This window comes from Quercus robur, chromosome 6 (genome assembly GCF_932294415.1).
Source record: "Quercus robur chromosome 6, dhQueRobu3.1, whole genome shotgun sequence".
Lineage (NCBI taxonomy): Eukaryota > Viridiplantae > Streptophyta > Magnoliopsida > Fagales > Fagaceae > Quercus > Quercus robur.
Genome location: NC_065539.1, coordinates 51,134,928 through 51,276,057, shown reverse-complemented (window position 1 = coordinate 51,276,057; position 141,130 = coordinate 51,134,928). Strand labels below are relative to the sequence as shown.

Genomic DNA, 141,130 nt, shown 5'->3' with positions numbered 1-141,130 from the left:
CCTCCTACTCCTCCGTCTTCACCGCCGCTGCCGCCAGCTGTTCGGAACACCAAGGACTGGCGAACCGATCCCAAAATGCCCTGCATCTGTGGCAAACCGTTTCGGTTCGACGAGGATCACTGAGACTACGCGGAGTTCTTGCTGTTGTTGCTCGAAGAGCGAGAGAGAGAGAGAGGAAGAGAGAGAAAGCTAGGGTTCAGTGAAGTTCATTTGGTTCTCTCTGTGTCACTGTGAGAGATTTAGAGAGAGAAAGTTAGAGAGAGAGAGAGAGTTTGAAGGAGGGAAAGAGAGAGAGAGGGATGTGAATTCAAAAAATAAATAAATAGAGAAAAATGATGGGTGTGTTTGTTCTGGGATGGAAACGACACCGTTTTCAATGAATTTTTAAATTAAAATAACGCCGTTTTTTGTTCTGTCAATGGTTTTAGGGACCGTTGCTGAAGGGTTGAATTGAAATCGTTTTGAAAAGTATGAGGTTAATTTGGAAACATTCACTTGTTATGGGGTTAAAATGTAATTTAGCTAATTATTAAATAAATAAATGATGATGATGATGATGATTATGATGATGATGTTTGTGTTTCTTTCCTATAGACTATTAGTTTTTGTTTCTTTTATATTTTTCAAATGACGATGATGCTGTGTTTTTAGAATCACTACAATAATGAAGTGTTTTTGTTTGTTTGTTTTTGTTATACATGACTTCATTTTTTTTTTCTTGAAATATGAAGATTCAGCAAACCATTAGATAGAATGGATTTTTGTTGTAGTGTTTATCCAAATATGCATCACACTATAACTTGGGCAACTTGTTCTTTTCTTTTTCCCCAGGCCGTTTGGGACGTATGTTTAAACAATAATTTTTAGTTTTTTGAAAATACGTGTGGGTAAAAAAATGTGTAGAAATATATGTAATGTTATTTAAAAGTCTTATTCCTATCAGGGAGGTAGCTAAGAAATTTTGCCCGAAAGGGGATAAGTTATTATATAAAAACAACAGTCAAGACCTATATGTACGCGCATGAGTGCACGCACACACATGTATATATAAATATTTGCTTAATATTTAGAATTGATTTAAAAAAAATTAATGAATATACAAAAATTGCATACCATATATTTACTATATATATATATATATAATAAAATAAAATAAAACTTCTTATCCATCCAAAAAAAAAAAAAAACTTCTTATCTTTTATCAAAGTTATTATAATATTAAAGTACAATATATAATTCTTTGTACAAATACAATCATAACAAATGTATAATGTTTGAATATATAGTTTCACATAAACACAATTATAATAAATCTTTATTAATAATAATCATAATTATTAAATTTTATATTAAAAAAATATAAAAATTTGATATTGTAATAGAATGAAAAAAAATGGTAATTACAGTTTATTCTCTTAAGATTAAGCAAATGACATTCCACCCCAAACTTGGGGGAACACTTTCTCCTATTAACAACCAAACTTTGTTAAATTGATAATAAAAATATTGTGCTTTTTGCTTAACAAGTCTTCAAAGTTATTCTTTCTCAAAAAAAAAAGTCTTCAAAGTTATTCTCCATTTCATAATTAAAATTCATTGTTTTGAATTTTCAATTAAAGTGTCTTTTTAAAACATTCAAAATGATTTTCATTTTTCATTTTTCATTTTCTTTTTTCAACCGGGTGAGGAAAGATTTATCATAAACTTTGCATTTTAATTATGAATTTATGAGTTATGTTTTTATTGATCAAGATTAAACTTTGTTAAATAAAATATTATAAAAATTTATAATATTCTATTATTAATATAAGCAGAAGCATTTTTTTTTTCAAAACTCAAAAAAAAAATATATATATATAATTTTTATTTTCTATTTAAATTTGGAGTGAAGGGTCGAGATTCAAGTTTGTAAGAAGGAAGAAAGAGTTTCACATATATACACTTAGATTAGATTAGAATAAAAATTTTATCTTATATAAAAAAAATAAAATAATAAAAAAAAGTTTTTTAAAATGGTTTCGGCACATTAGTAAAACCTTTAAAAATAGTACTACAGACAATGTCAGTAAGTCAAGTGAGGTGAGGGAGCCACCGAGAGGAGGCCCATACGTTAAAGTTTCCGAATCCCAATAACACACCCAACTGTATGAAAGTGAAACAAACCTGTTCCGTATGCCACCGTATCACTTTGTTCACTACCTTCTCTCTCTAGACCATAATTACTGTTCTTCTTCTCAAGTCTTAACAACCATACTGAATTAAGCAATACCCATTTCCAAAATCCATGGATGCTTCAGCAGCATCCTCAATCTCCTAGCCTTTCCTTTTCATCTGTCTGACACCCAATTCGTTTTTCTTTGAATAAAGTCTTTAAAAATGGGCATTGACCTCGAATCTTTGTCAGAGGCCACTTCAGGGGCCATTGGAGCTCTTGTTAGCACCACCATCTTGTACCCTCTTGATACCTGTAAGACCAAATATCAAGCTGAAGTTCGAACTCAACATCAGCAAAAGTACAGGTTAAACTTTTTCCCTTCTTGTTAACCTCTGGGCCCCACATATATATCTTTGTCAAAGTTTAGATTTTTTTTACTTAATGAGTTGGATTTGAAACTGGGTTTTCGGATGAAACGTCAGGAGGGGTGTTGAGTTTCAAAATTCTTAGCTGTCAAAGTTTAGAACTTTGTTCATTAATATCTGTTTATATTCATAAGATGGGATACTGCAAGCACGGTTTGATTGCTAATTTCTCAAGAGGGGTTTAAAAGTTAAAACTTTGTATTCATAAGATATGATGTTGTAAGACTATGGTTAAAACATTTATAGGACATGGTGATTATGTTGACTAAATCTAGATAAGATTCGAATTGGGAGAGCACAGATGTTATTGCACTGCAGTGATCACCATGAGTTATTGTTGAGAAATCGAAGAGAACTAATCTAATTTGGATTGATGATGCTTTGAAAAGTAATGAATTTTTTTTTTTTTTTTAATTTATCAAAAAAATTTTAGTGTTACCCTGATCAATATGCTTCCTACTATCAATGTTGTTGTAGTTTTTGGAGTGGGATTATCTTGGGTTTAGAGAATAGTATGTTGTAACTTCAGAGTTATTGATACATTTTAATGAGAAGGACTGAGGATTTCGTTTGTTTCTTATCGTCAGAACTGTAATTATAATCTCTCTTTAATTAATTAAGTATATATTTATGGGAGGGTTAAGGAGAGAGGGTGGGAGGGGTTTGGTGGGTTGAAGAAGTCCACGGCATTGCATACTTCTGTATTAAGTTGCAGTAGATAGGAGAAAATTAAATTTGGAATCTTTAATCAATTTCAAATTAGATTGATTTATTGGAAGATTTCTGTAATCCACTAATTTCCTCTCTTAACAATCTAATAGAACCTTATTGTATCCAGTAAACGAAAGGGTTGTTATTGTATGAAACAATAAGTAATGAGTAGGGTGTTTGCTTATTAGTCCCTAAGCTAGGTTAAAGTACTCCTTTTGTGGAGGGTTGGGACTAAAAACTATAATCCCTATCCATTCATCTCCTCCTTTGCTTAGCAAAAGCTAATCTAAGTATATTTAGAATGAAATATATGATGCTTTGAGTTCTTTTACATGATTATTCGGCAATATTTGATGTTTTCCTTTTCAGTCCTTTTTTTAGTGCTGATTATCTCCCACAATTTTATATTGGGATAAACATATTCGATATCAATCATGGACAATTGCATTAATAGAATCGATTGCACTCATCATCTAAAGTAGCTTCAGTTTTTAATCAATAGAAAAGAAGGATAGCTGACTCTGCGTAGTTGTTTTTACAATGAATTCTTCATGCAATGCTTCATATATGAATTACCGCCTTCTCAATTTGATTTTTTCAACAGTGTAATCAGTGACCCTTGTTCTATGGCTAATCGGTTATGACTAAAAAAAAAAAAATACTGCCTTATGTGATGCAGATTTTAAGTGCTCTGGCTTGTGCAGGAATATTTCTGATGTTTTATGGGAAGCAATTTCTACCCGTCAGGTGCTCTCATTGTACCAGGGCCTTGGGACAAAGAACCTTCAGTCCTTTATTTCACAGTTTGTCTACTTCTATGGATACAGCTTCTCCAAAAGGCTGTACTTGGAGAAAAGTGGAAACAAAACCATAGGAACAAGAGCAAACTTGATTGTTGCTGCTGCCGCCGGGGCTTGTACAGTCATAGTCACACAGGTGAGTTATACATTGACAAGTTTTTCTTGTTAAGGGAACATTTTTTTTGTTCTGTTTTCTTGATGTTGTCTGTCTTGGGTTCTTACAAATTACATGGTGCTTGAGCTGTCAAAAGGGGTTAGATTAATGCCCTTGTAGATAAATGATGATGTGCATGTTGGGGCTCTATTCTATTGCATGACATATATGCCACGAAGATTAATTGTGGGGAGGTGGATCAAATGGAATGGATCCCTTTGACATCCTGGCGCTTTCAAGTGAAGAGCTATTATTACATGGTGTTGAGAAGAGGGAATTCTTTCCCGTGGTAGAGTTGGAAAGTTTGCGTACTGCTTAGTGTGGCATTTTTCTTGTGGTGTGTGATGTTGGATAAGATATTGCTAAGGAAGCGAGTTGTGATTATTATGGATTGATATTTTGTGTAAGAGCCATAGATAGAGTGTGTCTCACCTTTTCCTATGTTGTTGTGCAGTGTCTTGGGAGTTATAGGCATTGGTTTTCTGTCTATTTGGTGTTTATTGGGTAATGCTTATTCTATGTTGGATTTGTTGTATAGTTGGAAAGGTCGCTTTGGCAAGAGAGACAAAAGCTAGATTTTGAAACCTGTTCTTTTGTGCTTGATGTGTTGCTTGTGAAGACAAAGAAATGTCTGTTGCTTTGAGGGGAAAGAGTTACACACGCTAAAGTTGAAGTTTTTATTTTGGAGGACTCTATACATCTGGACTTCTACTTCTCACACTTTCTCTGCCATGGATTTCCTAGAGTTCATGGATTCTTTGAGCTTCTGTTAATATTTGTTTAGTTCTTGTTTTGGGCTTCTCCTTTTGTATGCATCCTATGTTCTAGGGTTACGCACCTTTGCGCTTTTCTTCTAATGAATGTTTTTTAGTTAATAAAAAAAAATGTCGGTGCTCTATTCATGCGGTGCCATTTAAACATTATTAAAATATATATTTTTTATTTTCTTTAATATTCAGTGGTTGAATGTACTGTCTAGGGGAGTATCAAGAAAAGGACTTGCAGAAAAAGTCACTATAAGAAAGAGGCATGACAATATTGATAGTAAGAATTTGAAAGTATGCCATACCCTGAAATCCTAAAGGTGATTTTACATATTCAATTACAATGACCACTTTCATATGCTGTTAATAAGAAAATAGTCCAATTTGTGATCGCTTAACCAAATTTAAGAAAAAGAAAATGCTGTTAATGACAAAATAGACCACTTTGTAGTTTCAATCCTCAATGTTTAGATGTTCTAATCTCTGATTTCACCTTACAGCCCTTGGATACAGCATCCTCAAGGATGCAGACAAGTGAGTTTGGGAAATCAAAAGGACTTTGGAAGAGCCTCTCAGAAGGTACTTGGAATGAGGCATTTGATGGTCTAGGCATATCTCTTCTTTTGACAGCAAACCCATCTATCCAGGTACACGAGTTTGCAGTTCAGTACACAGGTTGTATGTATGTCTCACATATAGAGTAGGTTTGATTCCCTTTTTTTTTTTTTGGGTAGAAAGTAGGTTTGATTTCACTAGTTCCATTTCAGCTTCTTGAGGTTACGTTTAGACAAATATGAATTTTATTATTATTATTATTTTTTTCTGAAAATTTGGAGTGGACAATGACACCTCATTGTAGCCATAGCCACATGTTCAATTGAAGATGGTGACTCCTATTTATGGTCTTTTTACAACATGGAATTTTCACTTTCCCTTTCTGTGTGATTGCTTAAAATAGTAGATTCAAGCTGCAAGAAAAGACAAATTCAGCTACTTTTTAGAATTGAAAAAAAAAATTGTGAAGACAAATAAAGCTAAAACTAGAACATGTTTTGTACAGTACACCGTTTTTGATCAGCTAAAAGAGAGGCTATTGAAGGGGAAGCTGAGCAAAAAAGCACCTACAGAGTTATCCCCAAAAGCTCTTTCTGCTTTTAATGCTTTCGTGTTGGGTGCAGTTTCGAAGTGTGTTGCTACCTGCTTGACTTACCCAGCTATCAGGTGGGTGGTCAATTCAATCATTCCTCCTTGTGCATCACCTGGTTTAATTCACAAACTCATCTTTTCTGCAAGTTTTCCATCAAAACATGCAGATATCTGAAAAAAGTTGCATTGCCCTTATTCATAGGCCTCTTCACAACTTCATTAAAAGATTTTAGTTCATTGTCAACAGGTGTAAAGTCATGATTCAGGCTGCGGAGTCAGATGAAGATGGGAACCAAGAAGCCGGACAAAAAGCACAGAAGACAGTTTCAGGTGCAGTCTACGCCATTTGGAAAAGAGAGGGCCTACTGGGTTTCTTCAAAGGATTACAGGCCCAAATACTGAAGACTGTGATAAGCTCAGCATTGCATTTGATGATAAAGGAGAAGATTACAAAGACAACATGGGTCCTAATGCTTGCGCTGAGAAAGTATCTGTTTGTCACCCGCCCCAAACTAAAAGGCACATGAATTAGTGATGAGAGTGAGAGTGAGAGCTATAAGCTTGGAAACCTCATTAATGAAGAGGCTCCATAGGATTTGTCCACCGTGGAGGAGAAATTATGCAGCAGCATCCAATAAACATTTGTGTACGGGAGGGACCAGGTTGTGTATCTCAAAAGAAGAATACAAATTTGCAGAACAAGGGAATCTTCTTTTCCTCGTCTAATAATTATTCAATAAATATTATCACGTTTGATGTCTGTCTTAATCGAAATAAAATATTCATACAATTTCCTTAGCTATCACATATGATTATGATTATATGGGGATATTTCTCAACTTGATATAAGGTTTTTTATTCTTTATTTTTGGCATTTTCTTGGGAGTTAAACTGCTTTTGTGAAATGTGTGTATATGGTTGGGATGAGAGGAATAGAAATTCAGGATGATTAACTTTTGCATTTTCAATGGATTGTTCAGAAGGAAGCACAGAAATCTCTAAAGCTTGGGGCATTGATGGGAGAATATTAGCAGGGTTTGCATAATGTGGAATCATAGCCAATGCTTACCAATATTCTTACTGTGTTTCAGTTTCTAGTTTAGGGTGGAAAGCTTTTCTTAGCAACGCATGTAGGATATTGTTCAGTTTTGATTGCTTAGAAAGAAAAATAAGTTAATGATTCACTTTGAGTACAATTTACAAAATAAAGCATTCACTTTGATTATAATATACTGTTATACAATGCACAAGAATGATTCAAGTATTTCACATATTAACCTCACTAAGATAGCTACTCTTGGATACACACTTTCTTTACATACACATTACACATACATTTCACAGGGAGGCTGCACACATACACAGACAACTTAGGCTTGTTTGACTCATATTTATATACCCAAACTAACAAATCAAAACAGTTTTAACTTTTAAGATATTTTTCACAAATATAAATTACTAGTCTAAGACATGATCAATCCTATTCAATCTCAAAAATTTTTGGGACTAAGGCTTGATTGTTTGACGCAAAATGGAAACGCAATAGACTAGATATCAAGATATTGAAAAGCTCTTATATCAATTGAGAGCAAAACAGAAATGTGAGTGAGGCTAGATCTTGTTCTAGCTTAACGAAACCCTTAAGTTCGTGAGGGGTTCTTTGAAACCACAAGGAGAACATTGAAATTCACCATAAATAATAAAGCCTCAAATTTATTGAATATAAATTGTTAAATTCGTAATAAATCTTGTAGGAAAACTTATTTTGCAAGTCAAAACTAAACGAATCTTAATTGATGTCCTACTATAATATTAACAGGACTCTAATTTGATTATGAAAGCCTTAAAAACACCTAAAATTAAGGAAACAAAACCCTAAAAGTTGAAATAACAAAAATTACATAAAAATACAAAATTCATAAACAATAAAACTTAAACCCCATATTTTGTCCTACATTGTTATTGTTGTATGCATTACGAGGCTCATAACATCCTCCCTCAAGCTGCAGGGGTAGTGCTGCTCTCAGAAAGGAAGGAAAGTGACACCATCCATATAGGGTAGTAAAGCTTCTGGGATCTCAACACCATCTTCCTTCTGGTAATTTTCAAGGATGCAACAAATGGTCCTCTCGGTTGCTACGAGGGTAGAGTTCAACATGTGAACATATTGCTTTGCCTGTTCATCATTCTGTGACCAAAATTCGATTGACACAATAAGCTAAAAAATACTATACAACAGTAGAACATTCATTCAAAGCACAAATTATTAATAAAAACAAGCAGCAAGTTGATCTAAAATTTATATTTAATGAGAATAAAACAGTGTTAAGTAATCAGGACCTACCTTGTTCAACCCATAACGAATTTCTAGTCTCCTGGACTGGTAGTCAGTGCAGTTCGAACAGGACACAAGTTCTCTATATCTTTTGGATGCAGGAAACCACCCTTCTAAATCATACTTCTTTGCGGCTGCATTATTTAATGCACCGGAAACCACTGCAACAGTTTGATAGGGGATCTTTAGCTGCAAACAAAGAGTATGTAAATTATTTTTCTTTCTTCTTTCTGGAAAGGAATGTTGCTTCATTCACTAGAAGAATAAATGAACAATAACAGATTAAGAGAATGCTATTCTTCACAACTGTAATATTCTAGCTGCCCGTTGCAACAACTGATGAGGCACAAACACTTTTTGAATTAGAGGCATCATGATGGTGATTATGTTTCCAAAAGAGCATTTCATGTCAGTTACAATGAGGAGTTGAGCTATGTATTGCAGTAACTATAAAAAGCAAGCAAACAAGATAAATGCACTTTTTTTGCAAGTTTTTGACATACCTCCTGGTAGAAATCCTCAGAATTTGTGATCATTTCCTCATGCATTTTCCAAGACTCATTACCATTTGGGCTGGTAATGCAAAACTGCTCCACCTTCTCAAATTGATGAACTCGGAAAATACCTAGAGTATCCTTACCATGTGAACCAGCTTCTTTTCGGAAACAAGATGAATATCCTGCATATCTGTGAATCCACATTGTGTATCAAGAAGTAGCAATAACTAAAAATATTGGGCGAAACATGACAGCAGTGATATATTCTTCTATAAAAAAAAAAAAAAGATACATTCTTCTTACCTTAAGGGTAATTGCTTGGGATTAATCCATTCACCTTGGTGATAAGAACACAATGGTTGCTCAGATGTTGCAATCAGATACTTTTCATCTCCCTCACCAGTGACCTGTGAAAAATTAATTTGTCCCAAAGGAAACAAAATATTGAGTAGGAAGAATGGTTGAAAACATAGAAATTGATATAATGGGCTTTAACATAGTTAGGGTATGATTTATTTAGACAACAAATGAACCGAGTGCCGGCTCAACAATTTTGGGGGCCTTAGACAAAAATTTTAAGTGAGTGTTTTTTTAAACTTTGAAGTCTAAACTTGCACAAATAAAAATTAATTTATTATATGTTTCAATAAATTAGTATCACTATAATACAAATGAGTTGATATAATATACATCAAATTATTAATTGGTGTGATAATTTATAGTAATTAATAAAGTAAGAGTTTGCAATTTTTTTTTTTAAATGTGATCACTTATTAATTAGTATGTGGCCTTGTGGGGCCAGCTATGAAGTTAGAAGTGTGAACTATGGACTTAGCTTATGGCCTTGTGATATGCTGTGGCCGATGGACAAGATTGTGCAGTGCTGTGTATTGTGTAGTCTTATCCTGTTAAGCTATGTGCATTGTCATTGTGCAGTATTCGGCATTTTAGGATACAATGTGACTTTTTTAATGCATTTTATTGACCAATAAAAGTACTTAAATTTTTTTTTTTGTAATTAAAATATATAGATAAATATTATATATATATATATATATTTTTTTTTTATAAGTGGGGGCCTTCTTTTATTTGGAGATTTTAGGCGATTACATTAATTGCATCTATGGTTCAGCCATCCCTGAATGAACCAATATGAGTAACAGTTTGTGTCATCCTAGTCAGGTTGGTAGAACCATAGGAGTAATTGAACATTTTATGTTTATATGCCAAAGCACTACCGATCCATGCAGTAGGGCGCTTAGGCAAGTTGCAGTTAATCAAGTAATTTGTTAAACCAATTTTTAAATAATATTTCAACATCCAACATGCCTTGAGCATGAAGTATACTAGGACCCTTTTTTTTTTTTTTCTAAATTAAAAAGGGGTAGGGGCCACCAGTATTTGGAAGACCCTGACTGGGTGTAACCACAGCAGTACCTCCCTGCTGAGGAACAAATGATTGAGAAGCCTAGACGGGGGAGGGTTATCATAGGTTCTCCCTCAGGTGGGTTCAACCATAGCTTAACCTCAGCCCCACCAGGTTCCAGTAGTATTAGGGGCCTTTGTTAACATGAAGCACTTGTATTTCTTAATCAAAATAACATTAGCCTCAACAGGATCTACAGAATGTTGCAATTAGTACCTTGTAAAGCTCTTCATCAAATTGAGATAGTTGAGCGCACTTAATCATAACATCTTTTCTCATTAAGGAAGGAGTCTGCATTAATGTATAACCTCTTCTTCTTAGCAATGACAAACCAAAGTTTATTAAAGCCTGATTTAGAAGTACTCCCATTCCTTTCAAGAAGTAACCTCTGCCTCCAGCTACATTACCACCTACACAAAGTGCATGTGAATCAATAGATATTAAATGAAGCATATAATACCCATAAAATGCATCACTGAACTTGATAAAGTATCTATATTGTAGAACCACTTATACAACAGGATATGATGATTACTATGGATGGTGACATGAGACCTAACATTTTGCTAACCGTTATACTTAGCCAAAACCTTCCAATTCACTAGACAAAAGCTAAAGGTGATAAAAAATGAAAATTAAATGATGTTTAATTTAATTGGATAATGATATGTACTGAAACTGAAAGGAACTTTGTCTTTAAAGATATTTATACTAGTCTCCATCTTTCCCAAGTCTAAAACAGATAAAACTGAAAATGAAGCCATTAGTGAAATGTAGTACTGCATCCTAAATCAAAAAGGCAAAACGAATCTGTGGTAGAAGTCATGATGCTTTGTGGGGAAAGAGCAACGGCGAAAATAAACACCAGTATCCAACATCATCAATTATATTCAATAGGATTGAGCTAATTATATTTGATATCACCTTGGTGCAAGAAATCTTGACTGTATTAGACAAAATCCTTTATTTATAAAGAGAGCAAGATAAATCATAATTCAACAATAATAAGCTTCTAAAAAAAAGAAGAAAAAAAAGAGTCATAGACTTCAAGTTCATATCATGTACCTTTTCTAGTATCTGCAATTCCAGTCAACTCCATAAGCTCAACATGGTTCCTTAGATTTGGTTCCATTCGCTTCTCCCCCCAACACCGAATTACAGCATTATTTGCCTGCAACAAGAACAAAATTCTAAGAAAAATAATATATGTATTATTTGTATGGTAAAGAAGCAAACTGTAACTAGTCATATACCTCATCATTGGAGATTGGAACCGAGGCATGGACAAGGTTTCCAACTGTCCCCAATTTTCTGTACAATTCATCTTTAATTTCCTGAAATTGAGCTTCTTTCTTTGCTGTCAATTTCTTGTTCTCTTTCGTATTCTTTATCGTTTCAGTTGCATCTTCTCCTGCCTTTTGAATTAGATAAGATACTCAGTTTCACAACAGAAAACTAGATATAATGGGAATTGGTTATGGACATATATGTGTAGAAACATAACAAACACAAGGCAGGATAAAAAGTACTAACCAAAGACTTTGAAAGGGCATAAATTTTCAATTAGCTACAATAACAATCGAGCCTTAGTTCTAAAATTTTGATATCAATTATAGTCTTATAGATTTTCAATAGACTAGTTGGCTGAGATAATATTATTATGGTTATTGTGTATTGGCCCAAGAGGTCTAATTTAGCGTAAAGCCCATCTAGGGCTAACCCTAGATTTTTAGGTCTATATAAACTACATCATATAATAACAATGTAGCCGCTAAGATTTACACCATGGACATAGGCTGAATACATAACTTTCGTGTTCATCTTCTCTCTCATTGCTTCCGCTCTTATCTTTACAATTTACTTTTCACACTTTAATTTCAACAAGACTAATTAGAGTTGGTATAAATTTTCAATCAGCTATATAACAAAAATTCTATTCAATTGAAAAATAACAGTCCTAGACAGCCATTAACAACAAAAGAAAAAGCTTGAAAATCCAAATAGAACTACAAAAAACGAATCCAAAAATAAAACTCAGAAAATAATCTGTGCTTACTATTTTAAGGCGGGCAATTTCCCTGTTAATCTTATTGAACTCTTGGCGCAGATTATCAAGCTCATATTGACCTGATCACAAAAGCACAAAACTCAAAACACTACTCTAGCATGTGCATGCATCAGTTAAAACTCAAAACTATATATTTTTTTGTCCAAAAAATAAATAAAACATGTAGAACAAAAAGTGAGACAAAGAAACAAATACATTGTCTTCGTTGTTTATCAAGGTGAATGATTTGATCAACGACATCAACATCAGCATATCGAAGGCGCTGAGATTCACGTACAAGATTAGGGTTGTTGATGTCGTCCCTGTCTTCCCTGAAGAGGTTGTGGTCCAACATGTTTACTATGTTACGTACTGAGACACACAGACAGACAGACAAATTAAGGAACTGCCCAGATGAAAACGAACGATGAAAAGAGATTGATGGTTTGAAAGTAAGGACATGTTTGGTACATGTGTTTATATATATGTTTTTAGTTTTTAAACTACATTGCATGTATTTCCACACACTTTTTCACCCACACGTATTTAAAAAAAACTAAAAACTGTTGTTTAAATACACGTACCAAACGAATCCTAATAATCCAGAAAGAAGAGATTGTTGAGACAATTCAATATAAGAGTGCGTCTGTATAAGCTACGAGGAGTACCCTATGTTTGCTTGCAATGCAAGACAATACGAGTGGGCCCTTAACAAAATATTTATCACATGTGCGTGCACGACAATATTTATCACTCTCCACTCTAATTTTTCTTCAACCTGGCGGCAGCTTTCCTTGCCCTTAGGCTGTCTTTCTCTCTATCTATTTCACATACATAGTTCAGCTTTTATAAATAAACTAGTCTCTAATCCGTGCGATGCATTTACATATATGATTAGAAAATGAATAAAGAAAAAACAGAAAAATGCCTAATATATTTAAATTCAATTGCATATTAAAATGATATTATTCTCAATAATACCATGCTTTACAAATTTATCAACAAAATTCACAAAATATATTATATACATTTATGCAATTAAATTTATAAAATCAATGAGGCTAAGTTAAAACTTCAAATGGTCAAGATGACTACTATACCAACATATACTATTCTGAAAAGAACTTACTTGTTCCTAATGAAAAGAATGATACAACTATAAATATGAACAAAAAGAGGTGTAGGCCATAAGAATAATAGTAGCATATTAGATTTTCAATTTTCCTTTCTTTCTATATGTCTTTAGTACCAACCTGCATCAGTATGTAGCTTTTCAATTTTCTTTTGTTTCAATGTCTTTAGTACCAACCTTCATGACTCTTTCACAATTTTTTTTAGATATTGTTTTTCAGTTCCTCTTGATTTTAAAGACACAACTATTGGATCTCAACAACATACCAATGCAAATATTAATTACTTAAAATTCAAAATAAATTATTTAAACATGACAAGTTACAATTCAAATTGAGTCTCATGAGTTTTTTAAATGTAAAGAGAACACTACAATATTTAGAAATTAGATGTATATAGACAAATAGTTAACGCTATACTAAAAAAAAAAAAAAATCAGAAATTTATTTCAGGGGCAAAAAAAATATATATATATCTAACAAAAAAATTTGCCCAGCAGGAAAAAAATTCTAACCAGAAAAAAAGATTGACAAACCAAATCCAAGAAATTGGAAAATTTTAATTGTAATTTAGCATACCTTTAATTATTTCTTCAAACGTATTTATAATTTAAAATTGTAAAAGGGTCTAAGAAAAAAAAGGGTCTTTAGCGTCAAAGGTATTTCTTCTTCTAGCATCAAGGTTAAAGGGTCTAAGAAATACCTTATTAATACGTTCAATGCTAATTTACAATTTAAAATTAGAAGAAATAATGATAGAAGAAGAAACATCTTTGCCGTTGAAGAACCTTTTTTTCTTTATCGTCAATATAACGATAAGAGTACGACCATCAATTCCACTGTGATCAAGTAAACAATATAGTAGAAATAACCAAATCTCACTACGTTGCCAAACCATCTATATATTACTTCAAGATTCATATAACAATATAATAATATTGATCAACCTGAAGATGGGGTTCTCACCTCGATTTTGCGGCAAGCAAAACCTTATGCCCTTAAACAAATTATGTTTTAGGGTTTTAAGAAGACCCAAGTTTTTTGTTTAAAATAAAACACAAATTTTCTTTCACTTTAGAGAAGCTACTAATAACAGATACTACGTACATTGACAAATAGAAGCCATAAATAAAACCATAAATGATAACAAAAATATTTTCATAATTCGACGTATCAAATAAAACTATCATAAATATTCGTAAAGCATCAAATAAATTAAATGCCTACAATGGAGTCTATAAAAACATCCGGTTGTTGAAAGATTCCAACTTTCTACAAAGTAAGCCTCAGATACAAAACAACTACACAGGATTCAGGATTCGGGGATTAATTAGAACGTGTATGAGAGAGTGAGAGAGAGAAGGTAGAAGATAGAAGAGAGATTTTTGTTTGTAGATACCTGGTTTGGTGTGCTGACTTGGGACTCTTGCAAACTTTGCAGCAGCCTTAACCTTAAATCCTAAGAAGAAGAAGAAAGACAAAACAGAAAACACTCTTCAGAAAGCTCCAAACAATGGGCGGGAGCTCCAGAAAACATTCGGTTGTTAAATTATATATATATATATATATATATAAATAAGACTTTGGAATGGGCTTGTAGTGTAGTCTCAATAAAAGAAAAAAAGTGGAATCAAAGCTTTCGGTTATAATAATAATAATAATAATAATAATCTAATACAAGAAGACATGCAATTTGTACGATGAATAAAACAGTTAACGTTGATAAATGATCCAAAGTGAAAAATAAAAAGACACAGAAAAAGTACCCACAAACCAAAATCAACAAAGAGAAACAGAAAAAGTAGTTTGCTGATAAGAAAAAACAGAAAACTTACCAAGAACTTTGTTTGGTGGTCTGGAGGCAGAGAGAGAGAGAGGCGCTTCTATCTTCTGTCTTTGTTAGGAAACACTATTGACTCAGTCTGGACTCTGTCTCTGGATCTCTCAAACAAAAACAGAGTCTATAACCCATATTATATACTGCCATTATTATATATCGTGTACTGTTCGGAGAAGGATTCCTGTTTGTGTTAGAATTAACTTAAATTTGTTTTTTTATTTTATTATCTATACTATTATTTAAGGAGATTTTCTATTGTTTTGATTCTTCATTTTTTAATTAAAAAATATCTCTAAACTGTTATGTTTAAGTAGAGATAAAATTAAAGGATAATTCCATAAAAATGTAATTCTAACTCTCACTAAAATATTACATAAAAAATAGGTTAAATGAAGAATTTAATTTCAAACAAGAAAAGTCCCTTAAATAATAATAAAAAAAAGGCGAAAATACTATTTTGGTCCATATATTTTAGTGTTACAATCAATTTAGTCCCTACATTTTAGTAGCAGTCAATTTAGTCCCTACTATTTTCAATTTGCAGTTAATTTAGTCCTTACCGTTAGCTTATTAACAGAAAATATCTACGTGGCAAACTGTTTGTACTGTTGGCGTTACTAAATTAAAAAATTAAATGAGATGTTGATATGTCTAAATTTTATTGGCTATATCAGTGCTTAGTTGGAAAAAAAACCACATCAACCTTTACAAATATATTTCTTTTATTTTCCAATTTTTTTCCTCTATTTTTTCTTTCAATTTTCCTACGATTTCTTTAAAAATTAATTTTATTTTCCCACATTCTTCATTGTTCTTCTTCCCAAACCCAGAACATTCTTCATTGTTCTTTCCCCAAACCCAGGACAACCCTCTGTCTCTCCCAATCTCCTACTCCTCACTTAACCACTGGTGCTTGTGCCACCTCTCTTTCTCCCAATCTCCAAATCCAGATCTCATGCCTTAGAAACTAACCTTCTTGGGATTTCTCCTCCTCATCCTCCTCTCCTATGTGGATCCAAATCCCAGTTGCTCCAAATCCAGCCCCTTAGTGGACCTTCGATTCTAATTCAAAATGGTCTAGAACGATTGCTCTATTCAAGTTTGCCAATTTGACATGCAACTCGGATCAGATCCATGTCCTCTTCGTTTGGTTAACAACTGCATATGAAAGTTTTTCTCCTCTGTATGGGTTTCTAGTGGCCTTGGCTGCTATACATTCACTTGCTATACAATACAACACAACACAATAACCCACAATTATTGAGAGAGAGAGGGGTTTCCAAATCATGGTCTCCACCAGATGAGATAGCTATGCACATTCAATGGTTGTTTGTCGAAACAATGAAGAAAATTGTTATTGAAAATAAAATGAAAATTATGTTTGATTAAAGAAAGTTTTTTTTTTTTTTTTTTGGGTAGAATAAAGAGAGAAAAAAAAAAAGAAAAGAAGAGAAATATATTTATAAAAGCTGATGTGGCATTTTTTGCCAACTAATCATTGACATGGCCAATAAAATTTAGACACGTCATCATCTTATTTAATTTTTTAATATTAGACATGTCAACCTTACAAACCGTTTGCCACGTATGCATTTTCCGTTAATAAGTTAACAGTAGGGACCAAATTAACTGTATATTGAAAATAATAGGGACCAAATTGACTGTTGTCAAAATGTAGGGACCAAATTGACCATGACACCAAAATGTAGGGACCAAATCAGTATTTTCGCCTAAAAAAAATTAAAAAAAAAAAAAAAAAAAAAAAAAAGCCGCCACACTCTCATAGAGAAACTTCTCATAATTCATTAGGATTTCCCATCTGGGTTTGGAATAGGAGTCTTCTTGGACTTCAAGAACATTAAATGGGCCACACACATACGTGGGCTGGACCCAAAAGTGTGGGTTTTGCCCAACCAATATAGGGAATTTAGGCATTAAAAAAAAAACTCACATATTTAAATGCATATTTAAACTCACATATTTAAACTCACATATTTAAAAAAAAAACTCACATATTTAAACTCACTGGTTTCTTCTTGGTTTTAGTAAGACTAGTAGCTGACCCGTGTATCGTACGTAGAATAGTCATATTTAAAATCATATATATTAAAAAAAAAAAAAAGGAATAGTTACATTTAAAATCACATATATTTAGAAAAACAAATAGAGAGTCCTGTATGAAAAAAACTATATATTAATTAAAAGTTAATAGAAAAATTAATTTATAATTTAAAATAATTTCTCATAGGTATTGTATAGGTATCGATCAAGTAGGATGCATATTTTAAATAAATAAAAAAGACAAAACTTTGTCTTCTAACTTTCACACGCACCAACGCTATACCATCACCATATGTATAGAGGTTATTATATGCCCTTGTTTAGTTTCTTATCAATGTGAATTTCTACTTTTAATATGAATAATGCACCTCCTCACTCCATATTATCACAACATTAATATAAAATTGATTATTGATGACAGGAAATTTGTGGTTTTGATGGTCAGGAAAAAGCTCTTCTTCTTGTTATTGGTGACAATTTTTTTTATAGAGTGGTTTTTCTAGGATCATATGAGGGTTTTATATATAAAATACATAGTAGTACAAATTACACCAAGTAGTGACAAGCACTAACTAAAACTACTCTTGCACTCAGCAAAAAAAAAAAAAAAAAAACCCACAAAACTACTCTAACAATTCCTTGCAAGAGTATTGTAATCACGTCAGTAAATTAATATCTATATGAGTTTTTAATCTGTGAACTTTTCTTTTCTTTTCTTTTTTTCCTTGAACGAAACCAAGTATTGAGCAATATACTATATCAATATGTCTATATCATTCACCAAAAAAATAAACCCAGAAAAGAAAATTATTCAAAAGTACTTTAAGCAAGAGAGAGATCATACCTATAATGAAGCAGCAAAGTGAACTGTTTTTCTTTGATACCAACTCTGTTTAACACACTTGACTATGTTGTAAAATAAAAGCTTTATATACGAAACAGAGTTATAGTTTTTTTTTTTTTTTTTTTTTTTTTTTTTTTTTTTTTTTGGAGAAGCTAAACAGAGTTATAGTTGAAGATGAAGAACGGAACCTTTATTTTAATATACATATTCAAATGGGCCAAGCTCAACACTATAAGGGCCCACCAGTCTGACTTTTTGCTTTTGCTTAAAAAAAAAGGGAGAAAAAGAAGAAGAATTTGATGGGATATGAACAAATAAATTGTAGTAGAATTTGGATTGTAATTAAATTAAAATTTTTATCAACTTAGAAATTATAGGAGAAGAAGATTGTGGGGCCCAAGAATTTGTGGTCCTGACCCATTTTTACATTGGGGCCCAAGGCCCGAGCCGAGGAGGGGTATAGCCGAGGACGTGTAATAAAAGTCCAAGTAGTCTTAAGACATAGTCGAGAATAATTCTGTCCTCGGCATATCCGAGGTCCCCCTAAAAGAAAGGGCAAGAACGGTATAGGAACAGTTTTGGAAATAATTTAAAATATCTATGTCAATAGAGAAGGGGACGCTGGATAGTATAACGACCAAGGACAAAGGAAAAGCTGCCATTACTGCCATTGAATACTCTGCACCTGACAGAGTCATGCTCTTCAGCTTTTACAACCATCCCCAACCACTTTGGATATGGGCTGATGGGACAAGTATCAGTCTTGCAAAGTCGATCTTACACGTGGACGTAGGATAAGGGATACAGGCTAATATAAAAGGAGAAGCAAGCAAACCGGAGAAAAGGGGCTGGGAAAAAAGGCCAAGAACCAGAGTCTCCCAGACCGTCTCAAGGAGAAAGACTCCTCGAGCGAACACGGTTTAATTCTGTATGAACACCACGACTAACCACCTTCCGGTGATCAAGGCCTAGCCTTTCAAACCCACGCTACAAATGATATTGTTTGGGCCTTTTTTACGTGCAAACCCAGTATCATTTTGGGTCGTTACAAATTGAGTCCTCACAAAGATAATTACACTTTGAAGAGAAATAATAAATATATAAGATATAAAACCTAAAAAAATAAAAAAATAAAAAAATAATGATGACGTGAAAAATTGTGGAAGTTTTAGAGGTTTTGAGAGAAATGCTACGTCTACAACATTTTTATAACAAATCACAAGTGGTTTAGTTGTTATTGGTTCAAATTTCAAACTAACGCTAAGATTACTTTTTTACCCTAATAATAACAACTAGTAACAACTTGCTATTTAGAATTTGTTGTAAAAATATATAGACATATCATTTCTCTTTGATTTTATATAGATTAAGGTTAACACAAAGTTAATACATATTACCATAACTTTTGCTTTTGACTATTCTAAATTAGCCTACATTAGAAACGTGGCTAACATTTAATATTGGTAACATATTAGTATTAAATATCCTAATTATTACCCATGATTCTTCCTATTACTATTATTATTGGCAAAACTACAATGTTGGTATTTGAAAATTACCTACTAAGCGTTTTTGGTCCCTCAAGTTTCAAATGAACTTTATTAGTCCCTAAAGTTTAAAAAATGAGCACTATTAGTCCATCTATTAACTTCTATTAACTTTATTGTTCATGCGTCTAATGGAACAATGATGTGGCATTTTTTTAATGACATGGCAAATACAATATTAGTTATCAAAAAACAAAATTGCCACATCATATTTATTTATATTAATTCATTTTTGTTTTGAAAACTAAAAATTAAATATAATTAAAAAGAAAAAGATTAAAACCTAAACAACCAATTCTCAAAAATCCCCATTCTCATCGTCCATTCCAAATTTCTTTCACACCGCCAACCATGGATGTTGCCCGAAAATTGATTTTGGTTCTAAGATCATGAATTACTATCGTTATAGTGACTATTATTCTTGACAATTGGGAAGTAGCTAAAGGAGATAACGATGCCCAATCCCTAATTTGGGTGTACTTCAAGATTGGTGCCGCAATGAGGAGGAAATCTAGAAATGAATGATGAGATTGGGAATTTTTGAAGATAATTATTTTATTTTATTTTAATTTTTTATCTTTTTTCTGTTTAGCTTTTAAACTAAGATGAATTAATATAAATAAATTTGATTTGGCAATTTAGTGTTTTAAAAACTGATGTGTCATCTCTAGTATTTGCCACCTCATTAATTCGCTAGACACATAAACAATGAAACTAACAAAAGTTAACAGATGGACCAATAGTGCTCATTTTTTAAACTTTAGGGAGCAGTAGAGCTCATTTGAAACCTAAAAGACCAAAAGCACCTAATAGGTAAACTTCAGGAACTAACAACGTAGTTTTGTCTTTATTATTTTATTATTTTTTTCACTGTTTCTCTGTCAGTTATTTCAAATACAACTTTGAATTTTTATTTTTGCATTAAAAAAAACAAAAACAAAAACAAAAACAAAACAAAACTTACAGATTTCCTTCTCAAAAAAAAAAAACTTACAGATTTGTTTTTTTTTTGGGAGAAACTTACAGATTAAATACAAATAACAAACACATAAAGACATTAACATAGAGATTGTAGGTTAGGATTTTAGGTACTCACTGAGAGAAAAAAAGAGTGATTTTGGAGCAAAATATGATCTTGTTGATTTTTTAGAAGTTATTTTTTCTAATTTATTTAATAAGCTATAGATTTCCATAAGTTCAAATATAAGGAATTACCAATTTTTGCTAATACAATTTCAATTTATCTTTTTGACATAATGACTGTATAGAAAATTATGCTCTCTTTCACTAATTTAATAAGCCTTTTTTCTCTGTTGTCAAAAGGACATTTTTGTACAACTTTAAAAAAAAAAAAAAAAAACCATGAGCTTTATCTGTAATACTTTCAAGAAAAGTCTCAATTTTAAATCTCGATACGAATATCACTAATTTAATGTTGATATCATTTACAAATTTATTCTTACAGAAAAGTTAAGTATCTAACACACGTATTCTAAAAGGGTACTGAACATTCCTCACTGAGAGCTAAGATTCAATCAAATGACACTTTAAGAAAGGAGAATACAAAACTTAGTTTGTGTATTAGATTGTGTATTACTGTGCATTGAGTAAAAGGAGAATACAAAACTTAGTTTAAGAAACAACAGACTTCAGCTTGAGGTTCAAGTGAATCGAAATGCACGTTTAGCAGAATCAAGTGTGTTAGAGAGGAGCATAGAGATTGTAACAGGTCCTACCCCTCCTGGCACAGGGGTAATGGCCGATACCACCTTGATTGCCTCTTCATAGCAAACATCTCCTGTGACACGAAATCCATGACGGCTACTTGTGTCCTGAAAATTATTATAACTGCATATGATTAATCAATGTCAAATAAGTAGCAACATGAGAAATGACTTACTGAAGTGGAACTAGTGAAGCAGTGAATGGAACCACAAGTACCAGTCATAAGGCAAGTTATTTCTCTCTCTAAGTCTTATGTCTCTCATTTGTGTTAACTTATAAAAGTACAAGAAGCAAAGAAAAAGTTTGTCTATCCACCTTTCTGGCTATTGCAGAACTGATTCAAGTAAAAATTTAAAGGTCTTTGGACAAGATAAGAAGGATCTTATATAACAAGGTTGAGAATCTAATGCTACAAATGTCATATCCTAGTAGAATATAGTGGCAACCATTTAAGTGCTCTTAGCGAGTTTCAGCATTGTTTTCAAGTTCAATTCAGTCATCCTCTCTTGGCTATAGTAAGTGACCAATCAATCAATGCATTCGGCCAACCATAAGCCTGAATAAGAGAGCATTAATATGCATTGCTATTCTAATGAGGATTGGGCTGAATGACGTCTAAATAAATGATCCAGCATAGTTAATAGGCTCTACTTCATTCATTTTCAGTTAGGTCACATAGACATAATATGGGGTCAGGTAGGTGCCTGAGTTGAGTACACAGCCAGAAAAAGATGCAGTTAAAGATACTTATACAAGAGACTACCAAGCCGTAGTCCCAAAAAAGAGGATCAATATTGATGTAGTTAGAAAATATGTTTATTTGTTTTCTGGCAAGTTTATACTTTAATTGTTATAACTGAAGATATATAGTTCTATCATAGGACAGGTTAAATTCTGGTGTTGAGTATAATGCCAAGGCTCCTTTGCAAATCAAAATATGCAGCTAAAGATACTTAGGAAAGAGCTTCATTTTCTAAAAAAGTAAACGAAATCATACAAGTAGTAGTCCTATGTTCCATGAATGGATAAATATACATTGAGATTTGTCAATCATTTGTTACATCTGAATATTTCTGATGGTCCAAGTGCTCCACGCTGTGGATAGATAAGTCCTGTGTGTGTGTGTGTGTCTTGGTTGGAGAAAATTGGGGGGGAGTGCAAAATCTCATCTATGCACTCTCAAATAAGTGCAAAAATCTACTATTCAAATTAAACTTTAACGTCTTTTTCCTACTTTCCTCTGTCTCACTTTCTTTTTCTTCCATAGCCTTTAATAACATTAATTAATACCTCATATTAGCAAATGATATAATCAATGTCATTTTTCACTTATCCAAAAGGGGGGGGGGGGGGGGGGGGCGGGGGTTTTGGAACCTTGTCAAAGTGAAAATAAGTTTTTCATCTGGCCAAATCAGCATTAGTTCATTCTTCATTTATTGCAAATATTTGACATTGAAACTGATAGATTTTCAACATTTCAAAACAATGGAAATGTAAGATTTTGACTGCTTACCTTAACTAGATTTGTTCCCATATCAATTACAACTGATCCCGGCTTTAGCCAATTGCCTTGGACTAGGTTTGGGATCCCAACATCTGAGACTACAATGTCAGCCTGAGAAGTTATCTGTTCCGGGTTTTTGGTGAATGAATGGACAGTGCTGACTGTTGCATGGTGCCTCTGTCCATCAACAATACATTACACCAATGACTATCAAACACTACAGTAGAAAAGCATATTTTTACCTGTAAGAGCAAAGCAGTAGGCAACCCAACAATCTTGCTTCTCCCGATTACCACCGACCTTTTTCCAGAAATTTGCACACCAAACCTAAGCAACAACTCAATGCAGCCTTTAGGCGCACAAGGGATGAAAAAGGGCTGCCTTCCTCTTAGGGCAAGATTCCCCATATTGAGGGGATGGAAGCCATCCACATCTTTTTCTGGACTCACAACAGTCATAATTTTTTCCTCATCCAGATGCTGTGTCAGGAATTTCAATTAGGATATGCAACCAATGAGAAAATTCCTTAAGCAAACCAAATTGTGCCAAATACGTGCATATCAGAGAACTTCATAAGGACCCATTGCCCAATAAGTGCTGTTACAATAATGGTTAAGTAATTAAATTCAGCATTTCCTACAAGGTTAAACTTATGGGAAAATTGATAATTTATCATGGTATTAGATTAGGTGGTCTTGAGTTCAAATCTTATGGAGAGTGTTAGAATAATGATTTAAGTGATTAGATTCACAATTTCCTAATAGTTTAAGCTTTTTGAGACATTAATACTTTATTAGGTGCAACAAAATGGATCCATGGGAATGAAGAAATATGCAAATATAACTAAACATATGGAATCTAGAAGGCATATCCACAGAATTTCTCAACAGTCACCAGCAGAATTGATAGGAAAATTAAAATGCAGGTCCTAGGCACCTATTTATCTACCATAGATAAGGTAATGTCATAGATTCTGAAGCCACCCATTGCATTTCACGAAAACCAAAGTTCCAAGAAACAAGCTTTCTTGAAGAAAATCAAAAACTAGTAAAGTCTGAAGGAGTAAAGTAGAAATTACTTGTGGCAAAGGAAGTTGCACAATAATACCATGTACAGATGGGTCCTCATTAAACCTTGAAACAACATCAAGAAGTTCACTTTCTGTACAACTTTCAGGCAGTTCCTCAACCATAGTTGCAATTCCAACTTCATCACAAGCTCTTAACTTGATATTGATATAAGTCTTTGAGTCCCTCCTTTGACCCACCAAAACCACAGCCAGCCCAGGAGATTTTCCAATGGCAGCCTTCATTCTTTGTATCTCACCAGCTATTCTGAACTTGATGTCTTTTGCAATTGGTTTCCCATCAATAATTCTAGCACTATTCCCATTTGCTGCTTTGCATGACATTATCAAAACATGTCAGTGTATGGTTACTCAATCATGAATCATGCATGATAACATAGAATATGGTGTGTGAAAAATGATTGAAAGTAATGCAAATCAAAAGGGTCTGTTTTTTACTTAACAGAAAATTGCAGAGGATTGAGGACGGTGGGATTGGTTAGTTGGAGTCCAAACATCAGGGAGGTTGGGGCCGAGGATGTTGGGATACTCAGTAGGGGTTGAAGAAGTTGAATGTACTGAAGAATACGAGGTTTTTTTTCTCAATCTGCGGCCAACCACACCCACCCAGTTACCACCTCGCATGTTTTTTTTTTTGGTTTTGTTTTTGTGTTAGACTCCTGGTCCTAAGCTTACCAGCCAATCAGGGCCTTATATGGCTTTATCAAATTATCAATCTATTTATCTCTTAAAATAATTTGAATTTTGAGATCTATCATACCTTTCATGATGATTAGGTTTTTTTTTTTTTTTTTTTGGTGGTAATAAGAGGAGTTATATTAAAAGTTAACAACAAAACAATTTATTACAAAATAGTTCGGCTTCATCAAAAGTCAGTAAGGAAACTATCACAGGCGGTGGGTTGTCAAATATTACAAAATGCAAAGTTAGATGAAATTCAATTTTAAGTTCTTTATCTACCAAAATATAAATGTAATTAAAATGTAGATAATTGATAGACCCATGTAATTTGTGAGCAATGACTTTGAAGGTTACTTAAGAAAGTGATAGAATTTTTCAAAGCTATGGAGGTGTCAGCAAGTTGTGCTTTTATGCATTAAGAAGCACATGTTTGTGACGTGACCAGTGAACCATTGATTTTGATTTTTTGATAGTAGCACCGGAGAAGGAAAGAGAGTAAAAATAAAAGAATTATGCTAGGTACATAACTTTTGGGATAATTTTGTGCCACAACTTGCCACATGACGAGTTATGACGTAAAATTGTGACAAAAGTTATGTCCCTAACATAATTATAGAAAAAAGGCTGTTGCCTATTGGTGTAGAACTCAAGTAAAAGGGTGCTTTCTGTGTTAAAATCACATGTTTGTCACATGATAGTGTAGCATCAGAGACTAATCTAAAGGTGAGATGAACAAGAAAATAATTCACAATAATAGATTGGTTTGCCATTATCGGTCCCATTTGTCCACTTCGTTTACACACCTCCATTTAACCCAATCTTCAGTGAAATCAGTGAAGTAGAGATAAATAATGAACAATTTACAGATTCATCAATCTAGAGGGATTAAAAATGAAGTGAGAGAGAACAAAAACTGGGAGTTCGATGATCTTAGTCCCACAATGCAGCTAATTTGGAATGAGTGATGTGGCCAGGGACAAATTTTTTCACATGGTTTTTCACAACTTGTCAAGGTCACAAAATATGATTGGAGCAATATCAATTTCACATGAACCTACTACTGATACCACTTTTATTATGCACGTATCACAACAAGCTACGTCACCAGTTGTGAATTTTTTTTCCTAGACTTATTGTACAAGTATAGGAAATACATCTCTTGAACCTAAGCAAAACATGTGATCTGTTGAAAATGCAATGAATAGAACAGTTCCAGATTCTTGTTTATCCAATTCTCATCTCACAAATCTCAGAAGTTCAAATTTCAATGACAATAACAACAATAATGATAACAAGAAATACTTCTACATAATTTGTTACCCTCACATAGGCCTGTCCAACATTCTACCATCAAGGGCAGATCAAGGCATGCAGGATGGACTCATATTTACTCCTAGAAAGCAGCTGTATTCCGTAAATGTGTTTTTATTTTTCTCTGTTGGAGAAGTGGAAAAACTCCTGTATCCTAACATGGCAATTCGACTAGTAAACCTCCATTACTACAGCACGGTATGACCATCCTCTTTTACAACAGGAAAACATAACCCATCAGCAAAAACATCAAGTGATAGATAAAACCAATCCTAGAAACCAAACTGGCTGCATTGGAAGAAGAGGAGGAAGAGGGTGCAAAGTTTCCTGTGGATGTGTCTGTGGTCAGAATAACAACAATCCAGTTATTTTTAGAACCAATGCCAGCTCCTGTATACGTGGTGTCATTGAGAGACTCTGAATACTGAGACTTTGTGTAGTTGGAGAGGACAAGACTAGGATCCAAATTGGGAACACAAGCGGGCATTGGGATCCCATCCCTTGTGACAGTGGCATTCAAATGGCATTTAGTTAAAAGGTTTGGGTAGTTGGAAAATTGAGGTTCAGTGCCAGGTACTGTATTGGAGCCTGTGGTGTTTGTACAGGGTTGATCCTTGAATTGGTCAGCTAATTCACCGGCAAGGCACTCTGCATTATCATTCTTTTTTAGAGCTGTCAAGTTCAAGTTTACTCGATATGTGTTGATGCCTTGAAGAAGATTATCATTCTCATCTGCAGGAACATGGCAGAATAGGAAGTTCAGTGCCCACACACAGAGAGATTCAAAGTCATGATTCTACATGGAATAGATCAGTCACACAAAAGTTCTGTTATATTTTTTTCCATCATTATATCTACTCCCAGTATGCCTACATTGCAAGAATATTAAAGTTAACGATTCCATGAAAAGCATTAAGGGCACTGAAATTTTTACACTGACTGCTGTTATGTTCTTAACATTAATTCTTCCAGATTTACTTCATTTTCCATAAATGTTTCATTGAGGAATCAATTATAATTGTTATGGCATAAAAACAAAGCAAGTGAAACTTAGAAGCCCTGAATGGATTGGATTGTTTCTGCCAACAAAATGTAATCTCATTTGTTCCTAGAGTACCTCATTTATAATTCATATTAATGATATCAAGAAACGGTTGAAATGCAAATGCAAAAGTATGTACGACAGTGACAGTATAAGACATGGAAAATATTTCTTAAATTTCTTCCTTCATAAACTAAACTCTCATGTTTGACAGCTTAATATTTTGAAATACGAATGTTAGGGAAAGAAATGCCTTCAAATCCTGTGCTAAGTCATGAATATTTCCCACTTTTATCATTCCATTTGTAATGTATATCTGATAGATAGACATGGAAAAGGGGGGAAAAATTAAGTTGCATCTTGAGCAAACTAGAGTCATGAATCCTAACATCATGCCACAATGGATGGCATATATACCTACAGAGAAGCAATACCACAAGAATCATCATTGTGTCTTGAGCAAACTAGCAATAAAACTAACAAGTTTAAGTAAGCTCAGCTAAAAATCAATCAAACTCAAATCATTTCTTTTCATATAAAGCTATACTTCCAAGGATAGGAATCCTCACTACTCAATCAAGCAACAATTTATCTAAATTAGGTTTGGTTAGTGTTTCAGGTCTCCAACCTGGCCTATTTGCACCTAAACCAATTATATTCCTGGGTTGGGTGAGCCAAGTTCTACTGATCTGTTCCATTTTGTCCTTTACAGAAGCAGTTTTAGATTAAACTAGCCTGCAAACTTGTTTTCAGTGAACAAGGAAGCACCATTATATTAAAACAGAGTATTTAAAATATGAGTTTATATGCCCCACCAACTCAACCTGCAAAGATTAAAAATTGCAACAATTTCAATCTAGGATGCATCTCCCCCTGTAAACTTGACAAGCCAAACTTTTACACAAAACTAGGGACCAAGCATGTTTTACATCTAATACAACAACAAGCCTTAATCCCAAATTTTTGGGGTCGGCTAAGGATCCTCAACAAATTACTTAGGGTTGGCCACATGTATTCTTTTTCTCCATTTTATTCCATTTGAAGTTATATTCTCTATTTCCTCCTTAATTGATAAGTCCTTTTCTACTACTTCTAGGTTTTACGTTCTAATAAATTTATTTATTTTGGGGGGAAAAAAGTTTTAATAAATTTAAGATCCTTTTTAGGCAAAAGAGCAATAATAGATTCTAATACAGGATAGATAAACACAGAAATGCTGCCCCATTTCTTCACCTTTTTAAGAGGATATTAATAGAAGGGTGCTAGAAGAAAATCATAGCCATCCCTGGCCTACCCTCCAGCAGCTATACTTTTTCGCTAATGGCTTAAGCAAAATTGAATTAATTAACAAGTTACAACCATTATTGTCACATCTGAGAGTAATGTGTTTGATTTCACTTAATGACAAAGAATATTTGTGCTATTACAAGGATAAATTTGATGGTGGGGCCAAATGATTGCCATCACAAGCAATGATTATATCCTGAATAGGAAAATTTTGATCTCAATATCCCACAACAGTTTTTTTTTTTTTTTTTTTTAATGAAACAATATCTCACAATACTGAAAAGGGCCATGGTGTAACTAGATCACAGAGAAGATTCATTGGCCTCAAACAGGCCCCATTGTCGCTTATGTTCTCTACTTATACCTTTATTAGAAATTAGACTTGAATTCCAGTTTTAAGATTTTTAGGATCCAATTCCAAGTTTCCATAGTGTGTGTGTCTATATATATATATATATAAGCACATACACCACTAGCAATATTTTAACTCTGCAAAGTGCAGCCTAAGAGGGAAAAAAAAAGGAAATAGGAAAGAAATGTGCAAACAACAAAAAATAATACCAAGTATTTTGTGGATATAATCAAGTAATGGTAACAAAATTATCCTGAGACAACTACAGTGTGCTTTTGCCCTTGGTTTTAACTAGAACAAAAATGTAAATAAATGCATCTCTAACACAACTGAAACAACATAGAAACCAAATCTCCAAAGATCTTTAGGCTTTAGCACAAGTAAGCATAAATCTATATTAAGCATGTTCAAGTATTGCAAAAAATTTGCACAGATTTGGTCAGGCATGTAAGTCAAAGCCTTCACAAAAACATCAAGCAAAGGCACAGACTTTACAAAACACCCATTTGCAAAACACAGAAAAATAATATAAGATCAGCAGCTAAAACCAGATCAAACACTCAAATCAGATCTCTTCTGAACTGGGTTCTCAATATAACATATAAAAAAAACCCATTAAAGATCCTAGCAGATTTTCAACTTGAGGGGCACATAGTGTTACACTCAAAAGCATCAAAATGTGATTTTTACATAATAAAATGCATGGTAGAATGAGACCCAGATAAGGAAATTTAATAAAGAACACAAAAAAAAAAAAAAAAAAAAAAAAAAACATGAAAGAAGTGCTTACTAGCACAGTTGACTGGGTGAGTCAGCAAGAGAATGGAGCAAAGAAGCAGTGGGAGAAGGAGGCAAAGATGTGAGGATGCCATTGTTGTTGTTGTTGTAGCAGAAAAGAGAGAGAGAGAGAGAGTGCAAGCAAAATGCAATGAAAGAAGTAGAAGAAAAGTGCTTTTTACTACTTATTTTATGTGACATTTTTTTAATTCTGTTTTCTGTTACTTTAAGCAGAAGCCAAACGAGGAAACTCTTTGACGAAGACAAGTTAACTGAAGGAGACGACGACGTCTTACTTAACTGTACTTTTTAAAGGGTGGATTTGTAGACACAAATCAACAGAAATAACCAAGAATCCCAATGTCCCATCATTGACAGATAATAATCAACCAACTAATCGGTGGGTTTCTTTTGGTAAAGCTTTGAAATTTATGTTTCTTTTGGTCATGTGTATTTGTATTTGTATTTGTAATGCAAATAATGAGATTACTAATAATAATTATTATTATCATACTTTACTTGTTTAACACTTCAACCTTTAACCTACGTTCTAGGGTATTAGATAGTGTAAGCTATAAGGACAAGTTTGGGTCTAATGTTTTAATACAGTTAATCGGATATGTTTCATAATCTTGATCGGTCCAATGCATCCAAGCAAAGTCCTCTACGAGATATATATATATATATATATATATAGGACAAGAATTTACCATTTTTGGCTTAAATTTTTTTTTTAGGGATTAAACTTATATGATTTTTCTTATAAGTGAATATTGCTTAACTAAAACTAAATTATCCAAAAATTTGGCGCGAAATTGATACCAAAAAAAAAAAATTTTGCGTTAAACAGTCAGCACCAGTGTTCCATATAAGTTCACAATGCCTAAACTACTCTCTAATAAGTTTTTGCTTTACTAAATTACTAGCCTTTGAGCACGCACTTATGCGCATACTCAGAGGCTCTTCTATTTTTTTGATAAAGGTTAATAATTTGAATCTACTATAATTTGAGATTACTACATTTTTCAATCACAAAATATCTAGGGGTATGATGAGTGTTATGCATTTGTGGATGAAATATTTTTATCATCACACCCCTAGGTATTTTGTGATTGAAAAATATAGTAATCTCAAATTATAATGGATTCAAATTATTAACCTTTACCAAAAAAAATAAAAGACACATATGCTCAAAGTCAAAGGCTAGTATTTTTTATTATTAAAATTTCAGAGCAAAATACGGTGCTTGAGTTTTGTTGCGGTTAGTAACCACTGTTACTGGGCTGTTAGTTATATTTAGTAGGAAGTTATTGCAATTGATTGTGTAAGTAGGGAGGATGGTTTTGGTTTTGCACAAGGAGTGAGAGTTTTCCTTAGAGCATTAGTATTGGAGAATGCTAATGCTACTCTATTTTATCATTCTAAAACACCACTTTATCATTATACCATACCATTTTACCATTTCTCCTACATCCCAAAACTCTATTTTTATTAAAATATTATTTTTTTAATCATTCTTTATTATTTATTTCCAACCGCTACATTTTTTCAGACTTGCTGAAATTTCATCATTTTTTTCATCCTTTTTTTTTTCACTTTCTCTCCCATGTTCTCTGTCACTTTCTCTCTGCCCCTCCATTTCCCTTTATCTATGCCTGACTGCCTCTCGAGTTTATGGGTCTCTCTGGTGCTGGGTGTGGCTGGGCGGTGGATCGTGGGTCTCTGAGGTGGATCGTGGATCATTTTTCGGTGAGTTTTAATTTTGTTGGGTTTTGATTGATTTTGGTGGGATTTGATTTTTGTGGTTGGGTTTGTGGGTTGATCAGAGTGGCTTTGGGTGCTGGTTGTGGATGGGTATGGGTTATGGTGTTTGTGGCGGATTGATTTTGGGTTGGGGTTTGATTTTTGTGGTTGGGTTCGTGGGTTGATCGGAGTAGCTTTGGGTGCTAGTTGTGGATGGGTATGGGTTACGGTGTTTGTGGCGGATTGATTTTGGGTTGGGGTTCACGGTGATGGAAGGTAGGTGGGTTTTGGTTGATGGTGGGTATGGTTTGTGATGGTGGTGGCTAGTGGTGGGTTGATTTTGGGTTGGGGTTTACGGTGGTGGCAAGTGGGTGGGTGAGTGGTGTAAAAATGTGCTCCCCCCTAGATCGAGGGTTTTACATGGAGTCGCCACTTATTTAATTTAAAAGGAAAAACAAGAAAACCTTTAATGAAAAATACTTCTGTTGTATTAATGTATATGACAATTTACATCGAATTTTGTAACAAAAATTTACAATGCTTTTTGTCCTAGGTACAATATAAGAAAAGTAAATTACATTACTTTATTTCCTAGTTACATTCTAAAAAGGTAAAATTGTATATACAAGAGCATTGTCTAGAACCCTTGATCTTGGTTCGGAGGCTAATTTACGAGATGGGAAGGGATTAAGCACCCATCTCGCCCGGTAAAACGGGTCTCCTAGGTTAAGGTGGCCAATGTCATGTCATGTCAAACAAATACAAAGAATTTGTCATATAAACATGTAATCTGCAGGAATTGTAAATAAATATGTGTTAGGGGAATTTGACATAAAGAGAAACAAAAAAAAAAAAAAAAAAAAAAAAAAAAAAACTTGTTAGATAACAATTTTAATGTAAAAAAAAATGAAGGTAATGGCATGTTCATCCAAGAGATCAATATAAATAAAGAATTCCAAGCCTAGACATGTTCATCTAAGCATGTGAAGGAAAAACAAAATTGTCATGTTATTTGTCATCAACATAATTGCAAAGAGAAACAAATAAAAATAAAACCTTTAAGCATATTTGATCATCCAAGCAATTATGAAGAGATGTAAAGGAAAAACCCTAGACATGTTTATCTAGACAAAATCAAAATACTTTGACATGTTTGTTCAAGCATTTTAAAAAAGTAAAACAACTACCTAGATATGTTCATCTAAGTATTAAAGAGAAAGTTGTGTTTTAGCCTAGAAGTGCTCATCTAAGCATTCAAAAGAAAATTGTGTATTAGCCTAGAAGTGTTCATCTAAGCATTCAAGAGAAAATCAATAAGACATATAGGCATGTTCATCCAAGCATAGCATAAAAGAAGTGAATAATGATTTGTAAGCATTTATTCTAGCATGTACAAAAAATTAAAGAACACAATTAACTACTTACTAGCATAAATTAAAAAAGGGGAAGTGATCACTTAAAGGGCTAGGGAGAAAGTAAGGAAGTACTAAACTACAACCAAAGTAAGAACAATGTTTGTTCAATAGCTTTTCTTTTCTGCTTTCTCACTAGCTCTCTAGAGGAAATTCGGGGGTCCAGAAAATGGAAGAGGTCTTCTCTATTTATAGGTGAAGGGATGGCTTAGCTTTAAAGCTAAGTTATTAGCTTTCTTCTGAAGCTAAGGGAGGAGATAACCTGTTTAAATGAGCTGGGGACGGATTTGGTGTTGATCCCCATTCAAATTTTGAAATGATGCTGCACCTGCTTCGTATTTTGGCTCTAATTTTCCACTCAAAATTCCAATTGATTCAAGATGGGTGTGTTTTGAAAGGAAATTCAATTATCTACAACTTTTTTTAGAAATAGAGAAAACCAAATTTCAATGTTATCCATGCCAAAAATGTGTTTCAAATTGCTGCTGAAAATAGTAACGTCTTTTGAGCATTTTTGAATTTTTTCATAGGCTGAATCAAAATACAGCAACCAACTCTCATCTTCTTCATCTTCTTCTTGATGCTCTAACGATCATAATGGTATGTCACGGGTTTTGATCGGGCCACCTGATCAAAAGTTATCATACAAACAACTTTCAATGATCATGGCTCACTTGTACGATGGGCCTGATCACATCCTATTCTAAACACTTAATTTTGATTGGTTCTCACAAGGAATAAAATCACACTTAATTAATTTCAAATTAAGAAGAAGAAGATGAGAGTTGGTTGCTGTATTTTAATAGGAGTGATTGTAGAAAATTCGAATTAGTAGTGGTTTAGTGGATGTGAAGTTATTCTGTAGTGGGTTGTTTAAAAGTTAGAAGTATAATTTTACTTGATTGTCCTCCAATTTTGTTAAGGTGTAGGGGTATTTTGGAACCAAAAAAAAATCCAGTCCAAACACGGGAAACCCCTTAAATAGTAGTATAGATAAATTGTGACATAATTCATAGTAGTAAAAATATAGTCACTCAAGAGTTAGTTCTGCTTTGAGGTTTTTTTTTTTTTTTTTTTTTTTTTTTTGGTCTCTCTCATAACCCTAGCAACAATTTTGATAGCATAAAAAAGAAAATCATTTTATTTATATTTATTTATTACCAAAACACTACTCAAAGATGGTGGAGAAAAAAACATTAGGGCATGCATGACTATCTTTAGATAATGAGATATGAATTGGAGAATAAATGGATTAAAGATTGTTGTCTGGATAAAGTTAGTTTATCTTTATTCAATTTATTTTGTTTATTGTATAAAAGTACAGTTATAAAGGTGAAGTTTTATAAAGTTGTACACCTCATTTTAAAATGCAAAAAAAATTAAGCCTAATACAAATGAGATTGTTTAATAATGTGGTTACAACTCACACAGTCGCACTGCATATACAACTTGAGTGCCTAAGAAAATATCATGGACCCGGGACAGGAACCATTCTAGGACTTCCCCCGATATTTTAATTATTTTTAATAGTATAACGGGTTGAAAGTTTGGGTCCAAAAAATTTATACTTGCTCTCTCACCTCCTCCCTCTCCTCACCCAACAAATTGAAAACCAACCTTCCAAATTGAAAAATGGCATAAAGAACCCAAAAAAATAAAATGATCACCTAACTCATGTTTGTGTTTGAGACCCAAAGTAAATAAATAAGTAATAAAAAATGGTTCCTTAGAATTTAGGTATTGCTAGGGTTTTTGGCTCCACCAAAACGATAAATTGGCTATATATATAATTTGTGTGTTCAGAGTTTTTTTAATTATTGCCTTGGCAACACTAACAGATTTCTTTTCTTAGTTAGAAGAATATTAGACGCGTAATGAGATAATAAATATGACTTTCAACTTTTGTGTTTTACCTTATTTCCTTCTAAACCCTCAAGCTACATATGGATCTTTTTAGAATTGATGATATTTTTTTGTTGGTAAATAAATTTTATAATTTCAGATCATGAAAACTAATGTTTTATAACTTCAGATCATGGAAACTAATGTTGAAAATTAATGGTTCATAATGTAGTTTGACATTTGGGTTTTAAAATTTGTCAAATATATATGAATTTTCCTTCTAAACCCTCGAGCTACATATGAATCTTTTTAGAATTGATGATATTTTTTTGTTGGTAAATAAATTTTATAATTTCAAATCATGAAAACTAATGTTTTATAACTTCAGATCATGGAAACTAAAGTTGAAAATTAATGGTTCATAATGTAGTTTGACATTTGGGTTTTAAAAATTGTCAAATATATATGAATTGTTCTAATGGATGGAAATGGTTATATTGTTTCTCTCACATGTTAAATTTTGTGTCAATCAGATATTATTTATTATATGATCTGTAAACTTGTATTTTATGCATAATTTTAAACTACAAAAAATTGTAATTTAAACAAGTTATTGATGATATATCTATTGATCTTTAATTTTCTAGAAATTTTGCAAGTATGAAGAATATATGAAGAAGATGTCATTCAATGGTGGATTTATCAAAATTCACTTTCAATAAAAAGATATTGAGTAAGGTTGTAGCCCAAACTTACAACCAATTTTGTAACTAAATTTTGTTCTTATTTTGAAGTCATAATGAAAATTACTTTATGGTTGGCACTCAGAATTAAAGACAAAAAAAAAAAAAAAAAAAAAAAAAAAAAAAAAAACCCACAGTAAAAGCTATGGTAGCTAGTGCTTTCCCTCATGGTGAGCAAAAAACACATTTTAAAGAAAGAAAGAAATTGAGGTCTCTGCTTATATATATATATATATATATATATAAGCAGAGACCTCATGCAGGAGTGCATGAAATCCTACCAAGTAGCGCTCTAATTTTGCATTTAGCATTTTTTACCTCTTTCATTAAGTTTTGTTTACTATTACCCAAATATTTACATTAACTTATTTCACTGTTATCTCATTAATATCTCATTAATTGTCTAAGCTTACACCACACATTTCTCTATTCTTCATATCTTTTAGTATACCCACTGTTTTAGTATTTTAGATCTCGTGCGAGAGTGTATGAGGTCCTGTTAAGTGGCGCTCTAATTTTGCATTTAGCATTTTTTTACCTCTTTCATTAAGTTTTTTTTTTTTTTTTACTGTTGCCGAAAAGTTTTCGTTAACTTATTTTATTGTTATCTCATTAATATCTCATTAATTGCTTAAACTTACACCACACTTTTCTCTATTCTTCATGTTTTTTAGCATACCCACTGTTTTAGTATTTAAAAATAAATAAATAAAAAGTAAAGACTAATAGTAATAACTAATCACATAAATAAAAGACCTGAGACTAACAAAACATTTGAAAGAGAAAGAAAAAGGAATTTGAGGGGCCATTATCTTTGTTATACTAGCTGTGGGGCTAGTGAATTCGCGGCCCAATCCCACTCTACATGGGGACCCAGGGCCTAGGGCCCAAGCCGAGGAGAGCCGTTGCCGAGGACGACCTCCTGCTCGGCACCTCACGAAATGCCTGAAGAAAGGGGGAAACTGAGTTCAGGGGCAGGGTAAGGGAAAAAGCTGCCAACATCATAATACCAAGCCATGTATCTGACAAGTCCATAACTTAAACCATACCCTTTAACTTTCCCAACGACCCCAAACCATACTGGGTATGGGTCAACAGGACAGGTCTGCACCCCAGAAAAGTGAAACTTACACGTGGACTCTAAAGAGGAAAACAAACATGAGTATAAAAGGGGGGGAGACTACTACAACCCGAGGGGAGAGGGTCGAGCTAGTAAAGCCAGACCCGCCCGTACAAGAACTTCAATAAACGCCACGACCAAGCCGTCCACCTGTGCCCAAGGTCATGCCTTTCAAGCCCACTCTCTACAAATCATATTGTTGAGGCCCTTTGCATATGAGCCCAACGTCAATCTTGGGCCGTTAAGCAAATCGTGACCCTACAATTGGCGCCGTCTGTGGGAAGGCTTGCGCGTTGGCTCTGGCGGCGACGGAGTTCAGCTTTTGTCGAGCAAGGGTCTATGAGGATGCCTTCATTATCAGCGACAGGTTGTTGTTGTTCCAACATAAGTTCCCACTAGGAGCTATGCCTAGCAGTGCCAAGGGCACGGGCAATTTTAGGGGCTTCCAACATTAAGTTAACCCCTACCCACCTGGGTCAAAGGGCTAACCTTTGGAAATTAAATCAATAGATAAGTAAAAAAAAAAAAAAAAAACTACAAGTTTTGGACAGAACCAAGGCTTTGCATGGTCCTCGGACCCAAGCCTCTGGGGAAACCAACTACTTAAAGGAAAACTACAAGTTTTGGACAGAACCAAGGTCTTGCATGGTCCTCGGACCCAAGCCTCTGGAGAAACCAACTACTTAAAGGAAAACTACAAGTTTTGGACAGAACCAAGGCCTTGCATGGTCCTCGGACCCAAGCCTCTGGGGAAACCAACTACTTAAAGGAAAACTACAAGTTTTGGACAGAACCAAGACCTTGCATGGTCCTCGGACCCAAGCCTCTGGAGAAACCAACTACTTAAAGGAAAACTACAAGTTTTGGACAGAACCAAGGCCTTGCATGATCCTCGGACCCAAGCCTCTGGGGAAACCAACTACTTAAAGGAAAACTACAAGTTTTGGACAGAACCAAGGCCTTGCATGGTCTTCGGACCCAAGCCTCTGGGGAAACCAACTACTTAAAGGAAAACTACAAGTTTTGGACAGAACCAAGGCCTTGCATGGTCCTCGGACCCAAGCCTCTGGGGAAACCAACTACTTAAAGGAAAACTACAAGTTTTGGACAGAACCAAGGCCTTGCATGGTCCTCGGACCCAAGCCTCTGAGGAAACCAACTACTTAAAGGAAAACTACAAGTTTTGGACAGAACCAAGGCCTTGCATGGTCCTCGGACCCAAGCCTCTGGGGAAACCAACTACTTAAAGGAAAACTACAAGTTTTGGACAGAACTAAGGCCTTGCATGGTCCTCGGACCCAAGCCTCTGGGGAAACCAACTACTTAAAGGAAAACTACAAGTTTTGGACAGAACCAAGGCCTTGCATGGTCCTCAGACCCAAGCCTCTGAGGAAACCAACTACTTAAAGGAAAACTACAAGTTTTGGACAGAACCAAGGCCTTACATGGTCCTCGGACCCAAGCCTCTGGGGAAACCAACTACTTAAAGGAAAACTACAAGTTTTGGACAGAACCAAGGCCTTGCATGGTCCTGGGACCCAAGCCTCTGGGGAAACCAACTACTTAAAGGAAAACTACAAGTTTTGGACAGAACCAAGGCCTTGCATGGTCCTCGGACCCAAGCCTCTGGGGAAACCAACTACTTAAAGGAAAACTACAAGTTTTGGACAGAACCAAGGCCTTGCATGGTCTTCGGACCCAAGCCTCTGGGGAAACCAACTACTTAAAGGAAAACTACAAGTTTTGGACAGAACCAAGGCCTTGCATGGTCCTCGGACCCAAGCCTCTGGAGAAACCAACTACTTAAAGGAAAACTACAAGTTTTGGACAGAACCAAGGCCTTGCATGGTCCTCGGACCCAAGCCTCTGGGGAAACCAACTACTTAAAGGAAAACTACAAGTTTTGGACAGAACCAAGGCCTTGCATGGTCCTCGGACCCAAGCCTCTGGAGAAACCAACTACTTAAAGGAAAACTACAAGTTTTGGACAGAACCAAGGCCTTGCATGGTCCTCGGACCCAAGCCTCTGGGGAAACCAACTACTTAAAGGAAAACTACAAGTTTTGGACAGAATCAAGGCCTTGCATGGTCCTCGGACCCAAGCCTCTGGGGAAACCAACTACTTAAAGGAAAACTACAAGTTTTGGACAGAACCAAGGCCTTGCATGGTCCTCGGACCCAAGCCTCTGAGGAAACCAACTACTTAAAGGAAAACTACAAGTTTTGGACATAACCAAGGCCTTGCATGGTCCTCGGACCCAAGCCTCTGGAGAAACCAACTACTTAAAGGAAAACTACAAGTTTTGGACAGAACTAAGGCCTTGCATGGTCCTCGGACCCAAGCCTCTGGGGAAACCAACTACTTAAAGGAAAACTACAAGTTTTGGACAGAACCAAGGCCTTGCATGGTCCTCAGACCCAAGCCTCTGAGGAAACCAACTACTTAAAGGAAAACTACAAGTTTTGGACAGAACCAAGGCCTTACATGGTCCTCGGACCCAAGCTTCTGGGGAAACCAACTACTTAAAGGAAAACTACAAGTTTTGGACAGAACCAAGGCCTTGCATGGTCCTCGGACCCAAGCCTCTGGGGAAACCAACTACTTAAAGGAAAACTACAAGTTTTGGACAGAACCAAGGCCTTGCATGGTCCTCGGACCCAAGCCTCTGGGAAAACCAACTACTTAAAGGAAAACTACAAGTTTTGGACAGAACCAAGGCCTTGCATGGTCTTCGGACCCAAGCCTCTGGGGAAACCAACTACTTAAAGGAAAACTACAAGTTTTGGACAGAACCAAGGCCTTGCATGGTCCTCGGACCCAAGCCTCTGGAGAAACCAACTACTTAAAGGAAAACTACAAGTTTTGGACAGAACCAAGGCCTTGCATGGTCCTCGGACCCAAGCCTCTGGGGAAACCAACTACTTAAAGGAAAACTACAAGTTTTGGACAGAACCAGGGCCTTGCATGGTCCTCGGACTCAAGCCTTTGGGGAAACCAAGTACTCAAAAGAAAACTACGTTACATGGACCTTAAAATCTGTCCGAGGATGGCTCCCCATTAACAATTGGGTTAATCCCTAAACTGCATGGATTCCCAAGTCTGCTCTCGAGCCCTCAGTACCAAAGGGATTGATGCAATATAGATCAACATGTTGCCAAAACACAACCGAAGTCCCTCACTGCTCGCCCATCCTCTCGGATGAATTATTTAGAGTTTATCGTTCTCGGACGATCTCCTCGCGTGTATTACGGAATATTCGGCTGTTATCTTGGTTAGTTTCCTGAGTTTAATTTACTATGAATTATCGTTATTATGCCTGGTAATGTCGGTAAATTAGAATTAGTCGGATTATGTTTCAAGGTTTCCTACTCTAAATATCATTGAAGAAAAACACACCCAGAGCACACCCATTCATAAAGTAGTTGTTGCAAAAAAAAGAAAAGAAGGAAAGGAAAGAGAAAAATATCCAAAACAAGTAAATAAATTCCACTTTTATTAAGACAAAGAAATAGTACAGCGTACAATGAAAAGCTGAAATAAGCTTATATTGGAGCTAACTACATAAGCGAAAAGGAAAATACAAGAAAATAAAGAGAAAGCCGAGGAAGTAACACAGAGGAGAGGTTGGCTGCTGTTGTTCAAGGAATACCATTCCTCAACACTTTTACATGCCTATAACTCAGGCAGCCAAAGAACCCAACGTGGGGCCTGCACCGTTGAAGAAAAGGCGTAGAGAGCCTAACTTCGAGCTAGCGGAGCTGAAGAAAAGGTGCAAGGAACCCAACTTGAGGCCAGCACCGTTGAAGAAAAGGTGCAGAGAGCCGGAAGTTGATGGGCCTTCACGTAACCACGTCTGCGATAAAGCAGACGGCGCTGATGGCGGAAAACTCTACTTCTGATGCACCAAGAATCTGGTGTGACCAGTACCTGCTTCGGATTTTGACTAAAAGAAGGAGAAACACCATTTCCCCTTTGTCAAGACGGAATATTTTCTTGAATCTGTGCCTCCCTTGCCCAGACCATGCTACCTTGAGTCTCGGAAGGACCCGGTGCCTCTGTGGCGGATGGAGTTCCTTCACCCCAACCCGCGCCTCAAGCATATTACACTAAGGGAGGATAACACCGGATAAGGAGGCTGTGATTATGGCTGAAGGATTATGGTTTGGGAGGAAATTGAAGGATTTATGTGTAAGTAGAGCAACCTCTTATCCTATTTATTTAAAAGACCAGGAGGTGGCATTTAATTCACGCAGAGTTCCAAGGAACGCTACAGACAAAATGGTTTCGGTCCAATTTCCAATGCCACCTGCAACCATAAAGTTAAAAGATTCTCGTGAAGGCGCGTCTCGAACACTGGAACGTCAAAGGGCACCGCGTGACTAAAGACTAAAGGAATGCCTCTTAATCCAGTGCATCTCCTATGCAAATGAAAAAGCCCAAACATCAAAAAGTACATAATCTGAGTGAGTCGTGATGCGGGCCCAATATTATCAAAATCCTCATCCCCAACTAAAAGTCGGGCAGCAGGATTTTGAGGGGTTATTGTGGGGCTAGTGAATTCGCGGCCCAATCCCACTCTACATGGGGGCCCAGGGCCTAGGGCCCAAGCCGAGGAAAGCCGTTGCCGAGGACGACCTCCTGCTCGGCACCTCACGAAATGCCTGAAGAAAGGGGGAAACTGAGTTCAGGGGCAGGGTAAGGGAAAAAGCTGCCAACATCATAATACCAAGCCCTGTATCTGACAAGTCCATGCCTTAAACCATACCCTTTAACTTTCCCAACGACCCCAAACCATACTAGGTATGGGTCAACAAGACAGGTTTGCACCCTAGAAAAGTGAAACTTACACGTAGACTCTAAAGAGGAAAACAAACATGAGTATAAAAGGGGGGGAGACTACTACAACCCGGGGGGAGAGGGTCGAGCTAGTAAAGCCAGACCCGCCCGTACAAAAACTTCAATAAACGCCACGACCAAGCCGTCCACCTGTGCCCAAGGTCATACTTTTCAAGCCCACTCTCTACAAATCATATTGTTGGGGCCCTTTGCATATGAGCCCAACGTCAATCTTGGGCCGTTAAGCAAATCGTGACCCTACACTGGCCTTCCACCACCATCAAGACACTGAAACTCATATGGGTAATTTTTTTTTTCTTTTTAAATTAAGGGCTTAAATATGATTTAGTTTTAGGTAATTTGGTTAGATAGCTTTTGTTCAAGGTATATAAGTAGAGAGAATATTTCATTAATTGACTAAGCTTACACCACATATTTCTCTTCTATTCTTCATATCTTTTAGCATACCCACTGTTTTAGTATTAATAATAATAATAATAATAATTAAGGACTAATAGTAATAACTAACCAGATAAGGCACTGAAGAGAGATAGAGAGACACAAAAATATTGTGGATTGTTAAATAAAACACATTGTTTCACTATATATTATCAAAATAAAAGACCTGAGACTGATAAATCATTTGAAAGAGAGAGAAAAAGGAATCTAAGGGGTCACTACCTCTGTTATACAAGCCTCCCACTACTATTAAGACACCAAAACCCCTACGGGTAATTTTTTTTTAATAAAAAAATTAGGGTCTTAAATATGATTTAGGTTGGGATAATTTGGTTGGATAGTTTTTGTTTTGGGTATATAAGAGCATTCGCAGCCAGCCTTGTATATCCTATCTGTTGATATATTTTACCATCAAACCCTTAAAAAAGATGCTCCAGTCGGACTGCCAAATTGTGCCAATTGTAAAAAATTTTATAATGTTGCTACAGTACCATCCTAGATTATTATTTTATTATCTGATTGATTCTTCTCTCTCTTCGTTTCTCATTATTTCATTTCCCTCTCTTGTCGTCTTCTCTCTCGTTTGCTCTCTCCTTTTCAGACCCAAAACCATGGTGGACATGAATGCCATCACCAAGCCACCATGGCTAGACCCACTGTCATAGGGTCCACCACAAGCCACCGTCATAGGCCATCGCAAGCCACCTAACCAAACCTAGTTGTTCTTCTCATCTTCTTTGTGGATCATGGCTCCATCACGGTTCGTGGGTCATGGCTCTCTCAAGTCCGGTGTGGGTTGTGGGTTGTGGGTCTCTCAAGTTTAGGGTGGGTTGATGAGTTTGTGGGTCTCTCAAGTCCATCGTGGCTCTCTCAAGTCCCGTGGCGTTGGTTGGGTTTTGAATCTTGGGCCCCCACTTGAATCCGTCCCTGAATGCACGCATATCTTGAGACCATCCTAGAGTCATTATAAAATATTGGTTGGAATTCTCTATCAAAACCTTGAGTTTCTCCGTAAAAAAATAAAAAAAAAACCTTGATTTTCAATTGGAGAAAAGACCATCATACCTTCAAATTTCATGATGAACTATTATGTTATGAATTTTAGTCATATGTTAACTATGGAATTTTCCTACCTTCTTTAGTAATAATAATAAATAAATAATTAAAAAAAAACTTTGGAATTTTCTAAATATGTAAAATGACAATTTTGTTCATAAATGGGAAATTTCATGGTTGTGAAATGGAGTGTCTACAAGACTATAACACCTCAACTTGTATTAAAAAAAAGATTCATTTATAGTGAAGTGACTAGATTTATGTAAGCTATCAATAGGCTGTTGTAATTAACCTGTGAACTAACCTCTTTTGTGATTAAAAAATAAGTAAATAAATAAAAAAACCACAAACCAAGCCAAACCCACTTCCCCGAAAGAAATCATTCCTCAAGAAATGAGTTATCGCCTAACACACTTTTGAAGCACCTGAATTTGACTTCCACTAACCTCTTTTGTGATTAAAAAATAAGTAAATAAATAAAAAAACCACAAACCCAGCCAAACCCACTTCCCCGAAAGAAATCATTCCTCAAGAAATGAGTTATCGCCTAACACACTTTTGAAGCACCTGAATTTGACTTCCACTTTCTTTCTAAAAAATTAACAATTCTAATTTGATTTCGATTCCAATCCAACTTAGTTGGTGTACCGTGTACTTGGGTCTTGAAGTTATAGGAAATATCCCAGCTTTGATACCACACTTTTCTTTTCTCTAAATTGTAAATGTTCTCTTTTTTTTCTTTTTTTTCCCTCTCTCTCTCTCAAAATAAATAAATAAATAATGTTCTTAATTTAGCCCTCGGGTACAATTTTGTTCAAGAATGAGATTTTAATTTCATGGTCATGAAATCATAATTAAATGGAGTGTCTACATTGCCCCAACTTGTATTTCTAAATAATTCTTTTATAATAACGTGACTAAATTTTATGTCATCCATTAATTTATAGCATTCCTTCTTCTTCTTCTTTTTTTTTTTTTTTTGGACTTGAGACCAACAGTTTACGGATTGAAATCAAGTAGGTATTGCAGTTGATGCAATTACTATGGATGACTAAGATTTACAAATACAAAAAGTAACTTGAAATCTCAATCATTAAATTAAAAAAAAAAAAAAAAGTAAGAATAGTAAAAAAAACTGTTATGAGAGGTGGGGTTAATTGCACTAAATCTCAATCCAAAATATGCCAACCGTTGCCTTAATGCAATAGATCGCTAATTCGCTGTAAATAAATCTGTGAACTAATATCTTTTATAATTTTCAAAAATAAATAAATAAATAAATAAATTTCCTTATGAGAATTATTCCTCAAGAAATGGGTTGTCGCCTACTGCACTTACACAACTACAGCTTACCGCACATACAGCATCTAGAAATTTTACTTCAACTAATTACTTTCTATCAATTCTAATTTGACTTTAAATTCCGCATCAACTCAGTTGGTGGAGACAACCTTACGGGAACTATAGTGCTTTGATACTATCCTCTTTCTTCTTTATAAATTGTAAGGTTGTTTAGCTGATCTCCTCAACAATTCACAAGGAAGCTCTCCTAGTCATACTTAGTAAACATGGTCATCGTCACTGTTGGGACTTGTAACTTCTTCAACTAGTCTATGCCAGGACTGTCTATACGGTACGTATGATCCTCTCCTTTTGCTTTATAATATATATTTACTTGAAAATGTTTGTTGCCAGTATTAAAAAATTTCACCCTTAATAGAGCTACACTCTAATATATTACTGATCCATTTCATTTGATACTAGCTATCTTCCGATTTAATTGCTCAATGTTTCACAGCCTCTAGACTCCCCTAGAGTTACCAATCCTTTGGGTCTTTATTATCAAACTTTATTTTGGAGGATCCACTCTCACATAGTATTCGAACTTAAGGGTTCGAATATAGATACCCAGAGAGATATTGACCAACTTGCCAATTTATTTTATGTATTTATCAGCAATGATTTTCCCATTAATATAGCATAATATTCCTCACAAAACCCTAGAAATCCAAAACAAGATGTTTGAGCAGAAATCAATTTTATTAAGTTTGGCCTCTTTAAATGTTGAATGCAAGTAAATTGAAGTGATGACAAGAGATGAAATTAAAACCATGCTATTAACACAATAAGTCGATGGAATTAACATCTTTCTCTATGGAAGGAATTCCTCAAGAAATGGATATCTGCTGCAATATTAATTACAGCATCTAAATTTGATTTCTAATTCCTTTGAGGGCAACGTTCCAACAATCCTAATTTGACTTTCAATTCCATCCAACTCAGTTGGTGCACCTGAGTCTTGAACTAGTCAACCTTACAGAACTAGCTATCCCAGCTTTGGTACTATACTTTTTCCTCTTTATAAATCGTAACGTTCTTTAGCTTCTCCTAGAAAATTCACAAAGGAAGCTCTCCTAGTCCTAGTTAGCAAGCGTGGCCATCACCAATCTTGGGATTTCTAACTTCTTCAACTAGTCTATGGCAATATTGTCTGTCCGGTATGTATGATCCCTCCATTGATTTATGTTGGAGCATTTTAATATTATTTAATTAAATACGTTTGCACCAACAATTTTAATAAATCTTCCTTAAAAGTTTCAGAGGACCTGTCCCTCGACTGTTCTTCTCGATTTTCTTTCCTAACTTAATAGAGCTGATCTCTTAAATATTAATGTATTTCTAGAGCATTCAATAATATCTATCTTCCAATTTAAAAGGCCGTCTCTAAAATATAAACGCTATGATAGTTGGTTTTTATGGGAAATGCTATCGAGTGCTCTTAGGACATTGGTTAAAAATCTAGTAAAAAAAAGTTTTTATGGGAAAATGAAAAAAAATAATAATATTTTAACAGCTTTTTTCATTTCCCATAAAAATGATGTCAAAACTTTCCTAAAATGGATTCTTAACTAGTGCCCTAAAGGCACTCGTTAGCACTTCACAGTCTTTATATATTTATTTAAAGGAAATGCTAACGAATGTATAGTTAACAATTCATTTAAAGAAAGTTTTTATGGAAAGAAAAATAATGTTTTGATAGTTTTTTTCATTTTCCATAAAAGTTGTGTCAAAACTTTTTTAAAATGGATTATTAACTATTACTTTAAAAGCACTCGTTAGCATGACCCTTTAATTTTTTTCTATTCAAAGAAGGAGACGGTGAATTAAACCCGATTATTAATTGCTGGAGTCTAAGGGAAAAAAAAATTAGAAAATAACTTCTATGAGAGTCAAAAGTAGGACTGCGGCGTCTAAATTCTACTTTCATTTCCTTTTAACAGGAATTTTCCAACTTATCTAATAAGTCACAGTACTGGTTTTTTTCATTTTCAAAATGGTTTGTGAGCACTTACATCAATCTATATATATAATATAGTAGAAGGGGTAAATTTTGCATGTTCAACTTCAAAAATCACTCACATCAATCCATGTAAACTTGTATAAATTTGGATTGTTGAGAGAGAGAGATCATTTGAGAGAGTAATAAAAAATTGATAAAAAAAAATATTTTAATAAAATGTAGTGTAAAGTAAATAATCTAATATAGGTGTTTGTAGTGGTTATGTATAATAGAAAAAATAGATTTATATATTAAAATGGACAAAAATTGCTTTAATTTTTGTTTTTGTTTTTTTTTTTTTTTTTTTTTTTGTTTTTTTTAGAATGCAAATGAGACATTTTTTACACTGATGCCGTGTGATTATTTAAAGACATATATCAACTATATAAGAATATTTTTTTCAATTTAAGCCATACCTCACATGACAGCTGATAGTGGGCCCAATTGGGTTTGGGTAAAAATTACCTAGATTTAAATCATGTCTCTAATGTTTAAAAACAATGTACCGTACGATACTCAATATCCTCAATTCATACAAATGTACAATATACTGGCATGTAATTTTCTCTCTTCTCAACATTTCCTTCTCTCCTCTTCGCCAAATTAAGCTTCCCTTCATGTTTTTTTACTTACCCCCAAATATTCACTAACCGAGTTGTTACGCATAGAGAGTTTTCTGGCTACCATTAATAAATAAGTCTGGCGTTAAGTGTTCTTTTATTCTATCCATTGACCAATAAATATGTAACATCTCTTCCATTTTCTGCGTTGCCAGAGCTGAATGGGTTTGGCCATAAATTAGTGAAACTTACCATTGTAACATCCAATTGAACTAAACGAGTGCGGTTAAATCCAGATGAAATCTTAACAACAATTTGGCTATGACCATAATAGTGAATTTGTCCCCAGTAATAGCTTTCTTTTTTTAAATCAAAACTTTCATTCAATCATAGGAAAAACAGCAACAGTTAATACAAGCTCTACATTGGAAAATTATCTGATCCAAAATATTTGATTTGAAGACACAGTCATTTGCATGTGAGACTCCAGCATTTAGCGAGAAATCCTTAGATATTGTTGCCTATTTCTTGAACCCAAAGTCCTCACAATTCTTATTGAACTAGGACAGCATTTTGATCAATGACATGTTGATTTAGGAGTCTTTCTCAAGTTCACGTGGTTTACAAATACCACAACCTTCCAAACTTATCTATTGGTGCCAAGTTCTTGGATCATTTTCTTTCCATTGTCGTCTTTCTTGATTTGCTTTCCCACAGCTAATGTCTAAAATATTATTAAAATATTATTGTATACTAGTATTATTCTCGCTTAATGAAAAATTCGATGTGAATAAAAAATTATACTAATAATTAGCAAAAATATATTAATTAATGTTACAAACAAATACACAATCCAATGCACACTTTACATGAATAAGTAGAAATAAAACTGCTAATATTTAAAAATTAAAAATAAAACATTTTTAATTTTTTTAAAGGGAAAAAGGGAACAACATGAATAAATCCTACTAAAAATAAATTCATTTAGATGCATAATTTGTGTTGAAAAACGGTTTTTTATAAACTTATATAATATATAGTTTATTTGAGAAACAATAATTAGGCTTATAATTATTAAATCAACCAAGATTTAACTTGGTGTATTTAAATGATCCAAAAAAATAATAAAGCATATTAATTTGAGCCTAATCACATTTAGCAAAATAATAATAATAATAATTATTGGAGAGTGTCAAACACGGTGGAAAATTATCTGATCCAAAATATTTGATTTAAACCAATACTAGTTTTATACACGATGAATCAAACATAATTGTTAACTGCTTAAGTTAAAGGGAAAAAAAAAATTCTACTGTCAATTCGTTCCACAGAAATTTTCAATTGACTTATCAAAGTGACAAAGTCACAGTACAGGACTTGTTTTTGCAATTAGCAAAATTAATAGTCAGTTCATTGTGAAAATGGTCATTCTTATTTACGCTCATGTGATGTGATGTTCACTCTTGTTTTGCATTTCCACAAAAAGCTGTGTCCTACTAACATATATTTCTATTAACTCTAATTGAATTTTTTGTATTCCACAAAAAGCAAACTTTGGCATCAGATTTTATCCTTCCCTTCAAACTTGCTACTCCAACACAACAGAATGAGTTTCGAGTGGGACTTGTAACTTCTTCAACTTGTCTAAGCCAATATTGTCTGTCTGGTAAGTGTGATCCCTCCTTTTTCTTTATAATACATATCTACTTGAAAATGTTTGTTGGCAGTACTAAAAATTTCACACTTAATAGAGCTATACTCTAAAATATTACTGATCCATTTCATTCGATTTTCGATACTAGCTATCTTCCGATTTAATTTCTCGATGTTTCATGACCCCTAGACTCCCATAGAGTTACCAATCCTTTTGGTCTTGATTATCAAACTTGATTTTGGAGGATCGACACTATCTCATACTATTTGAACTTGATAGTTCGAATATAGATACCCATAGAGATATTTATAGATAACAATGAAAAACAAAAAATAAAAATAAAAATGACTCTATCTGCTAAGAAATTAAATGCAGAGTTCTGAATCTAAGTTATCTCCATTGTCAATGATTCTGAAATTTCAAAACATACTAATAGTGTACATGGGTATCGTGTGGCACATTGATTAGTTTTAAACTTTTAATCAAAAGCAATATCAAATTCAAATTCATAATTCATAATTCATAATTAAATCTCATTAAATTTTTAATGGAAATTCCTTTCTTTTCTTTTTTTAATAACTTAGCTGATACTTTATTTGAGTGGAAAACTTTGCAATTTCTATGGAAAAAGTAATCTTAATAGGTTATTAAAAGCAAGTTGTTTTCTTAATTGGTACAGTTATTCATTGTTGGGCAAAAATTCATGATATGATATTTTGTGTTTTGTTTGCAAAACATTTTTATATATCTATATTTTGATTTGGTAGATATTTACAAACTTGTCAAGATAAACAATTTATTCAGTAAGAAATGTCATTGTCATACTCATACTTTTGTATACTTCATAAGATATAGAATTATAATGTAGTAGTTTGGAATTAAAGATAACATTAAAATAGGAGTAAAGTTTGGATCCATTGTCCAGTTACACTGACCCACTGGGATGGTCTACTTTTGGTAACATTTCATCAACTCAACGGGTCTAGTGTATTGAATCCACTAGACCTAACACAAATCCTTAAAATAGAGGGTTACAAGTTGAAATTTTTCAATAGAAATTGAGATTTTTATTCAAAGAAGAGAAAGAATTAGGATAAAAACATCAAAGAGGTTCTATTGCTATATATATATATATACACAAAGAGAAATGTTGTGTCCACAACACTTTCACTAGAAATCATAAGTGTTAGGTTGTTATCGGTGGGGCAAAAAAGTAATTTTAGTAGATGGTTGAAATTAAAACCAATAACAAATAACCACTTATAATTTGTTGTGAAAGTATTGTGAAAATGTTAAGGACGTAACACTTCTTATATTCAAAATATAGCAAGTATAGAGAGGCAAAGAAACTATAACTAACAAACTAATGTCACTAATCTAACCATTGCACGGTAATAACAGAATTACAAGTTGGTTACAACTAACTTCAACTGGCACTAATCACTAATTAACTTGTTTTTTGAGCTTTAAAAAAAAAAACTAACCTAGTTGGCCGCTGGAACAGTGAGTCCGAATCTTTGATTAAAACTACTTCGTATTGATGTACATGTCTCTCGCGTGTTTTGCTTAATGACTCATAATTGAAATGACACCATTTCAAGCCTTCCTTCTCATTTGCTTGATTAAACGGCACCGTTGGAGGGTATTTACTTGTTTTTCTCTCTTAACAAGCTATACCTATGTCTCTTATCCCCCACCCAAAAAAAAAAAAAAAAAGTTATAGTTGTGTCCTACTAATATATATTTTTATTAACTTTAATTGAATTTTTTGTATTCCACAGAAAGCAAACGCTATTATCAGATAGACAAACTTGCAACCCCAACAGAATGATGCACTCTAGTCTGAGTTACGAGTGGGTTTTGTTAATATTCTTTCATGGGATTCTTCTAATGTGCATGAGCTCATGTTTGAAATCTGCAACAGTTCCAGCTATTGCAAATGAGACTGATCGCCTGGCATTACTTGACTTCAAGAATCGGATAACTCAAGACCCACTTCAGATCATGAGCTCATGGAATGACTCCATACATTTTTGCAACTGGTTAGGTGTTACATGTGGCCCCTCCAGTAAACGAGTCATGGTTTTGAATTTGACAACTAAGAAATTGTCTGGCTCCATACCACCCTCTATAGGAAATCTTACTTACCTCACAAGAATCGACCTACGAAACAATAGCTTCTACGGTGAAATTCCTCAAGAAGTGGGACGTCTACTACGCCTGCAGCGTCTCATTTTGTGGTCGAATTCCTTTGGTGGTAAAGTTCCAGCTAATCTAAGTTATTGTACACAACTTAGAGAGCTTGCTGTTACTTACAACAATCTTATTGGGAAAATTCCAGACCACCTTAGCTCATTGTCAAAGTTGGAGTTTCTAGGACTTGATGTGAACAACCTGATAGGACATATCCCAGCTTGGATTGGAAACTTTTCCTCTTTGTATGTTCTTAGTCTTTGCAGGAACAATTTTCAAGGAAGCATACCTAATGAACTTGGCCGTCTAACAGGCTTGGAATTTTTTCAGCTTTCTGTGAATTATCTGTCTGGTACCATCCCTCCTCCGATTTACAATATATCTTCCATATACTATTTCTCTGTTGCTCAAAACCGACTACATGGAAGCCTTCCACCAGATATTGGTCTTACTCTTCCTAACCTTCAAATATTTTACTGCGGTCTTAACAATTTCACGGGACCTATTCCTGCGTCATTGTCAAATGCTTCTCATCTTCAGGGTCTTTCCATTAGCGGAAATGGTCTAATTGGGACAATCCCTCATAATCTAGCAATATTGCAAGGCTTGGTTGCACTTGCTTTAGGTAGCAATAGACTTGGATATGGGAAAGATGGTGACCTGAATTTTCTCAGTTTCTTGGCTAATTGTACTAGTTTGAAGATCTTGGTTCTCAGTTATAATTATTTTGGAGGAGTTTTGCCCAACTCCATAGCCAACCTTTCCACCCAGCTACAATATCTTTATTTTGATGTGAATATGATCCGAGGTGACATTCCTATTGGAATCGGGAACCTTGTTAACTTAGAATCACTAGCACTAAGTGATAACTATTTGGGAGGTACTCTTCCTGATGTTCTTGGGAAGCTTCAAAAGCTAAAGGAATTATATTTGAATGATAATAAATTTTCTGGGCCAATCCCTTCCTCTTTTGGTAACTTTACTGCAATGATAATGCTCTCTATGGCGAAGAACAGATTTGAGGGAAATATACCCCTAAGCCTAGGAAACTGCCAAAATTTGCTTTACCTAAACATTTCTAGTAACAATTTCACTGGCACCATTCCAAAACAAGTTATTGATCTTTCGTCCCTTTCAATTTCTTTAGACATGTCTCACAATTTCTTGATAGGTGCACTGCCGTTTGAAGTAGGCAACTTAATACATCTTTCCTGGTTAGATCTCTCAAATAATAGATTATCAGGCGAAATTCCCACCACCCTTGAGACTTGTCTTAGTTTGGAACACTTGTATTTGGAGGGTAATTCATTTCAAGGTGCAATACCTCAATCTTTGAAGACGTTAAGAGGTTTAGAACAAATAGATCTTTCACAGAATAATTTCTCTGGGAATATTCCTAAATTTCTCGGTAAGCTTGTATCACTCAAGCATCTCAATATTTCATATAATGATTTGGAGGGCGAAGTGCCAAGTGAAGGGATTTTTGCAAATGCAAGCGAGATTTCAATCTTTGGAAATAATAAGCTTTGTGGTGGTGTCCAAGAATTACATTTACCTACATGCACCAGGAAAAATCATCATTCATCTAAGAAGCTTCTTGCACTCAAAATAGTAATTCCTATCACTAGCATGGTCATATTTGTACTTATTCTATTGTATTTTTTCCCTACATGTTTTACTATGAAAAAATCAAGAGAGAGAGCATTAACTACATCTTCCATTGAAGATAGGAAATTACTTGTCTCTTATGCAGAACTCCTAAAATCAACAAATGGGTTTTCTGAGAACCATTTGATTGGTTCGGGTAGCTTTGGCTCAGTATACAAAGGAGTTCTTTCCAAAAATGGAGCAATTGTTGCAGTTAAAGTATTAAACCTTCAACAGAAAGGAGCTTCTAAGAGTTTCATTAACGAATGCAATGCTTTGAGAAGTATACGTCATCGCAATCTCCTCAAGGTTATCTCTGCTTGCTCAAGCATTGATCATGAAGGAAATGACTTTAAAAGTCTTATTTTTGAGTTCATGTGCAATGGTAGTCTGGACCAATGGTTGCATCCTAAAAATGATGTGCAACATCAGAGCAAGAGATTGAGATTTATTCAGAGACTAAACATAGCTGTAGATGTTGCTTATGCATTAGAATATCTTCATCACCATTGCGAAACACCAATTGTTCATTGTGATCTAAAGCCAAGCAATATACTCCTTGATGAAGATATGGTAGCCCATGTTGGTGATTTTGGATTGGCAAATTTCCTCTTTGAAGCATCAAACAATCCCTCCAAATCTCAAACCTTGTCAGTTGGGCTTAAAGGTTCCATTGGATACATTCCTCCAGGTAATTTTTGACTAGATACAATCCATATCTAGTATAAGAATTTGCATTGATATTAAACTAAAGTTGGGATTCTTTCAAAAAGTAACTATATGCTTTTGTCACCACTTTTTAAGCGGGCAAAAATGCTTGACACCACTGGCCACTTGAAAAAAAGCAAAAAACTTTTTCTCTTTCCTAAAAAGCCACATATTCACAAAATTGTATGAAGGGCTATATGTGCTACGAATGCATAATACATTAGTGGTTAAATTTTAAGCTCGTAAGAGTACTATTTGTTACTGAATATGATTGATGAATTCTAGAGTACGGGATGGGTGGCCAAGTTTCAACATTAGGAGACATTTATAGCTATGGGATACTCTTGCTGGAAATGTTCATTGGAAAAAGACCAATTGATGAAATGTTCAAAGATGGTCTGAGCATTCACAAGTTCACTACAATGACTTTGCCAGAACATGTCATGAATATAGTTGACCCATCAATGTTCTTTGTGGAGGATGAAGAAGATATCTATGATGACATAGAAGAAATAACAATAATTGAAGAAGATCCCCGTGTCAATGTTAGTAGTAGAATAAAAGAATGCTTGATATCTGTATTCCAAATTGGATTGTCATGTTCTAAAGCATCACCAGACGAGCGGATGCCTACAAATGTTGTAGTCAATGAAATGAATGCAATTAGAGACACATTTCTTAAATCTAAGAAGAAAAATGAACCAGGTATGTTAGGTCATTTTATTTGATTCATATATTGCAATTGTTGTTTGTTCATGTTAGTCATACGCTTGTTGCGTTAATTAATTAATGTAATTGTCTGTTTTGTAGAATGACTGAATTGGATGGAAGTAATGAGTCAAATGGACCTTCTCTGTTGTTGTACTATTCCTGAGGCTATTGTTATTTGTCAATGACATTTTTCTTGAACCATGTTCCTATGTTCTTTTGATTATCGCATGTATGATCCCTCCTTTGATTTATAAAATAATATATATTCCATACACTATTCCTGTGCCATTTTCTTTTCTTGATTTGATTTTGTATTTAATGTAGCTAACCAATCACTAAAATATTACCATTTTAATAGAGGAATCCAATGGAGGTGTGCACAAAACAAAGAAACTGAAAAAACCAGCCGAAACTGGCCGAATTGTTGCCAACATTTTGATTCAGTTTTGGTGCTGTTCGATTTCAGTTTTCATTTCATAAAAACCAAAAATTTCGGTTTCGGTGGCAAGTTTGTATGCACCGAACTAGCCGAAACCAAACCGAATTATATTATAATATATTATATATTATATATATAATATAAAACACGTTGGGGCTTGCAAACATTGGGCCTCCAGCTTGTAAACATCTAGCCTTTTTTGTTTTTTTAAAACCCACACGTTTGAGCCTCTTGCTATTTAAAAGCCATTAACCCATTAGATTAAGTGATTAACTAACTAACTAATTAAGTATCTAATTAAACTTAAACTAATTAAGTATCTAATTAAACTTAAACTAATTAAGTTAAACTAATTAAACTAAAAAGTAAAAACAAAAGACAAATTCTAGAAACCTTACCCTACATACCCCCCGGCTCACACTTTTCACTCTCACTCTCACTCTTAGACAACCTCAACCTCCACACTCCACTCCACAACCCTCCATAGTCCGATTCTACCTCTGCCACTGGCTTCCACAAGCCAATTTCCCCCTTTTCTTTCACTCTCACTCTCTTTTGATCATTGGCTTGAGGCTTCTTTTGATCATCGATAAGATCTTCTTTCTTTCTTCCCTTTTCTTTCTTGATTTGCTTCATTCAACACTTCAATAGCTCTCTCTCTCTCTCTCTCTCTCTCTCTCTCTCTTGTTTTAAGTGATTAAAGTTAGGGTTTTGAAAATCTTGATAAACCTCTCTTTTTTTGTATTTTGGGTTTTGTTTAATACTGAATCAATGCTATTTTTATGAGATTAAAGCTAATAGCCTAGTAGTAACAACGTAAAGTTAGGGTTTTGTTTCTTTTTTCAATTGTTCAAAATAAAAATCGAAAACCGACCAAAATAAACCGAAACCGATTGATTTTCAATTATTTTAATCAGTTTCGGTGGAGAAATTTACAAACCGAAAATTTTGGCTAGGATGGCCAAACACTAAGAAAACTGGCCAAAGCTAACTGATTACACCCCTACAATCCAATAATAAATTGATTTTGTTCTGCTTTTATGGCGTTGATGCAATTTGGGTCGCTCAATTGCACTAGGCCGAAAACAACTCTTTTTTATTTTTATGTTATGAAACGGTTGGGCTATACTTGGGCTAGTTGGGTTCACTTACAAATGAATTCAATAATGAGATAAGTAATGAGCTCCTACATAATTATGTGATAAACATGTAAGGAGTAGACTCGTAAATAGTCCATTGTCTCTTCTTTCCACATTCCTTTTCTTCATTAAATACTTTAAATCCTTCCATTAGGAATTCTCAGAATCATAATGTACCAGTTTAAATGGGAAATAATTAGATCTCTCTCTCATTCGTTGGGACTAAAGTCAATAAAATTAGTAGTTAAGTGGCCTAATCAATAGAAGTATGTGTCAATAGTCAGACTAGTCCAAACAATGCCAAGAGTCTTGTAATTCAATTGGTTGACATCTCCTAGTGTTTCCAGCAAAGACATCCAAGGTTCAAATTCTCTCACCCCAAGCTATCAAATTATCACCAAAAAAAAAAAAACCTAGTCCAAACAAGTTGGAGTAATAAATTCTAGACTTACCAAAAGATAAGAGTAGTGAATTGTTTGAGATACTAGTTCACCAAGGAGAATTTTTATTGTGGATGTAAGTTCACCCACAAATATAATGGATGTAAGTTATGTATTTTATGAGTTCAATTGATAACAATTCTAAAAAAGTTTGAGTTTACACCATGAAGAAAGCTGAAGTGGAAAGCAAGTTTGGAAGATCATGCCTTAAATCTAAGAATGTCATTGAATTCAAGGATGGTGAGTTTTTGAAGTTTTATGAAAAGCATGGTACCAACTACCAAGAGGTACTTTACAGCATGAAGAACACCTCTATAGAGTAGGATGGATGAGAGAATTAATAGAACAATTAGTGAGATAGCTAAATGTATAAGACTAAATGTTGGGCTTTTTAAAGTCTTCTAGAGTAAAGCAATCTGTAATGCTTGTTACATTCTTAATTGATTGCCAAAAGCTGCACTTGACAGGAAAGTTGCCGAAAAAGTTCTTTTTTATTTTCTTTTAACTCTTTGACGAGGATATTCAGATACCTTGCTTATGTTCTGTAGATGGCCCATTTTACAACTTACATTTAACCAACATTCAAGCCAAAATAGTAATTTTGCACCAAGGGCATGATCGTAATTTCAACAGTTAGATCTTTAGATTTGTGATACGAAACAAATGTTGATGCTCTAACGGTTATAATGGTATGTCATGGGCCTTGATCGTACCACTTGATTAAAAGTTATCATACAAACAATCTTCAATGATCATGGCTCACCTACACAATGGGCCCGATCACGTCTTATTTTAGACACTTAATTTTGATTGGTTCCAACAAGAACTAATTTAAAATTAATTAAGTGTGAATTTTAATTGGATTTCATTTTATTTTATTTTATTATTTTTTAAGAAATAATAAAAAGGGTTTTCCTTTATGGCATCTTATCTGCAACTCAATAGTATTATTTTATTATTTATAGGCAACTCAATAGTATTTAATTTGAGAATTTTCTCTCAATATTTATTGAGAGTTAATTATTAATTTAATTTAATCCTTCATTTAATAAGAACTTTCCATATAGTCTTTTCTTTTGACGTTGCCATATGGCTTTCTTCATTAAATGTTGTCACATGGCTTGACTTCATTCGCTGATCGTCCACATCATTAATTAGAGATTAATTTGATCATAAATATTTTATCATGAACAATCACACGGTTGTGAATACATCATAAAATTTTGATGTCTAGAAATTTCCCCATTTCAATATTCGGCTTTGCGTCTTTCTAATGCAAGGAAGATGAGGCTTGAAGTGTTCTTTCATTTTTTTTTTTTTTTTTTTTTTAATCTTTAATAATGGACTTGGTCTTACGGGTACACAAGGCTTTCATCCAAGTGCAATTTGGGCTTCTTTCATCTCAATGCTATATATTATAGTTTTGCCATCCAAGATGTCTTTTCGTTGTTTTAACCACATGGAGCACGCACCCTTTTTTTTTTGTATTTTTTGAACATTGGCGTTTCACTTTCATGGGCCTAGTCACACACAAAAGACATCCCCTTTGGAGTGCAAGCCCACCTTAGTTTTGTTAGGCAAGTTAGTGCCACAATTGTCTTGCTTGGCAAGCATTTTTTCTTTAGCCGCACTCTTTCAAATCACTAGGGTTTCTTGTGAGTGCCACCTCTATAAAAGGACTTGATGTTTTTGGGTTAGAGCAAATTGAGCGCTGTTTTTTTTTTTTTTTTTTTTTCAGCCTTAGCAGGCATTCTCCCTCTTTTTCATTCTTTCTTGTGCTTGTCTTTGTATTTTCTTTATTATTATTTTTCTGTTGAACCACTTGATTTACTCTGTGCAAGTTATAGAAGTTGGCACTGCGTGAGCCAAGCATCAATTTCAAGCGAGTTGTAGCATCATGTCCTTATCTCAGCGTCCAACGGATTCGAGCAACAGCAGTCCTCATGGTTACAACCGCTACTAAAAATCAAGTTTTTTGTAGTGTTCACACTTTAAATAATACTTGTTATCTTAAATATTTATAATCCACTTAATAATATAAAATTTAAAAAAGAAAAAAAAGAGTGAAAAAAAAATTTATCCAGTACTTGATTTCTTGAAAATAAAGTATCATACAAAAAGAAAAACAGATAAAGATAAATCACACCAGAGTCCTCACTCTAAATACTACTTACTATCTTAAATATTTATAATCCACTTAATCATATAAAATTTACAAAAGAAAAAAAAAAATTACCTAGTACTTGATTTCTTGAAAGTAAAGTACCATACAAAAAGGAAAAGATAAATCACTCCATAGTCCAAATTCTAAATACTAATAGCTACCTTAAATATTTATTATCCACTTAATAATATAAAATTTACAAAAGAAAAAAAAAAGTGAAAAAAAAATACCAGTACTTGATTTTTTGAAAGTAAAGTACCATACAAAAAGGAAAAGATAAGAAAAAGATAAATCACTCCACAATTCACACTTTAAATACTAATTACTATCTTAAATATTTATAATCCACTTAATAATATAAAATTTTCAAAAGAACAAAAAAAGTGAAAAAAAGAAAATTTACCCAGTACTTGATTTTTTGAAAGTAAAGTACCATACAAAAAGGAAAAGATAAGAAAAAGATAAATCACTCCATAGTCTAAATTCTAAATACTAATAACTACCTTAAATATTTATTATCCACTTAATAATATAAAATTTACAAAAGAAAAAAAAAAGTGAAAAAAAAATACCAATACTTGATTTTTTGAAAGTAAAGTACGATTCAAAAAGAAAAAGAAAAGATAAAGATAAATCACTCCACAGTCCACACTCTAAATACTAATTACTATCTTAAATATTTATAATCCACTTAATAATATAAAATTTTCAAAAGAACAAAAAAAGTGAAAAAAAGAAAATTTACCCAGTACTTGATTTCTTGAAAGTAAAGTACCATACAAAAAGAAAAAGAAAAAAATAAAGATAAATCACTCCACAATCCAAACTCTAAATATTAATAACTATTTTAAATATTTATTATCCACTTAATAATATAAAATTTACAAAAGAAAAAAAAAGTGAAAAAAAAAAATTTACCTAGTACTTGATTTCTTGAAAATAAAGTACCATACAAAAAAAAAAAAAAGATAAAGATAAATCATTCCACAATCCATACTTTTTTTTTTTGAGAGATAATTACAATATGCTTCTATCTTAAATATTTATAATTCACTTAATAATATAAAATTTACAAAAGAAAAAAAAAAGTGAAAAAAAAAATTTACCTAGTACTTGATTTCTTGAAAGAAAAGCACCATACAAAAAGAAAAAAAAAGATAAAGATAAATCATTCCACAGTCCATACTCTAAGTACTAAAAACTATCTAAAATATTTATAATCCACTTAATAATATAAAATTTACAAAAAAAAAAAAAATTCCTAGTACTTTGTTTTTTGAAAGTAAAGTACCACACAAAAAGGAAAAAAAGAATAAAGAAATATCACTTCACAGTCCACATTCTAAATACTAATTACTATTTTAAATATTTATAATCCACTTAATAATATAAAATTTACAAAAAAAAAATTACCCAGTACTTGATTTCTTGAGAGTAAAGTACCATATAAAAAGAAAAGAAAAAAAAAAGATAAAGATAAATCACTCCACAGTCCACACTCTAAATACTAATTACTATCTTAAATATTTATAATTCACTTAATAATATAAAATTTACAAAAGAAAAAAAAAATTTACCCAGTACTTGATTTCTTAAGAGTAAAGTACCATATAAAAAGGAAAAAAAAAGATAAAGATAAATCACTCCACAGTGCACATTCTAATTCTAAATACTAATTACTATCTTAAATATTTTTAATCCACTTAATAATATAAAATTTACAAAAAAAAAATGGAAAAAAAATTTACCAAGTACTTGATTTCTTTAAAGTAAAGTACCATACAAAAAGAAAAAAAAAAGAAGATAAAGATAAATCACTTCATAGTCTTGAAAGTAAAGTACCATACAAAAAGAAAAAGAAAAAGAAAATAAAAATAAATCACAAAGGACCATACAAAAAGGAAAAAAATAAAAAGTGGAGATAAATCACTCCACAGTCTATTGAAAAGTTTATATTTCATCCCTAAATTATTGAAAATGTTTTATTTATGTTCTTAAATTTTAAAAGTTTGTTTTTCATCCCTAAACTATTGAAAAAGTTCTTTTTCATCATTATTTTTTTCTCTATACTATTTTAAAAACTCTTTACAAATTTTAGGGATAAAAAAGAACTTTTTAAAGTTTAGGGATGAAAACAAAATTTTTGTAAAGTTTAGGGACCAAAATAGTATTTTATCCTTTATTTTTTTTTTTTCAATTGAATAATTATAACGGATATGTGTGTGCAATTTATAATTGTTATTTTTTATGATAAACGTATTACTAATAAAGTTCTATAACAATTATGCTATAACGCATATATAAGATATAACATTCTCCAAAACTATCTTACATAAAATATTACAATATTATTCATGTATCGCTCGGGTAACTTACTAGTTGAGATAAATGTGACTGTGTTATTTAGTTCTGGAACACTCATAATTCAGAAAGTGCATGCCAAAATGGTAAAATCACAATAACCGCAATGCATTTTCTAAAAATAGTAACTGCAATGCATTGTCATTAAATCAATGGGGCATTTGTTACTTTATTATTTAAACCCCAAAAAAAAAGTCACTTTATTCGTACAGTGACTGATCCCAAAAAAAAAGTCACTTTATTCGTACAGTGACTGATGGGTCATGCAATGGACAAGATTCACAAGTTATGACTTCTATGTGAATGTTGTTTCATACAAAAATTTTATGATTCATCTACTTCTGTAGTTTTCATTCAAATATAAGCAATAGCTTTCTATATAAGTTGAGTAGCCAAAAAAATTTCTATATAGTAAGTGAATAGTATAGCTCTCAATGATGTGTTATGATCTTTCTAGTGATGACTCTGATTCTCAATATATATATATATATATATATTTGTATTTACAAATTATTTCCGTGTATTTATTATTTTATCGAGTTGTATTTGCATTTGAGATAATAGGTTCGGAAGGTGAAGTTGTAGCAGTAGTTTTCACAATTTTGCTCGAGGGAGTTGCCCTGTTAAACGAGTTTCTAGCGAAATTGACTTTTTTTTTTTTCTTTTTCCTAAAATCAGTTGGATAGAGAGTTTTGCCAGAAACTTGCCTAAATTTCATTTGAGTGAGTTTCAAAACTCGAGAGAATTCAGTTGCTTTTGTTATTTATTGTTTCTATGCAATTATCGCTCTTTCGTATCTCAAAAAACCCGCAATTTTACATCCAAATTCCAAAGAGAAGAGTGAGAGAGCTACCCAAGTGCAAACTCGCTCGATTGAAAGTCCAAGCGAGTTTCAAAAGAAACTTTCTACCATAATTGATTTTTACAAGTTGTCATTTCACTCAAAATCCGCAGGATACTTTTGCTCTAGCGAAATTCTAGCTTCTGCAGCCCCAACTCTAGCTTCTAAATTCTCTCTTCTCCAACACAAGGAAAAATTTGCAATTTAACCCAAAAAAAAAAAAAAAAAAATGACCCATAATAAGCCGACACTAGAAATCCTAGCACATACTATCACACTCAGGACCAAAAATCTGGAGGCAGCATGTATAGAATATTCCTTGATCCGTAATTTCACACTATGTGTGAGGACAAATATGTATCTACACAACTTGCTCTAAAGGGCCACAAGAACACAAACGAAAATTGGTGGATGTAGTTGATTTTGGATAGCGTGGCCCAATCCTCCAATAGCATGCATTCCATGTAAGCAAATCTAACTCCAACAGTAGCTTTGCCCCTCCCTTATAGCCCTTCACATGAGACCTCACCATTTAACAAAATTCCAATTCTCTCCTTGAGTCTTGGAGAAAAAATGGCAGTGGCTGCCGATGGCCGGATTTCCCTCTCAGTCGCCAGACAGTTACGTGGCGCGACAAGGCTGGCAGGGAGGAAGTGGGGGCTTGTGAAGTTTTGTGATGGAGAAATGATGGGGAAGAAGCTGAAGCTGACACAACAAGTTCAGCAAGAAAGTGGTGGCAATAAGAATGTTAGGAGACATGTTTCTATGTCTCTTACTGCTGATATAGTTGGGGAGTCCAAGGTGAGCAATCTGAATACTCACCAAAGTGTGTGCTTTAGCTCATGGTACATACAAAGTTACAAATATGCAAAGTATAACATTTCTGAGTAGCTAATTTGTTGCAATAGTAGAAATGGTATATCACACAACTTTGGTACATTTTTGTAAGTGTTGTACTTTAAATTCAACCATGTAATTACATTAACAATGGATGTTGTGGTTGAATTTATTTTTCATCGGAGAAGATACCAGTGTTTGTCCCATATTGATCAATACAATCATGTAATTGAATTGAATTGAGAAATCTAAGAAGTTTGTCAAATGTACATATATTTCCTTTTGTATTCAATAGAGCCTGTGTGGTCCTTTTCAAAAAAAAATAATAGAGCCTGTGTAGTTTTTCAAAATTTTGAACGTTTGCATTATCCATGAGTATATTCAACTAGTGGCTCTCAGAGTTTGAATTATGGGGGTGTTATGTGGTGATGCACCAGGCCAATGTTCATGACATATCAGCCCCATCTCTGTTCAGCTGCAGGCCTGCGCTGAAAAAGAGTTTGGGCTTGATATTTGCTTGAGTTTGACTAAACCCAAGCCCATGATCCACTATGATCCAGTTAGAATCCACAACCTGCGAACTGTTTATTTCTGAAGGAAAACAAAAAAAGAAAGAACTTTGGGCCCAGGATTGAATTTGTAATAAAAAATTGTAGTTCTTTGCTATCTATAAAATCATTTTTGGAATAGATTTTCTATATGATTGTATAGCTCAGCCCAGCATTGCTGTCCAGACATTTATTTAAGGCTATGGCCCAAGACACAGAAAATACTTTATTCCATAAATGGGCCATCTTAATATGTCCAACAATGTTGTTTGGTAAGCCTTGAAAGTGTTACTGTATACTAATAAACCCAAGAGATAAATCTACATTATTAATTAACTATTGGGTCACAGTGTCACATATGATATGGTCCACTATATGATCTAAAATAACAGTCGACAATGTGGGGTCCAATATTGCAGTTGAGGGACCTAGAGATGGAAAAGCGGGACCCACGGACGGTTGTGGCAATCATACTCGGTGGAGGTGCTGGTACTCGTCTTTTCCCACTCACTAAACGCCGTGCCAAACCTGCTGTAAGTCTTTATTTTTGCAAATTTTTCATGCATGTATTTCCCATCAAGGCCTTATTATTATGAAGCTACAGTAAGTGCTTGACTTGTGTTACAAGTCACTTTCATGTCAAGTCTAGTGCACTGAAATATTGTACGCAAGTGAATATATATTATACACACACTTGGTTTATGTTTCTTAAATTTCATAAGGCCTTTAAGTTCATACTTGTGGGGCACATTGGTTAGTCATTTAATTTGTTATATCCTATTGTAGGTTCCAATTGGAGGATCTTACAGGCTCATTGATGTGCCAATGAGCAACTGCATCAATAGTGGGATCAACAAAGTGTACATTCTCACTCAGTTCAACTCAGCATCACTTAACAGGCATCTTGCACGAGCTTACAACTTTGGCAGTGGAGTCACCTTTGGAGATGGCTATGTCGAGGTACATTTGAGACTAGATAATCATGCTTACCTCTACAAGTGCATACATAGTCTTAGAATAATGGTTAAATTAACAATTTCGTAACACTTCAAGCTTTTGGGATAAACAATAATTTATCATGGTATTAGAACAAATGGTGCTATGTTCGAACTCAATCTCAACTTTAGAATACTAGTTAAATGGTTTCTAAAGATGGTAAATGTAAGGACACACACTAGCTCGGTGGTGTTTAGAATGAACAAGGTTACATTTGAAAAGTACTATGGTATGGAAGAAAACTCTAATAGGTTGTTTTGTTCAATTGCAGGTTCTTGCCGCAACTCAAACTCCAGGAGAGTTAGGTAAAAAGTGGTTTCAGGGCACAGCAGATGCTGTACGACAGTTCCATTGGCTTTTTGAGGTAATTGATATTAACATTTAATTAGGATGACAAGATTTTTGAAATGCTCTTCCATGTAAGATATATATTTTAAGCTATTTGGACAACTTTACTATTGCAAATTTGCTATTGTATACTGGGTTGTCTATAGGGACGAATCAATTTTGAAGATAGACTCATTTGACATATGAGATAGTCCTCCTTATTTTGGTTCAATTTGCAGATTCAAGAAGCTCACTTCATAACTTTCTCTCTTAGCTAGAATCAATATTCGGTACATAAATATCCAACCCAGGGACTCACTGATAACCTCTCTTCATAATGGGCATTGTTAGTCTCAGCTTTCGATTAGTATTTGGAATATAGTAAATATAATTTCTTATTCATCAAAAAGAATGTTCTGATGTCAAAGGATACACTGAAACAATTGGAAGACAGATGAAAGCCAAAAACAAATTATGTAGAAGGTTTTAGTCATCTACAATTAAGCAGATGGACTTGTAGTTAAAAACTTAATCAGCATAGAATGCGAGTAAGGCTTTCCTTTCCTCACAATCTGTGAAGGGAAATTGGGGTGATTCACTGCATCAGGGAAACCTTGAGTCTCCAAACATAGTCCTGCATGGGGTTTATAGATGTATCCACCTTTTCCCTTAAAATCCTTATTCCAGTTGCTTGTGAAGAATTGCATGCCTGGAGCAGTTGTTGACAGCTCCAATACCCTTCCTGACTTCTTATGGTGCACCACTGCTGCGCACCTCAGTTTATTGCCCTTGCCACCATTAAGCACATAGTTAATATCATAACCATTAGACAGCTTCTTGATCCTGCTTCCAATGGTGTGGGGCTTGAGGAAATCATATGGTGTTCCAGTTACTGGCACAATTTTTCCAGTGGGAATAAGCTGGCGATCAACAGGCGTGATGTGAGAGCCAAATATCTGGATTTTATGAGACAGGATATTGCCGCTATTGTGGCCACCTAGGTTCCAGTAAGTTTGTTGTGCTAGATTCACTAGTGTAGGCTTGTTTAGAGCATTGGCTTTCAATGTTACTATCATTGTATCATGTCCAATGAGCATGTAGTTCACATCACATTGACAACGAGATCACCTGGAAATCCTTGCTCGCCATCAAAACTTCGATAGGAGAACTGAATGTAGGGATGACTTCCTTCTTTTTGATGCCTGACCACTCTCCAAACAACACGACTGAATCCTCTAGAGCTACCGTGAATTGTGTTGTGTCCTTCATTAGCAACTAGTTTATGCAAGTTCCCATTTAAAGTAAACTGAGCACCTTTGATTCTATTAGCAACCCGTCCAACAATTGCACCAAAAGGCGAGGAGCTATTGATGTATTCCTTAATTGAATCATATCCAAGAACAACATCAGCCATTTGTCCATTTTTGTCAGGAGCAATAAGGGAGACAAGGGATGCACCCCAATTAGTGAACTTTGCAGAGATATTTCCATTCTTGAGCTCATGTACCCCAATTTTTCCTGCGCTCTATGACAATCAACAAACCCTAAAGCAAATAGGATAATGAAACAAAATAGAACAGAGATCTTGGCCATCTTTTAATCAAGATAAGACCAAAGATATGTTCTTTTTTTCTTTTATTTTTTGTTATAAGAGACCAAAGATCTATTTTGATGAATGTCCAAGTGGAAAATGGTTCATATATAATAGTCCAGGAGATTAATAAGTGAAGATTGAAACTGACAATGAATTAAATAGGTTTTGGAGGTTATAAAAAGAGAGAGAGAGAGAAGCGTTTTGGTTAATTAAATAACTTTTGAGTTTCTTTACGTTTGTATTGTGATGGAAATTTATGTTGCATTAATACTTTTGCATTAATGCCTGGAGATTACCTTTTTTTTTTTAGAATGATGCCTGGAGATTACCTTGTGGTTGATATTGGTTGAAACCTTTAAGTCCCATTTTATATATATACACACACACACACACACATATATATATATATATAAACTAAATATAAGGCTGCATTTAAACGACCAATAGAAATTGGATGGAAACATTGGTGTCTACATTGCACTTTGAATTAAAAAATTCATTCCCCAACTTCACTGACCATACATGAAAAAAAAAAACATGGATGCTAGACCGTTAAAGGGTATGGAAATATTTAATATGGATTTTATGCAATAGGATGCAAGAAGTAAGGCGATTGAGGATGTGCTGATTCTCTCAGGGGATCACTTATATCGGATGGATTATATGGACTTCATTCAAGTAAGGCACTGAATGAAGTTCACTTGAAAAGTGTTTTTTTTTTATTTTTTTTTTTTCACTCTTTCAGTTGATATATTCTTATACATTATGAATTATCTCTTCATTTTCAGAATCATCGGCAGAGTGGTGCAGATATCACCATCTCTTCTATACCAATGGATGACAGGTATATTATTGTTTATCAAAGTTTCCCAAGTTGGGTGACTTAGACATGTATAGCTGACCACATAACCCCATAAAACTGGTTGGTCCTTTCTGATTAATGACACTCAGCTAGTATAGATGCATAGGCAGAGGTATTGAGCTATTTAGGTTTTGCATCTTTTCTCACATAAACTTTTATTGTTGCTGCCATTAATCCCAGAACTTGGCATTTTAATGTCTCTCCCAGTTCACAATAACTATGCCTTGCCTTTAATTATGATAATTTTTTCTGCTTTGTTGATAGTCGTGCCTCAGACTTTGGTCTAATGAAGATAGACAACAAAGGAAGAATCCTTTCATTCAGTGAAAAACCTAAGGGAGAGGATCTGAAGGCAATGGTAATCCCTCTTTCTGAATCATGGTAATAATTGAAATTATGATATCATGTCAACTTTAAATGGTATTAGGAACTTGAGTATTATGCTGACTCCATTATATGCTTCAGGCAGTAGATACAACAGTTTTGGGACTTTCGAAGGATGAGGCTCAAAAGAAACCATACATTGCTTCCATGGGAGTCTATGTCTTCAAGAAGGAGATTCTTCTGAATCTTTTGAGGTATTGAGCTCTATGGAATTATTAATTTATGAATTCTATATGATAGAAGTGACTCCTTAGGCTAGTTTCACCTCAATGTCCCCTCTCTCCCTCACATGCACAAAAGATTTCATGTCAAACACAAATTTAGGAACACTTATTGCCATATTATTCTGGAGTCAGGTGGAGATTTCCGACTGCAAATGACTTTGGTTCAGAGATAATTCCTGCCTCAGCCAGAGAATTCTTCATAAAGGTCTTTATATAATCTTTTTTTGAGTGCTCAAAAACTGTCTTTCCATGAACTAGCTGGCCCATGGAGTGTATCATACATACACACATACATGCAGAGAACAATTATTATCTACTAAATATTCTGAACCTCATGCAAAATGTCTACTCGATATTCCTTTTTATAATATTGAGCATTTTTTTTTCACAGGCTTATCTTTTCAATGATTATTGGGAAGACATAGGGACCATCAGATCCTTCTTTGAAGCAAACCTTGCCCTCACTCAGCACGTAAGTACTATATCTCACTCCTATCCTAGCCTTTTAGGGCTCATCATGTAGGATGCTTAAGAAATCAAAGAGACATGCAGTCTACATGAACAAAAGTCAAATTATTTCAAATTGCTACTTCAAGCTATAATAGATATTAATTGCTCAACTCAGTAAAATATGCAACAATAACCATGTTTAATTGGGGGGGGGGGGGGATTATGTAATTCTTGCTATGTCGCTCATTTCTTTCATATTGATTGTCAAATGAGGTAAAGAACTAGGGTAAAACTTAGATACAGTTCCTTAGATGTTCTACATTAGGTTCCCTAATTAGATTCAAACACAGTTGCATTGACTAAAAAAGTACATTCAATGCAGCTTTGCATTTGAATTTAATTGGGGAACCTTATATACTACACCTAAGGAATTCTACTAAGTTTTACCCAATGAAATATATTTGTCAAAGTATAATTCAACACTAATTTTCAAATTGGTTGTACTATCATGACCTTCCCTAACCTATAATGACTTATTCTCTAAGAGAACTACTCTTCTAATTGTTTTCATGTTAATTGCAATTAGCCATGATTGATGATCTCATATTTAAACAAAAATGCTTCAAGTGTCACATAGCATCTTTTTTTGTACTTTTCAGCCACCAAGGTTTAGTTTTTATGATGCAGCAAAGCCAATGTATACATCAAGAAGAAACTTACCACCAACAAAAATTGATAGTAGCAAGGTAAGTAAATTGCTGCCTTTAATTTGCTCTTAAAGCTTTCAAATTGAGAAAATTATAACTTTGAGCATTGCTCACAATGTTTTTGCTATTTTATGAGCTAAGTTTTTAAAGCTGCATTAAGACACAAATGACATTGGTAAAAAAACCAATATGTTCTTCGAAGTGAGGAATCTACAAATAATGGGCACTGTTTTGAGGCAGTCAAGCATATATAACTTTTTTCTTTCAGTTTCTGTTTCTAGCTTTATCTTTCACCTGCTTCTAGTTCTTGAAGTATAACACAACTGCTAATTCTTATTCAGATAGTTGACTCAATCATATCACATGGAAGTTTCTTAACTAATTGCTTCATAGAGCATAGCGTTGTTGGTATCAGATCCCGAATAAGATCTAATGTACACTTAAAGGTATGACAGTAGTTTCCATCATTACTTGATAGCATGTTATCAGAGAATTGTAGAATAGAATATTACACAACAAATTTCACAACTAGTGGGAAGCTATCTTTGAAATGTTCTAAAGCACTCTGAATTAATTTATTTATAAGAAGTTCTAGATTCTGTAAATTTAAAATGATTTACTGTAGCAAAAAGAATATCATTTCTATATTTTGGTAATCTCTGTCTCTGTTCCTTATGCTTCTGAGAGACATTTTTTACTATGGCCCAATGCATGCAGGATACAGTGATGCTTGGAGCTGACTTCTATGAAACTGATGCTGAAGCAGCATCACTTTTAGCTGAGGGAACTGTTCCAGTTGGAATAGGAGAAAATACAAAAATCAAGTATAAATAGCTTGAACCCCTTTACTCACACATGCACACGTGCGCACTCACTTATAGTCTAATTCTTTTTCCATTTCTCTTCTTTCTAATGTCTCTTCTTATAATTTGTGCAGAGAATGCATTATCGACAAAAATGCCAGAATTGGGAAGAATGTTGTGATTGCAAACTCGGAGGTAGGATTCTTCATACCTTTAGAATAGAGTATGATGACTTCACAATGCACTAAATCTTTGATAAACTTACCTAATTTGTAGTCACTATCCAAACTGATGAATAAGAAAATAAAAAGATGGCAATGATCATAATAGAAAATAAAGTAATTGAGAATCTACAATACTGTTTAATTGCTCAGAAGTTAAAAATAAGGCTAGAATTTACTTTGAAGTAAAGTTCCTCCAACTTAAAAGCCTGCATATGTGTACAATGTACTTTAAGTCACATGACATACTAAAAATCTATGTAACTTATTTAAATGATTTAATAATTTTGTGATTTAACATACATGGATAGTCTTCTGAACTGCCACGTATATGGTTGGAGATTCTTCCAACTTGGCGCTGAAGAAAACTTTGTCCGGTGAATAATAAGGATTTTCTATAAACTATGAAACAATCATTTCAATTTTTCATCCTCTTAGCCTCATTAATAAGCACATAGATATTTTCCAGTTAAGCCTTTTACCAATGATAACTAATTTGTAGTTGTCCAACCTGCACTTAGTTTACTTTTATGTGGAATTGCAGGGTGTACAAGAGGCTGATAGATCTTCTGAAGGGTTTTACATCCGCTCTGGTGTTACAGTAATATTAAAAAACACAGTAATCCAAGATGGTTCTGTGATATAATAAATAAGTCTATCGTCTAAGTCAATTTTGGATTGATCAGGATGGAAAACAAGAAAAAAAGAAAAAGGAAAATGAGACATTATGTTTACTACCATCAATGTAATGAAGGCGAATGAGATTAAAGCATGTTTATCATGTGAATGTGCTCAATCCTTAACTGTTTCAGGAGAGAGCAATTTTTATATCAATCAGAGTAAATTCTAATTTCTTGAATGTATGTTGAAGCTTAAATACTTTGAAGTTTTCTGAAACTGATGACTTGGAAATGAAACTTTTGCTAGTTAACTGGAAATTATTAAACAGAGATCTCGTGTAGGAGTGCATAAGGTCCTGCCACGTGAAGCTCTAATTTTGCATTTAGCCTTTTTTTTTTTACTTCTTTTCATTAAGTTTTTTTTTACTGTTACCCAAAAGTTTATATTAACTTATTTTTACTATTATCTCATTAATCTATCATTAATTGTCTAAGCTTTCACCACACATTTCTCTTTTCTTCGTGTCTTTTAACATACCCACAATTTTAGTATTAAAAAAAAAACAATATATATATATATATATATATTAAAGACTAATTGTAATAACTAATCAAATAAGGCCCAGGTGAGAAATAGAGAAACACAAAAATGTTGTGAATTGTTAAATGAAACACATTGTTTTACTATTATCAAAATAAAAGACCTGAGGTTGACAAAATGTTTATAAATTTGAGGGGTCGTCACCTCCTTTATATTGGTCTCCCACCACCATCAAACCACCGAAACCCCTACAAGTAATTTTTTTAAACTTTTCCTTTTTAAATTAGGGGCTTAAACATTGGTTGGATAATCATTATTTTGGGTATATAAATAGAGCGAATAATTAGTGCACAATGTAAAGTTATATTTTATCATGGTTTTAAATCATCTATAAGACACATGCATACATATTAATATTTGCCCACACCATGTCTTATTGTCACACTATCAATGAGTGGAAGACAATGAGAGAGTTGGGCACACTTTCATTTCATGGTATGTAATCTGCGAACATAACACAAATTAGTTGATTTTCATGGTTCTGTTACTCTTTTACATTTATTTTTGGTTTCATGACTTTTTTAAAAATAATCTTACCTTGAAAATGTTACAAATGTGCAATGAAGCTATTAAACTAATTTTTAATATCTCAAAATGTATATGTTTTTTTACTCTAATTTAGTTTATGTTTTCTTTATAATATATGTACAACATTCTCCAAAATTGTATCATATAAAATATCACAAAATTATTCGTGCATCGCATGGGCAACTTACTAATTACTAATAAAATAAGATCATCTGGGTTTCAGTTTTATATGGCATAGCATTGAGAATCAATTTATTTAAAGATCTCAACATTACTAACTTTAAGCCCACGCAAATGCATGGGAAGAATATTTTTAGAAGATTTCTTTTTGGTTATAAATTATGATTTATATATACTTGTGCGAAGAATACTGTAGGGTCACGTTTCGAGGGCCCAAGCCCAACAGGTATGGGGTTCTGACCCAAGGAGCCCTAGACAATGAATTTGTAAAGAGCGGGATACAGAACTAGGCCCTAACAGAGCGAGTGTTAGTTAACTTTGGGCCATACAACAATTGAACATAAGAAAATCTCATTCATGTCCACTAGATATTCGGTCCTAGGAGACGTATGGGGTGCACCTCTGTTCCTGATCAAAGGCTATGGTCTTTCTCTCCTTCTTCTGCTCTAAGTTCTTCTTTTTTCCAGTCCCCTACTTCATGGGGACTCCCTTCTCTTATATAGCCCCCTTGAAGTCATCAGATCCATACACCTGTTGATCATCTGGATCTCCACTTGAGTGTCTGTCCTATCGGACATCTCCCCTATCTTTCTGTGAGTTGTAGTAGCCAAGGTAACACTATTCTCCAGTCCTCTCCACATTAATGCGGCCAGAAAAGTAGCTGTCATGCATTTAATGTGGCAGCTGTGGTCTCTCCCTTGACACCCTATACTCTCTTCCCTCTCACAGGCTTGTGGGACTCATCCCTGCTACTAATACTCGTTGGAGTGATTCTTTATTGCCGGTAGGGTGCATGCTTGGGCCATACTTAGTACGTCCGAGGAGACATTTCTCCTCGGACCGCCTTTTAAACAAGTCTGGGCCCATAAGAACTAGGCCGGGAGCCCTTTTGGCGCCCACACCTTCTCCTCGGACGTAGTCGAATTTTATATGGGGCCCAAGGCCCATTATTTGATCTGGGGACTTTTCCCCTACAAATACTATAATAAATCCATTAAAAATGTTAGAGAAAATTTTATAATTTATTAAAGGATTCTTATTGTAAAAATATTTTTTGAAATGTACATATTTTCCCTTATTATGAATTCTAAATTATCCATACCATAAATTGAAAGAGAAAAAATTATGATTTTTAGGGTGAAATATTCATTATACAAACAGGATTAGCCAATTAGGTTCATTACTATTAGTACAAGAAGCACATGATTTACATAAAAACAGATAGCTAAAGGCAAGGACTAAAAACAAACAAAAGGATAGTCAGTGTTTCTTCCTAACCAAGTTAAGATCAGCACAAGCAGGAACAAAACAAGAAATTTTGCTTTGAGAGAACCAAAAAAAATACGGTTTAAACCGTTTTTTTTTTTTTTTTTAATGTAAGAATGAAAAAGTAAATTCAAGGCTAACTAGATGATGAAAAAGAAAATTAGTGTTCATTCCATATTAATGAAATATAAACAAAAGAAAAGATATAAAATAATTGTTTCACAATACAATTTAAATAAATCATTTATTAAAATGAATTCTATATCCTTTTAAACCTTGAAAATAGTTCATTGTTTTTATACTAATTTACAGTAATTTCCTTTTCAATGTGCAAAATTAGATAGTCCTTTAGAAAATTTTCTTCCTTTTGTTCAAAGCCTAGTTTTGAATAATATTCATGTTGTAGTTGTAGTAAAAACAAAAAGAGTTAGAACAAGTACAACCACTTTATAAACAAGTTGGTAGGTGCCTTATTGGTCTTATAATCCTTACCAACCATTTGACACAATTAAGAACGAAATGATGATGAATAATACCACCAAAAAAAAAAAAAAGTGTTCAAATCTACTACTGTCCCAACAAAATTTTGAGAAAAAAGAAGTAATATGAAATATTTTGATAAAAAAAAAATATGTGCACACATACACACACATAGGAGTAATAAATTATCTTAGAATAAAAATAAAATAGTGATGGGTCGTAGCCTCTTACATTTTGGTTTGCCTTTAATTTTCTAATGATTAAGAAAAACAGTTTTTTTTGGTTAAAGGATTTTAGCTTTACAAAATACCAAAAAATAATCCTTTTTTTTTAAATGTTATTTATTTATTTATTTATATTTTTAGAGAAGTGTCACAAGTTATAGGTTAGTTGATCATTTGAATTTTTTTGGATGTGTTAAATTTTAGGTAAACAAATCTTAAATATTTACTATAAAAATGAAATAAAGAAAACAATTTGGGGATAAAAGGGGGGAGGGGGGTTTCGTTGGTCCATCTTTGAGCACAAGCCTCTTTCCACTCAGAAGTTCACTCCTGAACTTACCATTCCTTTCCTTCCTAAATATAGTAGAGAACAGCAACCATCAGTACTAATCTACATACCAACTTAATTACAAAAGCTTTTCTACATATACTTCTCATTCATCCATTAGTGTGTTCACTAAGTTAGATTAATTATAAGCATAGATAATCTCTATAAACGGGTTTATTGGGTTTAATAACTCTCAACCAAATTTTAATAATTTGTAACTCTTAATCTTAAGGTTTTACAACAGAAATTTTTTCGTATAAATACATTTGTAACTTTCATAAGAGGCACTAATAACTTTAGGTTAAATGGGTTTAATAACTCTCAACCAAAGTTTAAAATTTTGTAGCTCTTAAGGTTTTACGACACAAAATATTTTGTATAAATACATTTATAACTTTTATAAGACGCATTTATAACTTTGGGTTAAATGGTTTCCATAACTCAATCAAAGTTTAAAAATTTGTACTAAAGATTTTACAACACAAAATATTTCGTAGAAATTAATTTGTAACTTTCATAAGAGGCATTAATAATTTTTTATCCAATGCTCATATTCAATAAATAAAAAATAAATTATAAGTCATGTTTATCATCTAAAACCCCAATATATAACACTCTCCATTGTTACCTCACCTAAACTATAACCTCCTCTTTCAAGTGTTTTGTCTTAAAAACTGTTAGAGATATATTAGCCCATTAGCATAGGCCCAAGCTTAATTCTACTTTGTGTGCAAGCCAAGTCTCCTACTTGTACTAGAAGTCTATTCGTCTAGGGTTTAGTCTACTATATATACACATGTTATGATTCATTGTAACACAGGATTTGTACTACACTCTAATATATTATTAATGTAGCCCTTTAGGGTTTCCTCCGTGGATGTAGGCCGTTAGACTGAACCACGTAACCCTCGTGTGTTATTGTGTTTTATATCTTATGCTTTCGCTTCCGCATCTATACTAGCATATTCAACATGGTGTATCAATGCTAATATTTAACATGGTATCAAAACCACCTTCTTGTGCCATGGTTTTCTGTCCTTACGGTATATTTAAGAGCAATCTTTGTCTTCCTCGGTGTTTTTTTTCGCTGCGTTCATCTTCTTTGGCTTCCTACTGCTGCCGTCAAAACTCTCCGGTACAGTCAAGCCACCATTAGAAGTCGCATCAACACTGCAAGACCATTGCCTTCCTCAAACTACCGTCACAGAGCCAAACTTCATTCAAGGGATCTTCTCAACCTTATTAAATCTCAAGATTTCATCAAACTTCCATCTTGAGTTTGAGAGGGGGTGTTAGAGATATATTAGCCCATTAGCATAGGCCCAAACCTAATTCTACTTTGTGTGCAAGCCAAGTCTCCTACTTGTACTAGAAGTCTATTAGTCTAGGGTTTAGTCTACTATATATACACATGTTATGATTCATTGTAACACAGGATTTGTACTACACTCTAATATATTATTAATGTAGCCCTTTAGGGTTTCCTCCGTGGATGTAGGCCGTTAGGCTGAACCACGTAACCCTCGTGTGTTATTGTGTTTTATATCTTATGCTTTCGCTTCCGCATCTATACTAGCATATTCAACATGGTGTATCAATGCTAATATTTAACAAAAACAAAGCTAATATAAAAGTCACGCCTCTTCTTGCTCATCCATGTTTGCCCCAAGAATTTTTTTTTATTACATTAATTTCCTCAAGAATTAAATTTAAGTGATGTGAAATTAAAGAAATTAGTCTGTGTTCTCATAAAATCGCTTCATGTTATGCTTAATGGTCCACCCAACTAATAAAAACTCATCATCTAATATTAATTTACATGTCAACATAATTTAAAGAAGAGTTTGTCTTCCCTCTAGTGGTTTTTGAGCACTAAAGGGACACGATATTGATACGCATATAAAATGAACACAACAATTTCATATCCCGTTCTATACTCCTATCCACAGGAGAAAGTCACAAAGAGAGTTTATTTACACTAAACATTGTTTAATGTTCCCATGGAAAAGTCTCAAGACACTTTTTGACTAAAAAGTTTATAAACATTCTCTCTCTCTCTCTCTTCTCTTCTTTTTTTTTCTTTTTTTTTTTTTTTCTTAATAAAAAAATTACTTTCCAAACATACTTAGACAAGTCATACATATGATATATTATTCTTTACCATCAAAAAATTCATATATATATATATGGTATTCACTTAAATGAAGATTATTCGTTTCCAAATTTAATCCTTTTTTTTAAGTGAAAAATTCAATTATAGTCTCTTATAGAAAATGATTCGGTTAACGACCGTCGAAGTACATTGCTTCTAGTCGAGTTTGTTATTGCAATCAATCAACTGTTTTTAGGGGAGTCAAGTAACTTTCAAGTTTCAATTAAAGAGGTACTTATGTGTGTGTGTGTGTCTATATATATATATATATATATATATTATGTAAAATAGTTTTTACTACTTCCCAATGTTGTGAAGCTCGCTTGATTCCTCTTGAACGAGTGCGAGCAATTCCTCGGCACACGTTTAACAAAAGCCTTAAAAGAAATACTTGTCATTTACAAACCTTCACATCTACTATAAGACGAGAGTCTATTAAGACTGACTGTTGGTGTACTGGACATTTGAAGTATCAGTTGGGGTTTCACTTGCTGATGATACCGTGTCTCATAAAATGGACTGGAACAACGTAAAAAAAAAAAAAAAAAAAAAAAGGATTTCTCTGGGGGTTGGTGGGTAGGGGATGCTCTATTTGTATAAACTGAAATAGACATCAACTCTATAGAATAAGTTCTTCACAGTTAAACAACAATTCATTTTCATATCTTTGCAAAACAAACCGTTCCTCAGACATTAAAATGTTGGTAACAGTACATTTGTTGTCTGAAAAAGGTTTTCTACCCGTTCTTCCTGCTCGATGAAGATAATCTACTGCAGTTCTTGGCAGATCAAAGTTGTATATATGAGTTGTTTCTGGCAGGTCGACCCCTCTAGCCGCTATATCTGTTGCTACGAGAAGATAGCTACCTCCTTGTCTCACTTCCTGTATTTAACCCAAAAAAAAAAATCTATCAGATCATTGATTTTGTGTCCTAATGGTTCTAAACAAAGTCAAAAGATAATTCAGATTCACAATAATAATAACGATGGTAATAACTTGTTTTCTCTCTTCATATAAAAGCAAGGGCCAATGGGCATGTAACCCAATGGCCCCTACCTTCTCTCCTGTCTCCTATGTTGTAAGTTTAGCCAAGCTCCCAACCATCCCCTCCCCAAGAATTCAAAAAAAATAATAATAATAATAAAAATAAAATAAAATAAAGCAACCAGGAATTAATGGGTATTATCCTCTTTATATTCCAAAATTGGAATGGCGGGAGATTGTAGAATCGGGTAAAAGACTGAGATTGAAGCCTAAAGTAGTTCTCTGCAAATTAGCTTTGAGGGCAACCATTTACCATATTTTGCTTCAGAGGAATGCAAGAATCTGTGGAGGTCACATCAAGCCAGATGAGAGCCTTGTACAAAATGTTAACACTATGTTTGAAAGTTTGGAGAGAGGGAAGAGGAGAGAGGAGAGGATAGCAGGGGCAGGAAGAGTAGTGGAGGGTGCAGTGAGAACCTGTACAAAAGAAAAGGACAAATATTCCTCTATTGAACTCTATATTTAAAAATTAAGGCAAAATAGAAAGTAAATAAAAAATCATTAAACTAGAAACCCTCCCCCCGAAATTCCTCCAATTTGGGGGAATTTAAATAACGGGTTTGGAGGGATAAGATACCCCTTCAAATCCCTTAAATTCTTTCCCCCTTCCTACAAAATAAATATCCAAACAAGGGGGAGTGGAAACCCGAACACCCTTTCACTCTCATCTCCCCACATCCAAACATTATGTTAATGACTTAATGGGATGTAAGGACTCAAGTGGAAGCAAGCAGAGAGTTCTGTAATTCTATTCTTAACAAAGTGTTGTGATGTAAATGGGGTATCCACTCTCTGTGTTAAGGACTGGCAAAAAGTCCTCTTCTAGTTTCAGTCTCGTGTGTCTGGTTTTGTTAGCTCAGGTGTTTGTGACCTGTGGGCTGTGACGTGAGTGAGAATCTGTAAGCAGACCTTGTGTTGGCAGCTTGTGAGTTCCATGCTTTGTTTTGCAAGTCTTTTTCTTCTCAAGTAACAGTATTAAATTATCCAAAAAAATATTAACTGATATTAACCATTATGCCCCTTGGCCCTTCCTGTTTGAAGTTTGCAGCATCTGACACTCAGTACCCATGTCAGTCATGCCACTTGTTCCCTTGGCATGCACTCAGAGATGGGTATTGCTTATCTGACAACCTAGATTAAATTGACCATTATTTCCATTGTCTTAAGACAAATAGACAATGTATCATCACATGACCATATTCCCAAAACATTACTCCAACTCATGCAACCTCCAAAATTAAACTTCTAATGTAAAATGAACCATCTCTCACATTTATCCACAGCGGAATGTATAACACTTACTGAGAGAGATGCTGCTCGTGAATTGAAATTCATGTCTTCTTCTAGAAGATGGATGTCCGAACAACCCACATATGAAGTCCTCAAGAAATCAACTAACGAAGTTGTTGGTGGAGCATTTCCAGCTTTCTTTGACTTCTCAGACTGCAGAAGCAGATAAGATATAGATATTAAATAACCAGAGAAACCCTCTCATTTATTTCAAAGAATAAAAGTACATATTGATTACATCCTATACATATTAACACAACCATGCCACAGATTCCTAGATTTAACAATCTGAACCGCACGTGATCTTTTTCACACTTAAAGCACACAGATTAAGTAAACCTGCTCTAGGGGAAAATGGCTAAAAAAGATTCACAGCCCAGTCAAGGGATACAAGGCTTTGTTGTGTTGAGATGAGATGGTTTAATCAATAAGATAATAGGATTTTTTTTGGGGGGCCGCGCCAGGGGGGGGGGGGGTGTGGTGTTGTTCAAAAAGTGATATTTATAGCCACAGCATATTAATTATTCATGCTACAATTGCGTTAATAACACATCCATGCCAGTATATTACTTCATGGTTGGGACATGGATCATTACCGGACTGAGGAAATGCCAAAAAAATACTATGAGATGGTCTCATTAAACGGCCAAAGAATAACCACACCAAGTACATATCCTTCATCAAATAATATTTTCAGCACAAGCATTGACAATGACATAATTACATAAAACACTTGGTTAAAAAAAATTCTAACCAAACTCCAAGGATAAAATTAATGATTTATATGAATTCCAAGAAATTTATACATAGAGAAGGATCTGTGATGCAGACCTGCTCACCAACAAATATAATGCCAGACTCTGGTGCATCAGACTGTAATAAGGATAGCAAGGTTTGATGCCTTTTGTTCTTGCCACATATCTGTTAGCAACACAGAATTAGCACATTTTAAATGAGAAGCACAACAGTATAAGTTCTATATTCTAAAGATTTCTTACCACAAATCTATGATGTAGGCATGATGGCATGGGTTGAATTGGATTGACATGGACATGAACCACGTCACTCTGTAATTGAAATGAAATCATAATGAAACACAGGAAACCAGTGACAGAATCATGTCAAATCCCAAAAGATAACATTGAAACAAGAATTATATCAGCAAACCTTGGTCCACTTTTGCTGTATACAGTCATGTACAAACCGATTGTGCTGGGGGATGGATGCACTGGCAAAAATGGTCTGACGGTTGTGGAGTGATGAATATGATGTCAAAAGTTTTCGAAGAGAACTGACTTCTTTTGAGGAATTGAACATGAAATCAACCTAATAAATAATGAACATAAAATGTCACTTTGTGTAAAAGAATATTACAGAAGGGCCCTTAAGAAATGACCAAATATAAGTGCAAATGAATACTGTACACACATACAATAGCCAAGTTTGTACTTTTATTACTCTACAAATACACCATTAATGTCGCATACATGCTAGGAAGACTCATCTGATGATTCGGAAGCATGATCAATTGTTTACAAATTTTTCAACTAACGAATTGCACATTCTTAATAGAGTAGACATGAAGTAAATAAATAAATGGTATTTAATTACCTCATCAATTATCAGCACTTTCATTGATTCAAGCTTTAAGATTTTCTTCTCAAGCATTTGGCACAAACTCTTTATTGTTGCCACCACGATTGTAGGGGGCTCTGCCTGAAAACTTATGTAATGAATATATCTCCACAAATATCCATAATCTTCTTTTGGATATACTGTACTATCAGTAACTGGTCAATAAGCATATAGAAAACTAAGAATGTCTATATTGATCAAAGCAATGCTATGAAAATTCAAAACAAACCAAAATGCAACTGGTTCAGGCTTAGAAGAAATACAAAGGAAGATGCTATGAGTGCAAAATAAACTCTACACAAAGGAGGAGAAGAGGAAAACTTTATAAATTCTATGTAATTTTTTCATATTTTCCCAAACCACAAGGATTAAAATGGCGTTAAATTTCCTTCAAAAGGTTCTACACAGAACACAAAATTTACAGAACTACCCATCAGCACCATTTCAATTGCTAGCCTCTATTTGGTTAACATTAAAGTGACGAAACCTGTAAAAAAAATAACAAGAACATGCAGCACCTTTAGCCAACTCTTGTGTCTTTTCAACATTCCTCCATCTAAAAGAGCCATGACAGTGCAAGATTTCTGCTCCAATTCAAGTTCCATAGGCCTTGCAGCCAACATCCGAGCAACTCTTGTAACCTAGTTCAAGAAGAAACTACAGTATTACCTTATATAAAAAAAAAATTATCAATAATAAATATACATATACTATTATAAGTATAGTATGCATAGAAAGTATAATACAAATTATCTTCTTTATTTTTCGTTCATGGAAAAATTCTAATGAACCAAACACCACCATTGGATCAGTTATAATTGAGGAAAAAAATTGCATTTTTTTTTTCAATATTAAAATAAATCTCCACAAAAGATTTAGTAATCAAAAAATCATCATTGACATTCTTACTTGCGTGCCTAGTTCCCGGGTGGGCACTACTATTACTGCTTGAACAGTAGATCTTTGAGTGTTTATGACAGAAAAGATCAAGAGCAGGTATGCCAGTGTCTTCCCAGAACCTGTCTAGAGGACCAAAACAAGGACAAACAGTGCATTAGCCTAGTCATTAAGATGGTCATTCATTCATTTGTTTAGACCCATTATATTGGGAAATCACATCTTAACCACCTATGATTTTAATCGAATGATAAACTATAGATGTATTCAATACCATTATGTGGTAACATTAGAAGAAATCAACAAAACTTCAAACTCTTTCATTCTATTCTGTTTTTTTTTCCCTTCGGCCACATGATGTATACACGAGATTATGTGAATTTTAATGATTCAAAACTCACCAAAAAAATTATTATAGTATGATCTAAAAAGAGTCAAAAGACTAAAATGTAGCTGTCTGTTTGGGGAGCAATGTCATGGACATTGGACACAACTTTTTAAAGGATTTTGCTAATGTGTGTCCTAAGGACATACAATAATTAACCATATTTGGAAAAAAATTTATCAGAAATTAAAAAAATATTAACAGTTTTTTCAATTTCCGAGAAAATATTTCCAAAAATAGATGACTTAATATGTGCCTAAGGACACACATTAACCGAACCCCTTTTTAAATAGCTTTTTTCACAACTTGTTAAGGTACTTGCAAGTTGTGATTGGCATAACTCACCACTGACTGACACGACTTTTACTTTGCACTAATTATTGTTACACACGCTGAGTTACACTCGGCACAATTTCAGGTATAAGTTTGAAGGGTCCAGTCAAATCCCTTTTTTAAAAAATTTTATCAAGAATTGAAAAAGCTGTCAAAAATAATATACTATTGTGTATACGATTGTAAAATCCAAGTTTGAAATGGTGAAATTGCGTTTTCCATTCACAATTATAACTGGCGCACACACTCCTGCTGCGTGTCCCGTAAACACATTTTGTAACTATCACCACTCTTTATTGTGAAATTTAATAATAAAAAAAATAAAAAATAAAAAAAGCATGAAAAGTTGTGTATCAAATGCAAAATGAGCTTAAGGATTGAGATTGAGATTGAGATTTGACCTGAGCATGAAGAATGCAATCTCGGCCCGAAAAGAGAAGAGGCAGTGCTTGCTTTTGTACATCAGTTGGTCTAACATATCCAACCTCCTCCACCCTGAAACAACAACAGTAGCAACAATAAGAAAAGCATTTCCAATATGTAATTGAATTGTACAGAGTTCATAGAAAGCATGGATTCATTGCCTGCGCAATACGTGTTCAGGAACGTGAGCTTGGCAGATTTCTCTGAGAGTGGAGGCGTTGAGTTCGATGGATACAGAAGAAGAAGAAGAAGCGTTGGGTTTGGAGTTTGTGAAGGTGACGGAGGTGGACAGGGTTTTGGGGTTTTGTGAACGAAAGAGAAAGCGAGAAGAAATGGGTTTTTTGGGGGTTGAGATTGGTGAAAGTGGGAGAATGTGTGTGTATGAAAGAGTCGCCATTGATGAGTTTTTCTTTACTGTTGTGTCTGTCTGTTTTTCCAGAGCAGTGAGAAAATTGAGATGGGTGATGATGAAAGGAGGATATTACTGTCTGTATGTGAGGCAGTATGATGGAAACGCAACAGTGAAAGGATCTCTACCGTTGAATCCTCCAATCATGTCAAATGTATGCTCTTCACATTTATTTGATTTTTAAATACCACTTTTCTTACGTTTAAGGCTTTGTTTGGTTCCCATCAAATATTTTCTGAAAAATAAATATTTTTCGGAAATGTTATTTTTCGGAAAGAAAAATATTTTCAAGTGTTTGGTTGCATTATGAAAATTGTTGTAGAAAATATTTTCATGTGTTTGGTTCTATTCTGAAAATGCTATTTTTCTACAAATTTTTCACATGGCAATTCAACCCACGGCAGCAAACTCCGGCAATCAAAAGCCACAACCACCAAAACACCACCACCACACCACCACAACAACAACAAAAATCAAAATCACACAGAGAGAGAGATCAGTGGGTCGAAGATCGGTGGGTTGAAGGCGAGATCGCGCGGAGGCGTGATCGAAGGCAAGATCGAGCGGCGAGACCGGTGCGATCAGCGCGGTGCTGCGATCGGCGAGACCAGTGCGATCTGGTGTGTGCGATTGTCGGACTGGAGCTCGCGAGATCGAGTGGCGCGGTGCTGCGATCGACGAGATCGATGTGACTGGTGTGTGCGATCGTCGGACTGGAGCTCGGGGTTCGCCGACGATCGCCGGACTAGACTGGAGCTTGAGGTTTGCCGACGATTGTCGGACTGGACTAGAGCTTGGGGTTTGCCCTGTTCTTCCTCTCACTCTCTCTCTCTCTCTCTCTCCGGAAACCATTTGAAGTGAAAATAGGAACGAAAATGAATTTCCGTGATCAAAGCGTATTTTTTTGGGTCAACTGAAATTGATTTCCGGAATATTCTATTTTCCGGACCAACCAAACACTCGCATTTACGGAAAAGCATTTCCGGAAGTGATTTTCACCCAAAACAAACACAACCTAAATAACTTGCTCATTTTCCTGTTAACTGAAATCTTGTTTTCAAAACATATGAAATCACAATTTTACAATTATAACTAATATACGAAAGTGTATAATAAATAATGTATAACAAGATTTAGCCTATATGTATAAATGTGATATAAAATCCTTGTTAATAATAGAGGAATTACGTTAGCTAGGAGAAAATTAATCTTATGAGATGATTTCATGAGAATCCTCTCTCACATATGTGGGTCCCACTAAAGAGTGTTTTATGAAACCACCAATCACAGTAAGTGGGATCCATAAATGTGGAATCCACACATGTGAGAAAAAATTTTCATTATCTTTCCTAAACTGGGACTAAGCTTTATTTTTATAATTGTTGTTGTTGTAACTTTACAACATGTTTCAAAATCCAAGATAATGGAACCATGATCAGACCTTAAAATAGGTTAGTTCTGAAGAGCATAATGTGGATATGAATTTATCCATTCTACAGAGGCAAAAGCTCTATCCAATATTTCTATAAAAAAAAGTTTCATCCTCTCTTCTATTCATCCATTTGTATTTTTGACATTTGGCCTTAAGTTTACAGAGTTCCAACTCAGACAAAGTTTGTTGAAACAATTCAGCTCCCAAAATTTTCCTATTGTTAAAAGAGAATTTATCCTCATGTGAGAAATAATGTAAAGAAACAATTCACTAATTGGAACAAGAAGGTTTCTAGAAAGGTGGAAAAGGAAATCAAGGAAAAACAACAAAAGCTCCAAGATCTCCAATATTCTAGCTCCAAGATCTCTAGTATTCCATTCAAACTATTGCTGATGTCAATTGTTGAGGACAAATTTTTCACACCACATGACTTCATTTCATTGGTGATCCGCACCACATCAACACTATCATAGATTTTGGGAAAATATCTTCTAAAGCCCAAAAGAGCCCATATTTACATAAAAAGGTGTCAAAGCCCATGGTTCAAGCTCATAGCACATCATCTCATTTTTCACACCACATGATTTCATTTCATTGGCGACCCGCACCACGTCAACACTATTATGGATTTTGGGAAAATATCTTCTAAAGCCCAAAAGAGCCCATATTTGCATAAAAAGGTGTCAAAGCTCATAGTTTAAGCTCATAACACATCATCTCATTTTTTGGCTCATGATCCAAGCTCATGAGTCTCATCGAGGGAATTTTGGGAGTCGTGGTTTGGAAAGTAAAGAAGTATGTTCGGTAAAACTCTAGTGGTTCAAAGTTGATAAAGGGGAGCATGTTGCTTGACATGTCTTCCCTAATTCCTTGAACTCTCACGGATTGGTGTGCAATAGGTAACATTTGGTAAGCCTCTCATATCACATAACACTTAAAATGATAAAACTCCCAATGCTCTTTATATAAAAATTAATGTTCATCATATAATATAAGTTTAAAAATGCGTTAGCGAATTCCTTTTCGTTCAAAATTTATTGTCAAAACGGTGAACTAATGTTAATTTTTTACCTAAATCAATTTTTTATAATAGACTTTTAATTTGAATAAAATTTTTAAATGATAAAATTTTACCTAAATTAAACAATTGTTAAATATTATTCCTTAATTTAAGGAAATATATCCTAACATATAATATAAAATTAATTTACTAGCCACTTAGCGTAACCATGACTTCTAAGCCTAACTTTTATTATATAGTATCAAATATTATTTCTTTGACGTCTTGTCGTAGTCCAAATCCAATATCGCTTGAATTTGTTGAGCAACAATAGTTGTTAAGCAAACTTTATTATAGACTAATAATGATAATGATAAGTTTGAATTTAAGTTAGATTTGTTAAAAAGATAGAGTTTCACTCATTGTTAAGTTTGGACTAAATAACAAAAATAATTTTGTTTTAAAAAAATGATAATGATGAGTTTGAGTTTAAGTTGGATTTGTTAGAGAAATAGAGTTTCACTCCTTGTTTAGTTTGGACTAAAACAAAAATAATTTTATTTAAATAAAATGATAATTTTATTAAATACTGTGCTGACGTGGAAAATTTGAGAGTTTCAGAGGTTTCAATTTTATTTATTTATATATAGATGATATATATATTTTTTAGAACCATATGATATGATGATATGATTTATATTGTATCGGTAAATGTAACAATGCAATTAAATTTAATTGAAAAAAAAAACCTATGAAATTGTGCATCCAAATTTGACCTAAAATCAATTACCATCTTTTATTTACCAATTGAATTCAAAATGATTTGTCAAGAATTTTTTAGTTTTGTAGTTTAACAGTTTAATTTGTATCTCCCCATTTTTTCAATATAGAAGTTTAGTATTATCAAATTAGAAGGATTAAAAAAAAATCTACCCGACATGACGTCCTATCCACATCTATAAATTTATCAAAATTACATATTTATCCTCACATAAATCATGTCCGTTTAAAAAAAAAAAAAAGCAATGGAAGAAAATGCACCCACGCTTTTATAGAAGAACGGTGGATATTGAAAAGGTCAAGGGAAGGAAAACGTCATGCAGATACGTTAGTCTAAACTTGCGTGCGGTAAGAGTTGGACGGTCGATTCAATGAGTAGTTGAAATTAATTGTACTTTTTTTTTTTAATCTCTGAATTTTTTGTCATGTCCTTTTTACTTTTCACCATTATTTCTCGATGCCTCTCCTTGTTGATGCTAATTCTTGAACTTTAATCATGCTAGAGTGAGGGAACAACCCCACCTTTTCTAGCTAACTTTAATAAGAATCAAAAGAAACTTGATTAAGGTTACAAAAATCAATTGAGTAAAACAAGTTTAGTATACCTATTCATCTTCATGAAAGTTGTAATACTTTTGTTGCAAAATTTGTGGGGGTTTTTTTTTTTTGAAAAGTCTATAGTATTTCTAAAGCTCTAAAAAGGATGTGAAAAAAAAATTAAGTATATTCATTTTCATAATAATAGAGATGGTATCGGATTCAATTATTAATCTTTGTGTTCAATCGGTAGGAATTTAATTTGAGATCAAGAGTATAGTTCAATTACATTGTCTACTCTCCCTTATGTGAAAACCCATGATTCATATCTCCATTCTCCTGTTATTATAATTATTGAGTTATATGAAAAACAAAGTGAAAATTTGATGTTATTAGGTGTTAATGAAAATATGTTTATTTGGTTAATTGCTATTACAAGAGATTGAAAATTTCATATATTTATAAAGAAAAAAAAAATTGGATATCTCAATTTTACAATTTATGCAATTTTAAAGTCTCAGTTAAAATACATTTTAAAAAAGTCTCAATTAAAAGTTATGAATATATATATATATATATATATATTTTTTTTTTTGAGAAAAGAGAAGTTATGAATTTAAACCTCCTTCATCTTGCATTTAATTGGAAGTAGCTTATAATCTTTGCATATTTATAGTGAGCTAACTAAAACCCATATTTTTACACCTAACAAATAACATAGTTTACATATTTATATTGTTATAGATAAGCATAACAAATTTGAATTGAGTATTTTTTATATTTTCTAAACTTAGATATATAAAATTAGAATATAAATTGGAATGACATTTGGCATGAATTATAAATATAGAAACACTTGACAATTATAGGGCAATTAGAAGGACATTTGAAATCACAAAATTAGGTTCAATCATAAACTAATTTGATTCTTTTGATTGAGTTTTTATTTTTTTATTATTATTTTTCCTTTGATGGAAGAGCTTCCACTTTAATATATTGTACATAGTGGTAAAAAATCACTAAGGTCTCACCTATCATAATTGCCACCTTGTTTGCTTCAACACTTTCATAATTTTAATAATTAATTTTGTTTAGAATTTTTATCGAGACTTAACTTCTAAAAAAGTTCAAATAGACAATAATTTTATTTTAATCATCAAATAGTGAAATAGGTAGTAGTTTATACTCACAAGAATCTTACATTTTTTGAGTAAGAAAAAAAACAACCAAATCATGACCTAAATTATTACTAGCCTTTTAAGAGAAGTAGAGGACAAAAGGAAAAACAAAAAAAAAAAAAAAATCACCTATATTCACCTAAATGAAGTAAAAGTGTTTTTATTCAATTTCCTTTAATAATTATTTATGATCTTCCTCATGGGTCCCTCCATTTATAGACAAACAAACAGAATAATACTTAATGCACACGGCCATTAATAGTGAAAATACATTAAAATCTTAGTAGCAATCAAGAAAATCTAAAAACAATCAATCAATTAATTAATAATAAAAACAAAAACAAAAACAAAAAACAGTAAAAAAAAAAAAAAAAAAAAAAATTAGAGAGAGGTTACCAATCAAATATCCAAACTCCTCCGTGTGAATAGGACTCTTCATTCCTGCGTTTTCTGCGCTTTCTTCTTCTCTCCATAATTCTTTTCTTTGACCATTTACACACTCTGTCTCTCTGTCTCTCTGTCTCTCTCTCTCTAAGAAACTCACTCTTCTGGGGTTCCTTTCTTCTTCTTCTTTCTTTCTCTGCATAAAGTTCTTAACTTTCTCATATACCCGTTCTCTGGTTCTTGCTTCAAGTCTAACCTCAAAGACCCAGAATGTCAAATCTCAGTTTTTCTTCGTCTTCTTCAGGGAATCCATTGGTTTCAACTGCATCTTCCTCTGGACTAAACGATGACGTCTTTGAAGATGCTTGCAGTATTTGCCTTGAACCCTTCAACACTGCCGACCCTGCAACTGTACGGTCCTCACATTGCCTTTTCTCTTTGTTAAAGTTACTGTCTTTTTTTCGTTTTTTAGACTCTGTTTGTGTTTTCGGTATCTGGGTTTTGTTTTGTTTTTGTTTTTGGTTGGGTTTGAAGGGTGAGAGTTGGAGATCGTAGGTTCTGTTTGGCTTTTGAAGTATTGAAAATCAGAGTTTTATGTTTTATGTTTTTTGTTTGTTTGGTGGTATAGATGAGAGGAAAGTGGTTTCAAATTCAGAATGTTAAGCTAGTGATTGTTATGTATAGGTTTGTATATACAATGAAACAGGAAAGAGGGGAAATACATGAATCTAGAGACTTGGTCACATTGCTATTGAATGATGGGAATGTTTGTTTGTTTGTTTGGGTGGGTTTGAGGTTTTGACTGCTACTTGGTAATTTTGGTTATGATGATCACTGTTTGGTTTGGTATTGTATGATAAGTGGTACATGAATTATGATACGACTATTGTTTGTTTGGTGGGTTTGAGGTTTTGATGCTACTTTGTATTTCTGGTTACGATGATCACTGTTTGGTTTGGGATTGTATGATAATTGGTATTCAAATCAATGCTCTCATTTCTGGTTGTCCATTTTTGCTTTCTGAATTTGGTAATGATTTGTTGTAATTTGGAGGTGATGATCGAAGATTATGTATGATCTGTTTTTACTTGTTAAGTAATTTGTGTGCTAAGCTTCTATTTACACCCATGGAATAGGTTTGATGTTTTATTTGTTTAATACGAATTGGCATATCATTGTGAAGTCTGGATAAAAAAACTGAAATCATTTGAAATGCGTTTACTCTTTGTGGGGTTAATGTTCGTTGAAATCAACATATGGGAATGTGTGTATAAAGGAAAAAAATTATGTTTCCAAGACAAATATTTCAGTGGAGAGATCTATCAAAAAAAAAAAAAAATTTCAGTGGAGAGAACACAGAGTAAATAGGGCGAGAAGTTCAATATCTTTTTACTTTCCTCAAGGCAGTAGGTAAATACAGATCAGAAATAACAAAAGGTGGAAGAAGAGGATTTGGGATATTGAATAGTGATAATTAATAAAGTGTTCGCCTCTTTGCTTCGGTTAATCATGTGTTCAGTTGTGATATTAAATCACTCCATGCTGTTAACCATGTGCTTTTTTAAAAATGTAAATAGTTGCATCTGTAGAACGTTGATGCAAATATAGCAAAAGAATGTTGATGCAAAATATGTAACTTTACACATTAAATGAAGGAAAACTACATGATTTTGCTAAAAACTTTTTGCTTAGAGAAAGTTATGATTGGCTTCTACTGTTAACTGGAAGTTTAACTCCTTGGACCTTGTTTCCCGTTTCAGATTACCAGTTGCAAACATGAATATCATCTTCATTGTATTCTTGAATGGTAATTCAATCATACAATCTATTTATTGTCTAAGGCAACACACACATGCACACACATACGAAGTCCACAAATTATTTTTAATTGAACTCGTTTATTCTTTTAGGTCTCAAAGAAGCAAAGAGTGCCCAATATGTTGTCAGCTGCTTGTCTTAAAGGACCCTGCCAGGTATAAAATTTTTGTGAAAAGATTCCACCTCCCCTTATCTGTCTCTTTGATTCTCATTGATTAGTCTTGTTACTGTAGCCAAGCGCTTCTAGCTGCAGTGGACATTGAAAGGTGCTCAAGGTCGAGGAGCATTTCTTCTGTTGCTCCCACACCTCTTCATCATTTCTGTGAGGACTTCAATGTTGAGCATGTGAGTGATTTGATTTAATCTGAAACTCTATTGTCACAAACTCTTTATGCTTAATGCTTGCTTAGTGAGAAAGGGCCTCTTGTTGATAAGAAGTGAAACTGAATCTTCCAGGATTCTTCATACTCAGACGACTCTGATTTTGATGACCGTATCATGCAGCATCTGGCTGCTGCTGCTAGCAGAGCTCGTTATCTTCGTAGAAGGGAAAGACAGAGAGCTTCTGGCCTTGGACCTTCTGAACTTCTCATTTTTACTTCTTCAAGTTCTTCACAGCAAACAAATGTAACTTCACCAGAAGATTTTCAAAATTTAAGTTATGGGTCACCAGAGGGATCACCAACTTCTGGTGTCAATGTTCAACCTCAGTCATCTGTGGTTGTTAATCTGGGATCCACTACTGCTGTCAATAGAGATATTCCTTCTAGACCCAGGTACTATAAATGATTATTCCATGCTTTTGTATTTATTAACCGTACTTCTTGTGGCATGTTATGGTTTTTTGTCTATCTTAAATTTCTCTTATTATCAAATTTACAGTTACAAATTAGAACATGAATTGAATATCTCAGGCAGCTATTGAACACTAACATTATTTGTCATCACCTAGACTGCATTTTCAATTTCCCTTCATATTTGACAGATCTGTAATATTTTCTCTAATGTATCCATTCTAGATTTTTCTTTTACTGTACTACATAAGAATATCTTGCATCTTCTCCAACTGTAGAGTATTTATTTTATTTGTAATTCTCTGTATCTTATGGTTGTTTATTTCATAATCCAGTGTTGTTTATAGCCAGCCTCCACCTGATAGTCCCAAAAGACCAAGCCCATCAGAGATGTTCTCCCTTCCAGAGACATTTAAATCTAAGTGGTCTGCTGCTTCAGCCAGGTAGATATGTTGCCTAATGGTTCCCTTTGTAACTGTTGTTTCCTTGTTTTGTCTCTTTACATTGAAGTGTGTGGATGGCTTGCAATAGATATAAGGAGTCGATTTCAAAAGGTACCCGGGGCCTTAAGGAGAAGCTACTTTCTCGTAATAACTCAGTAAAGGAGCTAAGCAAAGGAGTTCAGCGTGAGATGACTGCAGGAATTGCTGGTGTTGCACGAATGATTGAACGCCTAGATCTTACTTCAAAGAGAACTGGATCCACTGTTCCTGTTTCTGATAGTACTGGTGGGAGTTCAAATTTCTCCTTCAAGGGGAAGGGTGTGGAGGAAAATGTTGATGCTCAGTCTCTTGACAAAAATAGTGGGCAAATTGCGCATGATTTAAGTCTAGATGCAGCCTATATCCCTGGTGCCATTTTGAGACAACCAGAAGTTTCTCATGCACAGGTTATTTTATTTCACCTTTAACAAATCATGATACCTTTTAATGTAGCACCAGAAAATTTAGCTTGTGCACTGCAGTTTTTAGATATGTTGGCTGTTATCAAAGTCTAAAACTCTATCAAAAGTATGAACCAAAGACAAGTAAGCTGCCTTAAACTTTATAAACAACAAGCTGAGTTCCCCTAGGGACTTAGCTCAGGTGGAAGGCGGTGGAGTTTGGTCCAATTGCCAAAAAAAAAAAAAAAAAAAAAAAAAAAAATGGCAAACTACACCAACCTACTTAAGGTTTCAAAAGAGGAATCCTATCCCAACTACGAAAATAATGATCCCCCCCCTCTTTTCTGATGTTTGTTTAAACAAGTTTATACCTTTGAAGTTGGTGTAATTTACCTTAAAAATAAAAAGAATGAACAACATGAAGTAATCTAAAACAAATGCAATGGACAAATTTTGAAGGTGCAATGAGTAAATTCTGTTTAGTGCATCCAAGTGTTCCACTTGTGTGAAAGTTGAATAAAACTGTTTAGATAGATACTATTTTTGAAGCATAGCTAATCAAAATCTTCTCATCCCTCCTTTGCAGAGTTGATAAATGCTGCAGGGTGTGGTACTGGTGCTCTTACTAAATTTGTGTATTAACATCTCAAAGGAGGCATATGATGCAAGCGACGTGGTGTGATGAAGCCAATCCGCTGGTTGGTTTGCGTCCTGCATTACCTGCCTATACTTGCAAAGTGGAAACTGTAATTTGATTGGATCAGATATTGTCATGGATGACAGTGTTATCCTTTCTTCATGCATAAGTTTAAATGGACTACAGAGAATTCTGGTGTAACCCATGTTCCCATTTGTTGCTACTGTTTGCAACCTATTTTTTTTTCTTCCTCGAGTGTTTTTTGCTTTGCTGTGTTAACTGCATCCAATATTACATGTTGGGTAAAATTTAGGGGTCATTTGTTAAAAAAGCTGGGCAATGGGTGTCTCACTGCATATGGGTCTCATAAGTGCATGTGATTCATAAACTGTCACACATTTGCCACCTACAAGGAACGGAATTGGAAAATTATAAAGGAATAAATTTGAATGGAATTAGTATAAGAATTGGAATCTAATAGATAGGAAAGGAATGAAATGAAATAGAATAGAATAGAGCTAATTTAGCCCCCAAAAAGAAAAAAGAGAATAAAATTGAGCTATCTTGTTTTGAAAGAAATGAAAGGAATGTAAGTAGAATTGTCCTGGAGAACAAAGTAGAAACAAATCATATTATACCTTTCTTTTATAAATGGTAAATTGTATTTTGCTGTCATTTGATATTATTATTATTATTATGAAAGTAAAATTTTAAAAGTAATAAAGGAAAATAGATTATGATGATGCCTTGAAAGTATGGTTATTTGGTGGAAGACTGACTTGAAGTGAACAATTTCCAATATGATGATGACGTAAAAGTATAATTCAAATGGATTATGATGATAGTTATAGTAAAGTATAGTTTTGGTGTAAACTATGACGTAGAAGTGAACAATTTCTAATATGATGATGACGTTAAAGTATAGTTCAAATGGATTATGATGATAGTTATTGTAAATAGAGACAAATAATAAGAGAAGAGTATTGCAATAAAATTGTAAAATATGAGAGACGTTATGACTTATGAGTTTTACTAAACTTTGTCATAATTAAAGGCAAGGCATAGTTATTAATTATTATGAACTAGGAGATAAACAATATAATGCTAAGTTCTGGGATTATTGGCAGCAACATTTCTTTCTTCCTTTTTTGCTGCATGTCAATGCAAAACCATGTGCCATTCAATAGAAAATTCCTCTCTTGTAGTCTTGTAGTATAGGGTTTCTTTCCATTATTGGCTTCAGACTAGAAACTAAAGATCTGGTAAAGTGTGAGTCCGACCTGTTAGGTTCTAATAATTCATGAAAGAAATTATCATATTCCCACAATTTAATTAGATGCGAAATCTAGAAAGCCCATTTTCATGGTTGAAGAAAAGGTTTTTTGTTCAAATCCTTTCATTTTAAGAAATTGGTTGGTTATACAATAACTAGTATTTTAGTATTTAGAGTCTTCGATGAAAGAAAGAAGAACAATCATTCAAAGTTAAAGTGAGAAAATAGGCAAAACCTGAACGGTTCAATACCCTCTGCCTATGCATCTACACTAGCTGAGTGTCATTATCCAGAAAGGACCAACCAGTTTTATGGGGTTATATGTGGTCAACTATAAATGTCTTAGTCACCCAACTAGGGAAACTTTGATAAACAATAATATACCTGTTATCCATTGGCAGAGAAGAGATGGTGATATTTGCACCACTCTGCCAATGATTCTGATAATGAAGAGATGGATCAAAACGAATAAGAACATATCAACTGAAAGATTGAAAAAAGAAGAAGAGAAAAAGACACTTTTCGAGTGAACATCATTCAGTGCCTTATTTGAACGAAGTCCATATAGTCCCATCTGATATAAGTGATCCCTGAAGAGAATCAACACATCCTGAATCTCCTTACTTCTTGCATCCTTTGCATAGAATTCATATTAAATATCATCATACCTTTCATCCTTTCATGTTTTAGACGGTCTAGCATCAATGTTTGTTTTTTCATGGATGGTCAATGAAGTTGGGGAATGAATATTTTAATTCAAAATGCAGTGTAGACACAAAAGTTTCCATCCAGTTTCTATAGGAGGCTTAATTGCAGCCTTATATTTAGAGTTATGGCTTCTACCAATAGCAAACGCAGGTCATATTAATGCAACATAAATTTCCACCATAATACAAACGTAAAGAAATTTAAAAAGTTATTTAATTAACCAAAACGTTTGTCTCTCTTTTATCTTTATAACCTCTAAAATCTATTTCATTCAATGTCAGTTTCAATCTTCTCTTACTAATCTGTTGGTCTATTTATATGAACCATTTTCCTCTTGGACATTCATCCGAACAGATCTTTGGTCTCTTATAACAAAAAAAGAAAAGAAAAAAGAATATATTTTTGGTCTATCTTGATGAAAAGATGGCCAAGATATCTATTCTATTTTGTTTCATTATCTTAATTGCCTTTGAATTTGTTGATTGTCATGTAGCGCATGAAAAGATTGGGATATATGAGCTCAAGAATGGAAATTTCTCTGCAAAGTTCACTAATTGGGGTGCATCCCTTGTCTCCCTTATTGTTCCTGACAAAAATGGGCAACTGTCTGATGTTGTTCTTGGATATGATTCAGTAAAGGATTACATCAATAGTTCCTCGCCTTTTGGTGCAATTGTTGGACGGGTTGCTAACAGAATTAAAGATGCTCGGTTTACTTTAAATGGGAACCTGTATAAACTAGTTGCTAATGAAGGGCACAACACAATTCATGGTGGCTCTAGAGGATTCAGTCGCGTTGCTTGGAGAGTGAGCGGGTATAAAAAAGGAGCTGTTCCCTACATTCATTTTTCCTATCGAAGTTTTGATGGCGAACAAGGATTTCCAGGTGATCTTATTGTCAGTGTGACCTACGTACTCATTGGACATGACACAATGACAGTAACAATGAAAGCCAGGGCTCTAAACAAGCCTACTCCAGTGAATCTAGCACAACACACTTACTGGAACCTAGGTGGCCACAACAGCGGCGATATCCTGTCTCATAAAGTCCAGATATTTGGCTCTCACATCACGCCTGTTAATCGTGAGCTTATTACCACTGGCAAAATTGTGCCAGTAACTAGAACACCATATGATTTCCTCAAGCCCCACACCATTGGAAGCAGGATCAAGGACCTGCCTAATGGTTATGATATTAACTATGTGCTTAATGGTGGCAAGGGCAATAAAGTGAAGCGCGCTGCAGTGGTGCACCATAAGAAGTCAGGAAGGGTATTGGAGCTGACAACAAATGCTCCAGGCCTGCAGTTCTCTACAAGTAACTGGAAAAAGAATTTTAAGGGAAAAGGTGGACACATCTATAAACCCCATGCAGGACTATGTTTGGAGACTCAAGGTTTCCCTGATGCAGTGAACCACCCCAATTTCCCTTCACAGATTGTGAAGAAAGGAAAGCCTTACTCGCATTCTATGCAGATTAAGTTTTCAACTACAAGATCATCTGCTTAAGAGTAGATGACTAAAACCTTCTACATAATTATTTTTGGCATTTTTGTGTCTTCCAATTGTTTCAGTGTTGCCTTTGACATCATTCTTTTTGATGAATAAGAAATTATATTGCTATAAACCAAATTCAAATAGAAGGTTGAGACCATCGATACCTATTATGAAGAGAGGTTATCAGTTAATCCCCAGGTAGGATATTTACGTACAGAATATTGACTCTAGCTAATAAGGGAAAGTTAATCAAACCAAAATAAGGAGGGCTATCTAATATGTCAAATGAGTCGTTCTTCAAAATCGATTGGTCCCTGTATATAACCCAGTATAATTCCAATTTTGCAATAATAAAGTTGTCCAAATAGCTTAAAATTAATATGTTACATGGAAGAGCAATTCTAAACTTTTGTCACCCTAATTAAATGTGAATATCAATTACCTCAAAAGGCCAATGGAACTGTCGCATCTGCAGTGCCCTGAAACCACTTTTTACCTGCCTCTCCTGGAGTTTGAGTTGCTGCAAGAACCTGCCATAGAACAAGACAACCTTTTAAAGTTTTCTTCTATACCATACTATTTTTCACATGTAACCTTGTTCATTCTAAATACCACCAAGCAAGACATTTACCATATGCAGAATTCTGTTAGGAAATAATCAATTTAATCATGTAACTAATATGGTATTCTAGAATGGAGACTTGAGTTTTAAGTCAACATCACTTGTTCTAATACCCTAATAAATTACTATGTATCCCAAAGTTTAAAGTGTAAAGAAATGATATACTTATTCATTTAACCATTATTCTACTAACACATAGGCAGCAGTAAGCATGATTATCATTTGAAATGTACCTTGACATAGCCGTCTCCAAAGGTGACTCCACTGTCAAAGTAGTATGCACTTGCAAGATGCTTGTTTAGAGATACTGAGTTGAGCTGAGTGAGAAAGTACACTTTGTTGATCCCAAAATATCAAATTGTAGATTCCTATTACAGGCTCATTGATGTGTGTGCGCGCACGTGCGTGTATATATATATATATATATATATATATTGCGCATATGAGACTAACTTGTCTACAGTGTTCTAGTGCACCTAGATTAGACACGAAGATGATGGGTGGGTATAAAAGTGATGTTAGTGGTGGGCTCATATTAGAACCAATAACAATCTACCACCTAAAGTTTTTGTGAAAATGTTGTGGTCATAACATTACTCTTTTTTTGATTTTTTTTTTAAAAATCTATTAAAGTGTTGTAGTTTAAAACATTAGATTATACATGTTATTTGTGTCCTGTCATTTAAACATAAAATTGTTGAATGCTTTTAGTTGTTTATAGTCCTTAATATTGATTTTATATATATATATATATATTTTTTTTTTTTTTTTTTGTTTGGCGTTGCTTGTGGACGTGGGATAAAGTTATTTTCAGTAAATATAATATATAATTCAAATTTTTATTAAACATATTTGTTAGAAAGTTGAAAAATTTTCAATAATAATAGGGATAAGATGCTTATTACCAATAGATAATGAGGGACATTAAAACTGCATCATAGTCAAGAGAAAGATGCAGTTAAACCTTATATGTGTGTGTTGAGTCCAAGTTACACTTGGTACATGTATATATTTGCGATTTGGGACCCATTTTTGCCTTTTTATTCAGGTATGAAATTCTTTGCTTTATGCACAGATGAAACATGGCAAGTTAAAGGAAAGTCACTACAGCAAGCAAATGGGCTGAACGTTTGCAACTTTTAAAGAACAGCTCCTCAGATCTTATTGGAGGTGGCATTTAGTATTTACCACAACATTGCCCTCACGCTTTTGAGTAAGCATCTTAAACAGAAGCTCATTGCTTCTTTTTCTCTGTTTTTTTTTGGGTGCCAACCTGTTGAATAACCCTAAAAATGTAAACAAATTGAAGCATCAACCTAAACTTATAAAGAAACAGAAATGCACTGAGCTATCCCAAAAAAGAAGTAAGCTAATTTCTGGTGATACAGCCAGTTGTAAATGGGTTCAGGTGGACTCGGATTAGGTAACGGTCTTTTTCGAGTTTAATATTGTCCATAAACAGAATCCTCAAGCAAGCCATCAATAGTAAGTTAAATTGAAGATGACCATCCTATTCAAAAGAATAGCAAACCAAAATCTGATAACCACAGGATATATATGGTCAAGTATACTGCATAGACCATAAATATGCATCTGTTGAGCAGTTTGCAGCAGCGCATTTCACACTGCCTAGATCGACTTGAGGAGGTAGCTTTGGTAAGAATGTGGACAAGAATCACATAGCAAGCATTGTGGTAAAATTACTGGGTCATGTCTTGAAGAAACACAACTAGAAAGACAATTAAGGGAGCAGTTCTTGCATGGAATATGACTAGAAGCACCAACATCAGTGCAACCCTTGAAACTCACTTCTCGTATGTGGTAAACTTATTCACAATGTGGGATAACCCACCTTATATCAGATGAACAGAATAAAAGAGGACGGAAAATACATAAAGGATAACTCTGGAATTAACATATGAAACATCAAAGACACTTATGTATTTATTGAACATGTCCTCCCGGGGTGTGTCGTTGGAGAACTGGATACATGATTTCACAAAAGATTTGAGTACTCATATGGATTGCATACAAAACAAAGGTAGGTTTATATCTGCTTCAAGATGACCTCCGCACCAGAAACTTTGAAGTCAGATGGATTCTCCTCTACATTAAGAACCTTAACCTTCCCGTCAACCACAAAAGCTGACCATCTACATCAAAAAAGCAGCAGCATCTTAGAATTTTGGAAAACTATAATGGAATACCCACAAACCATTCTTGATAAAAAAATTAAGTTACCATTCTTGCCTCGGTTGAATGGTTTTTAGTAACTAATAGAGAAACGATCAATTGTACGTGTATTATTGAAACCCTTGACAGTCAATGGATTCAACTAGATCTAAGCCATTTCCCAGAAGGCAACTAGAGTGTCACCTTCGATCACTATGTCCACTCAATTTCCAACAAGAAGTAAATCATACAAGGGTTATACCTTTGAGAGCGAGGTCCAAGTAAAGCAGCAGAGAGATCCTTCTCTAGTCCCAAGTTCTTGTGGAAGCTTCCGTCAAAGTCCCCATAAAATTCAATCTATCAAATCAAATATTAAAATAAGAAAGTGATGCTACTATAAGGCATATCACTGCAGTTAATTTTTACTGCATCAAAGGAAAAGGTAAACTCAAAGTTATAAATACTGCATAGGAAGTCATTTCGGTTTGGCAAGAGGAATGAAATGTATCAGTGCAGGTGTACTGTTTTGGAATTGCTGCTATAATACTCTCTCTCTCTCTCTCTCTCTATATATATATATATATATACAACAGTCATGTGGGGAGTGGGTGGGCATCAAACCAAGTCCAAGAAAAAAAAAGTGAAAAAAGTCGCAATGGAGAAAGAGAAAGTGGGTGATGTGGGGAATAAGAAGTGGTTGATATGGGAAAGAAAAACTGGGTAATGTGGGTGACAAGGATGAACCAGTCTGTACCAGCAAAAGCGGAGATAAGGAACTCAACTACATAAATCCCTTCAAAATCAAATTTAAGGAGGGGAAAGGCAGGGCAGAAAGAAAGATAAACATACAGAGATTCAGAACATGTTAAGGTCAATATTTTGAAGACAATGAGATAAGACTCGGGTAACTTACAGCATCTTTTGCTTGAAGTTTCTCTGCCCAGGCATTCATGACATATGGATCATTAACAGCAACACAAATGACAGAATCAACCTTTTCAGCCCTAAATTTATCAATGTTATTCTTGTAACTAGGCACATGCTGCTGTGAACAAACTCCTGTGTATGCACCCTGTGATATAGAAAATGCCAATCATATATATTCATCTCACCAAAGCATTTCATTAAAATCAAAGGAGAGGTCAATATATTGCAGATATTGATGTGGGGTCATCTCTGTCTTGGACACAACAATAACAATAGAGTAAATTTCCCTTATTCTTTTCACACAATTCCATTTCATTAAAATTCCCTGCCTCCCAAGAAGCTCTCACGCTCAAACTCCAAGGAGCAAGTAATTCATAAAAACTAAACACTCATTCGACCAATGAAGTAACAATTAATTGTTGTTGCAAACAATTGTTGAAACAAAGCGAAGAAAGAACTTCAATCAGTAGAACTGCTTTATCTTTACTGTTGTGTGAAGTTTAAAGCCTCAATATAATAACATTACTTTGTGATGATTGTGAGAAACTGGTTTTCATCACTTCACCCTTTACAAATAACTTCTGCAATAAATAGCTTCCTGATTAAAGTGATAAAGCATAAACTTTGGTTGGACAAAGTTGCCGAGGTTTAATGTTAAGGCAATAAAATGGTACGAGTATATAAATGAGTCAATTACAAATCATAATTATAATGGCTATTTGAGTTATAGTGACATTAAATCCCACATCAAGAGACTTCATCATTTCTGTCTCATCAAATACAACAACAATAACAACCAATCCTTAATCCCAAATATTTGCACTATGTTGAGCTTCAACTTTCAGAATAAAATCAAGTACTCATGAAATCAAACATGCCAATCCAAAAAAAGAAACAAAGAAAGTCAACCACAACTTGTGCATCCTTTGCTTATATAAGAATCCTTTGTGATGTTCCCCATCACTTGGGTTCATTGATTTTTCAAAGCAAAATTATTAAAAATTGAATAATACCCAATTGAACAAATGTACAAACAAAGTTAAAGAAGTAACTTACAGGGAGCCCAAAGATGACAACTCTTTTGTCCTGAAATACCATGAGAGAGAGAGAGAGAGAGAGTTAATTGCACTTATCCATAACATCACTAACACTATCTATCCTAAACTATAAAATTTAGAGTGAACATTAACCTTGAAAATGTCTTTGAGAGGTGTAGTGGAGAACTTGGAGGAAACACCTTCATCCCAGCTGCGAGCTTTTTGGAGAGAAACATTGTGTGCGGTTGCGACTATGTCAGTGCCTGCTTCAACCTTAGTCGCGAAGTACCTCAGAGGCACTCCTCCGATTCGGATGCCGGAGGAGGAGGAGGAGAAGCTTGTTCGCTTCAGAATTGTGGAGGCCATTGAATTTGGAAGTGAATGACTCGGTGTTGACTCAATAAAACTCGGCTTGCTTCACTCGGTCGATATTCGGTTTAGATTTTTTGTGAAAATTAATGATGTTTCAAGTTTGTTCACTTTGTTGTTTATTATATTGGGCTTAAAATAGTGAGGTTATGCACTACTGCTGGGCTTTTTATTTGGGTTCGAAAATAGCTCAATCTTAAAGATTCTAATCAAACTTGTGATTTGCATTGGTCTTTTGCATTTTTTTAGGACCGGTCTAGTATGTTCGGTCTGTTAAAACCCTGGACCAAACCTGACTGGACAGGCCTCCGGTCCCAATCAGACCTGGTCAGAATATAGGTTTAGATGCTGTTAGTTTGTAATCTGTATCAATATTTGAAAGTATGAACTTTTAGCAGATTCTTCAAACTAATACTCTAGGCTTTTTTTTTTGATACCAACTGAAAAACATTTATATAACTAAAGGAGCAATATAAAGTTAAGCCTTACAGGGCTAGTTCACATTACAAAACGGCCAGGACAGTTAGCAGCTATAGAGGCTGTTTTAAAAACATTTGTCATGACTAGTCTAGGAACAAAAAGGACAAATATACGTAAACTTTGCTGCTTTAACTGACAAAGGTCTGATAGGAGAGCTTGATCTTGCCATGAGGGTTTCTGGAAAAATTGCAGATCTGCACTAGCTTCTTGTGATTGCTAAGAATCAGGATTCTGCCAAGTCCTAGGTCTATAGCTTTGAAAATTGCTTCCACCATAGCTTCCTGGGTTGCCATGTAGGTGGACTGCCTACCACTATTAGCTGCACCTCTGAAGATAGTAACCCCATCCATAGTGTTAGCTTCAAAAGCATAGCCATATCTCCTAGTTTCTACTATTTTTGCTAGCTGCCACTTTGATAAGAAGCTGCCAGTTCTGGTGAGGGATTCTTTGCATGGTTTGCTTTGCACTTGGTCTGTTTTCCTGCATTTGGTGATGGTTGAAAGCTTTCTGATACCTGCAAATAAGAGATTGGGAGATTAAAATAACATCAACAGGATTAGGAATCAGTCCATGATGCAGAACCATATTTCTATGGTTCCAAATTGACCAAAGAGTGGGGAAGATGGTTTGCAAGTAGATCATTCTGTTCTGCTCCAAGTCTTTACTTGAAATAATGCATTGACTAAGCCACTGTTCAGCAGAGGTATACTCCAGTTCAGAAGCTCTCAAACCAAGATTCGAGCCATGCCAAATGGCTCTTGCACAGGTGCAATTCAAAAAGAGGTGTACAGCAGATTCTTCCATTTCATCACACATAAAACATCTTCCTGCTACTTGGATACCTCTCTTCCTCAAATTATCAAAAGTAGGCAAGCAATTATGCAGAAATTTCCATATAAACATAAGAACTTTCAAAGGTAATTTCACTTTCCAGAAAATATTCCAAACAGATGGGGCTAGGATTGAAGCATACTGTGATGAAGGGTTAGACATGTTCTGAGCTTGCTGAATTAAGTTATAAGCCCGATTAACTTTGTAATCTCCAGATGAGAGTGCTTCCAGATCAGCTTGTCATTGTTGCCCTGAGTTTTAGGTAAAGGAATCTGAAGTATCTCCTTAGCAATTGGTGGTTGATAGATTTTTCTAACTAGGTCACATTTCCACGACTTAGTTTGATTATCAACTAGGTCAGCCACTGTGCCATTATCGAGTCTGTGCTCCCTAAGGACTTGGTTGGAGCACTGAAACCAATCTGGATGGGAAAGTGGTATCTGATTTCCATTTCCAATCAGCCAATGGCCTTGATGAAGGGGAGAGTATTGATTTTCTGTGATGTTTTTCCATATCCATGAATGATGAGGTTTGGGATGGTATTCTCTTAATGAGCTTGTGGGAAGTACTTTGTTTGAAAGTCCTAGCCAGAAGGGAATTGGGGTTGTTTTGGACTCTCCAATATTGTTTTGCTATCATTGCTTGGTTAAAAAGACTAAAGTTTTTGAAACCAAGACCACCCAACCTCTTAGGTTTGCAGACATTTCCCCAATTCACCAAGTGTAGTTTCCTAGTACCAAGATCATGCCCCCACCAAAAGGATCTAACAATGGCATCCAATTTATTGCACACAGTTTCAGGGACTTTGAGAAGCAGGAAAAGGTATAAAGGGGCATAGATGGTAGGACTGATGAGATTAAAGTTGCTCTACCAGCTTGGGACAAGAGTTTGGCCTTCCACCCTTTAAGTTTAGATTGGACTCTATCAACTTATATCCTGAAAATCACACACTCTCCTACCTCAAGTTTAAAATTAATGGCCAAATACTTACTAGATGCTGGACAAGATTGATACTTTCAGGTATTATTCAGCCAAAAAAAAAGAAGAAGCTATTTCCAAGTATGAATTTTATTAGCTGATTCTTAACTAGGCTTCCTTTTTTGTGTTCTATTTATTTTTTTGGGCGCAAATACTTCAAAATAAGAATATTCATGTCAGTTCGTGTATAATAAAAAAAAAAGGTGTAAAATTTACATAGTTTACCTAAAAATAACCCACATCAATCCATGTATAATTGTGTAAATTTACAAATTTGCTTATTACTTATAAAAAAGAGAGTAAATTTACACATTTGCTACAGTAACGGTATAAATTTACACTGATATTATTTATTTTACATTTAGTTGTTTATTCTTTCTTTACATATCTCGAGAATAAAGGAAGAAAGTGAATGATGGTTGTATGTGAAGAAAGAAAAACTATTAAAAAAATCAAGAATATTTGATATTTTAATTGAATGTAATATAAAATAGATAATCTGATGTAGAGTATTTTGAAAAGTAAGTATATAAAATAAAAAATATAGGTTTTTAATGTTAAAATAGACAGAAATTTTTGCATGCGCAGATGCAAATGCTCAAGTTATGGGTGTTGATGACATATTTGAAGCATCTAACTACATATAACTGTAATACAGCTCCATAACTTTAGGTCATAAGCAAGAAGATGGGGGAAAGCAGAGTATTTGTAGTCTATAAGCAGTAGACAATTTAACACCTGCTTAAATTTAATAATAATAATTAAAAAAAAAAAAAAACCCGTAGTGAAGTAAGTTCAATCAAAACAAAATTGCAATTCCAAAAGGCTCTAATCTGCCACAAAGTGATTTCAGTTCCCCATTGTTTCTTTCTTGACATGTCAATATGAATGGGAACAAAAAGAACATGATAATCCATCTGTTCATGCAACATGCCATTGCTGTAATTCCCAACAACAGTGAAAGAGAATTCCAAAACTCCAGTTTCCAAGGCAATGATACTTTAACGATGAGAGAAATCAACTTCCAGCAACTCCAGGGAAACTCAAAGGACTTGTAGTGATCAGCATAACCGTCAGCTGTGATCTGAAGAAATTCATAACCACAGTAAGTACCACGAACTTTTAAGTCACTAGAAAAGATCATAGAAAATTTATATAATCACATTTGCAACAATAATTCCCAACATTCAAACATAAACTAAGTGCACCAAAAAGCAATTGGTTTTTTTATTGTTACGCATATTATGCCTCATACCATGACATAGCTTCATGGAACTGGCAAAATTCTGTAGAACATAAGAGTAAAAGTTAAAAAGTCTAAGGTTATAATTTGAAACAGAAATTTCAACCCTACTCTGTTTCATTACTATTGTGACAAACAAGTGCACTTTCATCTTCTAGGAATGCGCAGAAAAGTATAGTAACAATTTTATTTCAAGAGTGAAGTTCCTCCCATTCAAAAAAAAAAAGAAAAAGAAAAAGAAAAAGAAAAAAGAAGAGTTGAGTACCACGCATGTTCACTTGAGAAGTTACCAGTGCTACATCAAGCCTCATTAACATATTAAATGCTGTCTAAAATGCTTTTTTTGGAAGTTAAAATGCATACTTCCTTTGGTATGCAGTTATATTCCAGATGTATGGATCCACTTTGCTGGGAACATAAAAAAAAGGCAAAATAATAGGCATACAGCCTTGCATAGATTCAAGGAAACAGAAAAACTTCAGACACCAACCTAGACAGTCTAAACGAAGTTTCTCAGAAGTAAAAAATGATATGATAAACCAGCAATTGTCTTACTGAAATTAAAAGGGCAAGCCAATTTGGACCATTTTATGCAACAAAGGAATGGTTTAGAATCGTACCCAAACATATATAGATAAAAGGACTAGTTTCTGACATTGACTTGAAGCAACAATAAAATAAATTTGAACCATTCACCAACTGGAAGAGGAGTAAGAACTAAAGGAGTGATGTCATGAGAAAAATGAAATATGACCCTGATATGCATAAATTTATGATCCAAAAACTGTTCTTAGGGGCATTTCTGCATAAGAATTTCTATGGATTGTCAATATCATGCGTTGTGAACACACACAGATGTGCGCCACACACAAACACAAAAAACATGTCAGATCAGTCAGTCATTCATACTTATCCTTTTTACACCTTTAAAGCAGGCAGTTTCCGTTTCATCAAAAAAGATAAGGCAATGTGAGGGATATCAATCCTCTTGATGTTTGATAGAGCATTTTGTAAAATACTTACTTTTATTTTGTGTGTGCCACTTTTCTATACTTCCATACCAGCTCCAATGGAAGCAGAGAGCTGCAAAACGTGATATACCAGCAGCAACAATCTCAACAAATGCCATCAGGTATGATCTCTGAGGGGCTAAACCAGCAGTAGCTATAGACAGCAACAGACCCTCAAAGTTGCAAGGGATAAAAAAGCTACCAGATTTGATGCCACTTAATGTTTTCCTGGCAACTTCATCAGCTTTCATTGCACCAGAGGAGGCTGCAATGATACTGGTGAGCTGTGGCCTTAACTTGGTTTCTGCAATCAGTCCAAAAACCCTAATCAGTTACATACAAACAAAAAAGAGAATCCAGAAGATTTCGATGTAGCATCATACTTGAACAAGCAGAGCATAGAACACACATTTGTGCTTTATATGCATTTTCTATTGGAGGGTAGTAATCTTAATCACAATCTCGTTTTAACAAAGCAATAAAAGATGGTAATTTTCCAATTTTGGAGTTTTCCAATGCACAGAAAGGGATTCCCTTTGAGGGGGTGAAATATGGGGAAGAAGAGGATCAGTGGCGTTCAGCTGATATTAAGGGCCCTTACACGGTGAGTGTGTGGAAGCATATTAGAACAAGAAGGGAAAAATTTTCACAATATGTGAAATTCTTAGTTGGGGATGGAAGTTGTTTTTGTTTTTGGCATGATGCATGGTGTGGTGATTTATATTAATAGAAACTTCTAAATATACATCCCATTGTAGATGAAGGCAGGTAACCACTAGGACAGTAAGAACAGCCTCCTCAACACATCTACAATCAGAAAGCCAGTAGATATGCAAGTGCATTGACTCCCAGCAAATGGATTATGTAGTCTTTATAATACTACTCCCCAGAAGATCATGTATTTCACCTTTTGTCTTATTGTGTACCCAGATCATTCCTTGTCAGTTTGCTAATGCAATCCCTATTATCAACCAAAGAAAAATAACATTTATTTTGTGGCTGTTTCATACATGGATATAACATATTGCAATATTGCATGAAATGAGTCATATGATCTGCCCATATGGATGCATAATCTAATCTTATCTAACCTTTTAAGTTTCAGAGCTGATTCAATGCTATTCTGTGTTTAGGGAAGTTTTCTTGAGTTTACAATTCCAGAATTCTTTGTGCTCAACAAGAAAAGCTTTTTTATCATTTAAAAAGGGGAAAAAATACAACAAGAAAGGCTTTTTTTAAGCATTCACACATGGTAGATTACTACTTGTATCCTCCACAAGTGCAGTTATAAAATTGAGTTCTGATAAAGTGAAATGTCTTCCCTGATTTGTATAATATTGAGGTTTAACAAACATGCTACTGTTGCACAATATATGTATAGATCTAGAGATGAAATTCTTTGGTGCCCTACCTTCTCCTGGTCTTTTAATGATTGGGAACTTGAATCTATTGAACATTTCTCTCAAATTCTTCACTTTTCTCATATTTCTGGGAGAGGCATGGATAGGATCTATTGGACACTATCAAAGAACCACAAATTTGATGTGAAATCTTTCCATGAAGCTTCACATGAAGCCTATAGTGTGGATTTTCCTTGGCAAGCAATCTAGAAGACTAAAGACCCCACAAAGGTTGCCTCTTTTTTCCTCGGACTTCTATTTGATAGGTTCCTTAATTTGTCTCTTTTTTACTTGGACTTCAGCTCATGCTAAATTTTTCACTATGGATTATATTCGAAAGAGAAAGATCATCATTTTTTATTGGTGTTGCAAGTGCAAAGGAAAGGGGAGACTTGTAACCACTTTCTGCTACATCGTGCTATTGCAAAGGACCTTTGGTCTAGGTTTTCTCCTTATTTGGTGCCTCTTGGGTCATCCATTAACCTGTGAAAGATCTTATAGCTTGTTGGAGAAGTGGATTTAAGGGCCATCAAAGCATGAACGTGTGGAACACTATTCCTCATGGTCTTATATGGTGCACTTGGAAAGAGTATAATTCTAGGACTCTCAAATGGATTGAAGCAATGATTATATATTAATTATCATTAACTCTTGCAGTCAATAATTAAAGATTAATTATCATGCAGTAAAATACAAAACTATAGCCTCAAAGGCTCAAACTATACAGAGTGATCCTAGGAGTAGCACAAACTGATGTGTGACCTGTTAAACAATGTAATTCTTATATACAAATGTTGGTTCCTAAACATTAGTTCATGAGACTAAAAATGATCGCTTTAAGTTTGTTAAACACTAAAAGCGATTACTTTAAACTCTTCTACGACTAAACTCACTCATAGGTAGATTGTCGATATGACATCAATCACATTAATTGTCGTGTCAGTTTGTAAGCTTTTTCGAACTAAAAACTCAATAAATATCCTAAGCAATCAAGTTATGTGTTAGTTAAGGTTAAATGTACATACACACCTTCAACTAAGCCAGGAGTGTCAGTGTCTGGAGGAAATATAAGAGAGACATGAATGTCATCAGCTATAACCTCTTGTTGTAAAGCCTCTGCCAAACCTCTCAGCCCAAACTTACTCGCTGAATACGCCGTGTAACCGTATATACCCACCTACACAAAACAAAAGTTAGTTACACAATAACTTCAATAGATAAATGTGTGGAGTGCATGTGATGATGCTAGTTATTATTATTATCTACCTGACCGGCTTGAGATGACATGAGAGCGATTGAGGCGGGCCCGCGGTCAGTACGGTTGTTTTTGATGGACGGTAGTGCGGCTTTGATCATGTGAAAACTGCCCATGAGATTGACGTCTATCATGAACTTGACCTCATCCAATTCTTGCTTCTCCAGCTCTTGCGGAACGAACACGCCTTGGTTGACTATCAACACGTCGATAGGGTCGGCCTCGCTGATGGCCTTGGAAACGGCGTCGTAGTCCCTGACGTCGGCGGCGAAGACCGCCACGTCGATGCCGGTGGAGAGTTGGATCGCCTGCTTCGCCTGCTCGAGCTTGTCGAGGGATCGGGCGAGGATGGAGACGCGTGCGCCCTCCGACGCGGCCTGGTGGGCCAGGGCGAGGCCGATGCCGCTGGATCCGCCGGTGATGAACACGTGGCGGTTCTTGATTGGGATTTTGACCGGGCGGGGGCGGACTAGGAGGTAGAGGATGAGGAGGAGAGGCAGAGGGAGGAGGAGGAGGAGGAAGAAGAGGTAGTAGAGGTTGGAGTTTGACATTGATGATGATGAATTCAATAGGACAAGAAGATAAGGATCTAGTGAAAAACTCTAGGGGTGGCTTTATTGAAAGAAATGTAAATCCAACATGCTCATTCAGTTCGTGTACGAAGACCTTATTCTTTCAATCAAAGAGAGCTTAATTTAGAAGATCATCCCGCACAACAACGGTGGCTTAGCACGATGGCTGGTGGCACCGGCAACAGTGAGGACCGTAGGAAGCAGAGAGAAAATCCTTGGAAAAGAGAGTTTGAAATTTTAGAGGGGCTGGTGAGAGAAAGAATATGCTGAGTTAACCTTGTTTAACTAGAGTTTGAATTTGTTGAGTTAAGTTTTTAACTAATTAATTTACTAATTAGTTTAGTTTAACCAGAGTTTGAATTTGTTGAGATAAGTTTTTAACTAATTAATTTACTAATTAGTTAGGGTAATGGCTATTCTAACCAATTAGTATATTAATTTTATATTATTTGTTAGGATATGTTTCCAAAAAATTAAGGGGTAATATTTAATAATAGTTTAATTTAAGTTAAATTTTATCATCAATATATATTCAATATATAAAATCGAAGCTCTGAAATTTCCACAATTTTTTCACGTCATCACTATTTTCTTTTTCTTTTTATCTCAGATTCCTTTTCCACGTCAGCATTATTTAAAAAAAAAAAAAATTCTGATTTTATATGATAGATATTAGAAGGTCATATATAAATACGTATAGTAAGATTAATACTACTTAGTCGGTTGCCATGAATTAAAAGTCCCATTAGGAATTGGATTTTATTGGAGTGGTGTGGAAGTCTCTAAATCAATATTTGTATGCAATGCAGACTCCTTCACAGTGAAGGAGGTGCTGACTTACTCTCTTATATATGTATAAACCTATGTGTGTTGCCGCAAACTATTCTTTTGTTACAAACACTTCTTTCTCAAGGTACGAAAATTTCTCGTCATAGCTTTCTCTCTTTTGTTTTTGTATTCTTTCTTTAATAGTAGTTTGTGTATGGTTTGTGTTTGTTTTTGTTTTTCCTTTAATAGTCTGTGTGAATATATTTCTTGGTACTTATGCAAAATCTTTAAAGATGTTTTCATATTCTATGTTTCCTTTTCGTTTGCTATTTCTTGGCTTATATTATAGATTGTAATGTATATATTCATCAAACAATGTAGTTAATTGGTTTTTACATCCATAAACATCACCCGTTCATGAATGGAGATTCCGTGCAATATACCACTAGGTTATTGTAGAGTGAAATTCTCTCGCAACAACTTTGACATTTTGACTTTTTTTTTTTCCAATTTTTTTTATTCAAGGGTTTAGATTCGAAGTTACAGAAGCAACTTTCAATCCAAACCTTTCAAAAAATTTTCTATTGATGAATTAAAAAGCTAGTGACTTTATTTCATAAAGTCATTTTTTTTTATTCTTAAGTAGAAGGATAAGATTAATAAAATGCAAAACTATTTTATAAGCATGCTAATTACATGGAAACCTAATTCAATTAGGAGAGAAGTTCAATTAGAATTAGGAGAAGAAGCTACAGGTCAAATGGAAACCTAATTCAATTAGAATTAGGAGACATAAGTTACCACATAGAATAGAAACCTAAATTCAATTAAAATTAGTAGAGATAGAAGTTACCAAATAGAATAAAAATCTAATTCAATTGGAATTAGCCGAGATAGCTAAGAACCTTGTATAATATAAAATCTATAATAGTGTTCTGTATTATATGTTAATATATTTATATTTGGTTTTGAAATTTGCTATTATTGTTTTAAAGTGTTCCAGATTCAAAAGATACGCTTTAACCCTTTATTCCAAATGTTAATTTTATTACTTTTATAGTTTTACTTAAACTAAGTGATATTTGAATCAAATTGTGATATTTAGTTTTACTTTTCTGACTTTTTAAATCAAATTGTTTTCTTCTAAAAGCATGTACTATTATCCTATTCATTAAATATCACTATCTTTGTTTTCATACTAAAAGTTTGTGTTATGGTAAATTTATATATTTGTGGTGGGAAGTTTAATGAAAAGTTTTTAAAATCTCATATCCAATAGCTTTCTCGTGCATCGCACGGGTTAGCGACTAGTTTAAATTATATTCAAATTAAAAGTCTATTATAAAAAATTTTAAACTTTAATTCCAAACAACAACCCACGTTTTCTTTCAAAAAAAAAAAAAAAAACTCCGTCTTTTGACTTCTACTTTAACTAACAGTCTATTATCAATATTTTAAGAATAACTGATTAATAAATTAATTTTATATTATTTGTTATGATATAATCCCTTAAATTAATCGATAGTATTTATAAATTGTTTAATTTAGATAAAACTTTTCATTTAAACTTTAACAAATTTAAATTCTATTCAAACTAAAAGTTTGTTATAAAAAATTCTAAACTAAATCCAGACAACAATCCACCTTTTATTTTTATATTAAAAAAAACTACATTTTAACATCTATTCCAACTAAAAGTCTATATATTATCAAATTTTTAAGAACAACTAATTAATTAATAAATTAATTTATATTATTTGTTATGACATATTTCCTTAAATTAAGGGAAAACATTTAACAATTGTTTTATTTAAATAAAACTAGAAGTGTATCATCAAAATTTTTTAAACTTAAATACCACACAACTCACATTTTTTTTTTTTTCCCTCAAGTTGCATCTTATTAAATTAATATTTTATTTATACTACTATTTAAGAGGTTTCCCCTGTTTGGATTTCTCAATTTCAATACCCAAAATACCCTCAAATTTACCTATTTGTAAATCTTAAATAATAGGCTTAGACATGTAAAATTACTAATTTAAAAACTCTTAAATTTTAGATAAATTTGAAAAAATATTTCCTACAAAATAGGAACACTCCCACTAACCCACTTATTCTAAACAACTTTGCCATTTTTTTTTCTTTAAAACAAAATTAGAAAAACAAGTTAAATAACACACATTTCCTCTCTTCTCTCCCACTAATCCATTTATCTTTTATATATATATATATATATATATAAATTTTTTTTTCCTTTTCACCCTGTTATCATCACATGTCTCACCATTCTCAAATTGAAATTTAAAATGAACCAAAACTACTCAAGGATAACTTCCACAATTTGAAGATTTATCCCATAAAAAAGTCACTAGCCCCACACATATTGATCTATTTCTTTTTTGTTTTATATGGACATCTATTTCTCTTCCTCTACAAAGAACCACTTACAAATATACTTATGGGGCTTACATCTCCAATCCAAGTTGATAACTTTAAAAAAAAAATTTTAATTTAATTATTCACTTTCTCCTCTAATATGAAGTTGGTGTTTATTTGATTCTCTTTCAGTGGTTTTCAATGATGAATTTCATTTGGTTTGGTGGAAAGGTTGTGATCAAAGACAGCAATTTGTAACCAGTATCACATCTCTTCCTTTCTCTCTCTCACACACTCTTTCTTTTACTTTTTCGTTCCTGTATAAGATAAAATTCTCACTCCCAATATCTTTGGGATTATATTTGTATTTTGTGGTTAGAACTTAGAAATTTTTAAAAGTTACAACTTTTTGTGTTTAATTGTTGCTTTTGTTTATTGATGGCATTATACAAAGGTATGAAATATTGTCTAAACATTAATGAAAAAAACTAACTTCAGTTGCTCTTGCTTCCGATTGGTCCATTAGGTCATTACATTTTCACTTGATTTTTGTAGTAAATTTGAGTGTTTGAAAGATAATGCTTTACATATCTGATTTGCTCACTGTATTTGGTTGGAAATCAACCCAAACTTTTACTATTATGTTTTTCAATGTGCATTATGGCAGAATATTGGTAATATCATTCCAATTGATATTTATAGTTAACAAAAATTAACTCACTTGGATAAATGATTTATTGGTTATGCACGTGCTTAGAGGCTCTTTTTTTTTTTTTTTTTTTTGGTAAGGGTTAATTTAGAGTATCCATTATAATTTTGGATCACTACATTTCTAATAACAAAAAAAACCTAGGGGTGTGATGAGTATTATGTGTGGTGAAATAATTTTTCATCACACCCCTAGGTATTTTTGTAATTGAAAAATGTATTGATCCAAAATTATAATGGATACTCTAAATTAATCCTTACCCAAAAAAAAAAAAAAAAGAGCCTCTGAGCACACGTGTGATCGCGTGCTCAGAGGCTAGTTAAGATATTAAGCTACAAAACTTTTGACTAATGGATAAGATTTAACAATAATTTAATTTAGATAAAAAATTATCATCTAAGTTTTAGAAATTTAAATTCTACTCCAACTAATAGTTTATTATCAAAAATTTCAGAACTTTTATATATATATATATGTGTGTGTGTGTGTGGGGGGGGGGGGAGGGGGGCGGTTAATCAATAAATTATTAAAATCGTGTTAATTGGGCCTGTGGCCCATCCAAGGACGTAAAATTGTCCGAGAAGACCCATATCAGGTTATAAGGGTAACCAAACAAAAGGAAGAGTAGATATCACATGTGATGAGTTCAGTATGCGTCCGAGGACAAAATCCTTCTTGACAATATGAGTCCGAGGGCGACCTGAACGCCACATTGTTACAAACACACTCTGGAACTACGATACCACTAAAAGTGGGACATGGGGCCAAGGATAAGAAAGAAAAGGTAAACAAATATCTTTAACAACAGTTGCCTCCACATTAATTGCCTTTCAACCAACTCTATGGCCGCATTAATGTGGAGGTGATACCTGAACAGTGATGAGGCAGCCTTACAGCTGCTAGTTGGAGGTTCCAGAAGATGTTGGATGGGACAAGAAGGGATCCCCCGAACCCAACCTACACGTGTGTGATGAAGATGACACCAAGAGGGCAGTATATAACATGGAAGAATGCATTGAGAGAGGTGATCGGAACTTCAAAAAACAAAGAGTACTCAGAAGAAAACCTTATGAAACAAAGAATTGAACTGGTTTCAAGGAGAAATTGATCGTGATATTAGTGCTAATCCATCTATAAACGTTAAGTTTAATTGTCTTTCTTTTGGAGTTAACCTAGTTCTTTGAAACCCACACTCTACAAATTTATTGTTTGGGCCTTTAACGTTCGAATCCAATACACCAATTTGGGGTCGTTACAAATTGAGTCCCTACAATATATATATAGATGGGTTCAAGTTACACCAGGTGTAACTTGACAAGAGTTACACCATTTTTAAACCATAGATTTCTAATTGATCTAATGGTTAAAAATATAGCATTAAATGCGAATTAATTTACACCTTATTCACTTAATTAATAGCAATTTTTTTTCTCTCTCCTTATTTATTATTTAAAACCTTTTTTTAGAGAATTATTATTTAGGAAAATTATTAGGTACTCCCGGAGTACCATAAATGCGTACTCCCTCCTCTCACATGAATGGTGGGTCCCACCATGAATTTAATTAGTGAGACTCACCATTCATGTGAGAGGAGGGAGTATACATTTATAGTACTCTGAGAGTATACAATAATTTCCCATTTATTTAAGGCTTCATTAAACAGCACCCAACAATTTATTTATTTATTTTATTTTATAAGAAGGCAAAGAAAATATTCACAATTACTAGGGTATTACCAGCTTAAAGAAGAAAAGAAAATGACATAAGTATTACAGTTTACAGGCTCGGGTACACCCAGAAAAGAAGAAGAGAGAATTGCAAATATAATTGTAAAGTCATTCAACAAAAAGAAAGTATTTGTGTTATTTATTATTTGAGAAACTTATTATTTAAAACCTAATTGAAAAAAAACTTAGCCATTTATTTATTTTTAAGGAGACAGAGTATTTATTCACAATTGATAAGACTATAAGAGTATGACCGGCTTAAAAGAAGAAAAAAAAAAAGAGTAATACAAACTCAAAAAAAAAAAAAATCTAAAAAAAGAAAAAAAAAGTATTACAAATATATTTGTAAAGTCATTGGCAAGAAAGGGAATATATGTAAAAAATTTTAAATAATAAATAAGGAGAGAGAAGCAAAATGGCTATTAATTAAGTGAATGAGGTGTAAATCAATTAGCATTTAATACTATTTTTTTAATCATTAGATCAATTACAAATCTACGGTTTACAAATGGTGTAACTCTTGTCAAATTACACCAGGTGTAACTTGAACTCATCACACACACACACACACACACATATATATATTAAGCAACGACTTTTTTGATATAATCATTCTTAACCAAAAAAATCATTCCTATAATTAAATCCCACACCATACACCCCACATTATTGTAATTTTTTTCACTTTTTTTTCCTAAGATGCAACTTACGCTTATATTTTAATCTAATAAATTCATATTATTTGTTGTCCTTTGCTTATGAATTTGCATGAAGGATATTATGTCAAAGGAAATTTACTATAAAGAAGCAAAACAATGGACACTCATTTAAGTTCTTGTTTTCTTATGTAATTTTTTTAATATATTCTCAAATTTTGAACTCTTTTGTGTATGTTTTGATTCTGTATTTTGTGGGTACACGATTATTTAACGGCCCAAGAATGACGTTGGGCTCATACGTAAAAGATCCCTCACAATATGATTTGTAGAGAGTGGGCTTAAAAGGCTTGCTTTTGATCACGGGGCGATGGTCCGGCCTTGATTTAAGGGGGGTTCATGTAAAAAAGGGGTTCGGTCTGAACATTCAAGCCCTACAGCGTCATAGCCTGAGGGGTTGGACTCCTTGGACTTAGTCCGAGGAGCATCAAGTTCTTCCCCCCTCCTCCCTTTTTCTCTTGGCTTTCGTTTCCTTTTATACTCGCATTCCTTCCTCTCTTTAGGGTCCACGTGTAAGCTTTACCTTCGGGGAAGAGGACTTGTCATATCAGCCCATACCTCCAGTGGTTGGGAGTAGACGTACTTGTTGAATAGCATGGTCAAGAATAGGGGCCTGTCAGGTACAGAGTTCTCTACCACAGTATTGGCAGTCTTTTCACTTATCCTATCCGTTCATTAAACTCATCCGTGACAATAGGTCTCTTCAGATCAGGCCCTGGGCCTTGATATAGAGCGGGCCTGGGCCATGAATTTTCTGGCCCACATATTTAATTTGCGAGTGTGTTGATTTTTTATTTATTTTTTTAATTAGACTATCACTAGGAAAAAATCTATATTGAAGAACTATTTTGTTTATTATTGTTTGTGTTGGTTAAGGCATAAATTAAACATAATCCTAATAAGAATGATCAAACTCATTCCATATCTCATATTAAGAAATTAACACAAAGCACAAAGAAGATTTTAAAATGTAAAAATAAATAAACATTGATAAAGTCCAAACTCTAAAAAATCAGAGCTTAAAATAAATTTTTTATTAAAATTACTTACATATTTTAGAATTTATTATTACTATTTAATTAATAAATTTGTTTTAATTATTTTTTAAAAAATTTAGCTTATATATGAATCTTCATTAAGCCATGCATCGCACGGGAATATACTAGTATATATATAAAGTTCAAAATGAAACTTAGCACTGCTATTAGATTTTTGTTGAGCCACATCAACATAACATTTTGGTCTATTTTGGTCCATTCGGTCCAAACGGTCCACTTAGGTCTACATTAGTCTTTTTGGTTCAAAAAATCCACTTCGGTCCATCCATTTAGTCTCCTTTGGTCCGTTCGGTCTAATTTGGTCCATTGCGGTCCGTTTGGTTCACTTTGATTTTTTTTGGTCTTTCTGAATCTTTTTTCTATGAAAACCAATAGTCTAGGAATAATTGAAGGTGATTAGTGGTACCATTCAGCTTGAGTGTATCTATTTGAATGATATATTTATTTTTGAAGCATTGAAGAAAATATAAAAGTAACCTTTAGTAATATATAACTAATTGGGTAGAAATTTTAATATGCATATATATATATATATATATATATTTTTTTTTTTTATAAATAATAATATGCATATAAGAAATCCAGAGGTGCTTTTAGTTTATTTAAGCAAAGGAGATGACGTATATATAATATATTTGATATATATATATTCTCACTTTCTAGAAAGGTTTCATTGTTTTTGTCAAAAACAATGAAACCTTTTGATAAGTTAAAACTTAAAAAGGAGTTTCATGGTACGTATACATTTGTCTTAATATGGTTTATAGAAAGGATTACAGTAATGTGAATGATAATTTGGAATTAGTTCCTTGGTGGTTCATTGTCAAGAATTGAAGTGGTAATTGTTATTACTTTAAAAGTAATGCAGTATAAGACTTTGTGGCTGAAGCTGATTCAAATTAATGGTTATTTCCAGAATTCTGGGAAAAGAAAAATTAGAGCCAAACATTATTAGAACCAAATGTTTTTTTTTTTTTTTTGAGAAACAAATGTAATGCAAATGTTATTTATTTCCACGTAATTTGATATTGCATGATATGGAATAAGTTTTTCTATGGGAACTTTGTAGATGATCATGGGCTGAGCATCAAGCCATCAACTTGAAGTTATTGTAGACGATTTCAAATACCAATCACTCATCAATCTTGAAGGTGCCAGCCATTTCAAGTTTGTATCAGCCATCAGGCCCATCACCCACTTAAGCCATCAACAACAGGCAACAATCAACCATCAAAATGTGTGTATATATATGTACACACATTTTGATGGTTGATTGATGCTTGTTGTTGATGGCTATGTATATATTTGGTGGCAATTGCACTTTTCCCAATCTTTAAAAATCAGTTGAAATGTCTCTTTGAATTTCAAAATTGAGCGATATCTCACTTGATTCGTTGATAATAAGCTCTTTGTCCCCTCCTATTAAGATTTTATCAAATTTAAGGAAAAATGCAAATTTCTGACATACCCCTGATTTAAAAAAAAAATAAAATTAACTCTTTTCTTTTAATATGATGAGAATTATAATTGTGGGGTCAGAGAACTTGTGACCCCGGCCCACTTTGCTTTAGGGCCCAAGCCCCGAGCCGAGGAGGGATATAGCCGAGGACATACAGTGAAAGTCCAAATGGCCTAGAGATATAGCCGAGAATGATTCTGTCCTCGGCATCCCAACGCGCTCCTGAAAGAAAGGGCAAGTACGGTATAGAAACAGTTTAAGGAAAAGCTGAACACCTCCACATTGATGGAGAAAGGACCCCTAGACAATATGGCGACAAAGGACAAAGGAAAGACTGCCATTACTGCAATTAAATACTCTGCGCCAAACAGAGCAATGCTTTTCAGCTTTTACAACCACCCCCAACCACTTTGGGTATGGGCTGATGGGACAAGTATCAGCCCTGGAAAGCTGAACCTACACGTAGACGTTGGAGGAAGGGTAAAGGCTAATATAAAAAGAGAAGTAAGCAATCCAGAAAAGGGGTTGGGAAAAAAGGCCAAGAACTAGAGCCTCCCAGGCCATGCTGAGGAGAAAGACTTTTTGAGCAAACATGGTTCACCTCTGTATGAGTACCATGACTAACCACTGTCCGGTGACCAAGGCCTAGCCTTTCCGCCCACGCTCGACAAATTATATTGTTTGGGCCCTTAACGTGCGAACTCAATACCATTTTGGAGTCGTTACAAATTGAGTCCTTACAATTGGCGCCGTCTGTGGGAAGGGCTTGTGCGTTGGCACAGGTGGTGGTAGGATCGAGCTCTTGTCAAACAAGGGACTGAGAAAGCTCCTCCATCATTTCCAGCAGCACGCTATTGTTGCCCTAATATAAAATTCCACTAGGGGCTACGCTTTAAAGAACCAATGGCATGGGCAGTTCTAGGGGCTTCCAACATCAAGTCAACATCCACCACACCTTGGACAAGGGGCTAATCCTCGAAACTACTTAAAGAAAATCTAAGTTTTGGACAGAACCAAGGTATTGCATGGTCCTCGGACTGAAACCTATGGGGAAACCAACTACTTAAAGAAGATTATGAGTTTTGGACAGAATCAAGGTATTACATGGTCCTCGGACTCAAACCTATGGGGAAACCAACTACTTAAAGAAGATTATGAGTTTTGGACAGAACCAAGGTATTGCATGATCCTCGGACTCAAACCTATGGGGAAACCAACTACTTAAAGAAAATTATGAGTTTTGGACAGAATCAAGGTATTGCATGGTCCTCGGACTCAAACCTATGGGGAAACCAACTACTTAAAGAAAATCTAAGTTTTGGACAGAACCAAGGTATTGCATGGTTCTCGGACTCAAACCTATGGGGAAACCAACTACTTAAAGAAAATCTAAATTTTGGACAGAACCAAGGTATTGCATGGTCTTCAAACTCAAACCTATGGGGAAATCAACTACTTAAAGAAAATTATGAGTTTTGGACAGAACTAAGGTATTGCATGGTACTCGGACTCAAATCTATGGGGAAACCAACTACTTAAAGAAGATTATGAGTTTTGGACAGAATCAAGGTATTGCATGGTCCTCGGACTCAAACCTATGGGGAAACCAACTACTTAAAGAAGATTATGAGTTTTGGACAGAACCAAGGTATTGCATGGTTCTCGGACTCAAACCTATGGGGAAACCAACTACTTAAAGAAGATTATGAGTTTTGGACAGAATCAAGGTATTGCATGGTCCTCGGACTCAAACCTATGGGGAGATTAGTCATTAGAAAATGGATTAAGTATTAGATAGAATGGAAATCCCGCCCTGTCCTCGGATCCCCAGCTCTAGGGAAACTAATGTAAACGAGTATTTAGGCTTGGTACAATCATACCTCGGTCCTCGGACCGGATGCCAAAAATGGTTAAGGTTATGAATGTTGTTAGGAGCGTGGCAAAGCTCCCTAGCGCTCGGCGACCTTCTCGGATAATCACCTCATACGCAATACAGAGCATTCAACCGTTATCTCGGTTAGTCTTGTATGTATAACCTTTTTCAGGTCGGCATTATTGTGCCTATTAGTCTCAATGAATTCAAAATAATAGCTTTTTGTTAACAATGATTTCGGCCCTAAGTATCGTTCAAAAAAAAAAAAAATCCATTCACAATATAACTATTGCAGAAAAGAAAGAATACGTAGAATAAAATAAAGTCATCTTTTATTAAGATAAAGAAATAGTACAGCGTACAATAAGGGACTTAAGCAAGCCTATACCAGAAACTAACTACAGAAGTAAAAAGAAAGGCAAAAAGGAAAAAGATACAAGGGAGTGATAAATCCTTCAAAATTCTGCTCTAGTAGCGACTAAGCATGTTAGGATGGCCCCATTGATGGAAGGGGAGAAGAGGTAAAAGAAGAAGCAGAAGCACCAGGATGCCCCTAGTGATGGAAGAGAAGAAGAAGTGGAGGCAAAAGGAGGCACCAAAGAAGGAGGAGAGGAGGAAGCGGGGATGCCTAGTCCCCGTGCTAGCTCTGACTCCCATTCGGCCAGTGCCATGTTAGCAACGCTCGAGAGAGAGCGGATGGTACCGACGATGAGCAACCCCAGTACTATCGCACCAAAAATCTGATGCGACTGGCACCTGCTTCGGATTTTGGCTAAAGGAAGAAGAGGCTTCTTTCCTGCCTTGGCAAAGGGGAGAAATGTTTTGAGTCTCTGTCTCCCTTGTCCTGACCGGGCCATCTTGAGTCTAGGAGAGACCCAGTGCTTCTGGAGAGGATGTGGTCCCTTCACCCCCATCTTCGCCCCAACCATATCACTTCCTAAGGCTTAATCCCACTGGCAGTGAGGACTTTGAGCACAGCAGGTGATTTAGGAATTTGAAAAGATTAAGGGGTCTGTACGTAAAGGAAATGACCTCTTACCTTGCTTCTTATATGGAAGGTGAGTCTGGGGGCATTTAATCTGTACAGATTTCCAAGAAATGCTACAAGCGAGATAATTCCCACTTAACTCCCAACGCCGTCTACAACCGTTGGATTGGCGTTGCCTCGTAAAGGGAACTTACTAAAGACGCGCCTTGTGTACTGAAATGGCAAAAGCGCGACGTGAGTAAAACTCAAGGAATGTCTCATAACCAGGAGCATTTCCCAAGCAAATGAAGAGACACCGACATTAATGAAGGACAAAGCTTGGCAAGCCGTGACATAGGCCCGACGTCACCAAAACCCTCCTCTCCGTCCGAGGGGCCGGACAGCAGGATTTTGAGGGGCTATTGTGGGGCCAGAGAACTTGTGACCCCGACCCACTTTGCTTTAGGGCCCAAGGTCCGAGCCGAGGAGGGATATAGCTGAAGCAGGGGCGGAGCCAGAGGGGGGTGAGGGGGGGCACCTGCCCCCTCTGACTCCTAAAAGATCCTTGCATATGTATTCTACTTTAGTTACTCCCTGACATAGAGAAAAAAAGAAAAAGAAAAAAAGGACTCCCACTTGAAAGTGACACAGGAAAAAGAAAGGAAAAAGAAGTTGCTCTCAAAGACCAAACCATGTACCTTTTCACCAATTTCACTATTCTTATAAGCAGCTTTTGTATGTCCAGTATTGCACCTATTTCACTATTTTTTATTTATTTATTTATTTAATATCATTATTTTCACATAAATTTTATCATTGAGTGATGCTAGAGATATTACAAATTTTACTACTTATGTCTTACAAATTGGCATCTCACCAATCACAAAAAATCATTTCACACATATATTCATTATATTGTTTAGATAACACTAATTACATTTTTACCACATCAGTTTGTAAAATTTGTAGTAACTATGATTATGAATTGGTTATTTTTGTTTATTTATTTTAATACTATGAAATATATTCATATTTTCTTGCAATTGTTTATTTATTTTGTTATTATTAGTGATTAATATTTTTTAGATTAATTTTACTTTTAATATATATTTTTTTTAAATTTTGCCCCCTCTAGACTAAAATCCTGGCTCCGCCACTGAGCTGAGGACATACAGTGAAAGCCCAAATGGCCTAGAGATATAGCCGATGATGATTCTGTCCTCGGCATCCCAACGCGCTCCTGAAAGAAAGGGCAAGTACGGTATAGGAACAGTTTAAGGAAAAACTGAACACCTCCACATTGATGGAGAAAGGACCCCTGGACAATATGGCGACAAAGGACAAAGGAAAGGCTGCCATTACTGCAATTAAATACTCTGCGCTAGACAGAGCAATGTTTTTCAGCTTTTACAACCACCCTCAACCACTTTGGGTATGGGCTGATGGGACAAGTATCAGCCCTGGAAAGCTGAACCTACACGTGGACGTTGGAGGAAGGGTAAAGGCTAATATAAAAAGAGAAGTAAGCAATCCAGAAAAGGGGCTGGGAAAAAAGGCCAAGAACCAGAGCCTCCCAGGCCATGTCGAGGAGAAAGACTTCTTGAGCAAACATGGTTCACCTCTGTATGAGTACCATGACTAACCACTGTCCGGTGACCAAGACCTAGACTTTCCGCCCACGCTCTACAAATTTTATTGTTTGGACCCTTAACGTGCGAACCCAATACCATTTTGGGATCGTTACAAATTGAGTCCTTACAATAATTGTATGAGACAATGTGTTTATCACTCATAAATTAATTATGATATATTATTTAGTTTCAGAGTTTAGCGGAGATACACACAATTTATTAGACCTAAAACATACCAAGATGATGTGTGGCACTAGGTTGTATTCAATAGAAATATATATATATATATATATATATTTGAGCAAAAGACGATAATTCAATATAAATATATTAAATAGTGTAATATTGCTTAAAATTATATTAGATATAACTTAATTTAGACCTTATTTTATATATAATTTTTTTTGGGTATAAAAACGACTTTAATTAACTAAACAGAACTAAAAGAATTTTGAGGACAAATCGTCTCACAGTATAATCTGACATTGTCATAAAATAGAAGCATACTAATGTCTATAGGCAAACTATCGAAAATAACAAAATCTTAGTTTAGCTTTTAGTCTCTTCTAGCTAACGGATTAGCGCATTTATTTACTTCACAGTAATGGTGATTCATTTTCACCCAAGGAATCTGGCCTACGAGTCTACAATCCATTATAGATAATTGGGTCACTCAATCAATTATATATAATTGGATCCATTGAATTCACCATTTTACGTACTGCCCCTCAGTGTGACCTTACAATGAGTAGCAGATTTTTTGCTTCAACGTGGCCCATCACATCCCATCCCTAACACATGATATGACATTATTGGGACAGCTACATTCTCTGGGCTTACTAGATAATTCAATGTTAGTTGTGGCCTCAAATCAATTCTCTCCTCAATGTGATTAGACATGATGACACGAAGTTGGAGGTTATTAAAGGCCAAGATATATGGCTTTGCTCTTTCCAAACGAGTTCAAATGCTGCATCATTTTCGTATGTTTTAAGTCTGTGGTGCATACTTCTTTTCACTTTCTGAATCAGCCTCGTACCAATTGCCTATGTGTAAAGCTATGAAGATAAATTAAAAAAAAAGGTGTGGACACCCACTAGATTCATTTTATCCTTCAAAATGATTTTGCAATTGTTTGAAGTACGTATTATATGGCCTGTATAAGTGGGTGCTAGCTAGTATAGCCTGGTACTAGATTTCAAAACCAATCAAAGCAAATATTCCATTAGGAATATCTTTATCTTTTGCTTTATTTATTTATTTATTTTTCCTTTACTCTTCTCTGTAATGATAAAGAATCCTTTGACAAATTATGACTTCAATAATTTAGTTTGGGAAAAAAAAAAAATCATTTCTGGTAAAACAAGTACAAATAGTAGGCATCTAAGTTTGGGGTCCAGTTCTTCACGCACTGGTTCCCACCATAAATATATGTCATGTGATATGAGGGATTGACAATTGGGTGACTGAAATTGAAAAGTTGAAAACTATGTGAGAAATGGAAATGAGAAAGATGGCCTAAAGAAAATGGAAAACATGATGTTAGGGGGGAAAAGAACTTGAATATGACAGCAAAATTGAAATGACTTGATGAGATGCAATGCTGGAAAGAAAGATATCTTCAAGGAAAAGAATGAAGTTTTTCCCTTAGAACACATCAATTGAAAGTGTCATATATTTTATTTACACCCAGTCTTGAGTTTAGAAGGAGGATTATGGTAGGTTTAATAGCCTAAGTAAAATTCAATTACTTTTTTATGAATGAATCTACTATCATTAATAGAAATATTAAATGATGTTATGTTTTCAAAACGCGATTTTAAATATAATAACTTGATTAATTAACGAGTCTGGTTAAAGGGTGTTTTTAAGGTATTTATTAATAAATTATTTTTAAAAATTTTTTATATCATATTTATAGAAAATATAAAAAATTGTCAAAAAAATTAATTATCTTTTTCAATTTCTCATAGTAAATTTCTAAAAGTATTTTTTTAAACCAATTCCTTAAAGCATCTTATTATTATTATTTTTTTCCACTAACTAATTAAGTACTACCAGATCTTGCTAGCTATAACTTTGTACTATAGCTCTAGCAACAGCACTTTACTTGGGTCCACCCAATTTGCGAGTTCTAAATAAAATTTGAAGTGTACTATGTTTTCAAAAAAACATTCAAGTAGGAGTCCTCAATTAACTAATTGATTAAGTACTACTAGATCTTGCTATCTCTAGCTTTGGACCCTAGCTATAGCTTCAGCACTTCTTGGGTCCACCACCAAATTTGTGAGTTTTTTTTTTTTTTTTTTTTTTTTGAGTTCTAAATAAGATTTAATTGTGATGATTGATCTAAAGTACCATACTTGTCTTAATAGTTTAATATCTGTTTTATTTATTTATTTATTATTATTTTTATTTAACAAAAGCCTAATAGAGTAGCTTATGTTAATGCGTCTTTTCCTAAATCATAACCCCCCTCTTTTTATTTTTATTTCTATTATTGCTAATCATTTAGTGTAATTAAACCAAATAAACTAAATGTGGGAGGATTTCAAGCTTATGTTTTGTGATGTACACCTTCAACTTATGTGAGATTTCACATATATTTAAAAGGAATACAATTTTATAAAAAAAGTTAAACAAATATATGACAAATTATGATGGATGGAATATGAAGTGAAATAAAAAAGTGTGACATAAGATTTGTATATGATTTGGTAGTTAATTCGTTATAAATAGTACTATTTTTCTTATTAACTTTTAAATGATTAGAACAGGTAAAAAAAAAAAAAACAGGGAGTCACTTATAAAAGATTTTAGTTGTACAAAACATTTTGAGAAATTTTTTGCTATTAGTGGAAAATAAACAGAGGACGAGAGGAATGCAATAAATGGTTAAAAGATGAGAGAGTATGGTAATGATAGGTCAAACCACCTAATCATTTCACACTAGAGTTTCAAAAAAAAGTTCAAAAGGAGAGAACAAACTAATAATGTCATGATTAAAGGTAAATTTCAAAGTTGATGCCTTCAATTGTGCAGCTTGTTGATGGCCCTAATGGAATCCAATAATGAACAGAAGCTTATGTTGACAATCATGGCATCTTTCTATTCTTTTAGGTTGTATTACAATAACCAGCAAATTGCTCAAAAGGATGTTAAAGCATCTTTGTTTTATTTTTTCCTAGTGAATACATAAAATCTTCTCTTAATTAGCTTCATGTTGGAGATTCAACATGCCAATGTAGTTAACCTCATCCAAATCTTTACATGAAGGAGAATGATTCCATATTTGCCAACCGAAATCAAGAAAATGATTAAGAAAGAAAAAGACTGAAAGTTTAGGCTCAACAGCTAGTTTCTTTAACAAATTGCTCATTGTTGAAAAAGTGGCCATTCTCACAAGATCCACAATTTAGTGCTACCAATAGTTAATATGTTCAGCTCTATTCTAATTAAGATGTTCCCATTAAATTTCTGATAGCTAGAAATTTGTATTTACAAGTAGCAACCAAAGGTATTAGCCAAAAATGTAATACACGAACACTAAATAAATTAAATTGATCAATAGTCTTAAATGAGCAATACAGAAGCTTATTCTCTATCAAGCTCAATAATTAACCACCATACATGTCCATTGTCCACAGTTGGGAGTGGTGAGCCTCTGTATGACACACTAAGGAACAAAGTATATATACATATATAGCTTTTCCATGTACATGATCACCATATATATATATATAAACCTTAAAAATCACAAGATCCTTGCCTTAGCACATTTTAGGCAAAGAATAATTCATTAGTAGAGATTATTGAATCTAAATCCTACACTTCATGATGGTCTGTCTGTCCTCAAACTTTTTTTGGCTTAAAAGAATACTTTGAAGACACTTGGGAAACCATCCTAGTATTATCAGGCTGTCTCTGGGATTTTGTGTTGTAAGAAGCAAGTCTTCCTTGCCTGTGCTTCCTTCTGGGCTGTGACAATTGGGGGATGAAAACTCCAGTTCCTTTGCTCTCTCTTTTGCAAGTTTGTTCATGATAAAGAAATTGAGGTAATTGTGTAGGTGGTTGGATTGCTGGAGAAAAATTCTGAAAAAATTCAACCACACTCATTTAGTAACCAAATAAGTAAAAAAAGGTTACTTATAGCACAAGAAAATACAAAGTGTATATATATATATATATACAAAATGAAGAACTAAGAACCTGGAGAGAAACTGAAGGACAATTTGCAACCGGGTCTTCCTCGTCGTCATCCATGATTAAAAGAGAGATTTGCTTGCTTAAGTCTGCAAAAAATGAATCATCTTCTACTTCCATAGCCACTTCCATTATTTCTACTCAAACTAGACCCTGTTTGTGTGTTTTGGTGTTCTATTGTTCTTCACTTTTGTGGTATCTTTTTTTTTTTTTTTTCTTTTCTCCAAACTCAATGGGGATAAAGAGATTTAAATAGGGAAAGGAAGGTAGGGATAGGTAAGTTGAAGTATATGGTCTAGTAGGGATGTACATGTGCAATGGTGGGGTCATGGTCTAGTTGGCCAATCTGGACAAGTCCTACGAACCCACAAAGCTCGTGGAAGTGTGTTATGATATTATCCAGTAGAAGAAAGAGATGAGGACCAGCCGGCAACAACCCACACCCAGATATCTAATTTAGGATAGACTCAATCTCTACCACTCTTGGTTGTAAATGAGTGCTCTCTCTCATCCTTAGCTAATATCCTAATAAGGGTAATGGCAAATAATTAAGATGTTTGGCTATGTAAAATCTATTTGTATTTAATCTGGATTATGATTCAACCCAATAAAAAAGCACTATGGTTTTTAATGAGAGGTTTTTTGAAGCTTAGTTCATGAAGTGATAGACTCTAGGGTTTGACTTTAACACTATGGATATAGATAAATTGCCAAATCATGTAAATATTATCTGATATAATTATTTTTTTAGGACATATCTTTTTTATTTTATTTTTGTATTTCATAGATTTGGAAATTTTGTGAATATTCTCTGTATAGAAAAGCCTTAACCTTCTTATGAACAACTTAAATAAGACACAAATGTTAGTGACATATGGAAGAATAGGATTAATAGGACCGCATGCTTTTATTTAAATTGAAAGGTGGAAATTAAAAGACGTATGCATGTAATACCAATGGATTAATAATCAGTTAAAACAATTGGTCAATCAGATTCATTTGCTACAGTGCATCTTTGTTTGAATAGTGAAAACCTTGTTGTGTGGGCCAATAGTCATAATTAAGAAGAATGAAACTGTTGGTACAGCTCTGCATGAGTTTGGAGGACCATCAACCTATGGTTGTGAGCATATATACTACTTTCTTTTTTTCATTTTTCATCTTTTGTGACACAGAGAAGAGGTGTCAATGAAGCAGTAGAAAGTGACTACTCTAGAATACTAGTACTGGAACAAATACATGCATTAATTAACTTGTTTCATCCAACTCATTTTCCATTTCTTCTTTGAACTCATCATACCTCATCTGCTAGTACTTTACACTTCTCCGGAAAGCAAATTCTGAATTATGGGTGTCAAATGTCAATGTATGGTCCACATTCCACACTGTTTGCTGGCTGGCTAAGGGACCCTTTCGTTTTCAATATTATGGTGCATGGATATCTCTTTTGTTATTAATTGTATCATGGAATAAGCACTGTCTATTTTGACTTTCATTATATCTTGGAGTGCAATTGCTAGATGGTAGTTAGCAGTTTGCCGGTGCTTTATTCCTCTTCCAATTCTTCCTTATTTGTTGATGTTGGATCCTAGTTGCAATTGGCAATTTGATGACAGAAGGTAATGATATATCTGCAAAGATGTATGGTCAATGTCTAACCAGTCCTTTATTAGGAAACTAGTATAATAATTGTGGAGTTGGGAGATTTTAGATGTTAAATGAAATGGTGAATTAATTATTATTTTAGCTATGAACATGTCTCTATGCAATTTTTGTTTTTCATTTTTGTTGTTGCTCAGAACTTAAATGATTCCAATAGCTAAGGTTTGGCCTGCTTTTATTAATCCCAATGAAAATCTTCCTTAGGTACTTTTGGATGTGGATAGATGGGGAAATGAAATATACCAAAATTAGCATATTTTAATTTTTAACTACTATTTTGGTCTTTTTTTTTTTTTTTTTTTTTTTCCCTTGAGTCCAAACGTAATCTAAAAGCTTTGAAGCTAGATACTAAATAGAGGCAAAAGTATTAGGACCCAACACAAAAGTGCCTCATCCTCTTCCTTCAGCAAGAAAGATTTCCTACATAACATAAGAGTTAGTACTAAAAGTGAGTGGCTGTGAACATTCAAAAGGGCTTGGCAGTCTGCTCCCCATGTGAGTCCTGTCTTCTACCCTTGGAGAAATTCTGCAATCTTGGGACTTTTCAGCCCTTGTCAAGCTCATTTTTTCAAATTATTTTGAACCCTTTTAGTTAAGGCTTGCTCAATCGGTGAAATTTTTTGTGGTCAAATAAAAAATTAAGAATCGAATCCCGTCTACACGAAATAAATACCTATTGATACCAACGAATTTGACCTAAAGAGCAATCAAATTATCAAGTACCCGACTTGTGAGTAATTTTTGTTCAACATAATTGTTTAGCGGCCTTGGATTCTTTGCTATTTTTATCACTTAAATTTGACATCTCTTCCCTTTTTCATAATTATGCTCTTTACTCTTGTGTCTTCATTACAGCTATCATCATCAACCCCCCTCACGTGATATGGGGATTCGATTAGAATCATTAGATCCACAGTGTGGCCCACCAGATTGTGCACAAAGCAGTGCACAACTTTTGCAATTTAGAGTCAAAAGTATTTTGGAGAGGAACTTTAATATATAAACCATAAAGTGCGCATCATGTTCTTAATTATTAATATACTAAACTTTCGAGACTATGGTGTGTAGAGGCTGGAGCTGATACTTCGCAAAACAGGAGGTGCCTGCTGGGGTTAAAGATGGGCATAGAGCTGTGGAAGTTGGCAAATTCTGGTTTTGATACATTGGTGTACTGAGGAAAAGTTGATTGAAAGGCATTCCTTTTACCTGTAAGAGTAGAAACGGCAAAAGGGATTTTTCTTGGTCAATTAAGAGGTGTCTAGCAATTGTTTTGATCATCCAAGACTGAGAGGCCCTTTATTCAATCTGGAGAAAATGATTCAGGGGACTTGTTTTGTTATTGCTGGATCAGAGACAAGAAATGGGTTGAGAAAGTTCTGTGGTCTTCAAAATTCTGGAGGTCTTGGATGGGCTGTTTTACATTGTACAATATATACAAGACACATATTTAGGGAGTGTTTAGTTCGCCGTGGTGTTATATTACACTATAATATTACGTTATTGTAATTTTACATTAATATAATCTCAATACAAGAATACAACATTACATTGTTTAGGAATGTAATAAGATTAGGGTGATGCGATATATTTTGTAATTTTAAATCATAGTAATGTTAGAAAAAATAAAATAAATAAAAAATCTTAATGTCACATTATCGTAATGTGCATCACAGTAAGGACATATCACAATGAACCAAACGCTCCTTAAAGTGTAACAAGAATCCAAATATCCATCATGGAAATCATAAATTCGGCATGTAACATGTTTGATCTACTCCGGTTTCTCAAAAAAAAAAAAAAAAAAATGTTTGATCTACTCCGTTTTAGACAATAAATGAAACTCAAGAACTGTGTAAATTAATTTTTTGGTTCAAATTAACTAGTTCAAATCATTCTCAAAAAAAAAAAAAAAAAAAAAAAAAAAAAAAAAATTCACTACTTCAAATGTTCTATAGAACAGTCATCTATGGAAAAATTTTACAGAATCAAATGGAATTCAACCTAGCCCCATCAGTTTTTACCTTTGACTGCTCTAATTTTCAAGGGACCGGAGAGAGATGGAGAGGATGTTTTAAAAGCTTTAACAACTTCTGGCTTCAAAAGTAAATTGAGAAGCATTACATAAGTTATGCCCCGCCAACCATATCCATGTCTGTAACCCCATCAACTCCCTTAAAAAAAACACGTAATTTTCTCAGTACAGAGGTCTTCGTGTCATTCTTGCTGGTTGTACCGGTCACGTGGATTGTACCCCTTGAAGTTTTACCCATTAGGTCAAAAAGTGGAAGATTTAGGTTTGATCGGGTCATCTCTTCCAGTACTGGAGGTGCCTGCATATACAGACTGCTCCCTTGGTGTGTGACACTAGCTTTTGATAATAGCAGATCCGGATGCTTTTCGAGTAGGTCAATGAACTGTGCCAAGAAAAAAAAAAAGAAGTAAATTAGGACAAGCATAAAATAGCAAAGACAGCTGAAAATCAAAATGTAATTATCTTGCTCATGAACTTACTACCATTCATTTTGTTTTGATAGACATGAAGAAAAGTAGAGCACTAATTTTGATGATTGTGAATTTGAGATTGTACACCATTTACTCTATCAACTTCTGTGTAATGATTTTGATGAATGGAATTTGAGATGTACCATTTATGTAGCGACACAATACAACTATTGTTCAACACTAAAATGTATAACATGAAATAAACAAGAGATGCATGGCCGGTGAAAAGAAGTTAATATAATTAAGAAAACAAACATATATCACTCGGAGGTTAAAAGACTTGTGTTTTTTACAATGCATTTGAAATTCCAGCTAAAAAAAAAAAAAGATAGAAGGGTAATCTAAAGTTTAGCACATTGTTAAGAGTCTTGTAGTTCAGTGACATTTTCTAGTTATCCCATAGATGAGAATTTGAGTTCAAATCACCAATCCTGTCATCTCCACTTGTTGTAACCAAAAAAATAAAAAAGTTAATCTATGTTTCTTGTAACAAAGCTTTAGATTTAAAAAACAAATTCTGGCTATAACACTTGTCGAACTTGGAAAGTGGGTCTATCCCTAGATTTGGAAAAATGCCTTGCTACTAGCATTCCAAAGAGATGATTCAGAGTTCAAATTATTTCAAATATATCTGGCTCCTAGAAAGAGCTAAGGCAAAGAAAAGAAATTGCTAAGAAAAGCATATCTTTTCTACCCACCCTGCCAAACGTGAGGAAAGAATCATCTTTCTTTCTTTCTTAACTTTTCTCTTTACCTCACCTTTCTCTGAAGGAAGCATAAAGGCACACATCAATCCCATGAACAGAAAGATTCACGTGCAATACCTAGAGTCTCAAAAAGCATATCCACTGTATCCCCACTGTATCTAACGATGAAGAATAAAATTCACCTAACATAGAAAATGAAAGGAGCACTCTCCATCTAGTGCATTCCAACTAATTACACTTAATATTAACTTTTGGACAATTTTTTATCAATAAAATAATTAGTATAACTTTTGTTAATGTTCCAATATCTTTTTATTGACAAAGTTTTTCCTCAAACTCATTGTTGAATTATATGTTTCCTTCCATATTTATCATGCTCATCAAACTATCTCATCTATAAATGATTCAACAAAACCATCTCCTCGGTGCCCCCCCCCCCCCCCCAAAAAAAAATCATGAAGCATGAAATATTCAGGCAAAGTTATTTTTCCCTGAGCTGAAATCATTTTTAATAGGAATCCAAGGTCACAGCTAGAAATAAACTTGCAGAGGATCCAAATCAGCATCAATAGAAGAGGAAAAATCAAGGTCTACAAAGAGTCAAACAGGTAGACCTTAGTTTAATTCAGGTTGGCTATTGCTTTCGGACTCAACAGGTTCAAGTGGGAATTTCATTTTATTAATGGCTAGCTTCTAGGATCAAGCAACTTCACTAAAGGTATCAACTGCAAACTAAATAAATCACCAACTTGGTTCTTCTTCTCAAACTAATGCATAAAGAAGGAATGTTCAACCAAACCAAACAGGTTCAATGATTCTCAGACTGTACCAGATAAAACAGCATCCAAATATCAAATATGGAAAAGCAAGAACAATAAATTAAGAACAGAGAACATTGTTGCGTCCATAATTTAACAGTGTAAACTAAAATCACCTTTTGCAGAGTAACCGAAGTTTCCAGCTCAATAAGAACACCTGGGCCACATACGAGACAGTCCTTGTCTCTTACAAATTCAGTTACTTTAGTGTGAAGCCCTTCTGCCCCATTATACCTACAAAGGTTTAAATCAGTTTATAAGTTTTCCAAATAATTGATTAGAAAAATAAAAATAAGTTTCCCAAATTAGATTAATATTTTAGAAAAGAAAACACACACACACACACACACTCACAAATTTAGGCGTGTTTTAACAAAATTAGAATAAGCAATTAACAAGGGGTTTTAATGATTTGTTTGGTATAGCTTATTTCCGTTGGTTTATCTGACTTAAAAAATATGTTAGGAAAAAGTATACCCAGAAAGAACAAAGTCTTGAAAAGTTGTATATAACCCAAATAAGCCCAAAAAAAGCTATACCAAACAGGCTTCTAGGAGACACAAAACTGACCAATATGATTATCTTGAATCAATAACCCACAGGGTAGGATCCAAGAGTGACACAAATTGTAGGGAAAATAGATGAAGTTTCGAATAGTTTAAAAATTGTTATGCAATAGGAAAATACCAATTAAGTAGAATAAACATATCAAATGAGACAATTTCAGGGACATCCACCCTTAATGGTACTATGTTCAGTCTCCAAAGTCTAAACACATGCACTTTAAGACACATGACCTTTCAAGTATCAAAAAGCCCTAATCTTGGTATGATAATTATGAATGTTCCTATACATATATCTATCATCAAAGGGTATCACCATAATCAAGGACAAGATTATAAGGCATTTTTTGCTAAGAAAAAATAATAGGAAAATTATGACCCACGTTAAATAGTTTGATAGAGTTTTGCTGCATCCTGTTGTAATCTTCAAAGCTTCAAGTGCACATGCAGCTGATACAATTGCATTAGTGGAAGCAATAGCTGGAATAATGTTCTTCACAACACCCTGTAAACAGTAAGGTGAATCCACTTAAATAATAATTTAGATATCTGAAACTTTGACTCTGACTTTATTTTTACAATGAATTCTTTAAAATATTTAGAAAAAATATTAATCAAAAGCTAAATACTATTTTTCACAAGCATTCTCACAATAATAAAGAGATGAAAGCCATTTTTTTTTAAATGATTTTTTTAAATATATGATAACCAAAGAACATCTTAGACAAACCACACAGTACTTGGGCATAAAATAGAGTGAAAGTTAAGCTTTTGGGGAATTGACATCCCGGGCTATTCAATTACAAATACCTGAGTAAGAGAATATGTGACTCCTGGAATGCCGAAAAGCTCAGCTCTCTTGACAGCCTACAGGATATGGGTAACAACAGTGAGATGGCCACAAACAGAAATCAATATAAAGAAAGAAGTTGGTAAATAACTTAAAAAAAAAAAAAAAAATGTCAGCAAATAACTGCATTCTATTAACCTCATTATAGATCCACTTCATATGCTCTGGGTCATCTGGATCAAAAGTCTTTCCACTATGAACCTACAAATACAATGCATGTTTAGATGATAACAAAGAATTAACATAAAATACACACTTTGGAAAAGGGAGAACAAAATGGTGAGTAATTTATTACCTCATCCCACTTGATTAGGTGGGCATATTCAATACAATGAGCAGCAGTTCTAGGAGTTTCAGCAAGGGTGCATAAGGGGAACTTTACTTGAGGGGGGAAAAGCCAGATGGTGCACTCAAAGCATGGCGTGACCCCTGGTATAATAACCCTAGCATGGCCCTTGAAACCTTCAGTCCCACCATCTACCAAAGGTTTCATTGTTTCATCTCGGGGTTTATCATCAGAGTCATACTCTAAATTTCCAAACAACAATGAGACAAAGCAAATCAGCTCAAGCAGAGTTTATTAACAACTAGTCACTTCTGGAATGATACCTTATGAACCCAGCAGGAAATTTAAGGAGGCTGTCTGCCAAAGCCAAGGCTCATGTAAGTCTTTTGGCATTTGCTTTTACATATAAGTTTATAAGAAAAGTAAAAAACCAATAAAATAATGTAGCAATTGAGATGGCCAAAATTAAGTTGTACCTGATTACCGAAACTTATAATTTTTTTTTTTTTTGATAGGTAAGCAGAAAACTTTTATAAATGATAGAAAAAAGAGAAATACAAGAAGTTCATGATGATGAACAACAAGGGTAATCAGGAAACTAAGCTAAGGGAGGAAAAAAACTCAAAGAGAGACGAACAATCAGTAAAACCCCAACAACGAGACCACTCCAAAAGACTACGATGGCATAAAAGCTTTAACTCATCCACCGAAACTTATAAAATTGGATAGGTTATGGCTACATACCTAGAAAACTACAAGCTACAGCATTGATGTAGCTCCGAGCTTCAATTGAATCAAGACCAAGAACAATTATACTAAAATCACTATAAAAATCAATGTCTTTTTCTTCAATCCGGCAATAATGTGGCTTGATATTCACGCCACTAATTCTTTCCATGACACGCTTTGCAGCAACTTCAGCTTTTGGCTTACCAACATCTTCAAATCTTAAATAGAATTAGCCAATGTTAGAAATTAGTTCCGAACTAGATATTGAAAAGCAAATGTGAAATATAATATAGCACACATTAACCAAGAAAAATTGTTGGAGCTATTTGCGTAGGGCACTAAATGTAGTAAACATCAAATGAAATGATGTCAGAGCAAATGCAATGATTGCAGATTACTTTGGCTTACCGCTTATAATCATTTATAGGCCCTAACCTAAACAATGGCAAATCAAGTATACTCACCTCTAGATGCATATCAATATAAATATTTTGCTAATCCCAAATTAACTACCCCTTCTCAAATAGGCAACACACAAAGAGAAAATAGGCAAATAGGAGGGTTTGTCTTGTTTTATTTTTCCTAATAGGCAAAACTCGTTGGACAAGTGTGTTACATACCAATCAATACATACACGTTTGCATACATACATATATACATATAACACACACACAAATATACAGATACAGATAACCATCAATCAAATAATATGAAAACTCCAACAGGCAAAGAGACCCATAACAGAAACATAAACAAAAAAAAATTACCTACTTAGCCCAAGTGCTCCACCATCTTCTAAATAACCCATGACAAAGGGTGTCATCCATATACTCTATCTTAAAGAGTAAAAATAAAAACGTTGGGGAGTAATAATAATAAGCTTCGATTGAGACAAAATAAACCACAAAATAATAACAATAACAAAGAAACAAAAATTCATGGAACTTAAAAGAACAATAATTTACCTAAAGAGAAATTGGCGATTGAGATTGGTGACCTCGATCGTGTCCATGTCTATAACCTCGAGATTTTTGAAACCAGATAAAGCTAAGTCCTTTAACAACTCACATCCCAATCCACCAGCTCCTACCACTAACACTTTTACATATTCTGCAAGGTCATCTCTCAACTACCACCAACCAACAAAAAAACCCAGAAAGCAAATTTCAAAAAGATGATAAACAGCCATAGTTATAATAGCAAAAGAAATTGCACACCAAGTGTTTGACAAAATGTCACAGAGAAAAGAAAAGGAGGGTTTACTTCTTGGCCAGGATCAAAGTTATTGCCGATAATATTGCCGGGGCGGAGAAGGAGCTTGTCGAGGTCCCTCGATCGGCTTGGTTGCACCACGGTCTCCGCCATTTTTGTGCGTGGGTGTGTCTCTGAGACTGGGTTTCTGCGCTTTTTGTAGTTATAAATAAAAGAAGTCTCTGAATTCTGAAAGCTCTAGCAGTGAAGCCTAGAGAGCACTATTTTTTTTATTTATTTTTTTTATTTTTATTTTTATTTTTTTACAGACAAAAAAAAACCCGATTAACCGGCAGCGTTGTGCTGTGGGTAGCTTGGATTTTACGCTTCGGCGTGGTTAAAATATCATGAACTTTTAGTTTTAGGACTCCATTTTATGATGCAGTCACAAGTCACCGTGACATATAGCATCATACAAACTTTTGGTTGCAAATTAGTCCAAAAAAAAAAAAAAACTTTTGGTTACATATAAATTTCACCTTGGTAAATTCTAAAATTACTACCAATTTTGTAATATAAATTGGTGTGACCTTCTTCTCAAAAAAAAAAAAAAAAAAAAAAAAAATTGGTGTGACCATAAATATAATTAGTGTCACCTTAACAACATAATAAATGTTCCTCAAAAGAAAAAAAGAAAAAAAACCAACATAATAAACAAATGTTGGATTTAAATTAGTGACACATCAAATTGTAAGGTAAATAACTAAAATTTGTGGTATTCTTAACATGGCTCTTTCAAGCCTCTTAAATCAACTTTTATTATTTTCAAAACAAACCCATTGAAATTTCGAATTTATATTGAAACAATTAAAGATGCAGGAAGGAAAACCAAAAGGCTCATGCCAAATGCAAATGACCATTAATTGTAATAACACATAGAAGAAACTGTTAGAGAATTAAAAACTACCCTCTCATGGTCTTTCCATAATTCCACCAATGCTCCAGTGTTTAAGACCAGCACATCTACATCTTCTCCACTTCTCAGAGCTCCAAACATCACAACAAATATGATTAAAACATTTATAGCTCCCATGTAAATGGTTATCGGTTCAAGGACGCAAGGTGGCCCTGCTTTTTCAGTTTAAGCCATTTGATCCAATTTCAAGGTTGTCTTCACTTTTTGTGGAGCTCCTAAAGGAGACTTGTAATGCTCCACCGTGCATTTATAGTCCTTATACTTGAAGACTAAATCGTCTATATATATATATATATATATATATATGCACGATTACTGTAACAAATTTGGATATTTATAAAGGTTTGCAAATATTAATGTGGGTGTTTTTCTTGGGTAAAATGTGTAAAACTAACCTCATTTTTTATTTCCTAAGTTCTAATGCGGTTACTCTAAGAACAACTTATGCTTTGTAATTGGGCAGGGCTGCCATTCACTTCATGGATTGAATCTTTGTTGGAAATGCAAGGAGAGCATGCAAAAGAGGGACTCCCATTGGTTTCTCCCAATTGAGTCACTAGCAAAAACTAACCGTTTGTTTCTCAGATTTTTTTTTTTTTTTTTTTTTCAACATCAGTTTTACATTAAATCAGTTTTGATTACACTCAAATTAGTTTTTACATTTTTTTTCCTTTGCCTGATGTCCTTTAAATGAAAACTGAAAAATAAAATAAAGACTATAAATGGAAGAGTATAGGTATCATACATATATCTATGTAATGTCACAACTTATTAAGTAATTTTGAAAATTTTGAGTCTAATTTTTCGTGATAGACAAAAATTATATGCTATTTTAGAGTAATATTACAAATCATATAATAGTTTATGATAGGTAGTTGAATTACTCTTATATTTTTATGGAAGGAAGATTTGAATCTTGGTTCTTCAAATAAAAGAGGTACATATCATGAGATACAAATTAAAGAATCAAACACAATACTTCAATTCCATAGTTGCTGAGACTGTGAGTTCCTTATTCTCTCTTTGACTTTAGTTCTAGGCTTCGAAACCTCATTGAAGAAGTCCTAAAATTGTGAGTTAATAGTTTGTTTCCCCAAAATAATAATAATAATAATAACTAGTCGCTAACCCGTGCGATGCACGGGATAATCAGTTAAATAACTATTACAAATAGTTAAAAAATAAAAATAAATAAAAAATAAATTAAAAAAAACATGTTCTTTGATTACAAATGTAGGATATTCCACATAACACATAAAGGCCACACCTTGTTTGCTTTATGACAATGAAAACATTATTACCAACATTCCAAAAGCTCAAAAGTCATAACGCACAAATTAGACCCAAATTCACAAACTCTAATCTCAAATACCATTGTGATTCAATTAATCTCCTTTCTACTATATAAACCTATCTCACCATCAATATCAATCCCAATATCTAACATATAAATCATAAAAAATTCAAACCCATAGCTCAATTTCCACTAAAGTTTCAAATACACAATCTCAAAGAATCAGAATTTAAAATTCCTAATGAATTTCGAATTTATATCTAGAATTAAAAGGCTCATAGATCAATGCCTACAGAGAAACTATAAAAAAAAAAATTAAAAATAAAAAAAATAAATAAAGAGATAAGAATTAGGTTTTGAAAATAGTGTTTTTAATTTAATTTTTTAAATATTGTGTTGTGCTGACGTGGAAAATTGTGGTGCTAGCAGAGGCTTCGGTTATATATATATATATATATAGATAAATATATAAGATATAAAACCTAAAATAAAAAGAATTTAAAATAAAATTAAAAAAAAAAGTGGTGACGTGGAAAATTGTGGGAGTTTCGAAGGTTTCGGTTTTATGTATATATATAGATAATAATAATATAGATGTTGGATAAAAGTTCAAATTATAATTTTCTGTGCATAAAAATTAAAAAGTGGTGTACTGCGCAGTGCAACTATAGAAACGCAACTGGTCTCTACTTTTAACAAGAACCATAGAATAGGATGATAGGAAAGGTAGCCAGATTTATTTGCTAGTGGGAAAATTTTCCATTAGTTTTGAGATCAAAATAGGGTACGAACAAAACAATTAGATAAACACTCCTCCCACCTTGCAGGGCCAAAATTACCAAGTTAAATTACAATATTACGTGCCCGTTTGGATTGCCCGTTTCCTGGCGTCTGCGTTTTTGTCCTGCGATTTTCTCTTTTTTTTTTTTTTTTTTTTTGGGTTCAGCCCGCATTTGTTGACTTTTGCACAGTGAACAGTGCATTCGTGCACTGTTCACGGACCCACAAATTCCACTTTTCAGCAACTTTTTCATTAAAAATGGGTCCCACAGCACTATTCACATATTTAAAAATTATTTTGCTACAGTGTTTTCAGTTTCAGGTTTCAGTTTCAGCAAAAATAAGCTCAATCCAAACGGACCCGTACATATTATGCGGACCATTCTTAAGTGAGCAAACATGATCCTACGGTCCTACCTTCATACCATTATTTTATATAGAATTTTTTTTTTCCTTATTACTATTCTCTCAACTGGCAAAGTAGAAATTTTAAGATTCATAACTTTTTAATTTTTTTAAAAAAGGAACAAACTGTTTGGTCCTTGATACAAGTTATGAAATACATAACTTTGTTAATTAAATAAATTTCCCCCAAAGAATTGTACACCATCTTTAGTAATTACAATAAAATGCCCCATGTGTGAGTGTTTCTCTATAATGTTGTGTCTTTATTCCAAAAATTCTTGAACTGTGCTTCTTTATTTAAAATCCAATATTCTCATTGTCTGATCTCTCTATCAATATCAAGAACTAAGACTGGCTTTCAAATTAACCTTGCTGCAAAACTCTTCCAACTGTCAAAGTATCTTTTCTTTCCTTTAATAGTTTTTCAGGAATTTGAATACCCTATGCATAAATGTCCACTTTATCTTGTTGGCATATAAATAAGAGGCTTTCTTCATCAATCATACTTGCACCTAAAACCTTGATGAGTTACAGGAGCTAGTCATCACATGCTTAAGGAATAACGCATAGAGGAGTTCATTCCATGTATCCGGAACTCCAGGCAGACACCAATGACTGCAATCCTGGCGATGGAGAGGTGCAGGGCCTTTCTTATGATCTTGATAATATATAGATGAATGTCCATCTCTCCTCTGTGCAGTCATATGGGTTATATTCAATACCTCAACTTTCAGTGCTTCTGATGTGTTCAAGTGAGCTGATAATACAGAATTGGCTATTTTGACTATATCCCAAGAATCAGAAGGTGACAATGAGGATCCCAGTTCTGGGAGTGTCTCCAAGTGACATTTTCCACCAGTCTTCCAATCCCCTCCTCTGTATAATACAAAACATTGCAATTTAATTAGCTTCCCAAATAGGAGGCATATAAGACTACTTCACAAGTACTAAGGTCCAATCCTAGTCAAGGCTCAAGTACATTGTTCATACTCCTTGTTTCTAATTCTATTTTGAATGTAAGCAAAATAAACTTAATCTTACTTGGAAGTTGGAATACAAGAAAATTAATCATAATCCTAAACATAAGGCTTAATAATAAAGATGCATATAAGACTACTTCACAAGTACTAAGGTCCAATCCTAGTCAAGGCTCAAGTACATTGTTCATACTCCTTGTTTCTAATTCTATTTTGAATGTAAGCAAAATAAACTTAATCTTACTTGGAAGTTGGAATACAAGAAAATTAATCATAATCCTAAACATAAGGCTTAATAATAAAGATGCAGCTATATATTAAGGACTTTATGTTGTGGACATAGACTGTCAGGCCAAATCATTTTAATTCCTTGCATTCTCTTTCTTTCTCTTGTTTTAGCTTTGTCTCTTTGCTTTATTTTATTTCCTTTATTCTATTTCTACATGGTATCATAGTTCTTTTTTATTTATTTATTTTTTAAAAACAAGAAAGGGTAAAGGAAAAGGAATACACGAAGGTTGTAGAGTACTGGAAAGATTATGTTGTTTAAGAAAGAAAAACAAACCTGAAATGTAATGGTGAGTATGTGCGAAAGAAAATTTGGGTCTTGCTAGAATTTAGTTCGGTTTGTATCCAGTTTGCCACAGTCTCTATTGATCTCTGATATGCATGTTCTACTTTCATATCCATTTTCACCTCTGTACCTTCCTGAAAGTAACAATCCCTGAACCAAAAAAAAAAAAAAAAAAAAAGGAATAAATGGCATCTATTACAATCAAAACTAAAGCATGACTAAAGGCATGTCTTGCATAAGTAACTTGTACGTAGTGACTCTGCCACACTACCTACAATTAGCATTATCCTTCATGCCATCTTTTCACTTCACAATTGTTAGGGCAAAAGTATGGACAAGACTTGTTGATTGAACTCATATGCAGAAAAATCTCATTTCAATTATAATCTAAAGAATAAAGATGAGAGGATGTAAAGTCCATTTCCTATTGAAATATAAGTCAAGGAGACCCAAGATACTCAACCATTAATAGGTTCAAGGAGGAAAAAAAAAAGAGGCTTATCTGACAAAATGCTGTTATTAGCATATATGTCATTCATCACTTTAATATCCAGAAACTACTTATCAAAAAAAAAAAAAAAAAAAAAAATCTATTCAGAAACTATCTACATTGATATGACATGTACCAGATAAAGTAGAACCAGTTCAAAATATTTCAAAGATTCCATTTTATCGTGTTGTCACAAGTCACCATGTCATATATCAAATTAACTTTTGGTTACATATGAATTTCACCTTTAGAAATTAGAAATTGAAATGATAATAAATGTAATTGGTGAACTTTAACAACATAATAAATAAATGTTAGAATTAAATTTGTGACATCATTTTGTAAGGTTTTTTTCCCCCCTAAAATTTGTAGTATCCTTAACATGACTCTTACATGTCTTATTTAAAAAGAAAATTCAAAAGAAATTGTCATGCACTCCAATTCAACCTTTTGAAATTGCCTTTTGGCTAGTTGGATCCTTAAATCAATTTTTATTATTTTCAAAACCAGCTCCCCAAGGGCCTTGTAGTTGAATTGACATCTTTTTATGCACAAAGTGTTTGGGGGTTTAGGGGGGGAAAGGGTTTGAACTGTGGGATTAGTAGTATGTTATAATTATCTCTCAAAAAAAAAAAAAAAAATCAACCCATACCACTGTATGCACTTACGTTTTGTTTGTTTCGATGGAAAATTTTGTGTAAAAATAGAAAAAAAAAAAATCAACCCATACCACCGTATACACTTACGCTTCGTTTGTTTCAATGGAAAACCTTGTGTAAAGATAGATGCTCATGTTTTTTGATGTTTGGTACGCTCTGTTTGTTTCGTTGGAAAACCTTCTGTAAAGATAGTTTTCCACATTTTCCAGTGTTTGGTAGCACAAAAAAAACCTGGTCAATGGAAAACTATCTTTGGTCAATGGAAAACTCTAATAAAAATAAGGCTTATTTTCTATAAGCTGTTTTCCAATTTTTTTTTTTGGAAAACAATCTTTCTCTCATGCATTGCATCTCCTATAAATATTATCTTCGTCTATAGTCATGGAAAACATAATTTTTTGGTGTCTTCTCTCTTTCATGGTAAGTTTTCTCACTTTTTCTCTCTTCCCTTTGTTTTTTCTCTCCTTACACCCTCACCGTCACTAACTCTGGTCTCTCCTCTTCCCATAGATCTCTCTCTTTAACTGTCTCTCTTCTCTCTTTTCTCCATGTTTC

The 141,130-nt window shown here is 34.0% G+C and overlaps 15 protein-coding genes and 1 pseudogene across 21 annotated transcripts in view; 5 read left to right on the top strand and 11 right to left on the bottom strand.

Moving 5' to 3' along the window:
* Positions 1-298, bottom strand: part of LOC126689347 (mitogen-activated protein kinase kinase kinase NPK1) — a 6,038-nt gene extending 5,740 nt beyond the window's left edge. For both annotated transcript variants that reach the window (XM_050384515.1, XM_050384517.1), the window contains exon 1: positions 1-298. This exon is cut by the window's left edge and continues 220 nt beyond it. In XM_050384515.1, coding sequence (XP_050240472.1) covers positions 1-86 — 86 coding nt within the window. In that variant the 5' untranslated portion in view covers positions 87-298.
* A 1,792-nt stretch (positions 299-2,090) lies between these two features.
* LOC126689346 (peroxisomal adenine nucleotide carrier 1-like) lies at positions 2,091-7,020 on the top strand. Its single transcript, XM_050384514.1, has 5 exons — positions 2,091-2,519; positions 3,996-4,227; positions 5,510-5,656; positions 6,070-6,230; positions 6,403-7,020. Exons 1-5 carry the CDS (start codon positions 2,377-2,379, stop codon positions 6,680-6,682), a joined length of 963 nt encoding a protein of 320 aa, XP_050240471.1. The 5' UTR covers positions 2,091-2,376; the 3' UTR covers positions 6,683-7,020.
* A 959-nt stretch (positions 7,021-7,979) lies between these two features.
* Positions 7,980-15,528, bottom strand: LOC126689757 (serine--tRNA ligase-like). The gene is made up of 11 exons (XM_050384943.1): positions 15,426-15,528; positions 14,990-15,049; positions 12,677-12,832; positions 12,470-12,540; positions 11,667-11,828; positions 11,479-11,584; positions 10,630-10,823; positions 9,291-9,394; positions 8,994-9,177; positions 8,500-8,679; positions 7,980-8,343 (listed from the first exon to the last, which is right to left on the bottom strand). Exons 3-11 carry the CDS (start codon positions 12,813-12,815, stop codon positions 8,179-8,181), a joined length of 1,305 nt encoding a protein of 434 aa, XP_050240900.1. The 5' UTR covers positions 12,816-12,832; positions 14,990-15,049; positions 15,426-15,528; the 3' UTR covers positions 7,980-8,178.
* A 5,733-nt stretch (positions 15,529-21,261) lies between these two features.
* LOC126689344 (bifunctional protein FolD 1, mitochondrial-like) lies at positions 21,262-24,875 on the bottom strand. 2 transcript variants are annotated; one of them, XM_050384511.1, is made up of 5 exons: positions 24,642-24,872; positions 24,190-24,506; positions 23,354-23,590; positions 23,121-23,288; positions 21,262-21,714 (listed from the first exon to the last, which is right to left on the bottom strand). In XM_050384511.1, the coding sequence occupies exons 1-5, from the start codon at positions 24,820-24,822 to the stop codon at positions 21,544-21,546; spliced, it is 1,074 nt and encodes a 357-aa protein (XP_050240468.1). In that variant the 5' UTR covers positions 24,823-24,872; the 3' UTR covers positions 21,262-21,543. The 2 variants fall into 2 exon arrangements, with proteins under 2 accessions (XP_050240468.1, XP_050240469.1); XM_050384512.1 differs by having other exon boundaries at positions 21,583-21,730; positions 24,642-24,875.
* Positions 24,876-26,077: 1,202 nt separating this feature from the next.
* Positions 26,078-29,837, bottom strand: LOC126689345 (uncharacterized GPI-anchored protein At5g19250-like). The gene is made up of 2 exons (XM_050384513.1): positions 29,662-29,837; positions 26,078-26,922 (listed from the first exon to the last, which is right to left on the bottom strand). Exons 1-2 carry the CDS (start codon positions 29,741-29,743, stop codon positions 26,405-26,407), a joined length of 600 nt encoding a protein of 199 aa, XP_050240470.1. The 5' UTR covers positions 29,744-29,837; the 3' UTR covers positions 26,078-26,404.
* A 14,512-nt stretch (positions 29,838-44,349) lies between these two features.
* LOC126689343 (probable LRR receptor-like serine/threonine-protein kinase At3g47570) lies at positions 44,350-53,961 on the top strand. 2 transcript variants are annotated; one of them, XM_050384510.1, is made up of 5 exons: positions 44,377-44,493; positions 48,309-48,426; positions 50,196-52,945; positions 53,248-53,667; positions 53,773-53,961. In XM_050384510.1, exons 3-5 carry the CDS (start codon positions 50,242-50,244, stop codon positions 53,775-53,777), a joined length of 3,129 nt encoding a protein of 1,042 aa, XP_050240467.1. In that variant the 5' UTR covers positions 44,377-44,493; positions 48,309-48,426; positions 50,196-50,241; the 3' UTR covers positions 53,778-53,961. The 2 variants fall into 2 exon arrangements, with proteins under 2 accessions (XP_050240466.1, XP_050240467.1); XM_050384509.1 differs by lacking the exon at positions 48,309-48,426 and having other exon boundaries at positions 44,350-44,493.
* A 7,560-nt stretch (positions 53,962-61,521) lies between these two features.
* Positions 61,522-69,869, top strand: LOC126689341 (glucose-1-phosphate adenylyltransferase large subunit 3, chloroplastic/amyloplastic). Its single transcript, XM_050384507.1, has 15 exons — positions 61,522-61,858; positions 62,862-62,975; positions 63,229-63,402; positions 63,710-63,802; positions 65,954-66,037; positions 66,148-66,203; positions 66,486-66,579; positions 66,687-66,799; positions 66,962-67,034; positions 67,221-67,301; positions 67,939-68,025; positions 68,328-68,432; positions 68,704-68,810; positions 68,924-68,984; positions 69,555-69,869. Exons 1-15 carry the CDS (start codon positions 61,631-61,633, stop codon positions 69,654-69,656), a joined length of 1,572 nt encoding a protein of 523 aa, XP_050240464.1. The 5' UTR covers positions 61,522-61,630; the 3' UTR covers positions 69,657-69,869.
* Positions 64,266-65,358, bottom strand: LOC126689342 (uncharacterized; annotated as a pseudogene).
* A 5,828-nt stretch (positions 69,870-75,697) lies between the features above and the next one.
* On the bottom strand, positions 75,698-81,871 carry LOC126689337 (DEAD-box ATP-dependent RNA helicase 58, chloroplastic). Of its 2 annotated transcripts, XM_050384503.1 has the most exons (10): positions 81,559-81,870; positions 81,376-81,469; positions 80,269-80,382; positions 79,878-80,000; positions 79,336-79,440; positions 78,892-79,050; positions 78,723-78,791; positions 78,556-78,645; positions 77,737-77,877; positions 75,698-76,272 (listed from the first exon to the last, which is right to left on the bottom strand). In XM_050384503.1, the coding sequence occupies exons 1-10, from the start codon at positions 81,792-81,794 to the stop codon at positions 76,009-76,011; spliced, it is 1,395 nt and encodes a 464-aa protein (XP_050240460.1). In that variant the 5' UTR covers positions 81,795-81,870; the 3' UTR covers positions 75,698-76,008. The 2 variants fall into 2 exon arrangements, with proteins under 2 accessions (XP_050240460.1, XP_050240461.1); XM_050384504.1 differs by lacking the exon at positions 80,269-80,382 and having other exon boundaries at positions 81,559-81,871.
* A 5,287-nt stretch (positions 81,872-87,158) lies between these two features.
* LOC126689339 (E3 ubiquitin-protein ligase RHF1A) lies at positions 87,159-91,495 on the top strand. Its single transcript, XM_050384505.1, has 8 exons — positions 87,159-87,528; positions 88,878-88,924; positions 89,028-89,090; positions 89,169-89,280; positions 89,392-89,711; positions 90,065-90,172; positions 90,261-90,618; positions 91,199-91,495. The coding sequence occupies exons 1-8, from the start codon at positions 87,388-87,390 to the stop codon at positions 91,202-91,204; spliced, it is 1,155 nt and encodes a 384-aa protein (XP_050240462.1). The 5' UTR covers positions 87,159-87,387; the 3' UTR covers positions 91,205-91,495.
* A 154-nt stretch (positions 91,496-91,649) lies between these two features.
* On the top strand, positions 91,650-94,807 carry LOC126689340 (uncharacterized). Its single transcript, XM_050384506.1, has one exon. It carries the CDS (start codon positions 93,654-93,656, stop codon positions 94,737-94,739), a length of 1,086 nt encoding a protein of 361 aa, XP_050240463.1. The 5' UTR covers positions 91,650-93,653; the 3' UTR covers positions 94,740-94,807.
* A 2,431-nt stretch (positions 94,808-97,238) lies between these two features.
* On the bottom strand, positions 97,239-99,851 carry LOC126689336 (peroxiredoxin-2F, mitochondrial). The gene is made up of 5 exons (XM_050384502.1): positions 99,639-99,851; positions 99,505-99,534; positions 98,435-98,593; positions 97,784-97,878; positions 97,239-97,502 (listed from the first exon to the last, which is right to left on the bottom strand). Exons 1-5 carry the CDS (start codon positions 99,849-99,851, stop codon positions 97,397-97,399), a joined length of 603 nt encoding a protein of 200 aa, XP_050240459.1. The 3' UTR covers positions 97,239-97,396.
* Positions 99,852-102,764: 2,913 nt separating this feature from the next.
* On the bottom strand, positions 102,765-107,889 carry LOC126689335 (3-dehydrosphinganine reductase TSC10A). 2 transcript variants are annotated; one of them, XM_050384500.1, is made up of 4 exons: positions 107,063-107,889; positions 106,826-106,973; positions 104,410-104,700; positions 102,765-103,227 (listed from the first exon to the last, which is right to left on the bottom strand). In XM_050384500.1, exons 1-4 carry the CDS (start codon positions 107,600-107,602, stop codon positions 103,217-103,219), a joined length of 990 nt encoding a protein of 329 aa, XP_050240457.1. In that variant the 5' UTR covers positions 107,603-107,889; the 3' UTR covers positions 102,765-103,216. The 2 variants fall into 2 exon arrangements, with proteins under 2 accessions (XP_050240457.1, XP_050240458.1); XM_050384501.1 differs by having other exon boundaries at positions 102,765-103,273; positions 107,063-107,888.
* A 16,553-nt stretch (positions 107,890-124,442) lies between these two features.
* On the bottom strand, positions 124,443-125,339 carry LOC126689334 (uncharacterized). The gene is made up of 2 exons (XM_050384499.1): positions 125,119-125,339; positions 124,443-125,001 (listed from the first exon to the last, which is right to left on the bottom strand). The coding sequence occupies exons 1-2, from the start codon at positions 125,242-125,244 to the stop codon at positions 124,762-124,764; spliced, it is 366 nt and encodes a 121-aa protein (XP_050240456.1). The 5' UTR covers positions 125,245-125,339; the 3' UTR covers positions 124,443-124,761.
* A 3,371-nt stretch (positions 125,340-128,710) lies between these two features.
* On the bottom strand, positions 128,711-134,715 carry LOC126689333 (NEDD8-activating enzyme E1 catalytic subunit). Of its 2 annotated transcripts, none has more exons than XM_050384497.1 (9): positions 134,493-134,715; positions 134,195-134,358; positions 133,245-133,447; positions 132,510-132,742; positions 132,353-132,415; positions 132,175-132,231; positions 131,748-131,869; positions 130,918-131,035; positions 128,711-129,188 (listed from the first exon to the last, which is right to left on the bottom strand). In XM_050384497.1, exons 1-9 carry the CDS (start codon positions 134,592-134,594, stop codon positions 128,901-128,903), a joined length of 1,350 nt encoding a protein of 449 aa, XP_050240454.1. In that variant the 5' UTR covers positions 134,595-134,715; the 3' UTR covers positions 128,711-128,900. The 2 variants fall into 2 exon arrangements, with proteins under 2 accessions (XP_050240454.1, XP_050240455.1); XM_050384498.1 differs by lacking the exon at positions 134,493-134,715 and adding an exon at positions 133,997-134,065.
* A 3,295-nt stretch (positions 134,716-138,010) lies between these two features.
* The window catches only part of LOC126689332 (protein trichome birefringence-like 10), an 8,499-nt gene continuing 5,379 nt past the window's right edge, over positions 138,011-141,130 (bottom strand). The window contains exons 3-4 of the mRNA XM_050384495.1: positions 139,418-139,576; positions 138,011-138,751 (exon numbers count right to left, since the gene is read on the bottom strand). Coding sequence (XP_050240452.1) covers positions 138,388-138,751; positions 139,418-139,576 — 523 coding nt within the window. The 3' untranslated portion in view covers positions 138,011-138,387. The remainder of the gene's footprint in view (positions 138,752-139,417; positions 139,577-141,130) is intronic.

Coding starts and splice junctions, on each gene's coding strand:
- LOC126689346 (XM_050384514.1), top strand. CDS start 2,377: ATGGGCATTGACCTCGAATCTTTGTCAGAGGCCACTTCAGGGGCCATT. Junction 5,657..6,069: donor CAGCAAACCCATCTATCCAG/GTACACGAGTTT, acceptor TGTTTTGTACAG/TACACCGTTTTTGATCAGCT. Junction 6,231..6,402: donor TTGACTTACCCAGCTATCAG/GTGGGTGGTCAA, acceptor CATTGTCAACAG/GTGTAAAGTCATGATTCAGG.
- LOC126689757 (XM_050384943.1), bottom strand. CDS start 12,815: ATGTTGGACCACAACCTCTTCAGGGAAGACAGGGACGACATCAACAAC. Junction 12,541..12,676: donor TGATAAACAACGAAGACAAT/GTATTTGTTTCT, acceptor TTTTGTGATCAG/GTCAATATGAGCTTGATAAT. Junction 9,395..10,629: donor TTGATGAAGAGCTTTACAAG/GTACTAATTGCA, acceptor AATTTTTCACAG/GTCACTGGTGAGGGAGATGA.
- LOC126689344 (XM_050384511.1), bottom strand. CDS start 24,822: ATGCGAGGTGGTAACTGGGTGGGTGTGGTTGGCCGCAGATTGAGAAAA. Junction 24,507..24,641: donor TCAATCCTCTGCAATTTTCT/GTTAAGTAAAAA, acceptor CATGCAAAGCAG/CAAATGGGAATAGTGCTAGA. Junction 23,289..23,353: donor CTACTGCTTTGCTCTTACAG/GTAAAAATATGC, acceptor GTTGATGGACAG/AGGCACCATGCAACAGTCAG.
- LOC126689345 (XM_050384513.1), bottom strand. CDS start 29,743: ATGGCATCCTCACATCTTTGCCTCCTTCTCCCACTGCTTCTTTGCTCC. Junction 26,923..29,661: donor TCACCCAGTCAACTGTGCTA/GTAAGCACTTCT, acceptor ATGTTCCTGCAG/ATGAGAATGATAATCTTCTT.
- LOC126689343 (XM_050384509.1), top strand. CDS start 44,474: ATGCCAGGACTGTCTATACG. Junction 44,494..50,195: donor ATGCCAGGACTGTCTATACG/GTACGTATGATC, acceptor TGTATTCCACAG/AAAGCAAACGCTATTATCAG. Junction 52,946..53,247: donor CATTGGATACATTCCTCCAG/GTAATTTTTGAC, acceptor GATGAATTCTAG/AGTACGGGATGGGTGGCCAA.
- LOC126689341 (XM_050384507.1), top strand. CDS start 61,631: ATGGCAGTGGCTGCCGATGGCCGGATTTCCCTCTCAGTCGCCAGACAG. Junction 63,803..65,953: donor AGTTCCATTGGCTTTTTGAG/GTAATTGATATT, acceptor TTTATGCAATAG/GATGCAAGAAGTAAGGCGAT. Junction 68,433..68,703: donor GATCTAATGTACACTTAAAG/GTATGACAGTAG, acceptor CAATGCATGCAG/GATACAGTGATGCTTGGAGC.
- LOC126689337 (XM_050384503.1), bottom strand. CDS start 81,794: ATGGCGACTCTTTCATACACACACATTCTCCCACTTTCACCAATCTCA. Junction 77,878..78,555: donor TTATATTTGTTGGTGAGCAG/GTCTGCATCACA, acceptor CTGCTTCTGCAG/TCTGAGAAGTCAAAGAAAGC. Junction 76,273..77,736: donor CACGAGCAGCATCTCTCTCA/GTAAGTGTTATA, acceptor GGTTAAATACAG/GAAGTGAGACAAGGAGGTAG.
- LOC126689339 (XM_050384505.1), top strand. CDS start 87,388: ATGTCAAATCTCAGTTTTTCTTCGTCTTCTTCAGGGAATCCATTGGTT. Junction 87,529..88,877: donor ACACTGCCGACCCTGCAACT/GTACGGTCCTCA, acceptor TTCCCGTTTCAG/ATTACCAGTTGCAAACATGA. Junction 89,281..89,391: donor AGGACTTCAATGTTGAGCAT/GTGAGTGATTTG, acceptor TGAATCTTCCAG/GATTCTTCATACTCAGACGA.
- LOC126689340 (XM_050384506.1), top strand. CDS start 93,654: ATGGCCAAGATATCTATTCTATTTTGTTTCATTATCTTAATTGCCTTT.
- LOC126689336 (XM_050384502.1), bottom strand. CDS start 99,851: ATGGCCTCCACAATTCTGAAGCGAACAAGCTTCTCCTCCTCCTCCTCC. Junction 98,594..99,504: donor TTGTCATCTTTGGGCTCCCT/GTAAGTTACTTC, acceptor TCTATATCACAG/GGTGCATACACAGGAGTTTG. Junction 97,503..97,783: donor CTTGGACCTCGCTCTCAAAG/GTATAACCCTTG, acceptor TTTTTGATGTAG/ATGGTCAGCTTTTGTGGTTG.
- LOC126689335 (XM_050384500.1), bottom strand. CDS start 107,602: ATGTCAAACTCCAACCTCTACTACCTCTTCTTCCTCCTCCTCCTCCTC. Junction 106,974..107,062: donor TGTCATCTCAAGCCGGTCAG/GTAGATAATAAT, acceptor TGTTTTGTGTAG/GTGGGTATATACGGTTACAC. Junction 104,701..106,825: donor CACTCCTGGCTTAGTTGAAG/GTGTGTATGTAC, acceptor GACTGATTGCAG/AAACCAAGTTAAGGCCACAG.
- LOC126689334 (XM_050384499.1), bottom strand. CDS start 125,244: ATGGAAGTGGCTATGGAAGTAGAAGATGATTCATTTTTTGCAGACTTA. Junction 125,002..125,118: donor GTCCTTCAGTTTCTCTCCAG/GTTCTTAGTTCT, acceptor GAATTTTTTCAG/AATTTTTCTCCAGCAATCCA.
- LOC126689333 (XM_050384497.1), bottom strand. CDS start 134,594: ATGGCGGAGACCGTGGTGCAACCAAGCCGATCGAGGGACCTCGACAAG. Junction 131,870..132,174: donor TCACATATTCTCTTACTCAG/GTATTTGTAATT, acceptor TACTGTTTACAG/GGTGTTGTGAAGAACATTAT. Junction 129,189..130,917: donor CTTCGGTTACTCTGCAAAAG/GTGATTTTAGTT, acceptor TTCTTGGCACAG/TTCATTGACCTACTCGAAAA.